This window comes from Hemicordylus capensis, chromosome 5, assembly GCF_027244095.1.
Source record: "Hemicordylus capensis ecotype Gifberg chromosome 5, rHemCap1.1.pri, whole genome shotgun sequence".
Taxonomy (NCBI): Eukaryota; Metazoa; Chordata; class Lepidosauria; order Squamata; family Cordylidae; genus Hemicordylus; species Hemicordylus capensis.
This window is the reverse complement of record NC_069661.1, coordinates 216736207-216880385: the sequence shown is the minus strand read 5'-3', so window position 1 is coordinate 216880385 and position 144179 is coordinate 216736207. Positions and strand designations below refer to the sequence as shown.

The following is a 144179-nucleotide window of genomic DNA, read 5'->3' as shown; positions in this document are numbered from 1 at the left end:
CTGTCAGACAGCAAGCGCTGCCTGAAAACAACAGGGGAGAGCTTGCTCGGGGCTCTTCCGGAGCCTGAGCCACGCCCCCCTGCGGGCTTTGGCGGCCCTTTTCATTGGTGGCCCAGGTTCTTTGAACCCATTTGCACAATGGTGGCTCTATCCCTGAACCCTTCATAGAGTTGGAGGACAAGAAACAAAAAATAAAAACAGGACAGAACAAAACAAAATACAAACACACACATCACCGCCATCAAGGCCTGGACCAAACACAAATCTCAGGTAGCACATTTCCATATTTAGTCAGCATGAGAAGATTTCAACAAAAGCTTTCCAAGTATGGTTAAATTTGCTTCGTTTGCATGTATATCTCTGTGTTTACATTTTAGCTTATTGCATTAGTCAGAAGACCATAACTTTTTAAAACTAAGCAAAATACCTCATACAACCTATGAACCCACTTGCATGATGCAGTTAATATAAAATTCCCTGTATCAAGGAACTGATCAGCCACCTAATGGCACAGTGGGAAAATGACATGACTAGCAAGCCAGAGGTTGCCAGTTTGAATCCCCACTGGTATGTTTCCCAGACTATGGGAAACAACTATATTGGGCAGCAGCGATACAGGAAGATGCTAAAAGGCATCATCTCATATTGCATGGGAGATGGTAATGGTAAACCCCTCCTGCATTCTATCAAAGACAACCACAGGGCTCTGAATTGGGAATGTAGTGTGGTGTGGAATGAATGGGGTTTAACCTTTTATTCTTGCCCCAGTCCCAATCCATATCAGACATCCCACAGTTGCTCTTGGTTCTGGAGTGGAGGGTGGGGAAGCTCCTGTTGGTGCCAATTGTAGCTTTTCTCAGGGAAGAAACAGGAATTATTATTATTATTATTATTATTATTATTACATTTATATCCCGCTCTTCCTCCAAGGAGCCCAGAGCGGTGTACTACATACTTGAGTTTCTCTTTCACAACAACCCTGTGAAGTAGGTTAGGCTGAGAGAGAAGTGACTGGCCCAGAGTCACCCAGCTAGTATCATGGCTGAATGGGGATTTGAACTCGGGTCTCCCCAGTCCTAGTCCAGCACTCTAACCACTACACCATGCTGTGTAGTGGTGGTGGGGGGGGAACACTCAATCAGGAGGATGGCAAAGAATGAAAGCCTCCCACCTTGCTCCGATCTAGTTTGGATTCTCCCCTACAGCCACTACGGAGTACAGAAAACCTCAGCACCTCAGGGCCAGGCAAATGATTAACATAACATGTAGTTTGGCCCTACATCTGTTTAATGCGACTGCTAATATGGAAGCAGCAATCTTTGCAGACATTTTAACACTCATATCTTCAAGAGTAAAAGAAATTTTCTATAGAACCGTTCAACCAGAAGTCTTATCTTATCTATCGGCTTTACTTTTCTCCTATAAAGGACAATTAAGCAGCAAGTGTGATAAATCCTCAAGTGCAGCAGAACTATATAGTCACGTAGTTTCATAACTTTAGCTTTTCTTTTCTTTTCCCCATCACAACCATATAGCACATTAGTGAGGATTAACTGAAGCTTTGGTGACACAAACATTTCCCCAGCTGAAAATTACTCAAATTATTCAGGGTGCTTTTGTGGCAATGAATACGCTATACCATGTGAGAATGTAACGGCATTCATAATTGTGAAATGTGAAGAGGGCATGTTGCTAGGCTGCCCTATTAATTGGCTTTGCTAGAGATCTACCAAGGCCACTTCTCTTCAGGCAAACTGTAAAAATATATTAAAGATCCTCATGATGTGTGACCCAGCTCTTAACAAGGCTGGCAGTGGGTAGAGAAGACTAAGGCCAAGATTTTTGGCCGAAGTGTGGCCTTTGGTCTAACTTGCCTATTTGTTATGAGAGGAGAGCTCTCTCCTCCATGAGAGGAGAGCTGGTCTTGTGGTAGCAAGCATGACTTGTCCCCTTAGCTAAGCAGGGTCCACCCTAGTTGCATATGAATGGGAGACTTACTATGTGAGCATTGTAAGTCCTTCCCTTTAAGGGATGGAGCCACTCTGGGAAAAGCAGAAGGTTCCAAGTTCCCTCCCTGGCATCTCCAAGATAGGGCTGAGAGAGATTCCTGTCTGCAACAGGAGAAGCGGCTGCTAGTCTGTGTAGACAATACTACACTAGATGGATCAATGGGTTGACTCAGTATATGGCAGTTTCCTATGTTCCTATGTTGTTCCTATGTTATTCCATTTGTCACTTTGTTTATAATGTGGCAATTCTATTGAATATTGGGATATCAGAATGAAGTTTGGTACACATGTTCAGGACACAATTTCATGTTTCAAGTTGACATAGGTGTGTCTAGGAATGGCTGTGTGGAAGAATCAGTGAGAGCTACCACTGACATTCAGAAAGGGAAGAGGACAACTCCATCAAACACCCCCCAGCCCCACCTCCCTTTAGGATTCTAAGTGCCATCAAGCTGGCTGTCTCTGGGAAGCCAGGAAGTCTTTGACCACAATCCCTGGTCCCCGTTTTATACTGTAATGAAGTTTAAGTGTAAACATATGAAATACTTGCATATTCTCCCCCAATTTATCCCTCCAGTGAACTCAATCTAAAGCTGACACAAGAGAGACAACAGAGGAAGGAGAGAGAAGTTGTTTCCCCTGTCTCAGCTTTAGATTGAGAGCTCACTGGAACACAGATCTGTCTTATTACTTGTAGGTGTTAAGCACACAGATGACACTGGACTTCTATTACTACTACTACTACTACTACTACTACTACTTTTTAGGTTGACCCTCACACCTGTTTTCAAAGAGGGGGAGGAATATGCAAAACAGTACAATGCAATATCTTCCTTGATGAGTGATTTATCAGAATGAACATTGGTGTGCACACAACCCAGTACAATATCTTTCTCTTCAGACTGAGACACTGGAACAAAGGTTGGTGTTCATGTTCAGGATACCATTCTTTGTTTCAGGTTCAACAGCTGCATCATTTTCAAGGGAGCCAGCCAAGATAAAACCACACTATAATTGCAATGTCTTCCTTGAGCACTAAGCTGTAAGAATGAATTTCAGTGTTGTGCAATAGCCACTTCCCGAAGCAGTAAGAAGTTTTACAGGTAGTGCTTCTTGGGTTTTGGTTTCCTGTGGATGAGAGATCACTGGAGGCTGATGGTGTTTTTGTAATATTTGGTTTATTACAAATATAGACATAGAGCATAGACAGAGGAAACCAGCATGTTTACTCCTGCAAGGCAACAGATCTGTCACTTCACATCAGGTCCTGAGAGAGAGAGGAGAGAGAGAGAGCACATTATACCTCAAAGTACCTTCAGTCGAGAACTGATTGATTCATTTCTTGATTGAAACTTTCTCTTTCTGATCCAATTTGTCTACAAAATTGCACACTGCTGTTTTCTTCACATATAAACCCCTTTAGCTGAAGGGCACCTCCTCAAAGCTCTAACACTCAAGTGAGATCTCCAGATATCTCCCAAACATTAACTCCCATTAAGGCAACATCACCGAGGCATCCTGGACTACCAAGCCAGGAATCTGCTTCCTGGAAGAAATGGCCACCCAAAAGCCATTAGTACCTTTACAATATTAGTCTTAGTTTGCAGTTCAAACCTCTGCTAACCCCGGTTTCAATGGTGTGAGGAATCACTTGATACAAAATAGATCGTAGTGTAATATCAGGGGAAACCTCTTAAACACTATGCTTTGATAGTTAATTTGATATTTGTCAGATCTTAATTTTAAACAACATTTCATTCAACATACCTTATAACAAATATAACTTGAGCTCACAAAAGCAACTCGGAACTAAAACACCAAACAGCACATGTAAATTCCTTGATGCTTGAAAAGAGCTTTAATCATTCTTTGCTACTTTCAGTATCTGGACCAAGTATTTCAATACATAAAATGTATTCCATGTGATGTGTATCTAACTCATATTGTAGTGCTTCTCAGCAACAGCCATGATGGACTATGACATGCACATTTCTGTAAATTCTGAGTTTTTTTGTTTTTTAATTTGTTTTTACATTTATATCCCGCTCTTCCTCCAAGGAGCCCAGAGCGGTGTACTACATACTTGAGTTTCTCTTTCACAACAACCCTGTGAAGTAGGTTAGGCTGAGAGAGAAGTGACTGGCCCAGAGTCACCCAGCTAGTATTATGGCTGAATGGGGATTTGAACTCGGGTCTCCCCGGTCCTAGTCCAGCACTCTAACCACTACACCATGCTGGTTGGGAAAGGTGGGGAGAAGGCAAATAGGCAAGAGCGTTTTTTCCTTCCTCCACACAACTGGTGGTTAGTTGGACTCTCATCAAATGGCCACATGATTGCCGTTTCAGCAAGCAGTGGAGTAAGAGGGAGGCTGGGGGAAGGATGCCCGGCCTAAAAAACCCCCACAATGCACTGCGCGGCTCACACAGTGCACTGAAGGCAAGTCTAGAAGCCAAGACACTCTTCCCCCGGCCTCTATGGTAGGATGGGCTGCCAGCAGCCTGAACAGACCTGCAGGCAGTCCATGCTGCTATACAACCAGGACCTGGGGTAAGAGAGAAAGCGTGTGCACCCTCTTACCTCACTAAAAGGCCGGTAAAAACCCCAGGCTACCCAGTGGGACAGCACCGGGATTGGACTCAATCATGGCTAGGGTTGTCAACTGTCCCACATTGTGCAGGATGTCCCTATTTCCTGCGGAGAAATTCTCATCCCGTTCAGGACTCAATTTCTCCTGCTTTATTATTCATTTATTCACTCATTCATTTATTCATTCATTCATTTAATTTCTATACTGCCCATCCAGAACGGCTCAGGGCAGTTTACAATTAAAACAAAACCACTAAAATCAATTAACAGTTAAAACAGAGATTATAAAACAGCATAAAACAACAACACTTAGACAATTAAAACACCACAAAACAACAAGAACTGAACAGCCAGAACAGATAAAAAACCCTGAAAAACCAGGTTTAGGTTACAATTCTTCTTCTTCTTCTTCGTTTTCAAGATGCTGCTGTGCATCAGCAACGCAATGGGGATGGCAGTGAGAGCTCTGCGCCCACCTGTCAAGCCATGACAGCAGGTGGGTTGCAGCAGGCGGGCAAGCACACCTGGAAGCCGGGAGCAGGCAGACTCAGACAGTGGCGAAGAAGCTCCTCCCTCGGCATGGCCTTCCTCCCAAATGAAGCAGAGCGGCCAATTTCAGGACTCTGCTGCGCACGAGGTCTGAAACCGGCCCACTCTGCCTCATTTGGGGGGAAGGCTGGGCCGAGGGAGGAGCTCCTTCGCCACTGTCTGAGTCTGCCTGCTCCCAGCTCCCCACTACCTCATTTGGGAGGAGCTCCTTTGCCGCTGTCTCTCTGAGTCCCATCCCCTTGCCACCTGGGGTTAAGTCCCGCCCCTAGGTGGCGCGCCCCCACCCCCACGACTCCCTGTCATCCCCCACTCATCCCCCCTGACTTGTGTCCCGATTTTGGCCAACGCAATGTTGGCAACCCTAAATATTCATGGCACTCCACACAAGCAGCCTTACCCTACCCAAGCAGGGCTGTTCAAGCCCCAGTAGGGCTGCTCGTGTGGGCGCTTTCTAGACTGGACCCTGCAACGGGGTCAGGATGCATCTCGGAAGTGTGCTTCCACACTTCCTGCGTCCTGACACCACGGTCCCTACGCGGACAGCAGGGTGCCATTCACATTTCCAAGGCCTTGTTTAGAATTTAATCGCTGCAAAATGGAGCTACGACGTCATACATCCGGCATGGAAAAGCTGCTGTTTTGTCGGGTTGTTAGTTGCTGCGAGACTGCTGCCCCTGCTGTTTCCGTTCCGAATGCAACTTGCACAAACAGAGGCATTTTGCTGCTAATGAGCAGCTAGTCTGGAAAGCGCCGTGAACAGCCCCATTCTCTAGCTACTTCCATTGTGGCACCAGTAGCAGCAGCAGCAGAAGAAGCAAAGAAACTAAATTTTAAAGTATCTATAGTTCAAGCCTCAAAAGAAGTTATTAAGATACTGAGAACAGCTTGTTGCAGAGGAATTTCTCTTAAGTAATAAGGGGGGGGGGAATACCATCCTCCCCAAAACACATGCATACCAGGCTTTCTTGTTAGAAGGAAATATTATTTAAAACGCATTGTGTTAAGAAACAAAAACAGAAGGTCCTTGGCCTTTCTCCAGTTATTTGGCCTTTTTTTTTCTCCTTTTGTTTTCTGTAATTGTTCTTGTAAGTCTTTGTGTGTGTTATGTTCGGTGTTTTTTTTAAAAAGAACTGACAATGCCCATGGTAATTTCTTAACACGCTTCCTGTGTTTTGGCCTACAGAAAGCCTGGTCACTAGGCCTCACTTCCTCTTGCAGAGACAATTACTACAGCAATTGGGAGGAAAGAAAGAAAGAAAAGAAAGGAAAGCTGTCTCTGCTCGGGCTGATGAAGGGTCAGTTACATCATCAGAATGCCAGGAGGTTCTTGTTTGGCCTTGACTGTCTACTGGGAGAGGAGAGGGAGGAGACAGTGTTGAGGAGAAAGCTGGTAGCAGGGGGAGTATAATAGGAGTGACTCAGTATCAAAAGGGCAGCACATTTCTGAGAGCTGACTCACTGGCTCTTAGGAAAAATTCCAATCACATTTTCCCCCTGGAGAGGTAAACAAGGTCACCACGTCCAGCAAAATCCTGTTTACCTGAGAATGGATGTGTTTTCAGAAGCGATAGTGGTACTCACACATGCTGATGTGAGTCAGTGTAGTGGACATACAGATTCCAGGAGGAGTGCTGTTATTTCACCTGGGACATAAACTTCAGTTCTCTGCCAGATGATGTTTACCTATGCACAAAGACTCCCAGGATTTTGGCGTAAGGCCTCCCAAGCCCCAGTAGCTCTTGTTTCAGTCAGATTAGTCATGTAAATGTAATGCCTGCATTGATCAGGATGCTCACCTGCATTACAAACAGCTCTTCCCCTTTTTTATTCTGCATGAAAAAGGATTATATGTTAATGTAAATACTGCATAAAGCTCAAAGGTGATTGAGTAAAAATGCCGAGTGCTGAATTTAATGCCCTGAGTGTTCATGAACTTCATATTAGGTAAATCCAGATGTTAGGGGAAAGCCAGGTATATTTTATCAATGTCTCATCCATTCATAAATAAAACAGGTGTGATGTTCTTTACATTAAAAGGCATGCATTGGGAAGGGGAATTAAGCCCTCCCCTACCTTACCCTGTTATAGCCTTTTGCTTTAAGCAGAGACTTTCTCACATCTGCTATGGGAACTGGGCTGGGAGAAAAGTGTTTAGGGCAACAAAACAGTGTGGTAAACTTGGAGATGGGGTGGGTTTCACTCCTCTGTTCCTTTGTTCCATCAAATTTATATGTGGTGGTACATAGGAAGCTGTCCACCTTAAGTGGCACAGTGGGGAAATGCTTGACTAACAAGCAGAAGGTTACCAGTTCGAATCCCCGCTCGTATGTTTCCCAAACACCTATATTAGGCAGCAGCGATATAGGAAGATGCTGAAAGGAATCATCTCATGCTGCATGGCAGGAGGCAATGCTAAACCCCTCCTGTATTCTACCAAAGAAAACCACAGGGCTCCGTGGGTGCCAGGAGTCGAAATTGACTTGATGGCACACTTTACCTTTACCTTACATAGGAAGCCTTCAGACTGTCTGAAGTTGGAAACGAGGAACAGGAAATAAAGTATTCCATTATTACTTTTTACTCTTGTATAATACTAAATAATGCCAACATATTTTAAATATTCAAGCTAAGCACCTTGACTTTCTAGAAAGGTAGAGGTTGCAGGTCACACACAAAATGACTATGGGAGTGTTCAGACACAACATAGAACCTTGGTTGAACGTCAGCATTCCTGGTTTGTTTTTTCATCCAAGCGTGCCTTTCAGAGTCAACTGTGGTTCAGTTTGGCCCAACAAACAGACCTTTGCAACCAAAGTTTGAAGTTGGCGTGTTTGTTTTAACCATGCTTAAACTTGCCACTGTGTTGTGTCCGAACCCACTCTGGTAGTTTATTCTTGGCTTGTTGCAAGAGCTCCGCCTCCGCCCACAGAGACGCTGGCATAGAGCAGCCAAGAAGCAGCTGAGTAACACGACCACTTTAGGTGGCCAATGCCTCTCCTCTGAATGCACTTGGACATGCGTAGGTAAAACATGCATCGTGGCTACTGACATCATTGCTCCCATAACCCCACAGCAACAGTCTCTCTCGTACAGGAGCGTGAGCAGGGCCGGATTAAGCTAGTGCGGTGCCTGTAGCATATGTTATAAAGGGGCCCTAAATTTTTAAAAATGCACATAAATATTAAAACATAAATTATTTACTTGCATAGTAAAGTAATTCATTTTTTTCCCCATTTGCTATATTTTGGAGTATGGGAGACCAAGCCACAAACTCACACTTACTACAACAACAGTGAACATTTATATACCGTTTTCCAATCAAAATTCTCACAGTGGTTTACATAGAAAAATAAAGAGCGGATAGATGATTCTCTGTCTCCAAAGGGCTCACAATCTAAAAAAAAAAAAAATTGTGGAAGGCACCAGCAACAGCCACTGGACAAATGCTGTGCTGGGTCTTCTCTTAAAAGGCACATTTGGCAGAAAAGAGATATTTTATCTAACATGGACCAAATAAAACAGGTAAAGTTTTAACTTTAATTCTCAGTTGGAAGCCGGGCCTGCGGGGCCCTTGAAAACGCAGGGCCCGTAGCAAATGCTACATTTGCTACTACGTTAATCCGTCATAGAGCGTGAGGCGATCAATAAGCCATGGGCTGAGGAAATTGTGGGGAGCAGGATGTGGGCAAGCAATGCAAAAGCCGCTGTCCCCATAAGGGGGGAGGTGGTGGAGGTGGAACCTTTCTTCAAAATGCCATGTTCCCTCCCCAACCATCAGGAAAGGGCATTGGCGCCTTCTTCTGACAGCACAACGCTATGGAACACATGGGGTGGTGGGAGAAAGGGTAGTCAACTTGCCTTTCTGGTTAATGCCTTTCTAGTTAATGGTGCCTTTCTGGTTAAATGCCTTTCCACTTTATCTGTGAAACCATTATAAAGAAGCTCCAGGCTGCCTGTCTTTGTATAGCCGTGCCATGGCTAGGCTCCAACTAGCTGAGAGCAGCCGAGGACAGGTGAAAAGAGCTGAAGCGGTTTGTGCAGCTTTTCTGCACCCACACCAAGCTGGCGACCAGTGATAAGGGAGGGAGTGATGGGGTGAAGCATTGCCAGGCGTCGGGCAGACTTGGAACCATGGGATTGTGTTTGGGAGAACTGGGCAAAGGGAGGGGCTCAAGTAACCACCAGCAGTGAAAACAAACCACGTTGCTGAGTGCCTGCAGAGCAAATCTCTGCTTGTTTTTAGAAGCTTAGTTAAAATCAAACTTGGCTCCATGTGGTGTCTGACACAGCCCTATATTACCCATGGCATCACAGGTTAGATCAGGGATTGGCATTAAGAAGTTTGGGGGCTACTGGTAGCTCCCAGGCCTATCTGAAGTAGCTCTCCAGGCAGGCGCGTAACAAGATAGGGCAAGGGGAGACAGTTGTCTGGGGGCCCCACTGCCTGGAGGGGCACCCCAGAGGCACCTCACGTGACTCCCCATTGCCCCCTGCCCAGCCCCAAGGCTCCTCAGCCACTTGCCCTGTTCGCCGTCTCTCCAGCTTGTTCTCCTGGCTGGCAATCCAGCAGCAGACAAGCTGCAAAGAGCTCCTTTTCTCCCGCCTCTCAGCTGATCGGCGGGTGGGCGGGGCTTCCACGGAGGTCTGGTGTAGGCCTCTGTGAAGCCTGAACTCCAGTAGGGCCCAAGCCAGCCAGGAAGGAGGAGGCAGCCAGAGTGGCCACCACTGTTCTTTGCAGCAGAAGACCCCCTGCTGCCAGGTAGAGTGTGAACTCCTTTTTGTGGTTACCTTCCCCACCCCCACCCGGATATATAGGGATCTGCTTGCCATAGGGCTTTGATATGGGGGGGGGGGACTGAGAAGTCTCTGAATATTTATTTTTAAACAGCTTGGAAAATTTGCTGGCTTAAAAAAAACTATCTAAAAAGTCCTATAAGTGGCTTGTTTCATGGCAGAAAATTACAAAAACTTCTGGAAGAAACAGTATTATATTTATTTTATTCATTCATTTATAAATGCACTTATGTTCAAGTTGTTTTGCAACCCAGAAGGTCTGAGTGAGAACTGTGAAGCATGTGTGGTGCTTTTATTTTATTTTATTTTTCTTGTGTGTGACCTGCTCCCCAATAACTTGCAGGGACTTCAGGGTAAATCTGGCCAACATGTGAATGCAGCACCTCCCTTCCAGAGGAGAGGTGTGTTAAAGGGCTTTAAAAGCCTCCTGTGAAAAACCTCCTGGAATCAAACTTGACTGAATTTGTTCAGAATTCTGAGAAAACAAACATAGGCTCACCCTGCATGGTTGAAAGTCTCCTTGGCTAATCTGCAGCGAGGGGCCCATTTTAATCATTCATCTTTCTAGTGTGTTCTAGGCATTAAAAGTAAAACAAATGTATAGTACTCAATGTATATCACTATATATTGTGACGTGTGCGTGTGTGTATTCAGTGAAATGTATTTCCAGGCAGCATACTTATTTTGGAATATCAGACTTAAATCCTTGGGGGCCTGGGGTGTGCGGAGGCCCTGGACTTTGAGTGGGGGGGCCCCATTTTAAAATCTTGTCTCTGGGCCCACTCCAACCTTGCTACGCCCCTGTCTCCAGGAACTTTTATACACATGGCTTTTAGCTTGCATCTCCTCCGGAATGGAGGGTGAGAGTCCACATATCAGCTGGATTTACCCCAAAGTCGCTGCTGGCTATCAGGGAACAGTTCAGACATGACTCTGTTTCCCCTCGAATTATGGCTGCACGTTCTGGTTTAGCCCGAATTCTGTCCAGGTTTAAAAACATCCTCTAATCGTGGCATCTTTAGGGGGTGGGGGACAAAATTTCTGGTATGCCCCGGCGCTTCTTTGTGATGTGTGGAACGGTCATTGCTGATAATTTGGCTTTTTTCAAAATTTGCACTTTCATGATTTTTATTTTTTTAAAATGTTTGCTGGGTGGATTTCCGGAATGCCAAGTGTCAGCAGAGGGCACTGCTTGGCAATTTGTCTCGCCGATCTTCCGCAACTGGAGCTTGACAGAATCTTTGCCCCCACGAGCTGCCTGCTCTTTTCATGGCTCTGTCTCTGAAGCCAACTGGGCCAACCAGCAGGCAGGGGAGACCAATCTCCTCACGGGGAAAGAGGCAGGAAAAGGATTAGCCGAAGTTTGGTTTTGGAGGTCTGACAAGTGTGACAATGCTGAGATGAATCACCTTAGCTAATGAATTATGTCCCGGATTGCATGGAAGGAAGTCAGGCTGGAGAGGGATCAGGACAGGTTGGGTGAAACCTGGAGCAAGCTGTGGGAACGCACACAGGAGAAAGATCTGCAGGGAATGCGGAGAGGAGCCGACGCTATGTGAATGGTCCATCTAATCACCCAGATTAAACAACTGTGAATCTGCTGCAAAGCAGATTCGCTCTTCGGATACCCCACAGCATGAAGCCATGTCTGGATCCTGGTGTTTGAGCTTTCCTTTTCTCTCCCTTTCCATCCACCAATACTGTAGATCTGATTGGTTGTCTCCCTCTGTGGGTGCTTTGGATTGCTTTGACTTTCTTTCCTCTTCATTTCTCTAAATATTCTTCCTCCTCACAAAGCAGACTCTCTTGCTCTTTTCCTGTTTTGCAACAAAATTCTCCTGGATCTCAAGGGTTTTGACATTAAAATTCCTGATTCTGCAGATGTCCATCTCTGTACAAACTATCATTTTGTACAGAATTGATTGGCTCAATTCTGTACAAAATGGCTCCACCTCCACAAACCACTATCTCCTACTGATAGCTCCCAAGGTTCTGGCATGCCTTAAATCTGTTCACCCCTGGGTTAGAGGCTTGCCCACTAAAGACAAACTCCATTGTGATATTCCCCTGCACACATCTTGCATGGCCCCCCCTCATTTCCGTGGAACTTGTGCAAGAGAACTACTCAACAGATTGTGTCCGAAGACTGTTGTCTTGGTGGCATCACAGTTCAGGCAACAGTGCTCCATTTCCCCCTTGTATTATACCCCTGCTTTGGCAAGGAAACATAGGAAGCTGCTTTATACAGAGTCGCACCATTTGTCCATTTAGCTGGATATTGTCTACACTGACTGGCAGGAGCTCTCCAAGGTTTCAAGCAGGAGTCTCTCCCAGCCCTACTTGGAGATGCCAGGGAGTGACCCAGGGATCTTCTGCATTCTAAGCAGATCCTGGAGTGAACCTGGGACCTTCTGCATGCAAGCAAATGCTCTACCACTGAACGATGGTCCCATCCCCGAAGGGAAAGATCTTACAGCAGACAGGTTACATGTAGTCACATGTAAATCCAAATGCAAAGCAGGGCAGATGCTGCTTAGCAAAGGGGACAATTCATGCTTGGCACTATCACAAGACCAGCTCTCCTCCCCAGGTATCAGTGGTCCAGTCCTTGCTCTATGCCCTTCAGAGGTAAAATGCCCTGGGGTTTTTTTGATGACCAAGACCTGATTGCCACATGATTCATTGGTACATATTCTAGACGCTGACTGCATGTTTTTTCCGGATAACAAGATGTGTCTCCCCCCACCCCCGTCCCCTGCTTTTGGTGTATATCCTGTTCTTGCCCTCCGGCTGCAGCAGGAGCGGGAAAGCACGCAGTGACTTCACATTCCTGGAATTTTTGGCAGCCAGTCAGGGACCTAACTGCAGCTAAAGTGGCTTTGTGGGGGACAGCGTGGCACTATGCAATGCTAACTAGATGTACCTGGAAAAATCACTTGCCCTTTCACTTAATCTGTAGAGTAATCGTTCCCATTTGGTGGATCATTGCCAGCATTGTCAACCAAAGCAGAAAGAAGGATGGTCCCAGCTGAGGCCATTGTAGAGCTCTCAGTGCTACATACTGCACTTATACAGAACTTTCAGTTTGCAAAGTACTCAACAGTGTGCAGCTTATTTTTTTTTCTCCTGCTTTACAATCTGTTGAGGCAGGTTGCTTTTATTCCCATTTTACAGATGAGAAACTGTAAAAGAAAATGTAAAAGAAAATGCATGCCCAAAGCTAGCCATTCTGGCTCTAATGGTACTTTAAACCCACCAAGTGTCACCATTTTACTCCCAACACTGTCCACTGGAGCAAACAGACTCTGAATAACCCTGAATAAGCATCTCAGATCAGATCAGATCTTCTTTACTACAGTCATTGTTCAGTCCATATTTGACTGAATGAGCACCCCATATTTAAGAAATCTTCATATCTATATCTATATCTATATCTATGTGTGTGTTTGTATACAGATGCAACATCTATAGGTCCAGTCTTCTTATCAATTCTCCTATTAGCACAGATTCTAGACTAGCCTTATCCTGGATGTTCTGAATGTATTTTCGTGAGGGACATTCAAACATGAGGTTTCAAACATGAGGATGGGGCTGTAGCTCAGTGGCAGAGCATCTACTTTGCATGAACGCTCCAGGGTTCAATCTCTGGCATCTCCAGGTATGGCCGGGAAAGACTCCTGCCTGAAACCTTGGAGAGCTGCTACCAGTCAGTGTAGGTAGTATTGAGTGTTAGATGGACCAATGGTCCGACTCGATATAAGGCAGTATCCTCTGTTCCTATGAAGTCTTCCTCACCTGCAGTCTGAAATGGTAGACTCAGCTCCGTTGACATCATGTGGGGCTTCTGTACATGTGTTATAGATCTGGGTTAAAAGCTACATTGCTCTTTTATGTCCCCAGGGAAGGGAGACCATTCCAGAACTTTGACTAGAGCAAATGGTATTCGTTGTCATCAATGTATTGTAGATGGTGATTTCAGAGTAACATAGACAGACAAGACTGGTCACTGCCCAGAGGACTTTACCATTTACATTTCAACCATGGAAGAAACAACAAAGGGGAGGAAATGACAGGCAGAAAGGCAGGACATAAGGGATGAATGTGACAGGGGACAAATTTAAGCGAATGCTGTTTGTTACATGCAGTTAGGCATAGTTTGGCTTCCAGCATTTTAAAATGTGAGGCTTTGATTGCCTTTGATCTTGTCTTCCATTATTTATGTGAACATTTGGGAAAGAAAGTAGGAGAGAGGCTAATGAGCATTCTGGACAGGGCGCAGGTTTTACATTTTCATTATGAATTGGAGAGAAGCCAGAGCTGTTTTAAGCTTCATGTGAATATGCCCTTCATTTCAGTTGGGGATGAGGGCCAAACTACATCCGAGGCTGAATTATCTGTAGTTCCACTGGCTCCCACCTACACCAAATATTTTTGTTTTACAAAATGTCATTGCAAAGGCTGTATTCCAAAGCCCAAGCCAAGGACTGAGGTTCTCTTTCCCCTTTGGCATTCTTTCCACTGGATATTTCACCTGGCCATCTGCTTTTCCCCTCCGTGGAAAAAAGATATGGGCAACCCTATCAGATATATCTTTTCTCCTGGAGGGAAAAAGTGAGGGGGAAAGCTGCTTGTGGTGCATAGTTTTCAGTGGAAAAACTACTGGGGAGGAAAAGGTTAAGCAGGTCCTCTCCCCACTGCCCCTGCCTCTCCACTCTCCACTGGTCTTCTGCTTCAAGGTCTTCTGCAGAAGGTTATGAGTTATCAGCATTTGCATCATCTGCATTTTGGCCCTGAGGAGGCATTAAGGCTCCACAGAAAAGATGGGGTGTCTATTTGAACTACTGGAAGCAGCAAAGCAGCATTAGGAGCAAAATGGCTTAATACAGGGCTTCTCAAACCTGGATCCTCAGATGTTGTTGTGGATTACTCCCATAATCCCCAGCCACAAGTTCAACAACCTCTGGGGTCGACACCAGTTTGAGAACCCTTGACTCAAAACAGGTTTAGCAGAATATGACTGCTATCAGGAGATCTTGTTGCGTTAACACTCTTTACTACCACTAACCATTCCTTTCCCCTTACTGGTGTATTATTCCGTGAGAAGCAGCAAAACTGATTTTTTCCATCCTTTGTTATTGTGCTTTTTTAGGCTCTTCGTCTTCAGCAAAACCACTCTCTGCCTTTGTTAAAAATCACACTCCGTTGAGATTTCTCATGATATTCATAGACTTGTCAGCGATACCTGGAAAACAGATACCAACACAAATCATCAGATGCTCACTTGTAATCCTCGAGCAATTTGATCTCGCAAAAGCTAGCCAATATGGACAACCCATCTTTGTTGCTATGCATGGGTTTCTCAACTGTTGTGAGCCGCCCCGCCCTGGAGGAGAGGGGTATAAATAAATATGGAGGCATCTGCACTGAGTGCAACTTAATGGAAGCATAATATTTCACAATATATTGTCAGTGATTAAAATATATAAGATTGTCATATTCAGAGGCACAGGGTGGCAGGCCAGGCAGAGCGGCACTACTACAGTTTCTTATTGGCCTACTGCATGCAGCCCAAGGCAGGAAAGTGTATTCAGCCATTGAATGCTGCTGATGGTGAATGTCAGAGACCTAGGATGGGACAGCAGTAGCTAGCCGGTGGTAGTTTGTTTGCACAGCACAGGAGCTATTCAAATGACTGGGCGGGGGGTGGCTGCGAAACCTTACTTTCCCCCCAGACAATCCTTAGAATGTTACTGGGAGCGTAGACCACACTCCCAGTCTGAGACGAGCAATGCTGCGCCAGGCAGTAAGGAACTCTAGAGGCTGGGACAACGCATCCCAGCCTCCAGGTATCCCACAATGCATTGCGTGCTGAGCACAGTGCATCTGGGGATTCCTTGTCAGACTGGTGCTCTAGGCACCCGTTTCAGTGTCTCCTCAGGCTGTGTGCAGCCTGAGGAGACACATGATCATGGCAGCTGGGTTAAGGGAGCCCTCACTCCCTTAACCTCGGCTAAGAGCTGGTCTCAAAAGTAAGGTTTGGTGAGGCGGGAGCTCCGGGATCTGCATGGATCCCCGCTAGGCTTCTCGTGGGAATAGCCTCACAGTCTGAACAGGAGCAATGAGAATTTGGTATTTTAGCAGCCTCTCCCTTAAAGGTCCACAACCATTTTTAATACACCTTCGGACCAGTTTCCAGGGCAGGGCAGTGGAGTGGAATTGGGAGTCTGCCCTGAGTATAGAAATGACGAGTTATGGCCTTGTTCCTTAGTAATAAAAGAGAGGTTTGCAAAGCATGTTTACGAATGTTCACGAATACGACGAATATCTATACACTGCTTTTCAACAAAAGTTCCCAAAGTGGTTTGATTGATTGATTGATTAAGTGCCTTCAAGTCGGTGTCAGCTCTTAGCGACCACATAGTAAAGTGTGCCATCAAGTCGATTTTGACTCCTGGCGCCCACAGAGCTCTGTGGTTTTCTTTTGGTAGAATACAGGAGGGGTTTGCCATTGCCTCCTTCCACGCAGTAAGAGATGATGCCTTTCAGCATCTTCCTATATTGTTGCTGCCCGATACAGTACCAGCGGAGATTTGAACCAGCAACCTTCTACTTGTTAGTCAAGCATTTCCCCACTGTGCCACTTAAAGTAACAGCGACCACATAGATATAAATAAATAAAATGGCTCCCTGTCCCGAAAGGGCTCACAGTCTAAAAAAAAGAAACATAAGAGAGACACCAGCACCAGCCACTGGAGGGATGCTGTGTTGGGATGGATAGGGCACGCTGGGTTTGGCTGGCCGTGAGAACAGTCTCTAAAAATATGGAAATAACAACAAAGATGACTTATTTTCTAGGTTTGCTCAAAACCAATGTTTTATGCCCAGTCCATGAGATATCTTGTGAGCTCGGCATGATCATTACAGAGCTCTGAATATTGTGTAACGTTTTTGTAATACTGCATTGCGACATAAAATAATTTCTGTAAGGGGACATTAGAGGATTAAAGGCTGTCTGCAGTTGCTAGGTAACAATATTCTACCCTATGGATTGGACAGTACAACTGGTTATGATGATGCAGTGCTGAGGATTTTGTGTATTGGCTGAATATGGTAATTCATTACCCTGCTTAGAACAGAATAATGACATGAACTGGAATACCAGTGTTTGCTTTTGCTGTGAATGTAGCTCTGTTTGTGCATGACTTTGGCAGGGCATTTTCATGAAACAAACAACCTTGCATGCTAACTGTGCCGTCCGACAGCTTGAGTCATGTAGAGAGATCAGCACCGTAGGTTTGCATGAAGCTGCTGTAATGGTGATGTCTCATTTTAATGTTGGCATACCAGTGGCTTAGCAACGTTGTTGTTGGCTCATGTTTTTTATCTGCTTCGGCTGATATAGCTATGCCCATTTCTGGAGACAAATGTCTTTAAAACAGTGGTACTGCAGTGACCAACCTCCCCTCCCTCTAAAGAGTTAACAGGGAGAGAATCCTTGTCTTGACTAACATGCTGATGAACCCTAGGGCAGCCAGTCACCAGGTGGGTGGGACCTAGAGAGTGGGTACTGGGAATTCGGGGAACAAGGGTGGTCTGTGCTGGAGAAGCGAGTGTGGAAAGGCTTAGTGAGGGGCATGGAGGTTTTGCTCCCTCATGGTCAAAGCCAGCATGGAGGTTTCTCACATGGAATAACTGCAGATCCTTGAGAGACTCATCATCTCACATTGTATATTTATCCTCTTACATTCTTTGCATTTGCATGTTTTTGTATTTGGGATGCCTTGTGCAGATTTTGTAATAGTCTTTATTTGGTGCATGTTTGCACCTTTCGTTTGTGTATAGCTTTGTTCTGTACATTTATTAATATTTCCACCTGTCCTAGATTGTTCATGGATTTTGTTTTCTTTCATTGATGTGCTATCCGTGATTCCCCGTTTCTCATCCTTGCTCCTGTGGGGAGCAGCAGGAGTGGGGCTTGGGTGAGGGTGGGGAGGTCTCTGGCGATAGGGGGCTGCAGCTTGGCCAATAGGCGCCAGCAATGCTGCAGCCACAACCAAGAGGGGTGAGGGGGATGGAAGCAACGGGATGGAGGAAGAGGAGCAGGAGTGCGGCTCAGGTGAGGGTGAGGTGAGGTGAGGGGGGCTCTGGCAGGGGGTGAGGAGAGCAATCAAGTGCTAGTGTGGAGATGCTCTGCACGGGTTAAGCTAGTTACTTTTATTATTACTATGAAGAACACCATATGATGATGTAACAGACCATACATCATTATACAGAGAGGTGGCTAGTAAACCTTAGCAAGCCAGCCGTGCCTCGTGGCTACTGTATGCTTAAGTAGAGATACTGCCCGGAGGCAGCAGAGAAGTGGGGAGTGGGCTGTGGTTGTGTGACGCAGCAGGGGAGCACAGGGGGGCAGTGAATGGGGTCAGCGGCCTCTTATCTCAAGTGGGACTTTTTTCTTGAAACACGTTAGCCCCATTGAAGTTATGCCACTGTAGCACACCCGCCAACGCTTCTGCAAAGGAAACAGGGGTGTGCTTTTAACATCCCTACTGGTATACTAAGGAGGATCACTCCATGAGCCACACCTTTTCCATTATTGCACCCTGGGCAGCATCCTGACTAGCAGTTCCATGAGTGGAAGCTGTTCCACTTGTGCAAGAGCAGAGCGATGAGTTTCTCGCTGGTCCCTCCCTCCCTCTGCTGCCCTTTGGCCCTCCAAAAAATCTACTTTTGAGGTTCCCCCAACAAGGGGCTGTGAAGGGAAGTGGGGAATGGTGAAAATTGCCCCTTGTGCAAGTGGATCTCTTCTGTCCATGAAACTACTAGTCAGGCTGCTGTCCATTGTTGAAGGCTCCTTCTTACCTGATGTATGAGGTTTTCATTTTCTCTGCCGCAGCCTATTCTCTGCTCATTTACAACATGTTATGAATAAATTCGATGGCTGACATACTGCAAAAGGGAATACAGGCCGCTTGAGTACCACGTGCACCCCTGCGTGCGTGGAAGTACCACTAATGGGGCTGCACTGAAGCGAAGCAGTGTTCCATGATAAGCATTCTGTGCAGGCAATTGTGCAATGAGATACTCAAATGTTGGAAATAATGGGGGCCGCATCATGTAACTGTGTGCACAGGGCACTGCTGGCTTGCAGCGAGCCACATCAGTGGTGCTTACACATGCGCAGGGGTGCGGGCAGTGCTCAGGCCACTGGCATTCCCTTGCGCAGTACATCAACCAATATATGTACCACACAACATCCATAGCAGTGTCCTTCATTGCAAGGCCCTGGGGCCAGTGGCGGCTCCCAGCAACCCTAAGTGTGACCCCCTGACTAATTGTGAAGTAGAATACTGAGTGCAGGCCCCCTGGAACTGCATGGAGGTGGCTGTTTCCACTGGGAAGTGTAGTCCTTCCTAGGGGTTTCCCTATAGAGCTCTATGGGAAAAGTTCTCAGGACTACACTTCCCAGCACTCTCTGCATGCCTTCCAAGAGAGCTCAGAATAATCAAGGAAGCCCTCCGCTTCACAGAAGTGGCTGGGGAAAGCACACCACTGCACAGAGGTCAGCACAGTGCGACATTTCCAGAGTAGCCCTTGCTTGAAAAATAGTGGAGATCGCTGATCTATAGTGCATGAAATGTCAAGTTATGCACAGCTTGGTGCCTTCGTGTCGAAACACATGCATTTACTTTTATGTGTGACTCACACAAACAACATTTTAACAAGGCATCCCCCAAAATGCAAAACAGTGATTTCCCCAAGTACAGGTACCAGAAAACAGGGGCTGTCCCTGGTAAGCAGGGACATTTTGAAGGTATGTGCTGGCAATCCCAACATTGCTGTGTGCACTGATGTAGTAGCAGCATGATGCGGACAGGAATATATCACAAAGCCGCTTGCCGCATTAAAAATCAAAAGGTAGCAGATGCAAACTAACAGTGGACTTCTTGTCATCTTAAGCAATGCTCTTGGTATAGCCAATGAATGTGTGGTTTTTGTTTTAAAGAGAGAAAATCTTTTTATTGCTCCTTCTGTCAAGATCTGGGCTTTCCTCTTTCGATCAGGCCTGCTTCCTCTCTCTTCATCTGTGGTTTACTGTATGTAGCTTTCTGAATGAGGCACACACGCCTGAAATCTTACTATTTTTAAGATACGGAAACAAACAAGGCATACCAAAAAAAAAATACACAGACTGTCTCGAATCACAGGAGAAGGCATGTGTGTTTCGGAAAAGGAAGGAACATAATGGAAGAGGAATGAGATATGTTTGCTTATTGTTTTTGTACACCTTCAGCTTACAAAATGTTCTTGTGTGATGATAATATGAACATGAATAGCAAGTGTACATAACTGTTGTGCCTTTTGACTTCCCAGAGAACATACTTTAAAATCCAATCAAGCTGAAATTGCTGCACATACAAAAAATCAAATTCAAATCAATGAGATTTCAGCACACAGTTAGACATTGAAACCCCACTGGTTTCTGTAGGATTTAGGAGTGTTTAATTTTCTTGGGACTGATCTCTTAATTTTTACTCTTTGTTTCCAGTTATAGAAATCCAGCCCAGCCCTATGCATCTTTACTCAGAAGTTCCACTGAGTTCAACTGGGCTCACTCCCAAGTAAATATACATAGGATTGTTTCTGGGATTGTTTCTGGGATTGTTTCTATATCACTAATCCCTCTCACGCTGCTAAATATATGTCTTAAAAAGAAAGCAATTTCTTTGAGCAGGTATGGATGGAGGCTAGATCTAGCCCTAGATCCAATTACTTGTAAAATCTGTCTGCCCTGCTAGCAAAATCTCCATTTCAGGTTTAGTGTATTAACTTATTAACTTATAAATCTTTTTTGTCTGCTCCACCTTCTCAGATAGGTTCTCTTTGTTTTGTGTTGTTGGTTTTTCCTCATCCTTTCCAACATTTTACAGCAAAAGAGAGGTGCAGGTTGTTTTAGGTCAAATGGACACAGGATTTATATTAGGGTTCACTGAAAAAAACTGAAACTTTGGAATCTGTATTTGGCATGTGGTTTTTGGTGTCGATCATACAAAAGTGCTTTTCCTGGTTTGGGTATTCCCCCACCCCCACCATGCTTCCAAGGATCCTGCCTTTATAGCTTTCTCTGTCAGATCTAAGAATTATTTTCTTTAAGGCTTATTGTTTCATTGCCTCTGCCACATTTTAGCCTTGTGGAATAGTCCTGCAATCTGTTGCCAGGTTCCCCACCACCACCGCCCCCAATGATCCTCCCATGTTTTTCATAGTTCTATATCCAGTCCCCATTCCACAGAATAAAAGTGGGAGAAAAAACAAGGCTGATAGGGCTTCATCAGTTTCACGAGTTATTTAATGAGAGATTCTCTCTTTGTGACTTTTTCTGGTCGCGCTGATATGGCAGTGCAGCACTGGAGAAGAGAAGGGCCTTAAAAATAGATGCAAAAAAAGTAAAACAAAAATCCAGTAAATAGCAGGGCCTCCCTGAGGGGAGCTTTGTTAGTTCGCCCTAAAGGGCTATGTGAGTTCATAGACTGGTCAGGCCATGGATTAAGAGAGGTGATGCTGCTTTGATTAGTGATGTTACAGGCACTGTCCTATAGATGCTTGTGACACTTATGGCCACTATCTAATAGATTAGTGACCTTCACTCTTTTTCAAGCAGGGAGCACTTTGGCCAAAATCCTTCAATGTGAGATCCATTTCCCACTGTGCTGCCTCCACACAATACTATATTTTTCTCAGTGCTGAGGGGGCCCTTTAAGAGAAATGGAGCCTTTCTTAAGAGCTCAATGAGCCACACTTCCCAGCACTCTGTGCACACCTTCCAAGATGGATCAAGGGTTCAAGAGAGATCCGTTTCCCTTAAAGGAGACCCACACACACACAAACACACACAGTGCTGGGCAAAGAGCAAGCGGGAATGATCGCTGATCGCAACAGTCGCCTCCACATGGTGACAGGGAGACTGCACAGAGTATTCAGCTTCGGCCAAAGGTTTGCACAGACACTATAAACAATTAGTCAGAGAGCTACGCTTAGGGTTGATGGGGCCTCCACTGGCTCCCGAGTCTTACAATAAAGAACATTGCAATTGATCAGCGATCTTCAGTGGTTATGTGGCAGGGGCAGCCAGCATGCCCCCCTGCCAGTGTGCACACACATTCCCCTCAGGCCTGTGCTTGGCCCAGTGGTGCGCTTCCCAGTGGCGCACATATCAGCAGTGGTGGTGGTGGTGTGGGGAGGCACTCACTGAAGGTGCTTGCCAGGTTCCTTCCTGCCTTTCCCACCTCCTGTCTCCACTCAGAAGGCGTGAGGGAGTGCAGATGCCCCGTCGGCAGAGTGAGGGGGTGAGAGGCAAGTCTGGGGCTGCCAGTGGCCCACTGCAATAGATTGTGCCTTAACGTTTGCTTGCAGTATCACTTGTACAACCATAGGCTGCACAGGAATCGTGAAGGCAATGGAAATGCCACTTGCAGAGCGTTATGACTTATTTATTATTTTTATCCCACCCTTTCTCCAAGGAGCTCAGGGAGGTATATGTGACTTTCCCAATGTTATCTTCACAACAACCCTGTGAGGTAGATGAGGTAGGTTGAGAGAGAGCAAATGACCCAAGTAAGCATTAATCACGAGAGACATAGGGTCATTGGCTGGGTTTATTTTCCTTTTATGGTTTAATTATAGTCCCATTACTGCAGATTTCCGCTTTCCTCTGAACTGGGATTGTTTCTATATCACTAATCCCTCTCACGCTGCTAAAATTAAGTATTACAAAGCACACATATGCCACGGCAGTGTTGCAATCTCCACAGATGTACTTATTTGTCTTTCTGCAAAGCAAAGACAATGGGGAATGGAAATAACTTGGGTTGAAATTTCCCTTTTCAGTTGTGGGATTGTTTTTTGGCAACAGAGAATGAAATAGAAACAATACTTGCCAGGTTAAGGGGCTTTTGGCGAGCAGAAGGGTACTCTGAATTTGTGAGAGAAGCAGAGAAGGAACCTAGTCATGTGGAATTATCTATCTATCTATCTATCTATCTATCTATCTATCTATCAAATTTGTATATGCCCCAAACTTCCATCTCTGGACAGTTTACAACAAAATAAAACAGATTCAAAATACACATCTTACAAGAATTAAAAATGACAATTCTAGTTAAAAGCTTGGGTGAAAAAATGTGTCTCTAGAGACTTTTTAAAAATTGTCAGAGATGGGGAGGCTCTTATTTCAGCAGGGAGCACAACACATTTCCGAGTCCCGGGGCAGCAACAGAGAAGGCCTGTCCCTGTGTAGCCACCAGACAAACTGGTGGCAATTGCAGATGAACCTCTCCAGATGATCCCAATGGGTGGTGGGTCTCATGGTGAAGAAGAGGTTCTCTTAAATACCCAGGGCCTAAGATGCTTAGGGCTTTATAGATTATAACCAGCACCTTGTATTTTGCCTGGAAACTTATTGGTAGCCAGTGTAGTTCTTTTAAGATAGGAGTAACAGACCATCCTGGCTGCCGCATTCTGTACAGACTGCAGTTTCCGAACTACATACAAAGGCAGCCCCCACATGGGCGGAACTACGATCGGGCAAGGGGAGACCCACTGCCTCGAGGGCCCCCCTGAGACATGTCACATGACTCCCCATTGCCCACCCGCCCAGCCCCAAGGCCCCTCACTCAGCCAGTCCCCCTTGCCCTGTTTGTCCTCTCTCCTGCTTGCCCTCCTGGGTGGCAATCTAAGCAGCCTGCCCTGCAAGCTGCTAGAGCTCCTCCTTCTCTCTCCGCCTCTCAGCGGGTGGGCGGGGCTTCCAGAGAGGCCTCCCTGCAGGCCTCCCTGAAGCCTGAACTCAAGTGCATGCTGGCAGGCAGCAAGGAAGGAAGGAAGGAGGCAGGCAGAGTGGCCAGCGCTGGCTGGCCTTACCCACCACAGTTCTCTGAAGACCCTCTGCCCAGGCCAGCCAGCCAGCCCAGCCTTTACCACTAATGGAGGTAAAATGTGAATTCCTTTTTGTGGTTACCCCCCCACCCCCATATATATAGGGATCTGCTTCCTTGCTGTAGGGCGATACGATAAATCTTTATTGTCATTGTCCTGTACAGAACAATGAGACTGAAAGAATCTACAGCAGCAGCAGCTGCTGTATATGGGCTTTGATATGGCGGTGGGGGGGTGGGGTGGAGACTGAGAAGTCTCTGAATATTTAATTTGAAACAGATTGGGGGAAATGCTGGCTTTAAAAAAAACCAACTATCTAAAAAGTCCTAAGTGGCTTGTTTCCTGGCAGAAAATTACAAAAACTTCTGGAACAAACAATATTTTATTTAATTCATTCATTCATTCATTCATAAATGCACTTATGTTCAAGTTGTTTTGCAACCCAGAAGGTCTGAGTGAGAACTGTGAATCATGTGTTGTGCTTTTATTTTATTTTATTTTTCTTTAGAAATGCCAAGCTGGTTGGACATGTCCAAAAACTGCACACACTCACACTGTTTACACTGTATGTCATCAGTCAGTATGATTCTGTAATGATATGAAATGTTAAGGAGGCGCTGCACATGCTGATTTGCCCCCCAGCCCCACACCCCACTAGGGATGACCCTGCTTCTGAGCACCTGCAGAGTGTGGTTTTTATATCTCAGAACAGTGAGAGACCACAACCAGCCCTACTTCCACATTGGGGATCAGGGAGAATGACTTTTAGGACAGAGGATGTAACTTCAGGAGCTCCTTGAGCTCCATGTCTCATCTATCTTAAAATTTTACCAAGAAGAGCAGATTCTTCATTCTCCCCCCGCCCCTTTTTCTCCTGAGGAATGGTGCTAATTCTTGCTCTTTTCTCTATTTCTCCCCACTTATCTTCCTTGCTTCAGTGGGACTTACTGGTCTCCTATAGGTAGCAAAATATGCTGGGAGCATAAATTAGTTTGGTTTGGTTTACATCCCTGACTGAGCGTGTGCAATCCTATATGCACTTACCAGGGAAGGATCTCAGACAGTTGAGTGCAATGGAGTTTATTTTTATGTAGACATGCTTTCCTTGCTAGTAAGTCCTTTAGGTTTCAATGAAATGTACTTCCAGCTAAATGTGGTTAGATTTGCTGCCTGAGGCTGCAATTTCCACACACTTACCTGGGACTTTTACACACAGCAGGCTTTAATGCAAGTTTACTGGGAGGCTTTACTACAAAACTGAAGTTGTCCCAAAGAACCAATGCAAAATAGTGTTGTTGTTGTTTACTCTAGATATAAATCAGGCTACACTCTAACGAGCAGTGAAAAACCTGAACTGTGTGTGAACTGTTCCCCAATAACTTGCAGGGTAAATCTGGCCAACATGTGAATGCAGCACCTCCATTCCAGAGGAGATGTGTGTTAAAGGACTGTAAAAGCCCCTTGTGAAAAATCTCCTGGAATCAAACTTTACTGAATTTGTTCAGAATTCTGAGAAACATACATAGGCTTACACTGCATGGTTGAAAGTCTCCTTTGCTAATCTGCAGCGAGGGGACCATTTTAATAATTAGTGTTTCTAGTGTGTTCTAGGCATTAAAAGTAGCACAAATATATAGTATTCATTGTATATCGCTATATATTGTGAAGTGTGCATCTGTGTTTTCAGTGAAATGTGTTTCCAGGCAGCATACTTATTTTGAAATATCAGACTTAAATCCTTGGGGGCCTGGGGTGTGTGTAGGCCCTGGACTTTGCGGGGGGAGGGGAAGGGTCCATTTTAAAATCTCATCTCTGGGCCCAATCCAACCTTGCTACGCCCCTGCAGCCCCACATAGAGCACATTGCAGTAGTCAAGTCTGGAGGTTACCAGCATATGTACCACTGTTCTGAGATAATTTATCTCAAGAAACGGACACAGCTGGTGTATCAGCTGAAGCTGATAGAAAGCACCTGTGGCCACCCCCTCAACCTGGGACACCAGGGAGATGTTTGGATCCAGAAGCACCCGCAGACTGTGTACCTGTTCTTTCTGGGGGAGTGTGACCCCATCCAGAACTGGCAGATCAAAATAGTCTCCCAAGTTACGACCGCACACAATAAGTACCTCTGTCTTATCTGTATTCAGTTTGTTATCCCTCACCAGCCCATCACTGCCCATAGGCAGGCATTTAGGGCAGTTATGCCTTCTCCTGATGAGGTTGATATGGAGAAATAGATTTGGGTGTCATCAGCATACTGATAATGCCCTGCACTCTCCCAGAAGTTTCATGTAGAGCATTGGAGACAGTATGGAGTCCTGGGGGACACCATGTAAAAGTTCAAATTTTGAAGAACAGTCACCAAAGGACACCATCTGGAATCTGCCTGCGGTAGGAGTGGAACCACTGCAAAGTAGTGCTTCCAACCCCCAACCCCCTCAGACACTCTAGGAGGATACTATGGTTGATAGTATTCAAAGGACCAACAGAGTCACACTCCTGTCAATTCCCAATCTGAGATCATTCATCAGGCCAACCAAGGCAGTCTCTACCCCATAGCTCTCCTGAAAGCCAGTTTGAAATGGGTCTAGATAATCAGTTTCCTACAAGACTGCCTGGAACTGAGAAGCCGTCACCCTTTCAATCACCTTGCCCAGCTGCGGAAGATTGGAGACAGGCCTATAATTGCTTAACTCTGAGGGATCCAATGCAGGCTTCTTCAGAAGAGGCCTAATGATTGCCTCCTTAAGGCATGGAGGCATCCTCCCCTCCCTCAGAGACTCAGGATGAGGGAGGGCAGGACATCTCTTATACTTTGACAAACTGGTAATTTGTGGTAGCACAAGCACAATTGGGTGTTCCAAGCATTTTTTCCTATACTTAAGGACAGAAGTTTCCAAAGTTTTGGGGATGGTGAAAGCTTGTTTTTAGGCAACCAAACAGTGCCTGTGATGTCAGGTATTAGGACAACTCTAGGATCTGAGGGTGGATGATTAAGACAGGAGTTCCCAGCCTTGGGTCTCCAGGTATTACTGGACTACAGCATCCATCCCCAGGCCATTGTGAGTTGTAGTCCAACAACATCTGGAGACCGAAGGCCAGAAACCCCTGCATTAGGAGATGGGCTTAAAACAGGAGGTTTCCCCTTTTGGTTGTTGGTGGTAAAAAAGCAGTTTTGGGGGAATGCAACCCAGACTGTGACTGTGAGACATGGGGGTTAGCACCTCGCTTCTGCACCATTTTCCAAATGAAAATTGCACCCTCAGCAGCTATTTACTGCAAACTGCCACTTCAGAGGCAAATAGCTGCTTTGAAGTGATGGTTTTCAAGGAAAAGGACATGAGCAGAAGTTCATGCATGCCATGGTGCCAATTAGGGTTCAGAGCAGGCCACCTTGTGGCTGCTTCTTGACAAAAAAAAAAAGAGGAGCTTCCTGTTTACATCATGTTTCAATGTAATGTGTAGACTGGCCCCAAGAAACACTTGGAAAAGAGACCATCAGAGGTAGGGTTGCTGTTTTTTTCAACTGATCACCATAGGACAGCAACTTAACCTGCAGGCATTAATCATTAAGCAGGTAACACTGTGAGCCGGGTCTCACAATCCGTGAGACCCGGTTTAGTGAGCTGAGCGGGGAGAGCGGGCTAAGCCCGCTCTCCCCACTCATGATCAAGACAGAGCCCTGGGGCTGGGGAGCTCGGGGGCCGTGCACCTCCCGGAAGCCCCAGTGTGCCCTGCGCGAGCACGCAGCGCATACTGGGGAGACTCCCGGAGCCGGGAGGCAGTTTTTCGCCTTCCCTCCGGGTGGCTACTCACGACCAGATAGCCCGGGTTTGTGGAGCGCTCACTCTGCAAACCCGGGCTATGGGGAGGGCTACAGGAGCAGGTTACCCACTCGAGAACCACTGGGTTTGCGGCCGAGCCCGGTGGTTCTCACGATCTGCAAAAATCAGGCTAGGCTCTCCTAGCCCGATTTTTACAGATCGTGAGAATAGCCCCTGTATTTACCTGAATCCAAGACTAGGTTTTTTCCCAAGTTCTTTGATGTTAGAAATCAGGGGGTCATCTTAAATTTTGGGTAAGTAAGAGTATAACCTAGGTTTAACCTCTATTTTAAAGGGTTTCATCTTAAATTCATAGTCGTCCTGTATTTAGGTAAATACAATGTGAAATACTTCACGTTGGGTTGGTTTGTACAAGATGCCAGCCGCAACACACAATCAGGACGGGGTCACACCTTGTGCACCTGCCCTGACATCACCAGAAGACATCTCAATGTGCTGCCAGGGTGTTCATCTGAATCATCTCACTTTGAAACCCTGCTTAAATCATGCCGCGAAGGGTCGCCTCAACAGCACTTCAGGATGTCCTCCAGTTATGTCAGGGCAGATGCACTCTCAGCACAACTCTGACTTGACCACGTGTTGCAAATAACACCTCATCCAATCCTGTGAAAAAGCTTCATCTGATTATTCCTGCAAATCAAGCTGCTGTTATGGGCCAGTTGGCAACCCAAACCTGAGGAGTGGAGTGAACAGGACACATGATCTGAGGCAGTGCTTTAATGCCCTCCCCTTGACACTCATATCATTCTGGTGTTCCCTAATGGTCCTCTCTACACATTTCAGGAGAACATAGGGATGGGGAAATGGAATCTTTCATGTTGTTTCCAGGGAAGTTAAGAGTAGGAGGAAGGAAGAAGAGGGCCTAAAGCATTACAAGTTTGAAGAGCAACCCTCCTAATCAGCCCCTCCTTCTGTCTGGTTGCACTGAATGCTACTCCTAAGTTCCAAGACAGTCTGAATGGCCTGAGGTGAGCACATATTTGCAAGTTTGGGGTAAGTTGAGAGCCAGCATGGTGTAGTGGTTAGAGTGCTGGACTAGGACTGGGGAGACCCGAATTCAAATCCTCATTCAGCCATGAAACTAGTATGTAGTACACCGCTCTGGGCTCCTTGGAGGAAGAGCGGGATATAAATGTAAATAATAATAATAATAATAATAATAATAATAATAATATTTATCCGGATTTGATGTGAGGAGTCAGTGGTCAATCGGCTTCCATTCTCATTTTCTGAAAGTCTTGAGAAACCCTGGGTTTGTGGGGGCTATCCTTTCCGCAGTGTGTGGGACTTGTGAGGAAAACTGGTCTTGTGGTAGTAAGTGTGCTTACTACCTTTGCTAAGCAGGGTCTGCCCTGGTTTTCATTTGAATGTAGACAATATGTGAACACTGTAAGATATTCCCTTTATGGTATGACCCCATGCAACAAGGGGAATATCTTATAGTGTTCATACATGTAGTGAAAGAGCACCTGCTTGCATGCAGAAGATTCAAGGTTTACTCCCTGGCATATCCAGATAGGGCTGGAAAAGACACATGCCTAGAACCTTGGAGATCTGCTGCCATTTAGTGTAGACAATACTTAGCTAGATGGGCCAATGGTCTGACTCAGTATATGGCAGCTTTCTATGTAATAGCAATAAGGCAATTTTTAAAGGTTCAGCTTTACTGTTGGGTAAGAGGCAATGTATAAATTAATGTGGGAGAATTGTAGCTGGATGCATCAGGAAGCTCAGGATTTTTGGACCAGGGTGTTGTAAACCTGAGTTATATATCAGCAGACAGAGCATGAAGTAGGCAAAGGGTCAAAAGGAGAATGTCAGAGCCAAGCAGTAAGCAACTTCCAAACCAGTCGTTACAATATCCAGTCAGTCAAACCAAGTCCAAGTCGAATTCCACAAACAGAGTCCAAACGGTCTGGAGTCGAAGCACAGTCAAAACAAGCAGGAACACAGCTGGGTAGCTCACCAAAGCACAACGTTGCTACCAGCAATGCGGCTGAGGCAAAGCCATCATAAATAGACTGAAGCCCTGTGCTTTCAATCATGGGTCCCTGACTCAGCAGCTCTTCTTGTTAGTCAAGCCGTTCTGTGCATGTGTCTCCTTATTTCCTCCTGTTTCTTCGACTGACGCCTCTCTACAGCTGAGATCGGCTGTGCCTCCTTCACAGGAACTGTCGTACTAGGCTCTGTTTCTTTTTCAACGTCCCGTGAGTCAGTCCTGCTTGCCTCTGCAACTTCTTGCCTTTGAGGTTGCTGCACTCCCTCCTCCACTGTCACACTGTCTGTCTCCTCCTCATCCTTGGAGTCCGATAGCATGCCCATGACACAGGGATCCACTGAGAGAGATCTCAGTCAGAGGGTGGGAATTCAGCATCTAGCTTTCCTTCTTTTCCCTAGCTCAACTTCCAGGTACCTGGTCTGGCCTCATTCCAAGGGAATGCTCCATGGCCTGGTTGCTTCTATCCCTGAAATGCTGCCTCCCAGCCAACAACCACTTCCTGTTTCATCCTCAGCTCCTGTATGACTGCCATCTCCCAAAAGATAAGGGAACAGGTCTTTCACTCAAAATACATGTGATACTCTTCATGTGTACTTTTCCTCTCCAGCCTAACAAGTTTTTTTAAAAAAAAGTAAAATAACAACCCAGGCTGCAATGAGAGGCCAGCAGCAGGGATACTGTAACCATTTATTTGCTGCCATTTTCCACCTCCAAATTGTCCTCCCCAGTTTCTTTCAGCTCTGGGAAAGAAAATAAATGGATATCTGCCGGAGGGGGGAAATTGACAGAGAAGAGAGGGTTAACCTAGTGGTTCTCCAACTTGAGTCCTCAGATATTGTTTGACTACAACTCCCATCACCCTACCAGCCACAGTGGCCTACAGAGAATCCCTGGGTTCTGCCTGCAATCTGGGAGAAGCCGTTGTAAGTCTGGGGAGACAATACTGAGCTAGATAGACCAATGGTCTTACTCAGTATATGGCAGAACTTTCTGCTCCCTCCCAACGCTGGTCTCCAATTGGAGTTTGCAGGCTGGGTGGCTGCTTTACTTTTTTTTTTTAAGTGTACTGGGAGAACCACATGTGATTAACCTTGTGCAACTTGGGCCTGTAACTCTCTGCAGACCTTATTCCACCCCCACATTCCTGTGTTCATTGAATGCATTGGAGGGAAACACATTTGGCTAGCTATGGCCCCCAGTGTCTACGCATTCAGAGCTTCCCTTTGCAGATATGTGCTGAATGCATGGCGGTCTAGAGGAATGGCAAGCCAACATGTTAGCATGGGAGGGCATGCTAGGCTCACATTTCCCCTTCATATGTCCAGTGAGTGTAAAGGGGGGAAATAATGTCTGCACAGGCCTTCTGTCACCTGGCAATGGGGCCAGCATTCCTCTCCCAGTCTTTACTCTGAGGCCTCTGCAACAAAATTAATCTGGGGAAATAAATAAGGCCTTCCTCGCCCCTCCAAAGGAGGGCAACTCTGTCTGAAGTTGGGTTCCCATGTCCCCCAGAATTTAGATTAGCCCCCGGATTTTTGCTCCTCCACCCGGCTGCTAAATTCCACACGGATTTATATGGATTTCAAATGCACTGCCTGGATTGCCCAGATTTTACTCTGTATCCATTCACAAGGGTGGGCAGAGAATGAGGGGAAAGTATACAAATCTGTCAAATAAATAAATTTAAAAATACAAATTAGTTGCCACATAATTTGCATAATTTCCTGGATTTGGGAAGCTTTAATATGGCAACCCTAGTCTGAATGTGGAAGCATACTTCTTGAAGGATCCAGTACTATTAGGGCTGCCACATTCACTGGAGATAGTTTTTGGACACACGTCATCAAAGGAGGAGGCACAATTTTTTAAAATCCTTTTTTTTTAAACCAGGATGGGAGAAAGTATTTGCATTTATACTTTACTTTATTCCCCCTTTTTAACATATGGGATGGTTTTGTTGATGTTTTATTTTGTTGAATAATATAAAAATTTATATATATATATATATATATATATATATATATATATATATATATATATGGATATATATATATATATGGGGATTATATATATATATATATATATATATATATATATATATATATATATGGGGATTCTCATATATATATTCTCATATATATATATATTCTCATATATATGAGAATCCCCATACAAAAACATTAAATACACAACATGTATAAGAAGACTGCAATCCCCACTGGAATTAGCAATAGGAAGGGGGGCGGAACATAGAAACGGCTTGTGCGGGGGGGCGGACTGCTAAATCCCTTCAGCTGCTCCTTTCTGTTTCATGAAGTACAATAGAAAGCACATAATTAGTCTACTGTACAGTTCCCACCCTTCATCGCTGAGCCAAGGAAAGATTTGCTGTGCCAAAACCAAGGAGGGCCATTTCCAATGTCAGCCTCTGAGAAAATACCCAGTTCATTATTTAGCGGTGACATCTCTAAGTCAGAAAGATTTGGTAAAGTTTCTAACAAACAAGGTATTTCTTCAGGGTGCTGATGAGCCTTGGAATCTGTGTGACTCATGGCCTCACCCAGCACAGAATCCAGCAATCAAATGCAAAATCTGGTAGCTGATGTGAAATGAATTTAATTCAAGTAATAAGAGCAAGTTCCTAGCTCTCATGGTTCTGGGTTGTCTCATGGTTCTGGGTATTCATATATCAGCCAAATTTACCCCGAAGTCCCTGTGAATTATCAGGGAGAACTTAACACACAATTTGGGGTTTTCATCCTGTGTTGTAACCTGATTTATATCCGGAGTTTAAAAATCCACTTTTTGAGTTGGGTTTTTGGGGCAACTTCGAACTCACAGTAAAGCCTCGCAGAAAACCCGTGGAAAAGCCTGCTGTCTGGGAAAGCTCTAGGTGACTGTCAAAAGCAATACTGGAGATTTTAATGGCTTGGTATTGTGAAAAATATTGGGAGGAAAAATCTCTAGCAACAGCTTCAGTCAGAGCTGGCAACTGTACATGCCAGATGAAATGTTTGCACCAGTTCAAAACATTATGCACGTTTGAAATTGAATATGAACATTTACATTTTGTAACGTTCACATTTTAATTTCGATGGAAATTAAACTTTAAAAAGCCTAAAGCAGCAGTCCAACAGATATGAAGCCAGGTGGTCAATAGGCCTGAGTTCATCTATTTCCGTGTTAGATTGTAGCCACACTGTGCTTGTTGGTAACATTAAGGCAATCGTGTCCAATATGGTCCTGCTAAATTAATTTGTTTACAGACTGTTTTTGTAGAAATCTTGAAATCTTTTTAATGCATCTGCTGTATGTGTGTGTGTGTGTGTGTGTGTGTGGAAACAGTTTTATAAAATTATGCATGATGTGGAGAGTGGATAGATTTCCCCCCATTTCATAGTACTAAAACATATTTAAAGTGATTGGCAGGGGTTTCAGGATAGGCAAAAGGATAGACTTCATAACACTGTACATAATTAATTCATGGAATTCACTGCCATCAAATGAGGTGATGATGTTCACTAGCTTGGATGGCTTTAAAAGGAGATTGTACCCATGCATGGATCACATCTGTCAATGGCTAATAGTCTCATGGATATGTGCTAACTCAAGGTTCAGAGGCAGGATGTCTTGGAATATCAATTGCAGGGGAGCAACAGTAGAAGACGGAGTGTGCCACCATCTCCTGCTTGTGGGCTTCCCAGAGGCATATGATGGGCCACTATGGGAAATAGGATGCTGGACTAGATAGGCCTTTAGATCCAGCACCAACAGGTCTCTTCTTATGTGCCTTTTATTATTTGTTAATGTTCTTTTTTAATTGCATCTTTGACATTAGTGCTGGGGGAAAATTACATTTTCAGTTTAGGAAACTTAAGCTGTAAAACAAATTTTAAACTTAAAATCTAAGGCAAATTTGAATTTGTACAGCTCAGATCCTAATATTCTCTTAACTAGATCATGCTGCAAGTCTGGGAATCAATAAATCTTAGCCTGGGAGTAGCAAAGAGAGCATTGCCAGAATGTTCATTATTGTGTGGGAGGCTTGCTTCTGAGTTATAGTTCACCATTGTTGCTAGCATAGCATGCCTCAGGCTTTCCAGTCCAGGGTTTGCTTAGGTTAAAGTGTATTGCCCACAGCCATCAGGTTTATGGGACATCAGGGATTCCTCACTCTTCCTCTCCTCCCCTTCATCACACAGAGGTGTTTTTTGTTTGATGTTGTTTTTCTTTCTTAATTAATGGAAAAAAATCTGGATATGCAATGAGGAAGGAAGGTCTTCTCCTATCCCTCTCTTTTCTCAATCAATTAGTAAAACAAACAGTTTCCATTAGAAAAAGGAAACACACACTTTCCATGTAAATCACACTGCGTCCATGGTTAAAGGGACAGCACACTTTTTTGCTAACCCATTCCCATCTCCTATAAAGGAATACTAAAAGAGTATTGGTTATAAAACCTGCCTACCATGTAACTCTTACTTTTTCAACATGTGGTACACATACCCCTGGGGATATGGGATGAGGGGGAGATGGAGAATGAAGCCCAGCGAGGAGGAGGATGAAAAGTACCTCCTTGCCTTTACTGCTTAATCTTTGCTGCTGGTTACTGGCTAGATAGAATTTCTCCCCCCTCCCCATATTTTCCTGTTTGTTTGTTTTTAATCTTGCCCCTTCCTTCTCTCAAAATGATGGCAAAAAATAATAATTAAAAATGGCACACCGGTGTGCAGCACGTGTGTGTGTGTGTGTGGTGTTGTTGTTTTTAATTGGAAGCAAGGCAGGACTGGGGCCCTGAGGGGGCGGTGGAATGTATGTGGGGAGGGCGCCAGGTTTTGAGCAGAATGGGTATTTAAGGGTGGGAGTAGTCACTGCTGCCGAGTGAGGCGGGGCACAGGGGCGACCTGCAGATGGGGTGCACCAGGAATATGCCCTGTTGCCCTGTGGGCCAGTCCGAGCCTGATTGGAAGCTGTAGTAGCAAGCAGGGTTGCAGGTTTATTCTACAGCCGTAGAATAAACGAAAAAGTAGCATTGAGGGACTGACCAGCATATACTCCTGCTGCAGATATACAGCCAGGATAGCTGGCCAGTTTCTGACTGACTGAAGCACACAGTCCAAAGTCATCAAAAGTAATGTGCAAACAGGCACTTATACATTCATATGTAACTAGGCAGAATTTCATGTCTTATTCCGTTTGTTATCTTCTTGAGGGAAAAGGGCAGGAAGAATCTGCCATGGCTGCCTTCTTGGGTGACTTCTTTCCTGGCTTGCTAAATTTGACAGATCATTTATTTGCCCTTCTTCAGTGGTGTTAATGGAAACTCATTGTCAGGCCAGGCCCATACCTGATTCTAGCTCCAAGGGAGTTCAGGTCAGTGGCATGAGGTAGAACCAGAAGTGCAAAAAGTCCAACTCTGCTGACCAGGCAAAGACAGAGAGAGAAGGCCAGATGCCTAGTATTATACCAGACCTAGCCAATTCAAAGGCTTCATACTCCCTTCCAATCGAAGATTCCTGGCTCAAGCCCCTGGAACCCTAGATATTTACACATACAAAGCATGTGCTCTGCCTCCAAATTATGGCCTCTCTCTTACGCCCTCTTTATGTTCTACCTCTGAACCCCAAACATTAGCGCTAGCAGTAGCTGTGGCTTTACATGAACAGAAGGAGCGAGCTCACACACATCTTCCACCCTGAGCTGTGCTACTACTGCTACAGATATTTATATATTATAAATATATATTGATATTCAACCAAAGTTCTCAAAGCAAAGATAAATACATAAATAAGATGGCTCCCTGTCCCCATCCGGCTCACAATCTAAAAGAAACATAAAGTAGACATCAGCAACAGCCACTGGAGGGATGCTGTGCTGGGTTTGGATAGGGCCAATTGCTCTTCCCCGCTAAATATAAGAGAATTGTCACTTTAAAAGAGGCCTCTTTGCTCAGTTAGCAGGTTCCTTCTTTTTATAATTATATTATTCTGGCTACTGTTAATGATATATGTGTTGGCTGTCTTGAACTATATGAACGGACCCATCACAATGATTTTACCCAGAGCTTTTTTGTTCCGCTATGCACCAGTAAGCAGTAGCAGCACCTAGTCACCCTGCCCCGCCTCCAAGCTTCGAAATTACCCGAGGCCGCACCCAGGAACTCTCTTCCCGCTGGGGATCACAGTGGTGGTGGCAGTGGCGGCTTTGCCTTCATTTCCTGGCGGGCAGTGAGTTTTCAAGTGTCGCGGGGAGTGAGTTTTTGAGCAAGCACACAAGGGCGTGGCTACATAAGGGAGCGTGGCTATGCAAGCATGCAAAAGGCATGGCAACACTTTGGGGTGTGGCCATACTGGCTCCTGGAGTATTACCAAAAAAAGTGCTGGTTTTTCCTAATGGTTTTCCACCTAATGGCGCAGCGGAGAAGTACCTTGCCTACGGAGCAAGAGGTTGCTGTTTCGAATCCCCACTGGTATGTTTCCCAAACTATTGATTGATTGATTACGTGCCGTCAAGTCGGTGTTGACTCTTAGTGACCACATAGGTAGATTCTCTCCAGGATGATCTGTCTTCAACTTGGCCTTTAAGGTCTCTCAGTGGTGCATTCATTGCTGTCGTAATTGAGTCCATCCATCTTGCTGCTGGTCGTCCTCTTCTTCTCTTTCCTTCAACTTTCCCCAGCATTATAGTCTTCTCAAGGGAGCTAGGTCTTCGCATAATATGTCCAAAGTACAAGCTTTCCCCAAACTATGGGGAACACCTATATCGGGCAGCAGCGATATAGGAAGATGCTGAAAGGCATCATCTCATATTGAGTGGGAGATGGCAGTGGTAAACCCTCTTGTATTCTATCCAAAGAAAACCACATGGCTCTGTGGTTGCCAGGTGTCAACACCGACTGATGGCACAACTTTACTTTACTTTTACTTCCTGACATACTTGAAGCTGATCAGAGTTGTAACAAAAGGACTTTAATGTCTCTTCTGTGTCCTGAAAATTTGTTTTCCCTTCTTTGGGAATATGACACCATGAGAGGGGAGGGCCAGAGAGATAGCCAGAAGCAGCGGTAGTTTGAACTTAGACACAGAGGCACTTTCCCGATTAGACCCTGCAACAGGGTCACGGCGTATCTCTGAAGTGTGCTTTCACACTTCCTGTGTTATGACACCACAGTCCCTACACTGACAGCAGGGTGCCATTCACATTTCTGATGCCTTGTTTCAGATTTAATCGCTGCACTTTATTGATAAAATGTTGTATGTCTGGCATAAAAAGGTTGCTGTTTTTTTCCAGGTTGTTAGTTTTTGAGAGACTACTCTCCCTGCTGGGCACCTTGCTATTTACATTTTGAATGTGATTTCCCTGAACGGAAGCATTTTGCCGCTGTTGAGCGGCTAATCTGGAAAGCGCCGGAGAGAGCTTTTAGCTGATGTTTATTTTTTATTTATTTACTATATTTCTATCCTGCTCTTTCTCCAAGTAGCCTAGACTGGTGTACATGGTTATTTTTCCCCCACAACAACCCTGTGAGATAGGTTAGGTTGAGAAGTCAGTTAAGTCACCCAGTGAGTTTCATGGCTGAATGGGGATTTGAACTCAGGTCTTCCCAGCCAGCTGGCCCTAATCCAACACTCTGACGACTAGTTGATTAAAACCAAACTACCTTTGGGGTGCAGTTGCTCTATTTGAGGATTTGATGCAGGATTAGCAGCCCACAGTGTTCTGCTTGAATATTTGTAAATATACAGAACCCCCAGAAATCTTCCAAGTTTTATCTTCTGCAGCTAGCTTCCACATGTATATCCTGCCCTTTTGCCTAGGAGCTCAAAGCAACTTACAAGGCTCTCACTCACCCTGCATTTTATCCCTAAGACAACCCTTTGAGGTAGATCAGGAGGTATCTACTGTAGCAGATTCATGCATTGAGCAAGGAAATGGACTTGCCTTTGGGTTTCTCAGAGGCATCTGGTGGGCCACTGTGTAAAACAGGATGCTGGACTAGGTAGTCCTTGGGCCTGATCCAGCAGGGATGTTCTTATGGCTGGAAGACCTCCAAGGTCCCTTCCAACTGTGACATTATATGGTCCTTTGAGAAATGGTGACTGGCCCAAGGTCACTCACCTAGTGGGTGATGGCTAAGCAGGGATTTTATCTTAGGTCCTCCTAACCTAATCATCACACACACTGGCTCTCTTGTCTTCAGCCAAAGGATACAACCTTTAAAGTCCTAAATGGCTTGGGAGTGGGACCAGGTTACCTGAGAGAGCATCTTGCCCCATATATCCCAACCCAGACCTTAAGTGCTTCTTCAGAGGCCCTCCTCCGAGTGCCCCGCCAAACGAGGTGAGGTGGGTGCCTACTAGGGAGAGGGCCTTTTTGGTGTTTGCACCCAATTCATGGAATAGCCTCCCCAGTGAAGTTTGCCTGGCTTCATCACTTTGTTCTTTAAGATGCCACGTAAAGGCCTTTTTGTTCACGCAGGACTTTTAGATTTTAATATGACTTTAACTGAGTTTTTTTCTAAGTATTTTAAATTGTTTTGTATTTTATTTTGTATTTTCTCCCCTGCACCCATTTGGTCTGTTATGATTTAATGTGTTGTGTGTTTTTATCTCATGTTTTAATATTGTATTGTAAGCCACCCAGAGAACAATTTGTTATGGGATGGTTAATAAATGAATGAATGAATGAATAATAACCTTCCTTGAAATCCTGCCAACTTCTCACTGCTTTGGGAAGTGGGGAGCACTTAACAGTATATAATGCATTAACCCCCCTTTCTTAGAATGTAACTATATCTTTATTATCTCCCATTCCAAATAATCAGGAAATAACAATAACACCCAGTGTTGTGTGTAAGACTTCTATGAGCACACCCACCACACCCATACACACTCTGACTTCAAAAATGTAACATGAGAAACAGCCCAGAGGTTCTCAGGAATTCACATTCTCTGTCAGATACCAGATTTCATGTAATGGTTGAACAGATGGGTTATGCTAGTTGGAATTTACTTTTCTGTGTTGTAGTGGGAGTATTGGACAGAATGTGGTATCCAGTGTGCCATATCTAATGTATGGAAAGCTGTGTGAATTCAAATAGCATAATTACTTAATGCTTATTTGAAATACAGTCCGGTATACTTTGAGCAGGTTTCTTTTTAAAGTGTTTTTTAAACAGCTTGCATGTTTTCAGACAAAACAATAAAACTGCATATATATATATAGATATAGATATAGATATAGATATATAGAGAGAGATATATAAATATAGATATATATAGATATAGATATAGATATATGTATAAAATAATAAAATACAAATATAGTATAAAGAGGTCATTTGGTGGTATTTTGTACTGAGGGTGTGTCCATTGGGGCGTGGCTAGGGGGCATGGCTGTCATGAAGAGCGCCTGCACTTCTGAATTTGCACCTATACCACTGGATATGAACTATAAGGTATGAGGTAGGGATGTGCACAGAAATCTTCGACGCCGGCGGAGGTAGCGCTTTAAGGGCGGGGGAGGGTGTACTCACCCCTCCCGCCGCATTTCCCCCGCCGGTGCGCTGTTTTTTTTAAGCCCCTCGGGGCAGCAGCGTTCCTCCCTGCCGCCCCGTCTGCCCCGTCGACCGGAAGTGGCGAATGCACATGCGCCCGTCGTGCGCGCGCGCACACACGGCAGAAGGGTGCGCATGCACGCAACAGGCGCATGCGCACTCGCCACTTCCGGCCGATGGGGCAAACGGGGCGGCAGGGAGGAACGCTGCCGCCCCGAGGGGCTTAAAAAAAAAAAAGCGCCGGCGGGGGAAATGCAGCGGGAGGGGTGAGTACACCCTCCCCCACCCTTAAAGCGCTACTCCCGCCGGCGCTGAAGCGCCGAAACCGCCCCCAGTGCCAAAACGTTTCGGAGGCCTTCATAATGGCCTCCGAAACGTTTTGGGCACATGCCTAGTAAGAGGTTGTAAACAAGTTTTGTATGTTGCACTGCACGAGACTATTGTGAGTGTGATACTGCAGGAGTGAGGATAGATTCACACTTTGGTATTCAGAACTAAACAGTATCTAAGTGTAGAGAGGAAGATACGCATAGCACTGCTCATGCATTTTAAACAGATTGGTTTCCCTCCAATAGAAACAGAAGTGTGGGTTGAGAAAGGATTTGGCACCTACTTCCATGTTCTTTTGCGTTTACCCAAGCTTGTGTTTTCTCAGAAGTAAGTCAACTGATTTCAGCAGGGTTTACTTCCAAGAAAGTATGCATTGATTGAGTCGACCTGTGCGGGGTGGGGTGGGGGAACCTCATGTACTTAAAAAATCAAAAAGGTGCCAGGGCACGCCAAAATCACCTTTATTTATTGCAGAGCCCTCAGCAGTCGGGAGGCGGTGTCCCAATCCACCCCCCCCACCCCACCCCCCATGGCCGCTGGCTGCTCCTATGACTGACAAAGTACTCCAACTTAGTGGCCACACCATAGGTTTGTATAAGGGCATTATGATAGTAGCAGTTTTATTTTCAACCCCCTTCCTAATGATTTCAAGCATGGATTTGGCCTTTTTCACAGCTGCCGCACATTGTGTTGACACTTTCAGCAAGGAACTTTCGACAAAGTTCCTCATCAAAGACTTTTGAAAAACTTAGCAGTAATGGGATAAAGGGACGGACAAGTACATGTGTGGACTGGTAACTGGTTGAAGGACAGGAAACAGAGAGTAGGTATAAATGGAGAGTTTTCACAATGGAGGCAAGTAAGAAGTGGGGTCCCCCAAGGATCTGTACTGAGACCGATGCCTTTTAATTTATTCATGAATGATCTAGAAATTGAGGGTAAGCAGTGAGGTGGCATGGAATTCTGCTTCTGCGCCCCTTCTGGCACTTCAAGCTGTATTCATCTGATCTTCACTGCACCAAACAGGAACTCCTCCTCCTTCTGAATCTCAGCCCTCTGACTTCTGGCTCTCTCAGACTAACTCTCTGCTAAAGCAGCCCCAGGGATCATGTACTGGGACTAGTGCTCTTTAACTTGTTCGTAAATGATCTAGAAGTTGGGGTAAGCGGCCAAGTGGCCAGTTTTGCAGCTGACACCAAACTATTTAGGGTAGTGAAATCCCAATCAGTTTGTGAGGAGCTCCAAAAGGATCTCTCCAAACTGGGGGAGTGGGCGACAAAATGGCAAATGCGGTTCAATGTTGGCATTTGTAAAGTGATGCATATTGGGGAGAAAAACCCCAACTTCAGATATAAGCTGATGGGGTCTGAGCTGCTGGTGACTGACCAGGAGAGAGATCTTGGGGTCGTGGTGGACAGCTTGTTGAAAGTGTCGACTCAATGTGTGGCAGCTGTGAAAAAGGTCAGTTCCATGCTAGGGATCATCAGGAGGGGATTGAAAATAAGACTGCTAATATTATAGGTTGCTGGTTCGAATCCCCGCTGGTACTATATCAGGCAGCAGCAATATAGGAAGATGCTGAAAGGCATAATCTCATACTGCGTGGGAAGAGGCAATGGTAAACCCCTCCTGTATTCTACCAAAAGAAAACCACAGGGCTCTGTGGATGCCAGGAGTCAAAATCGACTTGACGGCACAGCTTACCTTATTGGGCATCTAGGATCCATGGGATACATCACAATTTTTGGAACAGTGTTGTCTAACCTCAGTGTCATCCGGAATTGTCGTTTTTTAAAATCACTGAAAAGTGCAGCTGCAGCTGTAAAAATGGATTAGAAATACTCACAGCACAATCCAATCCCAGCACTGGGGAAGCAGATGCTGCTGCCAGTCAGGACAAAGGTGTGAGGGTAGAATTAGCAGGCTGGGTGGGAAGAATTAGCAGGCTGCATTACTGCAACAGCTTGAGGTGATGGACTGTTTTGTGCTAGAAAGGCCTGCATAGTCACAATCATCTCCATGAAGTTTTTCACACTTGGCTTTTAGTTTGCACTTCCTCCAGAATAGAGGTGTGCATTCACATATCGGCCAAATTTACCCCAAAGTCCCTGCGAGCTATCGGGAAGCACTTCATACACAATTCAGGTTTTTCGTTGCGCGTTAGAGTGTAGCCTAGTTAAGATTCAGGGTTAAAAAATTCACTTTTTGCATCATTTTGGGGGGGTAACTTTGAACTCGCAGTAAACTCACGGTAAAGCCTGCTGTCTGGGAAAGCTCCATGTGTGCTCTGTCCAACTTTCATTTTCACAACCATTCAAAAAACCACAACAAGCACTTGAAATTAAATAGGAGTTGGCTGACAAGCCATAAACCTTTGCGCCACCAGATACCCGTGCTTAATTGCTTCCAAACTGTTGGAAGTCTGAGGCCTTGGATGTTGACTCACCCTGCACAGGGATGGCCAGCCTGAGGCTTTCCAGCTGTTGTTGGACTACAACTCCCATCATCCCCCATCTGCAATTTATTTACACTTTCCTAATAAATACCTAAGGCCCATTCACACATTATGTTCAACACTTGTACAATGAGTATACACTGTACACAGATTCAGATCTGTACACGGGTACAGTCATTCACATGTTATGCTGAATGCAGGTACAGAACTTAAGTACACTTCCTATTTGTACCTTGCATTGGAAGGGCCTGTATCCAAGTTCACCTTTAAAATGAACACAGGTACAGTCATTTAGACCACCTTAAGTGGCGCAGTGGGGAAATCCTTGACTAACAAGCAGAAGGTTGCCGGTTCGAATCCCTGCTGGAATGTTTCCCAGACTGTGGGAAACACCTGTATCGGGCAGCAGCAATATAGGAAGATGCTGAAAGGCATCATTTCACACTGCGTGGGAGGAGGCAATGGTAAACCCCTCATGCATTCTACCAAAGAAAACCACAGGGCTCTGTGGGCGCCAGGAGTCAAAATAGACTCGACGGTACACATTATCTTTACAGTCATTCACAGAAACACATGTACAAAAAACATCTGTATACTCGTACAGCACAATGTCTGAAATGGGCTATAGATAAATAAATTTATTAGGTGTGGATATACCCAGTACAGTTAAAAGCTGGCACTGTACCAAGTACAATAGGACCACTTGAGGGTGTGCCAAATGACTTTTCCATGTAGCTGTGTTCATGGGATCACTTCAGAAGATCATTATGTAAGCATGATGTTCCATCAGAACTGGCCCAAAGAGAGAGTGTATGAGACTTACCAAAGAGTAAAGAAAAAGAAGGAAAGGTTGTGTCGTTAAGTCGGTGTCGACTCCTGGCGACGACAGAGCCATGTGGTTTTCTTGGTAGAATACAGGAGGAGTTTACCATTGCCATCTCCCACGCAGTATGAGATGATGATTCCTTTCAGCACCTTCCTATATTGCTGCTGCCTGATATGTGAGTTTCTCATATTCTGGGAAACACCAGTAGGGATTTGAACCAACAGCGTGCTGCTCTCTAGGCAGATTACTTCCCCGCTGTGCCATTAGGTGGATTTTGGCTCCTCCACCCAGCTGCTAAATTCCACCTGGATTTACATGGATTTCAAATGGGCTGCCCAGATTGCCTGGATTTTACTCTGGATCCGATCACATGGGAGGGCAGAGACGGAGGGGAAAGTATACAAATCTGTCAAATAAATAAATAAGTAAAATGCAAATTAGTTTTTTGCATAATTTGCATAATATGCAAAATAGCTCACCCAGATTTGGGAAGCTTGGATATGGCAACCCTACTAGTAACAAAAGTCACCTTAAGTGGCGCAGCGGGGAAATGCTTGACTAACAAGCAGAAGGTTACCAGTTCGAATCTCCGCAGGTACTAAATAGGGCAGTAGCGATATAGGAAGATGCCGAAAGGCATAATCTCATACTGTGTGGGAAGAGGCAATGGTAAACCCCTCCTGTATTCTACCAAAGAAAACGACAGGGCTCTGTGGGCACCAGAAGTTGAAATCGCCTTGACGGCACACTTTACCTTTACTAGTAACAAGGATGATAATATGAGGTTGAAGCTAAATATATGATACAACAGGGTAGCCAATCCTCCAAGACTGAGGGTTGAAAGTCTTCAAGAATCAACATAAATCTCTATGTGGCGATTGAAAGCAATCCTGGAGATTCTGATAGCTTAATATTGTGAGAAATATTGGAAGAAATATGAAGGGGAAGGGAAATATCTCTTCATTTAGAGTTGGCAACTCTAGAAATTACCAGGCCCAAACTGGGCCATGTTGAATCACAGGAAAGTGGAGGGCGGGAGGAAGATGTGGGGCAGGGACCAGGGGAGTGGAATGATTCCCCTGTCCACTCCCCCCGCCCCAAAAAATAACTTTTTGAACTACAACTCCCATCTTCCCCATGCACTTGTGGCTGTGGATGCTGGGAAGCTGGAGGGCCAAGTTTGCCCACCCCTGTTTTAAAGTCACCCCCCACCACCACAAATCTGTGCTTGCTACCTTTAAAACTTTCTCACCTGCACTTTGTAGAGACTTGAAGGCCCCAGTCCTGCCACACAGGTCTGCTGCCGCCATGTCTAGTTTGGTGCTGGGACTCAAGCATCTTGGCAGCTGTTCACGCCTTATCCTCACACAACCCGCAGGCAAATCCGGCTGCTTCCCTGAACACTGTTTCCAATCTTCCCGTGACTAAGTGGACACAGCTTAGGCATTGACCTTTCCTTTCTTAAAAGACCATCTTCTACAAATTGCTATGGACTTAAGCATCTTCAAGTTTCACATTTTAGTGCAGCAATCAATCCTGTATGGTCCTCTACATGGGCGGCGGTGGGTGGCGGTGGGGGGACCCAAGGGGGGGGGACCCACCCACTCATAGTAAAGTGAACCATTGGAGCTTCCTGCTGGCCTTCATTTTGTCTCCAGCAGCTGCTGAGTTCCTTTAGAAGGGAGCTAACAAAGAGGAACGCAGAAAGCTGCCACAGAAAGAGTCAGACCATTGCTCAGTATTGTCTACAGTACACTGACTGGCAGCATCTTTCCAAGGTTTTGGGCAGGAGTCTCTCTCAGCTCTACCTGGGAGATACCAGGGACTGAACTTTCTGCATGTAAGGCAGATGCTCTAGAATTGAGCTACAGCCCCCACTCCCGAGAGACTGAGCTATGAACCACATTGTCCTGTATTCAGATTTCACTTCTGCCTTAAATTTGTTGGAGATAGAGTTCCAGTGCATCAACCTTTTGCACCAACTATCCTAATGACCACTAGGGGCATTGGAAGTAGAGGTAGCTAGTGAGGGTCTGCTCACCTGTCCCTGCTTTACCTCTACTCTTTGACCCCTGCCTTGACTCCTCAGGCATTTCCTGTGAGAATCAGAACCCCTTCCTTTCCTCTTAGAGAGCAGATGCAAACATCTCTCTCTCTCTCTCTCTCCCCCTACCTATTCATAATGTAGCCTATAGATTAGGATTAGGTCTTTCCTATCCAAAGTGTACTTCACCAATAAATCTACTTACTATTTAATTCTACAAGAATCTCCATGTGTCTTCTCTAAATAGCTGCAACAACTAAACTCTGCATTCTACTCTGTAACTGGAGTGGCTAGCTTCCTTAGTGCTCAGCTAATTTATCACAAAACCCATCACGGGTAAATTACACCATCCAACAGAATTGACAGATATTGCAGGGTTGTTGCATGGCTAAGGTCATATACATGGAAGTGCTTTGAACTTTCTAATGTGTTATAGAAATGCCATGTGTTATTATACGGCAGATCAGGCTAGTACAGGCATTCCTAGTTATATATTTACATATATCCCACTTTTAATGTAAAAATCAAAGTTATTTGCTAAGAAACCCACCACATTGTAACAGTTAAAAATACAAACACAGAGAAAAGTAACTTCAAGCAGCAGAATAAAAACCCTTCCAAAACAAGGAGATCATCAGCATTCACTTAAAAATGGCAAGAGAGAGAGGCAGACTGCCTGACCTCCCTGGAGAGCCAATTACACAATTGTGGAGCCACTCTCCAAAAACTCCTGTCCCTAGTACTCACTAATCAGATTGTGTTACCGTTTGGAAGCTTAAATAGTCCCCTGCTAACTGAGCAAAGAGGCACCTTTTTAAAATGGCGATTCTCTCGACTGAGCAGGGGGAGAGCAACTGGCCCTGTCCAGCCCCCAGTACAGCATCCCTCCAGTGGCTGTTGCTGGTGTCTTTCATGTTTCTTTTTTAGATTGTGAGCCCTTTTGGCAACAGGGAGGCATTTTATTTATTTATTTATATCTATGTAAACTGCTTTGGGAGTTTTTATTGAAAAGCGGTATATAAATATTTGTCATAGTCATATTAAATCATGATTTTGGTCTCGTGACTTAGAACCAACATGGGGGATGATACTACTTGGGTAGGTAATCTCAAGTAATGGCCAGCCTGAGGCTCTCCAGCTGTGGTGGGACTACAACTCACAATTGCAGCTGAGGGTGATGGGATGTTGGGGTCCGCAAGGATATATTCCTGGGAGAGAAAAAGGCTTTTTCCGGGACGGAAGAGAAGCAACAATCACATCTCCATTCCCTCTCTGCTCATGCAGTGCTGCAAGCGAGGATAGAACTCTTGCTTGCCCTTGTAAAGCTGTGCTGCATGTTCGCCTATGCGCTTAATCGGAACACTATGCAACACCAACCACTCCCTCCCTGCACGCCTGTTAGTTTGCTTACATTTATGGTGTGCAGGACTGCAGCTTCAGTGGTTTAGCTTGGCATGAACTAAAGGGGCTGTAGCCTGGTGCTGGACAAACTGACTTACATGAAGACTGTCCCAGGTCAATCACTAGTTGTCAAGACTCCTACCAGAGCCAGAGGCGGGGCAAGAGTTCACTGGGGATGAATCCTTGTCTGTACAGGATTCACAGTAGGCTGCCACCATCCACTTTATTTTGATGTGGAAAAACCCACTCTCCATATAGGAAACCTGGTGTGTGTATGTGTGCACGCGTGCGCACGTGTGTGCAAAGTGGCAACGCCCTCTCCAAAAGGCCTGAACAGTCCTAGGCCTCCAAAGACATGTTTCTAAGGCAGACCCAAAATTAAGAGTAGCACACTTCAGCAACAGGGATTTCTTATCACGATTAAAAGGAAAAGGTATACAGTAAGAACAATGGTCTTTTCATAAAACATATCGTAAGAGAGAGTTTTCATTAACCTGGCAACACAGATTCCAAGCGATCAGTAAAGAAAAATAACTTCCCTGACATGTTTAACTGTACTAGTCCTTATTACGCACAAGCTGCAGCCTTCCCATATCCCCAGCAGCTCTTAGCCTGCTGCTTCCTAAGGGCCCTCCGGGGACAGACTCACTAACTGACCAAAGCTTTCTCCTCTCCAGTAGGTGGCTGAGTGTGTAGGTCCCACCCTGTTCTCTGGATTGGTCCTTCTGCTTTGAATTTTCCCGGGCTTTTTACCTTATTAGGAAAGGGCTGTCTGAAATCCTGGAGAACTGCTGCCAGTTGGTGTAGACACTACACTGCTAGATGGATACTAAGCTAGATGGACCAATATTCTGACTCAGCAGAAAGCAGCTCTGTGAGCTGCTGTGAGTAGCCAATTCAGGGAACAAATGATGGAGAAATAGTATACCCTTCAGCATCTCGTGGATGAATATAGGGACATGCCTGTGAAGATGTGGCCAAGCAGCCCGGGAAGTGTGATGTACAATTCTGACTGCAACCAGGCCTCAAACGGAATGCAGGCAATAAAGTGCATGCAGAATACTTGAGTGCAGATTACTAAAGTAGATGAGCCAAGCCCATAAGCTCCAACATTTTGCAGGTGAAAATAAGGATACACTTCTTACAGCCAATTCTTCTCCAATACTGTCCGAGCTCACCACCACTATTACACAGAACTGAAGACTGGAATCTGCCCACAATGCTGTGAATCACAGAGTGCCTTAGTGCTGTGCACCTGTTTACATGCCGGTGATACTAGAGACATGATGCATCTGTCCACCCATTTGGAGATTTAATCTCTAGGGACTCTGGGGAGTGAGCTGAATCCTGAAGAATGACAACTTTGGCCATTCATGGGGGCTGGGGGTGGAATGAACAAAGCATTCACAAAATAGGCACAGTGATTTACCAGGGACTGATTCAAGAAAACAGGGAATGTCTCTGGCAAATAGAGACAGCTGGAGCCTCTGAAATAGTTGGGGGAGGGCTCGAAGTGAAACCCACCAGCTTTGATTCTCCTTTATTTCTGCTGAATCACAGTCCCACCAGAGCCTTGTAAAAACAGCCGTGAAGTCTAGTGGGTGGAGTGATGGACTCTAGGGATGTGCATGAACCGCTCTGATGCTCCTTTCCTGGAGCACTGAACCAGTTTGATCAGCCAGCTTTCGAACCGGTTTGAAGGGCGGGGATTGTTTAAGGGTCAGGGAAGGTGCTGCCTACCTGTCAGACCCTGCCCTGCTGCTTTTCTCCTACTGGTGCTCTCCAAAACAGCGGGTGTGCTGAGCTGCAGTGTTCCTACTTGGTCCCTGATCAGCATCTCCATGTTCATGGCTCACACACTTGCTGTGCGTGTCGGCCATGAGCATGTTGACGCTGATCGGGTGCAAGCAGGAACACTGCAGCCCAGCGCACATTTTTTTTGAGAGAGCGAGCACTGGTGGGGGGGGGGAAGCCACAGGGCGGGAGCTGACAAGTAGGCAGCGCCTTCCTGTCCCTTAAAGCAAACCCCCCCTCCCCGCTCTCCCAGGAGTGCATGAACAGTTCGTGCACATTCCTAATAGACTGTAGCTCAGTGGTGGAGCATCTGCTTTGCATGGTTACTGATTTAGATTTAGATATTTTATTTACGACCCATGGTCAGCTTAGAAAACAATTTAAAAAGGTAGAATAAATAAATCCTACAAAAGGTTAACAGTTGCTAGAAAATAATAAACCATCAGTCACATACCGTACCAAAGACTTAACTAGCAATTACTAACAATAAATATAAACTAAAAATTCAGGAAGAACATACGCATGAAATAAAAAACTGATGTAACCACATAGCATTAGAGCAAAACGTCGCCACCTTAAATGTAATGGATGGAGATTGATCTGCCAAAAGATAAGAGACACAAAAATCTTCTGAGCATCCTGGAAAGGGTGCCAGACCAGGAGATATCAGGGAGCATCTTAACTCGCGGTAAAACAGACAATGGAGCAATACATGTTGGATGGTTTCAATCTCCCTATAACCACAAGGGCAGATTCTATCTTCCCTAGGTATACTCTTTATTCTCCCCGCCAACGGGAGCAGGTCATACCTTGCTCTAAAGAAAGCCCTCAGATAGCACGGGTTCTCTAGGGTATACAGATCAGTAGTGGGACCCCTGAAGGTTACTGGACAGGTTCAGTCCCTGACATCTCCAAGTAGAGCTCGGAGTGAGTCCTGCCTGAAACTTTGTAGAACCACTGCCAGTCAGTGTAGAGAATACTGAGCTAGATGGACCAATGGTCTGACTCTGACTCAGTATAAGGCAGCTTCCTATGTTTCTAGGAGGCCAGTCCCCCTCATCATAATTCAAGCACTGCGATAAAATGTATTGAGAAGGTGATAGGAGTCTTGAAGTGCCATGGAGAAAAAGTCAAATGAGGGAAAGGAAGGAACCAAAGTAAAGCCCCCACACATACCCACATAAAGCCATGCACTAATCTGGAAAAATCCACCTCAAACTGCAGCATTGCCTTTCAATCTGTGACCAATATTGCAAGCACAGCATTTGGCTCTGGCTAGGAGAGAGAAACTGAATCCAGCCATTCATCCCTTGATAAAGAGAAGGAGATTCCGAGAGCTGCTGGTGGAACAGGGAGCACAGGTGGGGAGGAAGCACTGTTTACCCCCATCAGCATGCTAAATGCCTTGTGGCATCAGCTGGCAACATCACACATAGGTAGAAGTGTGCACAAACATGACCCTTACTCATAGGAAGGGGAAACAACATGCCCTTCTGAACCCAGAAGAGCTGAATATGTGTCTAGACAATGACTAAGGATGCAATATGTTTGATTTGTGCCGGACTTTGAATAGTCAAAGCAGCCAAGGGGGAGAATAAAAATGTTCTGGAACAGTGCAGTTTCATCAGAATGAGGAACTAGGTGAAAACTAGGACCCCTGAGAAAGCTAAGCTGATGTCTGCAATGAGGAAGAATGTGTGAATGGTGAAACTTCTTAGGCTGAGGAATCTCCAGGATCACAATAATTTTTTCAAGATCACATGAAGCTACCTTACATTAGCTCCATATTGCAAACGTAGAGGGTATGTTGCTGAGACAGAAGTGACTTGCCTAAGGCCACCTAATGAGTTAGTGGCAGAAGTGAGAGTTAAATGAAGGAGTCTTGCTTCTGAACTTAGCCACTGCACTACACCAGCTCTCAAAAAAGCTGGTAATGTGCATGTATAATTTTTGTTACTCTTTAGTAGGTTGACCCATTTTGTATCAATCTGTGTACAAAGGCAGGATGGCAGTCAAGAAGCCACACTGATAATATTTCCATGCAATCTAGACCAGTGAGAGCCAGTGTGATGTGGTAGTTAGAGTGTTGGATGAGGACTGGGGAGTCATGAGTTTGAACCCTCATTCAGTCATGGAACTCACTGAGGCTATTCTGACAATCAGCCAAAATCGGGCTAGGTGAGCCTAGCCCGATTTCAGCTGACCGTGTGAGCCACCGGGCTTGCATGCGAGCCCAGTGGCTCCCAGGCGGTTAACCCACCTAAGTACCCCTCCCCTTAAACCGCGTTTGTGGAGCAAGCACTCCGCAAACCTGGTTTTCAAAATCGTGAGTAGCCCCCCGGACGGGAGCGGGCTTAGCCCACTCTCCCTGCAAACCCAGCCAAAGCGGTCTCACGGATCGTGAGACCCGCCTCAAGATGTGACTCTGGGCCAGTCACTTATCTCTCAGCCTAACCTACCACACAGGGCTATTGTGAGGACAAACATAACCTTGGGGAAAGAGTGGGATATACTTATACATGCAAAAATTGTTGAGGGGTGTGAGGAGAAATATTAAAACCTTCACACAGCGGGGTATACTCTGGTGGTAAAGAAGTTCACCCCAAGTGATTATCTGGGGACATTAGGTTGAGTTCAAGAAACAGATATAGATTTATTAAGAAACTGAAACATCACATACTAAGAGAGAGATTGAACAACATGCCCAAACAGGCACTAGCCTTCAGCAAGAACTGAACAGTCTAACTGACTCTAACTAACCAAGACGGACCTATTGTGGAGGAATAGCTGCTGTAAATAAGCCCCTGTATTGTGAATTGCATTAATAGTCCCAAACCTCTCCTTTTTGTAAAAAGCCTTTGGATTATAAATGAATTATAAATTGCATTAATATTCCTAAAACCTCTGCATTATTGTAAATAGGATTTCTGTGTCTGCAAATCCCTATGCAGGGGGAGGGGGGACTGGCAGGGTCAAAAGTTAATCCCTGCTGTTTTTTTTAGTTTCACATTTAGAATGTCAGTTTGACAGTTTAATTTTGGAGGGAAGAGAAATTTTGAAAAATGGAGGAAACGTTGAGTTGTACTAATTGAATTGTTTGAAAAACTGCTGGAGCAAAAATGTGTGCATATAGGAGGCTGCTTTAGCAGTGGGCTGATTAGAGTGAGAGTCAGTCACAGCTGAAGTCAGAGCTGGAGAGTCCTGGAGAGTCAGAGTTGGAGAGTTAAAAAAATAAATGTGGGTGAGCTGAAGGAATTGGGTGAGCTGAGGCCAGTCAAAGCTGAAGAATTGCTAGTCCAGGCTGAGAGAATCAGTGCTGTGGTTGTACTGTAGCATGGGCTGAAATCATTGAATGTCCAGTCTGGGTTGAATCTCCAGGGTGTTTTCCAGATTACACGCTGCCACGTACTTGTTACGTATCCGCTAAGTGCCCCTCGTATTGCCTGTGTTTCCAAATTGGTGTTGCTGCTTTATCAGCAGGGTGCTGTTCATATTTCCCCTGCCTTGATTTGAATTTTAATGATGCGTTTTTGCCCTACAATGTTGTAAATGCGCTGCAGGAAAGTGGCTGTATTTTTCTGATGTAGGAAGCCTTTCCCCACATTTTATGCATTGTAGCATTTTGCAGTATGCGCAGTTCCCCCCCCCACCACCACCCCACACACACCTGTGCTTGCTTTCTCCCCCACCCCCATACCTCAGGGAGAGAAACAGGCAAGGAGAAATCTCCGCTTTTCCCTCCTTTCCTCCCCACAGATCCCAAACCACACACCTCCCTCCTCCTCCGCTTGCTTCCAATATAACTTGAGCTTGTCAACACAGAAGGGGAGGGGAGAGCAGCTGAGCAGATTTCTTAAACCAACCCTTTCTTGTGCTCTTTTTACTGAAGAGGAAGCCCATTGAATGAAATCATTTACTTCTGTGCAATCCCACTTGTTTACTACAAGGCAAAGGGCAGGGAGAGAGAAGAGTCACTTACTTAAAAGGAAGCCCATTGAACTGAATCATGGATAATTTACGTCTGTGCAATCTCACTGCCCTCACTGGAGGAGCACTCCCCTCCCCTCCTCCCCTCCACCTCTTCCTATCTCTCTGTCTATTTCTCTGTCTATCTATTTCTCTGGAGGTGCGCTGCCATCCTCCCTCCTCAAGAGAAGCCCCAGCGTGAGGGAAGCAGCGAAGGTGATGATGGAGAGGAGCAAGGTGCTCCACCACCACCGCCAGGCTCCCCGTCCCTAGTGAGGCTCTGCCTGGGTCACTGACTGAAGAGGAGTGGTGGAAGCTGCTACTGCTGCCACAGCCACCCCCAATGCCCCAGCAGGGTTGCTGAGGGGCCACTGGCCGCCACCCTGAAAGAGAGTGCTCACCTGGGTGTGCCAGTTCCTTTCTTCCCCCCTTCTACCATAGGATTCCCTTTCATTCCCCACATTTGAGAGAGAGAAAAAGAGAGAGAGAGAGAGAGAGAGATTTTTTCCTGGAATTACTTGCACAAGGAAGCAATGGTGAAAGGTTTTGTTTTGGAATGGTGCTTTCCCCTGCTGGCGGATTAGTGCAAGGCAGCTGAGAAATTATATATCTATTTAAAAGGTTGTCATGTCACACACACTCCATGACTCCATTGGCCCTAATGGAGCAGGAGGAGGGGCAGATAAATGCATTTCAATGAGAATATGGACACTCCTGACTGGAAAATATGTTTTAGCAGATGGGAAATATGAATAGCCACCAGCTTACAACAAAGCATTAAACAACCCTTTACTCTCGTTTTGAAACCATTGCACTATTCCGTCACAGTTTGCTACGCATTAACTGTTGCAAATCTCGAAGTCCGGAAAACACCCAGGACTGCAAAAGTGACTAGGACCTGAGGCTGCAGAAGGAACAAGCGAAGTTGCTGACAAGAGACGGTATCAAAGAGGACTGTGTGTTAGGGACCAGTTTAGAATAGGTTAGTGGATGCGTTTTTGACCACATTCTGTTGTATATATATAAAACGTATGTGCCACAATAGAACATCATCCTAAATTATTTTTTAAAAGGTTTTGTAAATTGTGGACGATGCAAATCATTTAATGGTACTAAAGAAAGACATGCTAGTAGCTCCAGGTCTTAACTCTCACATCAATTTCAGGGGATGAATACAACTGAAGGAAGCCCAGGTGAGTGTGCAGCTGGGGGAGTCAGTCATGTGACTTGCCTCTGCCCCCCCCAGGCAATGGGCCCCCAGACAACTGTCTCCCCTTGTCCTATTATAGTTACGCCCCTGTATATGGCCATTTATTTTAAAGACCAATTCTTTCTTTCTTCTTTTTTGTTTTGGAGTATATGGCGTTGTCATTTGATGTTCAATGCCCTCCTTTTTCAGATATTCAATTATCTCATTTCCTGTATATTCCCCTCCATTGTCTGCTCTCAGAATTTGAGGCTTCCTTCCAAACTTACTGGAAACTCTTGTGGAAACTTACTGGAAGCTCTTCAGTTTTTCAAGTATTTGGTTCTTCTCACTAATCAAATAAGTAAAATTATATCTTGAATAATCATCTATGAAAGTTGTTTTCCCCTGATGAATTGATCTGCATGGGTCCCCAAATATCTCTGTGCATCAGCTCAAGAGGTTGCTGTCTCTCTCTTTCTCTACATCGAGGAAAGGTGAGTTTAGTTCTCTTCACCCTTACACAGCATGTGCACTTGGACTCTGTATTACAATGACTTATATTTAGGCCTCTAGGCAAGGTTCTCTTTCTCCATTTGAAATATTGCACTGGGATTTCTGTGTCCCATTCTTCTATTCTATCAATTCAAGCATTTTTATGTGATAATTGCTTTGCAATCTTGACCTCTTCATTTATACAGTCCACTTCATAATAGGCCACTCTCTTGCAAAGTCCCTTTCATAAGTAGCTTATCTTTATCTGTGATAAAATATTTTCCTTTGAATTTTACCTCATAACCTTCTCTGTAGCATATTTAACCTACATCAGGCTGGACTCAAGTGTGGGCACAAACAGTGCATCCTCAGCAATCAGTGTCACTGAGGCGGGTCACACGATCCGTGAGACCCGCTTTTTGCAAAACTGCAGGGAGAGTGGGCTAAGCCCGCTCTCCCCGCAGACGACTGGGCAGGGAGTCCTGGGTGGCCGGATCGTCCGTCCACACGATTGCCGGCTCTGTGACGGAGCTGGCGGGGGCTGGGGGGAGCAGGGGCCGCGCGGCCCCAGGAAGCCCCAGTATGCCCTGCGCCAGTGCTCAGGGCATACTGGGGAGACCCCTGGAGCCGGGAGGCAGCTTTCTGCCTCCCCTCCAGGGGTCTACTCATGAGTAGCCGCAGCATGGAGTCGCGCCGTGGCTACTCATGACCAGATAGCCCAGGTTTGCGGAGTGCTTGCTCCGCAAACCTGGGCTATGGGGAGGGCTACAGGAGCGGGTTAACCGTTCGAGAACCACCGGGCTCACAGCCGAACCCGGTGGTTCTGACGACTGGCAAAAATCAGGCTAGTGGAGGCTAGCCCGATTTTTGCTGATCATCAGAATAGCCCCATTATTTCTCCTTTTTGCAGTTTGCAGTGTAGCCTTGCAGAACCTCTGCTTTCAGCAAATATCTGCTTCCCATCTGCTAGATAAATTAGAACCTTATAATTTGTGTTCAACTTAGTAAATCTTTCTCTTTCTTTAAGCACATTGCTGGTTGTGCCTGAATCAGTACAAATCCCAGCATTACATTTTGTAGAACTAGCTCTTAAATTCTTCTCTATATTAGTAACATATGTTTTATGTTTGCCAGGAATATTTTCTCCTTGCTTCCACACATTTTTATTTGTATGCTTAAGTGACTCACTCCTCTTAATATGTGGTATCACCTCCTTTTTAGCTGCAAATTTTTTGTTCTGAGTACATTGAGCCTTTATATATCTGGGACTCCCACAAACAAAAACACTTTTTGTTCTTTTGATATTTTTCAAAGCATTTTCTTCACTTGACTGCAGTTGCTGCCCATTGCCTCTGCACAAATTGAAGTCTTCCAAACAGTTTGTTACAAATTCCAAACTCAAATCATCTTTGACTTCCAATACATTTACAATAGGCTCAAAATGCTCAGGAAAACTGTTCAATAACAATCCAATCTGAACCATATCAGGCAAAATTACTCCCTGTACTTGCAACTGTAGTAATGTCTCCAACATCTTATTTACGTGCTTAGACAGATCCTCTCCCTCCTTTAGTTTATTATTACATATCTTTATAATTTGATGCACCTTGGAGACAGCTGACTTTCTTTCATTAAATTTCTCCCACATGTCCTCTGAGTCTCTCACATGTCCTTTGCATGCTGTTTATTTCTTAAATGCACTAATATAGAGTCACTCACAGATAAATTATGCCAGTGGTTTTATCATCTGCACTGTCCCAAGCTTATCTTCCTTCTCCTTCTCTGAAAGGGTGCTCCGTGTGTAAGACCCTACTGATTCTGTGGCTTTTTAGGAGCATCTCCATTTTGAAAGAGCACAGCTCAAAATCTCCCCTGCCCTCCTCTGGCCCTTGTTCGGAACTATGACAATCACATACTGAGAGAGAGACATTGAACAACATACCCAAACAGGCATTAGCCTTCAAAAACAATTGAACAATTCTAACTTTCTCTAACTGACCAAAACAGACCTATTACATATCATAATGTCTCTAGTGGCCAGAAGAGGTTATTGCGGTGCTAGAGCAATGCTTTAGAATTATCACTTCTAACAAAAATAACTTATAAATAAATTAAATAAACCAACCAACCAGGGGCTTCCAAATATCCTGCCTCCAAGGAACACTTTAAGCCCAATATTGTCTATGCTGACTGGTAGTGGATCTCCAAGGTTTTATACAGGGATCTTGCCCAGTGCTATGCAGAGATGCCAGAGACTGAAACTGGAAGCTTCAGCATGCAAAACATGTGTTATGCCACTCACACCAGTGGTTTTCAAACTATGTTCCATGGAAACCTAGGGTTCTTTGCATGTTTATTTTTCAAGAAGATCAGCACTGGAAGACAAACTTCCATGAAAGACAGCTTGCTTGTCCACTACTGCTCTTATTCAGCAGTATTCAACTGCAAGGGGTGCAGGGTATGTTTTAGGGCATGCTCACAGTTCATGAGAGGTGACAGTGGCCAGTTCCTTGGCTACATTGAACATGTTCCCTGAAATATGCTCTACTGTGCTCCACCCTGGCCACTTAAACCCTTTTCAGACGTTGAGGCTGTTCACACAAGCAGCTCTGCCTGGGCTTGTGCAGTCCTATGTGGGTAGGGCTACTCATGTGAAACGACGCTCCCTCAGAAATGTGCTCCCCCCACAGCAACCCCCTCATTTCTGTTTCAAAAATCTAACACGTGAGACATAGCTCTCTTGCCTGGAAATGCACTTTGCCCCTTCTTGAAACCCCTGCCCCCCTTTAATTTTTTCTTCTGGTGCCACCCCGGCAGGCAGTAAACTGCCTGCATTGACTGGTGCTGTACCAACCACTCTCTTTATAGGGTTGTTGTCAGATTAATGTTTAGCATTTATATCGCAATGGCACTTCAATTGTTCAAAGCACTTCACATGAATTATCTTGTTATTCTTACAACAACTCTGTAAGGCAGTGGCTCTCAGACTTCGGTCCCCAGATGTTGGACTACAACTCCCATTATCCCCAGCCACAGGAGCCAGACTGGGGTGATGGGAGTTGTAGTCTAACAACATCTGGGGAACCTAGTTTGAGAGCCCCAGCTGTTGGGCAAGTAAAGATTAAAGAAGGAATACAAGACCACACACTCCAACAGCTTTAACACTCTAAAGCGCTATACAAATTTAGGCTCTTTCCAGGTTCAGAGGCAGGATGCCTCTGAATACTAGCTGCAGGGGAGCAACAGCAGGAGAGAAAGCATGCCCTCACCTCTTGCCTGTGGGCTTTTCAGTGGCATCTGGGGGCTCACTGTGGGAAACAGGATGCTGAAGGAGATAGGCCAAGTTGGACCTGTTCCAGCAGGGCAGTTCTTATTATTTCAGTGGTAAAACTGCTGCCCTGTAACCAGAAGGTTACAAGTTCGATCCTGACCAGGGGCTCAAGGTTGACTCAGCCTTCCATCCTTCCGAGGTCGGTAAAATGAGTACCCAGAATGTTGGGGGCAATATGCTAAATCATTGTAAACCGCTTAGAGAGCTTCGGCTATAGAGCGGTATATAAATGTAAGTGCTATTGCTATTGCTATTGCTATTGCTATTTCAGGGCAAATAGCTTGGTTTATCAAGCTATTTGCTGCATACTTGATGTCCTTTACAGTCATTAACGCTATGCAGTCCCTATAAAGTAGGAAGGTCGTTGTTATTGCTTCTGTTTTATGGATTTGGCAGTGAGTCTCAGAGGCAGTGCCTCTTTGCAAGTCCAAAATGCAGTTGAGATTTACCTTCCTGTCTACTAACAGCGAGTCTGAGATGCTGTCCCCTGGGCCACACCAGCTTTTATAAGATGCCAGGCACCAAACACTCTAGCAAATTGCCATTCCACCCATCACACTACACTGATAGGATATTATCCTTGCTCATGAAACCTTTTGGCCACACAGCAAACAGTGAATCATCCCTAGTTATACACAGAATGAGTCATCCTGTCTGGGGCAAACTTGTCTAGATTTGGCTGCAGCATGTTAGCTGCTTCAAGAGGGCCAGTGCTTAATTTTGCCTTAAGGATTTGCTACGGAAGGGTGGCATGCATGTCTGCCATATAAACAAATAAATAATTGCTCAGCCTGTATACCAGTGGCTTGTGCAGAGTAAAAAGTGTCTTATATGAAATGACAGATCATATCTGTGTCTTCTATGAGATCACTAACTATATATGTTTGGCTGGTACAATACTGTCTGTCTCATTTAAGCTCTCAGAATGTGAGTGGTACTTCCCTACATTCTGAACTTCTGGAAATAAGAATATTTGACACTTTGCTTGCCCTCCCCCACACAGCAACTATAGAGAGCTGTGACAACAGCAACTTTCACAATGGATGCACAACCTTGCAAAGCACAGTCTATGATCTTGAAGCTGGAGCAGCTTTGGCTGCATCTGCCTCCTGCTCTTTCATGGCCAATCGGAGGGCAGCCGCTGATGTCATGAAGCTTTCCAGTCTGCTGGCACCACAAAGCATGATGGGAAGGAAGAGACACCCTTGAAGGGATTTGTAGGGGGGGTTGGGGCATGCAGCCGCCAAATTCCGCAATGGACCCAGCGGCTGCCTTGATCATCTGTGGGTTTGCAGACCCAAATGGAGGTGCTGCTCATCTGCTGCTGATGGGCAGGAGCTTGTCTGTCCTCCAGACAGGGGCGTAACTATAATAGAGCAAGGGGAGACAGTTGTCTGGGGGCCCACTGCCTTGGTCCCCCCCCAGAGGCAAGTCACATGACTGACTCCCCCAACCGCACACCCACTCGGGCTTCCTTCAGTTGTATTCATCCTCTGAAATTGATGTGAGTGTTAAGACCTGGAGCTTCCAGAACCAGGGGGCCATTTTAAAAGCTTGTCTCTGGGCCCACTCCAACCTTGTTATGCCCCTGCCTCCAGCCCACCCCTAGATGGTCATGCAAACGAGCCTACAGACACATTTACAATCTTAAAACATTAATGTGGGCCATGGGCGGCTCGCCCATGAGGCAAGGTGAGGTGCTGGCCTCAGATGGTGCCTGTGTCATTGGGCAGCGCAGTGCTGGAGTAAGTTAAGTAAGCTACACTCGCTAAGTAAGTATGGTCATCTCCATACGGTGCCAGGGGGATTGTGCAGAGTCTTCAGCTTTGGCCAAAGCTTTGCACAAGCCCAATAAGCAATTAATCAGGGAGCTGTTCTTAGTGTTGATGTGGGCCACCTGGGCCTTACAATGAAGGCTACTGTTCTAGGCATGCTGTGCTGGGGTTTTAAAGTGCCAAGCAGCATGACCTGAGTAGAAGATGTACTAGTCTGGTGGCTAGTAGAGCAAGATGCCTCTAAATACCATTTGCAGGGCATGCCCTCACCTCTTGCCTGTGGGCTTCTCAGAGGCATCTGATGGGCCACTGATGGGCCACTGTGTGAAACATGAATCTAGATTAGATAGGCATTGGGCCTAATCCAGCTGGGCTGTTCTTATGGCCGCTAGCTTGGATGGCTTTAAAAGGCGCTTAGACAAATTCATGGAGGACAGGTATATCAGTGTCAAGGGCTACTAGCTTAGGGCCTCACATTATGAGGGGCCTCTTAATACGAAACAGATAAAAAGACTAAATTTTAGGTTTTACATCATGTCTTTTCATTTAAAGGTATTTCTAATGTAAATAGGTTTATTGTGAGAGATTTCCCACCCCCACCCCTGCTAGATTAGGTTTTTGCTGCATCTTTGCCAAGTACAAATCAAGCTTTATGGTTTCTATTATCATTGTCCTTTTTGTGTGTGTATATATATATATATATATATATATATATATATATATATATATAAATAATTGTAATGCTATGGGACCTCCTCAGCTTGACATAATTTAGGGGCCTCACCTTGACATAATTTGGCCCTGGGGCAGCAAGCACAAGTCTCTAGGAACAGAGAAAGCTGCCTTCTACCGAATCAGCCCATGGGTTCATCTAGCTCAGTATTGTCTACACAGACTGGCAGCAGCTTCTCCAGGGCTTCAGGCAGGAGACTTTCTCAGCCCTATCCTGGAGATGCCAGGGAGGGAACTTGGAACCTTCCGCATGCATCTTCCCAGAGCAGCCCCATCCTACAAGGGAGATATCTTACAGTGCTCACACGTCTCCCATTCAAACCAGGGTGGACCCTGCTTAGCAAAGCGGACAATTCATGCCTGCTACCACAAGACCAGCTCTCATCCTGCTCTGAGGGAACTGCCTCGCCTGCCTGCCGCCCCCTCTCCAGCTCCTCGCTGCCCTTCCCTTCCCCATCTCACAGCTCCTCCTTACCTCCTAGGCAGGCTGTGCTGGGGTTCCAAAGTGCAGATTGGCCACAGTAAGTCAGGCCACACTGCCTCACTAGCCATGGCCAGCCAGTCTGCACTTTAAAACCCAGACACAGCCTGCCTAGGAGGTAAAGCAGAGCTGCAAGATGGGGGCGGGGGGGGGAGAGGCACAGGTGGGTGGCTCAGGAAGGGGGAACTGGCCCAGTCCCTGATACTAGCATAGGCATCAGGGGGCTGGGTCAGCCCTGCCTCCTTCACTAGCCCACCCCCACCATTTCCCCCTATCTAGTGGTTCTGCTTAACCTTCTAGGCCAGTGATCTTCACTATTTTTCAAGCAGGAGGCCACTTTGCCGAAAGACACTGGGTCTCTCCTCCTACTAAAGCCTGGCCCCATCTTATTTCCTCTTATGGCAGGCATCCTCCTCCCATGAGCAAGTGTTGTCACCTTTCCTGTAATGCCTCCTCCTGCATGAGAACCATTTCCCTCTGAGCTTACTGCAACACAGTACTGCACATTTTTCTGCGCTGGAAAGGCCCTTTCAGAGAGACAGAGCCCTCTCTGAAGAGCTCTAGAAGGAAAGCACTGGAAAGGGTTACACTTCAGAGCAATCTGTGCATGCCTTCCTAGGGGGAGCAGAGGCTCAAGAGGGCTTAGTGTCCCTTAGAGGATCCCCCCCCCCCGCAGCAGTGCTCGGCAAAGCACAGCAATGCACAGTGGAGATGGTCGAACCCATATGGTGCCAGGGGGACTGTGCAGAGTCTTCAGCTTTGGCCAAAGTTTCACACAGGCCTAATAAACAATTAGTCAGGGACCCAAACTTAGGGTTGATGGGGGCGGCCCCTGGCCCTTACAATGAAGGCCACTGTTCTAGGCATGCTGTGCCGGGGTTTTCGAGTGCAAACCCGCATGACTTGCATAGAAGATCAAGCAGAACGGTGGGAAAAGTGATGTGTGCAGACCCGGGAGCGGGGCGTGGCAAATGGCATCTCAGCCTTGCCTCAGGTCGGTGCTGGCACGTGTTCCCTAGGTTGTAGATTTGGGTGTTTCCCCTGCCAGCACCCCTCCACTTTGTTATTCGAAGTTACAACACAAATGAAACACAAAACTATTGAGAATTTTGATTTTAGATTTTTTTTTTAAACAACTTTAAATACAGTACTGAGTATAAATTAATTTTACATAAAACTGGAAAGGGGAAGAGAAAGGCCTCGCCGTTCTTGCAAATGAAAAGATGCAAGGTGGAGGGGATAGTCTTTAAGACACAAAGGGTAGGAATGGAGAGCAAAAGAAAGCAACCTTTGGGTGTAAGGCGGGTAGATACTGTTTATCGTGCTACAGGCCTCCTTACTGGAACTTTCTTGAGAGACCACAACTGGCACTGTAGGAGGTATTCATTTCTTTGCCAGTAAAATTTGCCCATACTGTCTAAATGCAAGTAGTTTGCTAGGGGCTTCTAAATTTAATTTTCTTAAGCGTCACTGCCCCATTAGGCAGTTGCCTGGGATAACAGAATCCCTGGAGCTCCATACAAATTGCAGGCTTAAAGGGTAAACAAACAGTCTCCACTCATCTCAGACCCTTTGAGCACAAGATCTGATATATGCAGCAACCATGGTCCTCCTCCTCCCCACACTCCAGATTATGGGGCAGGAAAAATTAGCTGCAATTGGAAAGCACTTTGGAGGAGACAAAATTTCTCTCTCACTCCAGACCCTGAGATCCCATGGGTTTGTTGTGAGGATAGGTGTGCCCCTTCATGATGATTTTCCTGACTGCAGCATCTTTCCTCTTCCCCCATACCAGTGAAGGGAGTGAAAGGGGTCAATTTCCACCAATGACACCAAAACAGTTTGAACTGGCCCTGGGGCTAAAGGAGGCAAACCTAAATTTTGGTTCACACCTGGATCCAAAATGTTGCACCAAGCAAATTCAGTGTGCAGTTAGTAGGTTCTCTGCACTTTAAGTGATTCCAGGAGAGTTTATTCAATTTCTTCTCCCCTGCTCCACCTCCAAAATCAACATAACCCCCTCTGCACAGGTAAGATATCAGTCTCCTCTGACCATTTGATCGACTTGGTATGCAGCTGGAAATCTTTCTATATGTTAGGGTCCACTCAAGGTGTGTTTTAAGTAGATTTCCTGAGTAGGGGGGCTGGAGAAAAAACTGAGGCTGTTTCCTGAGGAGGAAGAAAAATGATGCAGGAAGAGGGGGCTTATATTAACCACCAAAATGTGGTTAATATAAATAAATCCAAACTATACCCATGTCTCTCCTATCTCCTAACTTTTTATTCTTCTTCCTTTGAAACAAGTGAACAAAAGATGCTAAAGAGGTAGATGGAAAATCAAAGAAAGTTTTTTCTTAATAAACAGTTTAAGCTTAGTCAGTTTAGTCATTCTCTATACTTCTTTCCAACCTTTTCAAGGTATGTAGCCAAGTTAACCCTTTTCCTCTTCAGATAAAGTGATTGTCATTCCTTCTTCCACCCCCACCCACAGTCATTCCTAAAAACAGGTCAGTGTCTCACTCCTTCCAATCACTAGATCCATTTGGATCTCATTCTTTGGTGATCTGGAATGGCTTGTAAACCTTTTAAAGAGATAACCAGCCCCAGTGTTGGAGAGAGAAAATTTAGGAAGAGAGCTGGAAAAACTGAAGATTAAAACAGCAAGTCGTAAATGAGGGTCAGTTCGTTCTGTTGACCTTTGACTTCCACCATATGTATTGGATGCTGCTGACTGGCTCTTTGTCCAGGGATTCTGGTTCAGCAGCACTAGCAGTCAAGGTCAGGTGCAAACCTACCCAGCACCTCTTGACCATTTGGGATGCATCTATGTGGTGCATAATGCACGGCTGCATAATCTCTTATGGCTATGATGAGGCTTTGTACAGTCGGTGTACAACTTCATTTTCTTCAGACTGGAGGATGTTAACCTGAGGTTATTAGCATGGGTTAGCATTTTGAGCATCTGCACATTTATAACTGTACCAGAAGAAGGGTGGTGTCCCCCCGCCATAAAAGTTACGTTCAAGGGACACTTGTGATATGTAGAAGGTGGATAATATAATGTATATAACTGAGTCACACCAATGATCCATTCAGCCCCTGCTTTCTCATCTGCCTTGACTGGCAGCAGCTCTTCTTGGTCCTAGGCAGAGATCTCAAGGCATACAAGATCCCTTAAGTAGGGATGCCACTGATTGAACCTGGGCTCTTATACAGGCAAATAGCATGCTATGCCATGCTTACAGTCCCTCATACTAAACTAACTTTAGCAGCCATGGAAGCAGCTACTCCAAGGAAAGCAGTCCAGGCAGAATAGAAGCTCCAATTTGTCAAGAAGCGATAATCTTTCTAATGCTCCTTAGGACATTCTTGTTCATTCTCAATGGCCTTGGGGCAATCTGGGTCTGCTCTCAAGATCAGAGGGTTGCCAGAAATGGTTTACTCAAAAGAAGTAAGGAAACTGAGCTTGAGTTTGACTGAGAGCATGAACAAGCTCAGCTTTCCATAAGAACAGCAAAAGAAAAAGAGGCAATAGAAGATTGGACCACTGCCATCTTGCTTCCCCACATCTTTTGAATCCATCGCTCATGGGTTGTACACATACACTGCATGTTTGCTTTTCCCTCTGCCACTGTTGAGATGTTGGCAGCAGGCCCCTCCTCCTACACTGCAATAAATCCAGGAATGAAACCTCACAGCTATACATAGAAAAAACAATAATTCTAAACTCCAACTGAAAAAGGAGATTGGAAACAGAAAAAGCCAAGCCCTCCATAATCAAGTGCAAAGAAGGCCTCTTTGACCCAAGGGGATTCCTGGACAGGGGGGTGGGGGGAGTGGTTCCTCTACAGCATAGCTGCTCCCTTCCTGTTCACGCACCATCCAGTTGACAGTAGAGTGGGTAGGATAAATGCATTCTGTGTTCATTGTTTCTGTTCCCCAAGGCATGGCATGTTTTAGTGGTTTTAAAAATAAAAATATACATACACACAATTAAAAATATCTATTGAGACAGGACAATAGAAGTCCTTAGTGCATTTGCTGTCATTGGTTGCTGCTCGGACTGCCTTGAATTGGGTCCATTGCCACTGTAAACAGTCTGAGCCCAGCTAACACCTGGGTGGGGGCAAGAAGGCAAGGGAGAGAAGGTCTTTGTTAGCCCCATTTTCCTCCTCTTCAAAAGGAGATTGGGTCCACAAGCCTTTGCCACATTTCCTTGTGTTTGCTGCAGCAGAAAGCACACTGTCCATCCAAATGGCTATGTCTTCTGCTGCTTATTCCATGCCCCAGTTCTCTTCCTTTGGGAGAAGGCTGAAATGCAGCTAAGTGAAAAGTAAGATCTCGCAGGGTAAACTTTGGTGGGAGAATGTCCAGTGAGAGAGGGATCAGGAAGCACCATTTGCCGCCCAGAACTAGCAATGAAGCAGATGGACGGAGAGAAACTCTGAGGACCCCATGGGGGCAATACAGCAAATATATTAAATAATCAACCTGAAAGTAAGCAAACAGGAAAAAAATAGGTTAAGATTCCATCTTGTCCTGCCACATCAGTTTCATTCTATCTAGATGTTCTCTATTATGAGATGGGTGACGTAAACTTTACAGAAAGATCACAAATGACAGAGCCAGATCAGAATCTCCTCTGCTTTCATTTCTCCGCTTTTTATTACTGCTGCTGCTGCTACTATGGATATTTATATACCACTTTCCCACAAAGTGCTCAAAGTGGTTTACATAGAAAAGTAAACAATGAAAAAATAAGATAAATGAGACGGTTCCCAGTCCCAAAAAGGCTCACGTTTTAAGAATGTGAGTTCACATTTTAAATAATTCAGCAAGTTTTAGCCCTCTTGACCACACAGGAAAACTTAAAAGCATGATAAGCATATTTCCTGAATTATAAAACTAAAACCAAAAGAAAACAAAATAAAAAACCCTTTCATATAACTTCCAAGGCTGACTCATGATTTCAAAGACTTGGAATTGACAAAACTAAGAATCCTCTTCTTGACTGTACAGAGAGTGCAAATGAATCCCTCAAGATTGAGGAATGGTTTTCAAAATATTTGGATAATGGTTGGTCACCGTAGTACTAATATCTTTGAGAATTATTATTACACTTTAACTAAAAGATACTACATATCCTGGAAATTTAAAGCTGCTGCATCCAAGATACTTACAATAAAACTTAGCATTCATATAGTATGTTTTTATTAGTGTTTAAAAAGACTGCATCTACATTATTTTAGCAATCCTTACACTTGCCTTATAAGAAAGGCCAGTGCTATTATTCCATACTGTAGATGCAGGGGAGTGGGATAGGACTGATATTAAATGATAGTGAGGTTGTTCTCATGACCAGCCCAACCGGAGTAGAACAGGGCTACTACAGGTAGGGCAGCGCCAGGATTACTCCCGATCCCGGCGCTCCACCACTGGGTGGCCCTGGTTTGAAACCTGGGCTAAAGGAGAGGTAGGAGGACGCACACATGCCTCCTAACTCAAGTCCAGGTTGTGTGGGTGCTTGGGCTCCATGCTTACCATAGAGCTGGGGGGAAGGAGCAGCCCGGCAATTGTGAGATATCCTACTGCACCACACTGCTTGTGCTGTGCATTGTGGGAAATCTGGGGCAGCCAGGTTTCCTTCTCCCATCTCTCGTTTGGTGCACCACTCACTGCTCTGCCACTCATGTGGGCGTGCAGGCAGTGGAGCCCTGTTCAGGCTCCGGATCAGCTGTGGAAAGGTAGGTAGGATCCTGCCTTCACCACAGCTCTCCCCAGCCCCTAAGTTCATTTGAATGACCTTAGTGGCTAACATCCTGACTACTGAAGTGATGACATAGTAGGAGGCTGTTCCTAATGCAGCCAGAGGCTTCCACGCCTCCACAGAATATGCAAGGGGTGGGTTTTGCTGATTTTTCTCTGCCTCCAGAAGTACTCTGTGCTTTTCAAAAAGATGTTCTTTTAATTTTAATGGGACTACTTTGAGCAACTTTCCTCATCATGTAGGCTGCTCTTAATACCAACATCAACAATAAGTAGTAGTAGTACTACTACTACTACTACTACTACTAGTAGTAGTAGTAAGGACAATGGAGTGTGAAGGTAGGAAGATGTGACAGCAATGGACATGCTGTTACTCTCTGCTAAGTCCCAGCAAAGCCATTTTGTCTGCACATAAAGGCTTTGTGCCATGTTTCCCATCTCAATCCAGAGGTAAGCTATCAGCCTGACAAGCTAGTAACTTATTCCTTCCCTTTGATCTGGCCTTTCCAGTCAACAGGTCTGTGTATTTGCTACACCTCTTATGTCTTCCTTCCTGGACAGGTGATAGGCCATTAAATCTAATCAGAGATCTGTACAATGCCATGTTCCTTGACAGATAAATCCCAGGGGAGGAAATATTTATTCCTTGTCTCTTCCTCCCATGTTTGTTCTCCTAATATGAATAGTAAATTAATTTTGATTCCCATGTGACTGACAAGGGAACACTGGCTTTAAATTACTCTAAGCTACATGGGCCTGATGAGCTCAAGTGGTCAGGTCATATTTCATATAAAAAGCAGATTGCAAAGCTACTTGGGTGTCTTCAGCTGACAAGAAGGTTGCATGCTAGATGGCTGCGTGGATAGTGACTTCCATACTATATCTCTGAGTGAATCCTGCTACAGCAGAGGGGGTCAGAACAGGGCCAGCATTCGTATTCCCTATAAAAGGGATTCCCAGATGTTGTTGACGACAACTCCCATCATCCCTAGCTGCAATGGCCTTTGGCTGGGGATTATGGGAGTTGTAGGCAACAACATTTGAGGATCCCTGTTACAGGTAATACTGGCCAGCACCTGCCCAAGAAAATGCCCAAATTCTGCCTTGGGGTTCTCTCGTGCCACCTCACACCTCTTTGTTCAGGAAGCTTCTCTTGCATGTTAAATTCCACAGATGCTTCTTCATTAGCCCTTTTCTCTGGAATTAACCTTTGTTCACGCAATTTTCCACAGGGGACATAGCTGCCATATTACCACATTCCAGTGTTTTCTGTGTTGTCCTTTGTTGCTTTTTTCAGTCCTGATGTGTGGCGATTTGGCGGCGGGGCAATAAAATGTAATTGCAGAACCAGCCTGCCTAGTATGCACAGACAGAGCACTATTGAGGCTTTTAAGAGCTACCATGCCACAAATTGAAAGTGTCCTCTTTGCAGCTTCTGACTCTTTTATTGCTTCCTGTAAAGCACAGCTAGGGGATTAGCAATTAATTGCCATGAATTAGTTAGCTTCTGTTCACTATTGGACAGGGATGGTGGGCTTAATCTTATAGCAAAATAGCATTATTAGTGGGGGGTATTCATAAATCATTCCCCAACTTACTGAACAGAAAATGATAAAAGGAGCAGAGGCTGCATGGAGGAATCTACTAATTAACATTCCTGGGGACCTTATTTAGCTGTTGTTTATTTTTCTATGTAAACCACTTTGAGAACTTTTTGTTGAAAAGTGGTATATAAATGTTCATAGCAGTAGCTTCTTGCTTCCGAGTAAACATATAGACAGATCTTGGTCACAGACCTCTCTGTTGTGCCATATTGCACACTTGTGCACAGCCTTTATTTTGATTTCACTTCCAACTAACTGCAGAAAAACAAGGCCTTAGCAGCACTCAAGGGCCTAATGTGGAAACGACCCAGGGTAGAATTTTTGTGATGGGGGTTCCTGTACTTCCTAATACAGCAGCTTTATTAGTTGCAGTTACCTGACATTTGCACTTTTGCCTGCCAACATCTCTATGCTGGGAAGATTTCTTTCAGCGCCTTCTTATCGTGTACGTGCTTGAACTTCCGATGCTTCCTCTTCTGTGTCTGCAACCGGTGCGCTCGTGCCCTCACTGGAAGAGTAGTTATTGTGCTCAAGGGTGGCCCACCTGCCAAAAAAGGAGGGAGCACAACATACGCTAATATCCAACAACTTGCCCAGACAGAAAAACAAAACCTTTCCTTTCTCAAAATCCTCCTCTGTCATTACTTCCAATTTCTCTAAGTCTCTCTCCATACTTGCCCAGCTCTAATAAACATCCATTTTGCAACACTCACCTCTATGCTCACGTGAGCTTGCCCGCCGGGGTGATAGTGTTTCACATCGACACTCCAAGTGGTCCTCCAAAGTCACAATGGCTTTATTAAACACTGGCTTCTTTTGGACAATATCAATCTTATTCACCTATCAGGAGAGATTAAAAATGAAAAAGAGAATCCATCATATGTAATCATGCTGAGTTCACTTCAGCTCAAGCAACACAAATGTTGTGTTTTTTAAAGCCGTTTCCAGCCTTTGGATGAAATTTAGACATAGAGGCTATTCTCATGACCAGCAAAAATCGGGCTAGGAGAGTCTAGCCTGATTTTTGCTGCTCGTGTAAACCACCGGGCTCACAGGCGAGCCTGGTGGTTTACAAGCAGCTAACTCGCTTGAGAAGCCCTCCCCTTAGCCTAGGTTAGCAGAGCGAGCGCTCCACTAACTGGGGTTAACAGGTCATGTGCTGCTGCGGCGCAGCTCTGCAGCGCGGCAACTCACAAGGAGACCCCCAACCGGGAGGCTAAAAAGCAGCCTCCCGGCTCGGTGGGGGGAGCGGTCTCTCCAGCATGCTCTGTGTGCTCACGCAGGGCATGCTGGAACTACCGAGGGCCACGCGGCCCCCGAACTCCCAAGCCCCTGCCAGCTCTGTGACGGAGCTGGCAGTTGTGTGGGCGGCCAATTCGGTCGCCCAGGCAGGGCTTGCTAACCGTCTGCCATAAACCCTTTCAAAGCCGGTCTCACTGATCGTGAGACCTGCCTCAGTGTGTAGTTCCACATAACTCTACCAAATTTACTCACCTGGGCCATCAGGAAGGCACACTTTGAGAGGCTACCTTGTTGATTTCTAGTCACTGGACAATGTACAGAGCAAGGATGCAATGGTTCAGCAAGAGGAGCAGACTATCAGCACTTCCAGACTAACCACACCAGTGCAGGGGCAATTTTTGACTACCTCTCTTTCCCCGGGAGGCCCTCCATGCCACCCAGAAACATGTCCTCGAGGGCTGCACAATCCTCAGGGACATATTTCCAGGTGGCAGAGAGGGCTTTCTTGGAAAGGGGAGGTCGTCAACAATTGCCCTTCCCCAGTGCACCAGTGTAGTTAGTCTACTATTCCTTGCTATCTGAGCAAAGAAAAATCTTTTAAAGTGGCGATTCTCTTTATTTAGCAGGGGGGAAGCAACTGGCCCTATCCAACCCCAGCACAGCATCCCTCCAGGGGCTGTTGCTGGTGTTTATCTTATATTTCTTTTTTAGACTGTGAGCCCTTTAGGGAACTTTTGTTGAAAACTGGTATACAAATATTCATTGTATTCATATTTGTACTTTTCCTGCTGCATCTTTGCATCCTTCCTCTGGATGTCAGCCACTAATTACAAGGCCTCCTCTTTGCTGATCCTTTAATTGGGATGAGGTGTGTTGAACCCACAGAGCTGGAAGGGGCCATGATGCCTATTGAGTCTACCGCCCTGTTGTTAGGTACCAGCACATGACATTCACAGCACCCGGTTTAACCTACCACCCTGTACTACAGGTAAACAACAGATGCATTGCAGGAAGATACGTCCAAAGCAAATAATTCCAGATAAGTCCGAATAGTTAAAGGCAGTTAACTATGTGGTGTGGTATGATGGTGGGTTGAAATATTACTATTGCTTGCCTGAGAGAGATGGTAACCTTATTTCAGGCAGTTTTTAAAACCTACAGTTGATTTGAATGTGGGCCTGCATCCTGCCCAGAGATGACCAAATTCTTTGTCTGTTTATCTTTCTTTGAAAGTCCTACTCTGCATACTTCAGGACACATGCTGCTTGCTCGAAAAATATTTCCAATCAAACAATATAAGGATCTCTATTTTCAGGGAAAGCATTTCCAGGTCATCGTTTCTGGCAGACCTTTGACCTCTTGTTTGCTTTATTCCACAAAAACAGCTCCCCCTCCTGCCGCCACCCTTCACCTCATTCTCTCTTACTGATAGTTTTCTGGCGAAAGGAATTTCCCGCAAATAGATGGTCTAATATCTTCCCTCTGCTGTGCCCTTCTTACCATGAAAGGCTCATGGAAATCTCTCTCACACACAGGTCAAGCAAGGGAGCTGTATTATATTTTTAAATGATCTGTCTGGGAGGAAGTGTAGAGATCACTATTGGCTGGATATTTAGCAGGGTCAGAATGAAAGGTTAGCTGTCAGGTATCCGCTTACAGTGCATCCAGACGGAATAATGTTGAGGCACTGCTGGCTTAGTGTAGTATATCTGGGGACAGCCAAGTTTTCTAGCATGGTAAAGAAATACAGCTCAGCACATTCAGATGTATCAGTTCTACCACTACACGGCTGATTTTAAGCCTTATTGCTACCTCTATGCCCACGTTGCATTTTGCTCTGCTTAAGGCGGTCTAGAGTAGGGATTCTCAATGCTGGGCCCCCAGATGTTATTGGACTTCAACTCCCATGATCCTCAGTCCCAGTGGCCTTTGGTTGGGGATTATGGGAGTTGAAGTCCAGTAACATCTGGGGATCAAACATTGAGAATCCCTGGTCTAGAGTGTTATGCATTTTTCTTCACTAAAGCACCTCAAACAGTCATTGCTAAGTAAGTGAGAGGTACTTTGCAAGATCCATTCAGAGCACCATGCAAGACCTCAACTCCTCAATGTTAAGCTAAACCACACGTGCTTTACAGACAAACTGATAAAACAAATCTGAGCTCCTGGCAAAGTATCAACTCCTCTGCAAGGGAAGTAAAACAGACCTTTCAAAACTAGATGTGCAACCAAAGCAGAACTTCTTGTGAGCCAAAGCAGAACTTCGTTAGCTTCTCAGCTAGTTCAGGCAAACACAACAAGCCTTGACAGAGGCTGATGCAAATCAGTCAATTTAGATCAGAATTTGCAAACACAGCAGAGCAACACTTAAAACCTACACTTCAGCCTTTACATATGGGCAGCTTTAAATGTTTTTTCCACTAAGGGTTATTATCAAAATGTAGAATGTTATGCTCAGCCCACTCCTCTGAGCAGTGAGAAGTCCGCAAGGCAGTGCTACAGGATTGCATATGTTTAAGCAATGGAGAGTTGTGAAGCCTTTACCTAGTTGCTTTATTTAAAAATATACAAGCAGAACATGGTAGAAATACATGGACTCTCATTCAGCAGGCTGCAGATCTCAAGAAAGTAATGCACTGCCTCCTGCAAGGCTGCATATCAGTTCCAACTAACTCCAATCAGAAACTGTCCATTTTATGACCTCCCTCTGTCTCTGTCCATTCAACTTCCAGTCATCACCCTGCATGTGAATTCCCCATTTGGGATTATCTACCGCTATTAAAGAAGCATCAAAGTGCTTTTGTCAAATCCCACAACACCCAGGCAACAATGCAGTAAAAAACCATCATGCTAGGCCCATTCACAATAACTAATGGGGCCAAGGTAACAATATCCTTTAAGGAGCTTTATTTTCAGCATGGGGCCAGAGATGATGACAGGGGGCTAACACTTCAAGATCAAGTTGGAGGAGGCAAGAGTACTTTTGCAGGCTGACATTTTTACTCATAGGGAGCGAACAAATGCTTATGGAGAGGTCTGGTGGTCTTTTGCCTACCTGGATGGGTCGAACGCGAACCCGTGTAGGACGACACTGTGCATTTCGATTGTGGCAGCAACCTGTACATCTCTGCACCTCTACGCAGGGTGGCCACACAATGAAGTTGGCATTGGTGGCATCCACCATGGTCCGGGAGATTTCAAAAACCTCTGTCCGTGTCTTGCACTCAGCAATAATTGCTGCCTCAACAGGTTCCTCTCCGCCTGAAAGAGTCCAAGAGGAAAACGTCTAGGTAAAATAAGTTTTGGCACTCGAGATTATTGCATTCAAAAGTGTGCCCAGTTTATCTTATCCACATTATTGCAGCATCTGAATGTCATTCAGCTTAAGCATGGATATATTTTTGTTCTGTGTGATTGGGCCGGGCTACTTTCAGGTGATTTTAAAGATCTGGTTTCTACTCATGTTTATGGAGAAAAATTTGAAGAGGTTTAGGAAATTTCTCCTACATATTTAGAGCCCCAGAGGCCTTGGTAAGATATTTCACCCAGTACAGTTCAGAGTGAATAGAATTCTCTAGTACTTGCATCTCTGCGCCTCTGAATCAAATGTATATTTTCTGGTTGCAGAATCTGAAGACTTTTTAAAAAGACACAATCCCAGATCTCTGTCCATTATGCCTATCTTGGAGGCAGTAGACACAAATCCCTAAGATCAGGAAAGAAATTGCTGGAGCTGAGTTCACACATATGTGTTTAATTTTCAGTAACTGCAACATCATATTATGACTTGAATATGTAAAATGAATTTGTTTAACTTAATCACATTTGTATCTTGCCCTTTCTTACAATGACTCTATGAAGCAGGTTAGGGTAAGAGATAGTGAGGTAATTAACACAATCAAAAACTATGTTCTACCTGGGTTCGGGAGCTATGTGTGCTCCCAATTTTTGGTTGTGTGGAAGCAAGGTGGGAGGAAAACCTGGGTAGAAGTGATTGTGTGGAAACAAGGTGGGAGGAAAAGCTACCCAGGTTTTCCTCCTACTTTGCTTCCAGACAACCGAAAACTGGGAGAGCACACTGCTTCTAGACCTGAGTAGAACACAGTTTTTGATTGTTTGAATGACCTCAGTGAGGTTACCCAGGTTACCCAGTGAGCTTCATGGCGGAAGAAGGATTGGTACTTGGGGTTTCCGGGTCCATGTCCACACTTTATGTTCAACACACATACAATAGTGCACTTGTTCCCATCCATATCCTGCATTTGAGGGGGCCTGTATCTCCTCAAATGAACCTATACCCCACTCAGGTTCATTTTTAAATCAAACACATGTACATATGAAAGCATGTGCATCTGTACAGACACCTGAACAACAACAACGACGATTAATATTTATCTATCGCTTTTCAACAAAAGTCCCTAAAGTGGTTTTGCATAGAGAAATAATAAATAAATAAAGATGGATCCCTGTCTCCAAAGGGCTCACAACCTAAAAAGAAACATAAGATAGACACCAGCAACAGCCACTGGATGGATGCTGTGCTGGGGCTGTATAGGGCCAGTTGCTCTCCCTCTGCTAAAAAAAGAGAATATCAACTTTTAAAAGGTGCCTCTTTGAACAGTTAGAAGAGTCTATGTACTATACTGTACTGTACAACATAACGTTTGAATAGGGTTATTGTCTTTCTTAAAATGTGGTGCCCAGAACTGGGATGGCATCTGAACAGAAGATGAGACTGAGTGTAAGACTATCTCCTTATAAAATATAGCATAATTACAGGTTATATCTGTATTTACCCCAAAGGAAGTGAACTCTGAATTTGAGGAGGGGGAACCCCAATTTCTAACATCAAATAATGGAAAAACCCAAGTATTGGATTGCAAATACAATGTTTATTATTATTATTATTATTATTATTATTATTATTAATTTATTTACCACATTTTTATACTGCCCTTTTGCCTTGACAAAGGCACCCAAAGCAGTTTACAATATTAAAAGAAGCAAATAACAGATTAATAAAACATTATCTCAGGCTGTAGATCTTTTCAAGAGCTGAGGACAATTGCTCCCTGGCCTGGGTGCCTCCTTCCTTCCCTTCCTCTCAGGGCACAATGGTCCTTCTGTACTCCTGGGAAGGAGGGGGAGAGGCTGCCACAACAGTCCTCACAGGCCAGAGCTGGTCTCTATGGGGGCTGATGTTATGCTTACCTAAGTTATTCAATAGTACTACTCAAGAGTTACTCTTAGTTTCAGTAGGACTTCTTTTGAGTAATTTAATCAGGATGTCAGCTAGTCTTTCAAGTGAGGTCTGAACAATGCATAACAAAGTGAAATTATTACATCTTAAAATATTCTCCTTAAGTCACATCTACTAAGTTTGCTAGTGTGTAAACACAGATATACACACCTTCATTCAAAGTCATATACGCACTAAGCCCCTGCTAGCTAGGCAAAGAGGCACCTTTTTAAAGTGGTGATTTTCTTTATTTTGCCGGGGGACAGCTGCTAAATAAAGCTCTCCCTATTCATCAACTGGCCCTATTCACCCCCAGCACAGCATGCCTCCAGCGGCTGTTGCTGGTGTCTATCTTATGTTTCTTTTTTAGATTGTGAGCCCTTTGGAGACAAGCAGCCATTTTATTTATTTATATCTATGTAAACCACTTTGGGAACTTTTGTTGAAAAGTGGTATATAAATGTTCATCATATTCTTATTCTTATTTGTAAAGGTATGTACATACATGAGAAAAGCATGACAGGTGTGCTCTCTAGATTCACCTTTTCATATGTGTACATTTAAAATTAGAACAAAAGCACACAGTGATACTAATACACATGCCCTTTGTATATTCAGGACTGCTCCCATGCCTAAATTTCTTTATACAGGTTAGGTTAGCCATGTGTACAACTCACCTAGACTTCGTCTTCCTCGGGACAAAGAAATAGGATTTTGACCAGAATTTATTCTGGAAGAGTTCGGGTATGAATTGGAATCAGCTTCTTCTGCAAGAGGAGGAGGAGGGGGGGATACATGTTTCATGTTAATATATGATAGATAATTCAGAGAACAGTATGTAAATATGTTCAATGTAGGGTTTCATAGCAAACACTATACCAAATATCTGTTTTGATATTAGCTCTAAAATATGTGTATCTAAATTCCAGGAAACATATTTTTATATTTAGAGCTGTCATGAATTAGCAGATTTTTTTTAGTGTTACAACATATCTCACTGCCAAATACTAACATTTGTTTTTCACATTTCAGAATAGTATGCATGTTATATGGGTTTTTTTGGAGACCACGTAGAAGACCGAAACACAACAGAGAGAGAGCTAGCAAAGGTTGCATGTTAATTCTTCAAATAAGACAAGGTCATTCACACAATCAAAAACTGTGTTCTACCCAGGTTTGGAAGCTGTGTGTGCTACCAGTTTTTGGTTGTGTAGAAGCAAGGTAGGAGGAAAACCTGGGTAGAAGTGATGGTATGGAAGCAAGGTAGGAGGAAAACCTGGGTAGAAGTGATTGGGTGGAAGCAAGGTAGGAGGAAAACCTGGGTAGAAGTGATGGAATGGAAGCAAAGTAGGAGGAAAACCTGGGTAGCTTTTCCTCCTACTTGCTTCCACACAGCTCCCAAACCTGGGTAAGACATAGTTTTTGATTGTGTGACTGACCTCAACCACTATTGTGCCACCCCAAAGAGCAACAGGTAAGTTTCAACAACCTGTACATAGAAAATAAATTATGTATCTATTGCATAGGTACAGTTGCATAGTATGCAATATATGAAGCTAAAACATTAGATATTGACCAGCACAGAAGACTTTCCCATAGTCAAGAGTAAATGTCAGTTCTTGAACTGAACTAAAGAAAAGTTATTTACTTCATGTGTGTAAATCACATTAAAATCTACAGGGAAAATCCTGCTTCTAGTTCATTTGGCTGAGGTAAATTCAATGAGGGTGAATAGCAGAGCTGTTTCAGTAGTGGCTTGAAAGCTCTGAATCTCTCCCAAGACAAGTCTGCAAAAGCCTGCAGGATTTGGCTGACCCCGCAGGATTTTAAAAGTATTTTTCTAGAGTTTACCATGTACTTTATTTTAATGTTATGGGTTTGTCTAGTTGTATGCCATTGTGTAGGAAATTTGCCTGTCTTGTTATTGTTTTATTAGCTGCCTTTGGGCCTGATTCTTTGAGAAAGGGAGGGATATAACCTTTTTAGACAGATAGGTAGATAGATAGATAGATAGATTCAGAAGAGAGCTTAGCATAGGATTTGGGTTCACTGGGTGACAGGGTGAGGGGAGCATATGTTAGATTTTAGCCACTGTAAGAAACGGAAAGGCCTTGTCAGCTTTCAATTCAGTTCCCAATAAACACACCCCTATGTGTTCCCATAGGAAATGCTGCATATAACAATCCCCGCCACACCTCCCCACCCCACCCTGGAGCTAACAGCCCCTCTAGAGTCTAGGACAATGGTAGTATTCAAAGATAGTTCCCGCTTAGCTGCAGGTCCTTCCTTTGGTGAACTGGTAAATTTGTACTGGGAAGCAGGTCAGATGCCAGTGCTGTAGGCTTAATTTGGGTTGATTCAATATAGATGGCACTAGCTCTGTAATTTGGGACAGGATGTGGGCCCATGTGTAGACCAAATATTACCATGGTCCCTGCTCCATAAACTTCCTCATTATGATCAGCAGGGATATGGAGACACACTGGAACAGATAAAGGCTCTTCTCATGAGCAGCCTAACTCAGGCTGGGGCAGCCCAGCCTGGGTTAGGCTGCTCGTGTGCAGTGCCAGGATCTGCATGGATCGTGACGCTGCCTACTCACCTAACCCCACTTTTAAGCCCATCCTTTAGCAGAGGGTGTGAGCATGTCCTTAACCCTGGTGTTAGGATTGTGTGCATGCCTAGAGCGCCTGTCTCATGGGGGTATCCCCCCAATGCACTGTACTCATTGTGCAGTGCATTGTGGGATACATGGAGGCCTGGACACATTGTCTTAGCCTCCAGAGATCTGTGCTGTGTGCAGTAGCACAGACTGTGTGGGAGTGCTTCCACCCAACATTGAGAAATTGTCTGGGGGGAAGGTAAGTTTAGAGCAGACCTCCACCCACTCTCCGGGCCTCCTGGTCATGTGAATACCCTTACAATGTGACTTGCAATGTTTTAAGATGTGACTGAAACCACATTGAAAGGCTGAGATTCCCAACTCCAGTGCTTTAAGACATTCAATTCTCCTAGATAGGGCTGCCAACCCTACAAGGTTGGCCCGGAGTCTCCAGGGATTGGTATTTCTCTCCAGGTGACTATTGAAAGCACTTCTGAAGAGTTTAATGGCTTGACATTATAAAAAATATTGGAAAAATTGTTTGTGGGGGGCGGGGGAAACTTCAGTAATAGTTTCAGTCAGCATTGGTAACCTTACTCTTAGAAGAATGGGCAAGTTTTATCACCAAAGCAAAATTGTATCTCTTATTCATGCCATAGGGCCTGATGGTCTGTGTGCCTCTTCCCCACCTTTCTTCCATCCCCCATTCTCTGGAGTTTTATCGGGCTAGGGTGGAGGCTGCCTTTTGGCGCAAAGGTTAAATTGACAAGGGGGGGAAATAGCAGTGCTGTTGACTTGAAACAAATCTTCTATTGAAAAACAGTATTCTCCACTCAGCCCTGCCTCCTTTTCCCCTAAGGGTGTCCTCCTTCTTGATAGGGCAGTCCAGCGACTGTTGACTGTTGACGGGGCAGCAGGCCCAGCCTTGGAAAAGCCAGTGCTGCTAATTTTGGAATCCACACAATTGTATGGCTTGTGGAGTCCAAGAGAAAGCGGGGGCGGGCGGGATGAGGTGAGTAGAGAGAGGTCTAGTCGCCTTTCTCCAAGGGAAACAATAGCAGAACACAGCTGGTGCCCTCCCTCTCTCTCCCCCCCTCCCCTCAGAGGCATTTTGAAAGGGAGCGGGAATGCTTTTGAGAACGCGCCAGTGGTCCGACTGGCATGGGAAACAAAAGCAGGAAATTCTGTTCCCCCGTAGATAGTGTCTCGGCAAGGATTACAAAGCTACAAACAGACAAAACACAAGAGAGAAAGCAAGGGAGTGGGGGGGGGGAGGAGAGGACAGGCGGGAGCAAAGGTTGGAGTAGAATGGAATTCACTCTGAAGAAAGCGTTTATATATAAATACATTCCAGGGCCAACCCGGTGGCCATGACGCGTGCTCACATTCCTACACGTGCCACTGCCTCCACAATCTGACTGCTGCTGTGACCTCAGCCCTGTGGGCAGGTATCTCTAGAGGACCACCACACAGTCAAAGACAAATCCATTATATAGTCACAGTGATAAAACAGTATGCTTTCCCCAGCTCAGTCCCCATCCTTAACACCTCCTTGTGCTGTTCTTTTCTTCCTTTCCCACAGGGGAGAGAAAGCAGGACTTTTAAATGCACATGGTTGCAACTGCACCGTAAATCACAGAAGTCTGCTTTATAGGGTAAAACCTAATGAAGTACCAGACCCCTGTAAATCTCTGCTGTAATCTACAACACGTGTGGTGGTGGTTTTTTGGGGTTTTTTTTTTTAATGCTACAAATTACTTTGGAATGGAACAGATATTTTAAATATACTATAGAGGCCTAAGCCACCTAATGGCGCAGTGGAGAAATGGCTTGACTACCAAGCTAGAGGTTGCCGGTTCAAATCCCCACTGGTATGTTTCCCAGTCTATGGGAAACATCTATATTGGGCAGCAGCAATATAGGAAGATGCTGAAAGGCATCATCTCATACTGCGTGGGAGATGGCAACGGTAAGCCCCTCCTGTATTCTACCAAAGAAAAACCACAGAGCTCTGTGGTCGCCAGGAGTCGACACCAACTCGACAGCACACTTTACCTTTAATAGAGGCCTATTTATTAGCCGGGAAATGCATATAGCTGGCCCTTGTGAGTACTTCTTGAAGCTAAAAATGATAGTTATACACAATCCTAAGTATATTTGCTCAGAATTAAGTCCTTCTGAGTTCAGCGAAACATCTTCTCTAATAAAGCATAAAGGATTGCTGCCTTAGTATTCAAATAGCACTTTCCTGGGTGTTCCAAAGCACTTCATGTATATTCTATCAGTAATCTTTACAATAGCCTTGTAAGGTAGGCTGTTATTATCACAGATTACAGATTGGGGAATTGAGGCTCAGTTGGTTGCCACCATCACCCCCACTCTACCCCGTCCCCGTGAGCTCATGTCTGAGGTAAATCTCTAACCTGGGGTTTCCTGGCTCACAACTCATGCCTCTTTAACCACTTTGCTACGCCAGTTCTGAAGATAAAAGGGGGAGAAGACAGGTGATTAAAAGGGAGAGATGAGAAAGAGGTCACAGCAAGAGGGATGGAAATGGCTGTTTGAAGACGGCTGTGAAGTTTGTGTGGGAATCGTACAGTGACAGTATGTTTACATAATGAACTACAACTTCATTCAATAGGTTACGAGTTAAGTTGTATTTCAAAATGTTTATCTCTAACAGCAGTACATTTTATTATATGTGTTGCCCTATTAAACAATTCCTTCATCTAGATTTGCCCTTGGCAATTTCCTAGTGAATAATGATCTGTTGAAGTTTCACAGAAACTCAAAGGAGGCTGGTGATGATTTCAGTGGTTAGGAGCCAGCTCAGGACTATTGCCCCTCAGATTTCTATCTCTGTGCACACCACAATGTTCCTATATGTCTTTCGATGGTTTAACTGCTCCACCATAAATAAGCTTCTCCATTCTACAAATAGATGGCCAAGTTTTGCAACTATGAAAATCCTGCATGTAGTTAAGGAAGCTTCATGGCTCCCCACCACCACCACCCCGTCCCCACCCTGGAAAGAGTTGTGAGTGCACATGTGGCAAGACCCTGTGGTCAATACCATTTCCCCAACTTATATACATGAGACATCCATGCATTGAAAATGACATGTATCCTTTTCACAGTTGTTCACCCATGCACCCATGGGTTCATGACAGCTGGTCTTGTGGTAGCAAGCATGACTTGTCCCCTTAGCTAAGCAGGGTTCACCCTGGTTGCATATGAATGGGAGACTAGAAGTGTGAGCATTGTAAGATATTCCCCTTGGGGGATAGAGGGGAATATCCATCCCCTCTGGATATTCCCTGGGAAGAGCAGAAGGTTTCAAGTTCCCTCCCCGACTTCTCCAAGATAGGGCTGAGAGAGATTCCTGCCTCAACATTGGAGAAGCCGCGGCCAGTCTGTGAAGACAATACTGAGCTAAATAGACCAATGGTCTGACTCAGTATATGGCAGCTTCTTATGTTCCTATGACATTTTTGTCATCCCATGAGCCATGTGCTGTCATTTTACAGGATATCCCCAGGGCCTTTTCTAGGCCTTTTTTGCCCTTCGCCCTGTTCAGAACTGGACCTTTGTGGACCAGAGGCCTAGCACAGAGGTAGGCAGTATAAGCAGGCTGTATCTGGCCTAGTGAAGTTCACGCCTTCCACTCAGAATGACTGGCCCTTGGTGAGTTGCCACACACCTGCTTTGTGGGTTGTAAAAGAGGGAGACTTTGGTAGCCCAGATACAGCCTGTGATCTTACATTATCCCTATCCAGACATTATGTTGTGTGTGCATACAAATGTCGTGTGAATGACTTTTGTGTGTGAATGACTACTTGTGTTCACTTTAAAAATGAACCTGCTCAAATGCAGGCTACTGTTCAAATGCTGCTCAACTGCAGCCTACTGATAGGAAGAGAAGAACTATTGTACATGTGTTGAACATATCATGTGAATAACTGTACATGCATACAGATCAGTACTGTACACATATTGTGTGCGTACACAGATTGTATGTGCATTAAATATAATATGTGAATAAGGCTATAGTCTACAAAGCATTCATTATTTGGAGAGAGCTCCAAGAGTGGCACCTGTTGGTAGTATACACGCATATTTATTCTTGTCTTACTGTTGCTTTTGGTTGGGATTTAAGGAAGAGGAACATTCAGCGTTGAGGAGATTTACCTACGGAGTCTATCCGCAGGACCCGCTGGAGGTCTCTGATGGAGCGCACCGAGCTGTCACTCAGCATTTCATAAATCTCTTCAGGGATGGGGTCTCCCTGCCAGACAATAAAGAGAGAGATTACATGTTAAATATGTCCCATATGATCGTACCAGCTGCTTTATATTATAGCAGGGAGAGAAACTAGTGGAAGGAGAGCCAGCAAAACAGCATGGCACCCGCATTTTCCAAAGTGTGAGACGGAAACCTGAGAATGTCCACAGGCTGTGAGAGAACCTCTCACTCCTGCTCTGCAGAATAAAGCAGTATGGCACCCTTGATATTTTAGGATTATACACCCTAGATTCCTAAATGCTCTGCTAACACAGAGGTCTTGAGACAGCTCCAGATGGCAGACTTTTGTCACAAACACACAGAGTTTTTTAAAACTTCCCAAACCTTGAGTATGTCACTAAAATGGCCACCTAAAAAAACCCTTCTTAATATATGTCTCTGAGATATCAATTTATGTATGTATGTTTGTATGTATGTATTATTTTATTTATTTAACATATTTTTATACCGCCCAAAACTTACACCTCTGGGCGGTGTGCAACAAAATAAAAGCAACATTAAAACATTAGTTAAAAACAAGAACAAGATATTTTAAAAATGACAATTTAAAAATTTTAAAAACAATATTCTAAAACAACATTAAAAGCAATCAACAACAACAACAAAATCTTTATTTATTTATTTAACATATTTTATACCACCCAAACTTACGTCTCTGAGTGGTTTATAACAAGATAAAAACAAAGGTAAAACATTAGTTAAAAAGAAAAACAAGAAATTTAAAACACAACAATTTATTTTTATTTTTAAAAAAACACACCAATATTTTAAAAACAACATTAAGACAATCAAAACAAATTAGCTTGTAGAACAGCGTTTAATGATGTTCTCCGGGTCTTTTTCTTTTGTTATGCTGATTTCCTAATGTTGACCCGTTATAAAGAGATGGTAGAGGTATTCACATGCGCAGCCTAACCCAGGCTAGGGCAGCCCAGCCTGGGCTAGACTGCACATGTGAAGCACTGAGATCCATCCCGATCCCAGAGCTGTGCCACGCCAAGCCTGAGTTTGTAACCTGCTGTTCAGCTGAGGTTAAGCGAACCCGGGGTAGGGGGTGGGGAGCAGCCACGCTCATGCCCTGGGGCATCCTGAGATGTGGGGGGGGCAGTCATCCTGCTCCCTCTGCTGAACCGCTGGTGCTCGTGGGTGTGCGGTGCGGTGCAATGCGGTGGAGGGGAGGACTGCGGCTACTCATCTGCTGGAGAAGGCAGGCAAACTCCTGCCTTACCCACAGCTCATTTGCCATCCCCAGCGAGGTTTTGTGCACAACCTCAATGTGGATATTAACTAAAGCATGGGGAATGAGGTGAACTTTTCTTTGACAGCATGATTTCTTCTCTTTGTTTTGAAGCACAGTCATAGCAACTCCCATTACACCAAATCATGATGCTGGGTTTGTTTGGTGGTTTTTTAAATGCTTTTTAAAAAAACTCCAAGATTTTATCAAACACTAGATTGTATTGTCAACTGTCCTCGATTCCAGTGTTCCTTCACCTAAGGGGCTAAGTACACATTATGTGCATGTGGGTATATTGATGTCATGAAAGAAAGAAAGAAAGAAAGAAAGAAAGAAAGAAAGAAAGAAAGAAAGAAAGAAAGAAAGAAAGAAATGCAGCTTTTTAGAGAAGGTAACTGGGAGCAGAGAAGCAATCTTGCCGCCAAAGTATTTTCAGTCCAAAGTATTTTCCTGAGCTGTTTTTTCACCTCCACCCCACAGTATCCAAATCCCAAGCAAACAGAGGAAGCCACCCCAAGGGGGCTTTGGAGTAAGGAACTGGCAGGAAGGGAAGGATTAATTGCCCTTCCCCTCCACTTCTCCACTCTCCTTCTCAAAACTGCTTTTCTAAACATAAGGGTTTTTTAAGTGTCAGGGATTTAATGCACATAGTACACGTTATGTGTAGTTAGCCCAGAACACCATGTTTCCAGTGGCTGTTGCTAGTGAGGTTGTGCACACAACCAATGCAAGCGGGCTGAGGGGAAGGCGGGAGCTGGCCTGCCCTCCCCAGCAGACGAGCAACCACTGTCCTCCCTTCCACCGCATCACATGCACAAACAAGCAGTGGTGCGGTGGGAGGAGACACTGGGAGAGGGAGGACTTCCCCCCTCCCGCATCCCAGGGTGACCCTGGGCATGAGTGTGGCGGCTGCTCTAGTTAGAGCAGCTGCCACGCTCAGCGCCACTGTTCCCTCTTAGGCATGCGCACATGTGCGTGCTCACAAGTGTTGGATGTCCGCTCAGTTCATTTTTGATCCTGCTCAGGTTGATTCAGGAAGGCCCCATTCTGAATGCACATGCGCACACCCTGCCTTGTTACTGCCGCCCAGAACAAAACTCGTTCCGCACAGAGATGAAAAAAATTAGAGGGACCACTGCTCAGTGCGGCCTCTCCTTCCCCCCTAGCTTGCTGCTGGAAATGGTGGTGGGCTGGGGGAAAGCTGGGGACCAGCGTGGTGTAGTGGTTAGAGTGCTGGACTAGGACCGGGGAGACCCGAGTTCAAATCCCCATTCAGCCATGAAACTAGCTGGGTGACTCTGGGCCAGTCACTTCTCTCTCAGCCTGACCTACTTCACAGGGTTGTTGTGAGGAGAAACTTAAGAATGTAGTACATCGCTCTGGGCTCCTTGGAGGAAGAGCGGGATATAAAATGCAATGATAATAATAACCTAGTGGCGATTGCCCAGACAATCACCCGCCGAAGTTAAGGAAACCATTGGTTCACTTAACCTCGGCTAAATGCCAGGTTTGAAAGTGGGGCTTGGTGTGAGTGTAGTGCTGGGAGCGACCTTGCTCCTGGCATTTCACATGTGCAGCCAAACCCAGGCTATGCTGCCCTAGCCTGGGTTAGGATGAGTGTGTGAATACCCTTTGTGTCTACCTTCTGTTTCTTTTTAGCTTGTGAGGTGAGCCCTTTTGGGACAAGGAATCACCTTATTTCTTTTTTCCATGTAAACTGCTTTGAGGACTTTTTGTTGTTGTTCAAATGCAGTGTATAAAACACCTGTAGCAATAGCAGGAGCACTAGCCCTAAGGATCACATGTTATTTTTATGCCGTTTGCATCACTGGGTGAGAAAATCAACAGGTATGTCTCTTTTGTCACTGTGAGATGTGGTAGGAAGCCACAGTAGCCCTGTTCAAGAGGTATTCCCCTGTCATCGTCCCCTCATATTAACTGAACAAATGGAGAGGGAAACTGGAGAGTGGGGAAACCTCACATGCCCCAATAACTGGGGTGCCGTAATTGTGCTGTCATTGCCTTTGCCCCCACGTTGGCCAATAGAACTGTTTCCAAGAGGCTCTTGTATTGTTGCACTAGGAGGCGTTCCCATTGGCCAGTGGGGGTTGGAGAGGGTGGGAGGAGTTGCCATGAGACTCCTCCTCCTCCTGCTGCCTTTCACAGTCCAAGGCTGGGAGGAGCTGCCAGTGTCAAAGACACTGGCTCCCCTCCCCAATTTCTGGTAAACAGAGGCGAGCAACCTACCATGGAGGGCCCAGTGCAAGGCTTTGCCTTAGGGCCCCTGCAGGTTGGCAGTGCTGGTGGTGTTGGCTAGCTGCACCCCATACACTGATCAGCCACCGGCCATATGGAGGAACTCTCCCTGTGTTCAGTGCTACACTTTGCAGGCAAATGCTGAATGTGTGGGTGTCTAGCGGACATGGCTGATGGGTTTATTGGCCTGGAGGGCATGGCTAGCTGGCACACTCCGGTTTGGATGAACACTGGGGAAATAACCTCTTGACAGGGCTAGTGTGATGGGACTTTCAAACATGTGCAATCATGTACAATTACTGCAAAATAGACGCTAATGGTTTTCATATGAACACATACATGGATGTACAGGGGGGAAATTCTCTATGTAGATTTGATCTCCACACAGGGAGTGGTAGGGGGACATATGTGAAGCCCCCCAGTGCTACAATCCTCAGAGTATGGGACATACAGTATTACCCTCCGAGTTATTCAGTAGGCTTGCTTACACACCCAGAGGCGCTCTGACTCCTGGACTTCCAGGAGGGCCTCCACACCCCCTGTGGCCCCCCAAATCCTCCATAGCCTGTCGCGGGTGGTGTGGTCACTGCACTGCGCTGGGCAGCCACGTGTGACCTCTGCTTTAGAAACAGGGGGCGGGGAGTGGGGAAAGAAATATGTGGGATGGGGATATGTTAAGTTGTGTGTTGAAATGTTCCTATTAATGCATATTTCTATAAATATACCTGGTTTATACTCTTACATTCTTGTGAGTTCAGTTGATGTTTGTGCCCTCAAGAACCCACATGTTATAAATACTGCGTGTGTCACAGTGTGTGTGGGTTGGGGGTGTGGGGAGATGATGGTGTGAAGGAGAAGAGAGCTGGTCCCGTGGTAGCAAGCATGACTTGTCCCCTTAGCTAAGCAGGGTCCTCCCTGGTTGCATATGAATGGGAGACTTGATGTGTGAGCACTGTAAGATCTTCCCCTTAGGGGATGGCGCCGCTCTGGGAAGAACATCTAGGTTCCAAGTTCCCTCCCTGATAGCATCTCCAAAATAGGGCTGAGAGAGATTCCTGCCTGCAGCCTTGGAGAAGCTGCTGCCAGTCTGTGTAGACAACACTGAGCGAGATGGACCTATGGTCTGACTCAGAATATGGTAGCTTCCCCTATGTTCCTACATTGCAGCGGTGGTGGGGGGTGGGCCTCCCGAGTTTTGATCATATGCTTGCAAACGTTAAGATAGGAGGCAGGGAGAATGATCATGTGTCAGGTGGCAGCTGGGTAGGAGGGCTTTTCCTCCTACCTCGGTAAAAAGCTGGGGACAGAGTCTGGGTAGGGTGCACTTGTCCTACCCAGCTGCCACCTCACACCTGATCATTCTCCCTGCCTCCTACCTTAGTGTTTGCAGACACATGACTGAAAAATTGGGAGTGTGCCAGGCTCTCTACCCAGGCTGGGCGCTACCCCTATCCTGCCAGTGGTCATGTGAAGAAGCCTAGGAAATTACACAGTAAACACTAAACAAGAGGACCATAAAGCAGTGGGTGGTCAGGGGCAATTGATCTAGGTTTTCAAGAGGACTCTTTCTATCCAATATCTAGTTACCATCCTGCCATATGCTTGCCATACAGACGCTGAATTCACATAAAGTGTGTCGTCGAGTCGGTGTCGACTCCTGGTGACCACAGAGCCCTGTGGTTTTCTTTGGTAGAATACAGGAGGGGTTTACCATTGCCATCTCCCACGCAGTATGAAATGATGCCTTTCAGCATCTTCCTATATCGCTGCTGCCTGATAGAGGTGTTTCCCATAGTCTGGGAAACATATCAGCAGGGATTCGAACCAGCAACCGCTGGCTTGCTAGTCAAGTCATTTCCCTGCTGTGCGATTAGGTGGCACCTGAATAATCATAGCACACACATAATTTCCAGAGTTGTTTTGGCCACATCAACAAGCCACGAGTATGGGTTTGTTGTATTGCACCACTTCAGCTAAGTTTTGCATCATTCTGAAATGTTGAAATGGTTGCTTAAATAACGTTTTAACTCTTGTTTCAAATATCCTAATATTGTATATATCCTAGGGCTATTTTTCAAGTGGGTACTTTGGAAGATCCTGAAAGGCATCATCTCATACCGTGCGGGAGATGGCAATGGTAAACCCCTCCTGTATTCTACCAAAGATAACCACCGGGCTCTGTAGTCGACACCAACTTGATAGCACAACTTTACCTTTTACTTTGGATGCACCACATCAGGCTTTCATCTTCGGGGGAGGAGGGCAGGAAGAGAAATCACTGGTGGATTATAGTGAGTCAGTATAAATGACAGAATGAGTTCCTATTATTTTAAAGGAAAATATGCCTGTTCTGGAAAATCCAAACCAACTGCCCCCTGCACACACACCCCTTTTAAAAAGTACCTGGTCAAATGTCTGGTCTTTTGGAAGCAAAAGAGGTTAAAAGAGGCATAGGTTGAGACAGATCTAAGCTTTGCTTCGAGGGTAAATGATTCAGCCCCCTGTCCTGGATATTTCTGTGTACTTGTGGTGTGTTCAAATACAGGGGGCACAACCTACCAGGAAGTTCACTACACAAAGCCCAGGAGAAACAAATAGAACCCTGCAAGAACATGATAGTGCTTTCCAGGACATCCCACTCATTCCAGTTGGGTTTGCTCAGGAGAGCTTCCTTGCAAATTGTGATCATTGTCAACAAAACAAGCCCTTCCGTTTCCAAGTAACCTTTTTTTATTACAGTCTGCATTGAATGAATTCCAACCTTCTTTTTAATCACATGTAGGGTGGTGGAATGAATTTTCTGTCTTGGGGATGCAATCCCATAGCTAATAATAATGTCTCACATTGTTGAAAGTGCCTCCTATGTATGATCTTGTTACACTCCTTGCACAATTTTGTATTATTCTCACATTGCAGATGGTGGGCTGAGGCTAAGAGCCAGTCACTTGCCTAAGGCCAGCTGGTCTTGTGGTAGCAAGCAAGACTTGTCCCCTTAGCTAAGAAGGGTCCACTCTGGTTGCATATGAATGGGAGACTTGATGTGTGAGCACTGTAAGATATTCCCTTTAGGGGATGGAGCCGCTCTGGGGAGAGCAGAAGGTTCCAAGTTCCCTCCCTGGCATCTTCAAGAAAGGGCTGAGAGAGACTCCTGCCTGCAACCTTGGAGGAGCCGCTGCCAGTCTGTGAAGACAATATTGAACTAGATGGACCAATGGTCTGACTCAGTATATGGCAGCTTCCTATGTTCCTAAGATTTGAACCAGGGTCTTCCTGATTTGCAGCTCGGTCTCTTAACCACTCTGCTACACCAGCTCTCTAATATGAAAAGCCCAGCCTTTCCTATCTAGTGCTGTATCAGCCCTAGTTAAAGCCGAACTGTAGAAAGGAAAAAATATACTCCATAAATGTTTACGGTATTCATGGCTCATTGCATTGTTCTCTCTATTGTCTTACTTGGCTGGGGGGTGGGGGAATTGCTCTGACTGCTGAACTGAAAAATGGATTGTAAGGACTTTACTGCTCCGGTGTAGAGACATGCCATGAGGATTAGGTCAGTTTGCACAGTTTGGAGGGCAAAACTGGGCTCTACACCATTATGAAATAATAAATAAAATATAATGTATCTGGATATTAGTGTGTGCTGTCCAATCCTGATCTCCTGTGGCTTGCCTGCGTTCCAAGATGCATTCAACACTAGGTCTAGAAGGGAACAGATGTCCAGTACTGACCATCCCCTTTCTAGGAGGCAGGAGCCCTAGTCAGGCATTACATCATAGACGTATACAGTAGGGATGTGCGCGGAACTGGTGGGGGGTGGCTCGAAGGTGCAGGGGCATACCTTTAAGGGCGGGGGAGGGTGCCCTTACCCCTCCTGCCGTGTTTCTCCCACTGTCGCTTCATTTTAAAAGTGTCCTTCGGGGTGGCAGTGTACCCCCCTGACGCCCCGTGTCCTCTTTGGCCAGAAGTAACAAGTAGTATCCGGTGTGTGTGTGTGTGTGCATGCTGGGCTCACATGCGTGTCAGGTGGGTGGGTGTGATGTGTGCACACATGTGCCCGGCATGCGCATGTGTGCCAGGTATTCCTGTTACTTCCGGCTGAAGAGCACATGGGGTGGCAGGGAGGTATGCTTTCGCCCCGACGGACATTTTTAAATAGAGCACTGGTGGGGGAAATGTGGCAGTGCGGGGGGGGGGGAGGGCACCCTCCCTTGCCTTTAAAGGTATGCCCCCCCACCTTCGAACCGGCCGAACAGCTGGTCATTTGAACCGAAAAGGGCCTCCAAACAGGTTCATGCACATCCCTAGTATACAGATGACTGTCCATGTGTACATGTTTTTGTGCAAAAGGCTGTCAATGCGTTTATTTTCAAAGTGAACCTGAATACCGACCCTCTCAAATGCAGGATAAAGGATATAGGACGTGTACTACTCAATGTGCACTGAACATAATGAGGCTGTTCCCATGAGCAGACCCTTCAACCCCCAGTCCACAGGCATGTGGCTGCTCAGAGTGCCTGCAGCCCGAGCAGCCAGAGCTGGGTGGCTATTGCGTCCCACGGTGGGCAAATCTCCCCTTGTACCGCACTCCTCATGCGGTGTACTGTGGGATGTGGAAGGCCGCAGCCTACTCTGCTCAGCCCTCTCACCACTCCTGGAGCCCTTGCACACTGGCCATGTGGGCGCGTGGCGCTGGAAAGCCTGAGAGCAGTGCTCATCATGGGGGGGGGAGGCAAGACAGCTCCTGCCTTCCCCCAGTCCTTCCCAGGCCAGATAAGCTGTGGCCGTGTGTATGACCTTAATGGGTGAAGGACTGTACATGCATACCTGGGGTACAGATTGCACATGGGTTCAACAGTGTGTGGATAGGGCTATGGCCCTTCACGGATCTGCTCCAAACTCTGTGATACATAGGACCATAGGAAGCTGCCGTCTACTGAGTTAGACCATTGGTCCATCTAACTCAGTCTTGTCTGGCAGTAGCTTTCCAGGACTTCAGGCAAGCATTTTTCTCAGCCCTTTCTGGAGATGCCAAGAATGGAAACTGGGGTTTTCTGCATGCTACGCAGATACTCTCAGGGCCGACCAGATGGTGGGGGAAGCCAGTACAAATTACCGGGGCCTGGCGGTCCGGAAGGTAATTATGAATAAAGATGATGATGATGATTTTAATTAGCTATCTTTAAAAAAAATCCTAGCCGCCATGTGCACGGCCAGGAGGTGGGCGCGGCCAGTAGGTGGCTGAGCAACCCCCTGCGGTGGCGGCAGGGGGAGCAGGAACGGCCGCCGAGTCTGACCGTCCAACCAAGCGGCCCTTGAGAACTGCGAGGCGCTCCAGCGTGCCTGCGCAGTTTGCATAGAGTGTCAGCTGGCGGTTTGGCCTTGTGGTGGCGGCAGCAGTGTGTGTGTGTGTGTGTGTGTGTGTGTGTGTGTGTGTTTGCAGCAGCGGCGGCGGAAATGGTCTCATGGCAGCAGAGGCAGTGGCAGGCGAGGCCTTGCAGAAGGGGCCCGGAAAATATTTTTCACCAGGGCCCAAACCCGCTCTCGGGGTCCCTGGATGATCTGCCACTCAGCCAAGACCCCATACAAAACACTGCTGTTCCAATATAAACAAGCCTGGATCAATAACTCTCCTTTAAAGATGCAACTAGGAGCAGAGTCAGGCTCTAGTCCTGAGCCATCAAAAGGTAAGGAGGAGCTGTTGATCCATAAGATGGCCCCTGGCCCAGCCCTGAGGCTCTGCCCAGTATCTAACTCAGTTGACACTGTGATGCAGTGATAGGACAGACAGACACATTGCATTGTTCTTAAGAAAGATGGCCTCCTCAAACTCCTGTGGGGTCTTGGTTGCATGGCGGGATCCCAGACTGCTGCTCTCCTGCCATGGAGCCATCGGGGAGGGGGACAACACAGGAGGACTTTGTCCCTAGCTTCCCACGCAACCTGATGGCAACCCTGGAATGAGAGCTGGTCTTGTGGTAGCAAGCATGAATCGTCCTCTCTGCTAAGCAGCATCCACCCTGGTTTGCATTTGAATGGGAGACTTGATGTGTGAGCACTGTAAGATCTTCCCCTTAGGGGATGGAGCTGCTCTGGGAAGAAGAGCATGGAGAAGGCTCTAAGTTCCCTCTCTGGCATCTCCAAGATAGGGCTGAGGAAGATTCCTGCCTGAAACCTTGCAGAGCTGCTGCCAATCAGAGTAGATGATACTGAGCTAGATGGATCAATGGTATAATGCTGCAGCTGCCCATGTTCCTGTATGCAGGAGTTTCATAAGGTCTCCATTGACATCAAATGTCACACTTTCCTCTGCAGTTCACACGTATTCATGCATATGCTCTTTCTGGATATTCACAAGTCGCGGCTGGATTGCATTGCATTCCAAAAGGAATATACTTCTGCATACCTGAGATATGCAGACTGTGCTATTATGACAATCTTCATCCAGAAATGAAGCATAAATATGTTAAGGTTCCAAATTAGCCAAGGGGGCATTTTCCTTTCTTCAGCTAGGGCAGAGGCTTTTTGGTCCTTATGACAAGACTACCAGCACATTCTCCACAGAAGCAACCATGTTTTGATTGTTTGTAAAGGCCTACACAGCGGGGAAATGACTTGATTAGCAACCCAGAGGTTGCCGGTTCAAATCCCCGCTGGTATGTTTCCCGGACTATGGGAAACACCTATATCGGGCAGCAGTGATATAGGAAGATGCTGAAAGGCATCCTCTCACACTGCGCGGGAGATGGCAATGGTAAACCCAGCCTGTATTCTACCAAAGACAACCACAGGGCTCTGTGGTTGCCAGGAGATGACACCACCTCAACGGCACACTTTACCTATGTTTTATAGCTGCTTCCCTCACAAGTACAAAGCAATCTTATATAGATTTAACTAAGAGTTTATTCAGAAACAACTCCCACCCACCCCCAACCCCATTTTCCTTTCCCTCCCTTTCCCTTTCTGACTCCACCTGCACACTCAGATCCCCAATAGGACAGACATCTAAAAAAGAGAAAGGATACTGGATAGAATACAACAGGCTAGCTCGCTCAGCTATGATTTTTAGTAAAGTACTAAGTTACCATTGCATTACCATTGCTTCGTGACTCATATTGATGGATCGTTGAACTTTGTTGTATTACTGGATTTTCAACAATATGCAGTTAACAAGACAATAACCATTAGTAGCCATGCCACTGCATTCAGCACTTGCTTCTGCAGACAAGTCCTGGATGTGGGAAGAGCAGAGCAGGGGTATCATGGGGGTCGGGTGGTGGAGGGAGGGAGCGGTAGTCCCCTGCCCCGCCCCCCAGATTCATGGTCAGATTAATGTGAATCAGCGTATGCTTTTATTTATATGTATATATGTTGCCCCTATGGAATAATTCCTGCAAATGCCTATGAGCAGGGGGCATGGTCACAAAGTGTGTTGGCAAATCAGTTTAAAACATATACTGGTGTTTTAAATATGTCCAGAAACCACAAGGTCATCTTACTTGGGAATCAAACAGTTGGGACAATTGGGGGAAGCTGGGGGAAATGCTGGTTTATGAGCCAAATGGAATGGATTGGTTTGAGATGAGTGATACCGAGAAATGCTCAGTATCCTGCTCCTAATGCTCCTGCTGTCATACTTGTATGTTCTTTTGGGGAAATGATTTTTGGCAAGGCTGAGATATTTGAAGCTTGAGACCAGAACTGATAAATGGAAGTACCTTGGGTCAGGTTGGACAATTTCCACCCGACCTGCCACCCTATGTGGAATAAGGAACAAGCATGCACACATCTCTCCCCCAGCAGCATGCTGTCCCTGCTTCCAAATAGTCATTTGTGTGCGTGGTGGGGTGGGGGGGGACATCCTAATCATGCAATTAAAACATTACATGTACTATGTTAACTGCAAATTTAGCCATGATCCAGGCATTTTGTCTCCCATGTAACAACTATTATTATTACTCTTCATATTGATAACTTTTCAACAACAACAACAAATGTTTTCTAAGTGGTTTGGATAGGGAAGAGTGTGAAAAAAATGGTCCCCGGTCCTCAAAAAGGCTTACAGTCTAAAAAGGATCACAAGAGAGACACAGCAACAGCCAATGGAGGGACATTGGGCTGGGATGAAAAGGGGCGGTTGATCTCCCTCTGCTAAATAGAAGACAGCCACCATGCTAAGAGGTGCCTCTTGGCCCAGTTAGCAAGGCTAGCACAGTGGGGAATGCTGGGCAGGAGATGTGCCCACAGTTCCTCAGGATCACATGTTGGGTGGCCGGCTGGGTGCTGATCATTCAAATGGGCCCTTTGAAAGTTTTGTACCGTCAAGAAAAGCAGTCACACCTGAACAGAGCAACCACTGAAATTATTCCAGCCCTTTCTCAGTATTTCATAGATGTAGGGGATGGAACTTTGTTTTGAACTCAGACACTTGCTAGAGTTGGGCAAATGCTGCCAGGCTGCATAGCTTTGATGAGGAGAGGCGATATGTAGCTCTGATAACAGGCGAGGAAGGAAAACTGGAAGAGCCTTTTATGGATCAACGCTCTGCTGGAGGAATTGCAAAAGCAGGCCATGGGAGGCCAGCATGCCGAGGAACCGATTATAGGAAAGCTCCACGCCCTCTTCAGAGAGTTGGGTTTAGGTGCCAAGTTTTTCTTGTCAGAGATGTTATCAGTTGGACCAAAGCATGTCAACACGCCCAGCTTGTAAAGTTCATTATCCCCTGTCTCACGGAGGGGTGTGCAGGCCTGCGCCACAAAAGCCTTTTATTCTCCCTTTGGACCGGGTCTAAAGGCTGCCATCCTATGTATGCTTGCTCAGGAGTAAGTTGCCATTGAACTCAGCGATACTGCTTCTGAGCAAACATGCTTTGGATGGGGCTAGAAGCAGGTGTGCCTGCAGAGGAGGACTCCATGTGTGGATGGTGGGGCTTGTTTTCCAGATCTCAGCACTTATCGAGCAGGGAACTGGTTCCCTTTTGGCTCTCCCAGCGTGCTGATGTCACAGATCTCTGTTCAGAAGACGTGCTGTGCACAGGCAATTGTACACACAAGTTCCAGACAAGCAGACATTCCCACACCTAAGAAGGGAAGGTCCCCAGAGCAAACAATGAACAACCCATATCAACTTTAGTCCGTGAATTGACTGGGAGAAAGGTGGAATGGCAACAAGAAGGCAGAGTCTGCTCCTGGACCTATCAGGGCTGCCTGAGTTACTTTCTGCTCTGCTTCGAGGAAGGTGAGGTTATATGTCTAGAGCAGGTTAATGATCTCCTTTTAACTGCTCAGGAGATCAAAGAAGACTCTCTTACCTGGCTGGCGATCAAGTGCCTGGGGCCTGGTCTTGCACTGCTGCAAATTCCTAGCCCAGTGGTTTTTATATCTCCTTGTCTGTGCCGCCTTCTCAATCTTATGGTTTCACCAGTGTACAGTATGTACTGGCGTGCACAGTCGCATGCTCTCTAGAGACAGGAGCTAACTCACATATACAACAGCAGTGTGTGTGTGTGTGTGTGTCTTTGTGTTTATGTACACACCCATTTCTTGAACAATGGCCCATGGAACTGGCTGGCTGGACAGCAAGGAGCACCGGGACCCAGACCTGGAATGCGCATTCTCCAGCCCAGGACTCCTGCAGTAAGTTTCTGGAACTGTGAGCTGGGCTGAAGGCTTCAGCTCCAGAGCAGGCAGGGGATTCTGGTCTGCGACCATGCAAGGGCAGCAGGCTGGGCTCCCAGGATTTATACCTGGCCTGGCCAATCTGGAGGCTGGGACAGCCTGCCAATCACAGGGGCTGATGATACCTATCACAATTCCTTGACTTTGCAGCCTCAGCACATGCCGTTCCAAGTTGCCCACCAGGTAGCTCAGCCAAACCATGGGGTTCCCAATTCAGGTCCAGGTCAGGATCCCCTAGGACAGGGCATATAATCTTGGGCAGTTTCCGTGCAAAGCCAGGCAAGCTCCTTGTCCATAGTAGCCACTGCCCACCTTGACATAGGAATGTACGTTTAAAGCAAACAAAACCAGAACAGATATTTGCTAGTATTAGGGCTACATTAAGCAGAAACCCTGCAGAGTGACCGGGGCCGTAGCTCAGTGATAAACTATCTGCTTTGCATGCAGAAGGTGCCAGGTTCAACCTCTGGTGTCTGCAAGTAGGCTCAGCCCTATTGTCAGGCAGATCGGGCCGCCTGAAACCTTGGAAAGCCTGTCAGTGTAGACAGTACTAAGCTAGATGGACCAATGGTCTGACTCAGTATAAGACAGATACCTATGTCAGAGGGTGAGAATGAATGCATTAAGCAGCTTTATAGCAATTTGGCCAATTTGTTCATCTAGTCCAGTACTGAATATTCTGGTGGGCTGCAGTTCGCCAGGGTCTCATGCCTGCTTCTGGAGTTCTTTTTTCTTTTTTTTAACTTGGAGATGCTAGGCACCAAACCTGGGATCTTCTGCATGCCAAGCATGTGCTCTACTGCAGAGCTGCGGAGCCTATGCATTTCTGTTTCACAGCTGGAGGACAAAAACGAGGAGAGCAGTTAAAACCAGGCAGGAGGAACCCCTAGTTTGCTCTGTTCACTTGCTCTCTATTGGTACAAACTCCTCTTTATAATTCTGTACTGCCTACATCTATTATAATAATTGCTTCTGTTTCCCCCCAGTTTGGGAAGAGCCAGAGAACTCCGTTCCATTCAATCACATTCTCTTCTATAACACCTGCTGCTATTTCCATCTCACCGTAAGGCACACGAATCCTATGTACACACTAAAGCTCTACACACAATCAGCAAGGCTCTCCCCATGAGCAGTATGGAGAGCCTAAAAGGGTTCTGCGGTGAGAGCGGACTTGACCCACGCTCCCCACAGACGATCACGGAACCCTCCTTTGGCGGGCGGATTTCCCTCCCAGGCACGTAACAGCTTTGCTCCAGTGCTCCCGTGCCCGGCCGCCGCTCACCCAGCAGTTCCGGGGGTCGGGTGAAGGGAAGCGTCACCGTGCAGTGCCTCCCCCCCCGAGCCCCAGGAAGGCACCACGCTGCATCCCCCTGATCCCCCTCCTCGAATGTGTCCGCCACAACACACAACCCCAAAAATGAGGTAAATGGAGCGCTCGCTCCATTAACCACGTTTCAGGGGGTGGCTCCGTAAACCGGCTTGCCGCCATGGAGCCACCAGGCTTGCCTGCAAGCTGGGAGGTCCTCATGAGCAAGCCAAACTGGGCTGGGCTCCCTTAGCCCGGTTTGGTTCGCTCCTGAGAATCGCCTCACTATGTTCAACACTCATACTATGAGTGTACATAGTTACAAATCTGTTTGCCGGTACCGTTCTTCACATGTTATGTTGAACGTAGGTACGGCAATACATTCCCTATCTGCACCATGCATTTGAGGGTACCCAGGTTCCGTTTTTAAAACGAATGCAGGTACAGTCATTCATACAAACACATGTATTAAGTATACAAACAACTGTGCACTCGTACAGCATGTCTGAATAGGGCTGTGTTTCTCAAGCGATATGAACTCCAACCTACAGGTTTCTAGAAAAACCATATCAATGCATTATTTTCTCTCCTTGACATTTTTTGTGTGATGGTGGTGAATCTAGAATAGAGCCCACAGAACTGTAGTGAGTATAGAAGAGAACATAGGTGTACAGGAAGCAGCCTTATACCGAATCAGACCATTGGTCTATCTAGGTCAGTATTGTCCACACTCACTGACAGTGGCTCTCCATGGTTTCAGGCAAGGGTCTTTCTTAGCTTTATGTGGAGATGCCAGGGATTGAAACTGGGACTTTCTGCATTCAAAGATGGCCCCATCCCCATCCCGACGGTCCATTTAGTACCTTTCAGCTGTGAAATAAGCTATGCTCTCAGGAAGATCTGGGCACTATGCCTTTTGACCGGATCAGTGTGAAGCTGTTCCCACAGAAAGGTAGCCCACACTCTGTTCCCCATAGGAGCTTTGTATATGTTTAGTGGTTCCTCGTGGTTAATCTAAAGTTCCAGCCAGAAATATATTTCATCCCTAGAGTAGATGCATCATGGCCCCAAGGAAACAAGGATTGTGAAACTGGGAGGGAAAAGGAAATACAACAAAGGCTCAAAGCAGAAGACTAAATGCATTTCTGCAATGAGGTATCGTCCTGTTTTATGTGGATGCCGGTTCTACATATCTAGAGAGAGCCACACTAATATTGTGGGAGATGAGATGGGAGGGAAGCTCCAGGAAATGCTCTAAAGTTCAGATTTGTTTTCCCTTTTATTCCAGGAAATAGGGTCAGATTATTGAATGTTTGGTCTACCTCAACATGACTGAAGTGAAAGAAAGACGGTGAGAAACTGGGCAAGAGCCATACCTTGTAGCAAAGGCTTCTTCTTAATTCCTCAAAATCGCAAACCAAGAACAATTTGAACTGGAGCAGGTCTTGAATCCTTGCCTGTCCCTGTGCTATTCTTTCTCTTTGCTATGGTTTGGAAATTAAGCCAGCAAATTTAATTAAGCCGGCAAATTTCCTTTCATCGTAGTTCTGTCACTTATTTTCCTATGTGAGGTTTCTCTCGCTCTAAATTCAGACAATAATCCAGAAAATACCCCCACACTTCATATGCCCAGCATGCCAAGCTGATACCATCACTACCACCAACCTGGCAGCCCACACACAAGATCCCAACCACCCTTTTGGGAATCTGTGCCTTACAGCCATTAACTGTTGTGGCTCTGTGCGAGACCAGGGTGGGGTACATACTGCACACCTGGAGAACTAAGAGAGCAGAGCAGAAAAAAGAAAGAACTTTCTTGTCTCCCAAAGTGCGCTTGGGGGTGGTGGTGGGGAAGCACCGTGACATTCCTCAGTATGGAGTAACGTAGACGAGTCCCAGCAGAACCTAGCAAGAGATACACAAACTGACTTAACCTCAGGGGCCATTGCTTCCATGGCTAGGGAGGTACCTTTAACCCTTCTGTTGCCACAACCAGCAATGGGTGGTCACTTTGGGAATCCTGAGAAAGCATCTCCAGGAATGTTTTCCTTCCTGTATATCAGTGGACACGCCACTGTGCACCTTCAAGTCTGCTCTTCCTGAGCAGAGAAATGCCACATGCCAGCCACCTTGGAGTCTTCCACTGGTCATACAATCTTTCAAGCAATGGTAGACAGGAAGTGAAAGCAAACAGGAGGTTTTCGCCAGTAGTGTAACATGCATCGATGAGTCTGGGAAATAATGTAAGAGGTTTCCTGAACCCACACATCAGCTGATGGAAAGCACACACTTACACATGCACACACACTGATGCACTCTTTCCGGTGCCACCTCATCTTAACATCCCTCACACATACTAGCTACCTAAATACTTATCTGTTCTCATTCATTCACTAGGAGACTGGGCTCAGAAGAACTAGTCAGTAAGTACATCCCTTGCCAACCGCTAGGGTTCTGTTCTGGCAAAACCTCGCCATTGGTAAATTCGTGATTGGCGAGGCATTGAAGTCTATGGGAAACAGGAAGTTAGGGGAACTGCGACTGCAAAAAGACCTAAAAAGGGGGGGAAATATAAAAAAAAATTGCTAAAAAAGAAAAAAAGAACCCACAAAAAATTCTGTAATATCGCCAAGAGTCGCCAAGAAGAATGAGCAGATCGAATCTCTGGAAAAGATTTTAACCTCTCCAAATAACTCAAGGCATTTTAAAACAGCAAGGTCAGCAAGGGTCACCAAGAGGAATGAGCAGATTGAACTTCTGAACCCACCCTGCAAATAGCTGAGCCCTCCCCAATCACTAAGAAACCTCGCCAACCATGGATACTTGGGTCGCAGTTGGGAAGACCTACCACAGTTCCTCATTTGCATTTACTCAAAACCGTGGTTGGCAAGACCGTGGTTGGCAAGGGATGACTGTAAGAGGAAGATGAGAGGGAGGAACAGCAGAGAATGCATCACATGCATGTACACAAGATTCTCTCTTTCTATAACTGTAGAACTAGGGGTGTAGCATTTGCCTGCAAGACCGATTATCAAAGTAGGAGATGAATTTAAATCATGGTAAGCATAGAATGGGAAATTATTTATTTATTTACTTATTTGATTTTTATACCGCCCTTCAAAAAATGGCTCAGGCCGGTTTACACAGAGAAATAATAAATAAATAAGATGGATCCCTGTCCCCAAAGGGCTCACAATCTAAAAAGAAACATAAGATAGACACCAGCAACAGTCACTGGAGGTCCTGTGCTGGGGGTGGTTAGGGCCAGTTACTCTCTCCCTGCTAAATAAAGAGAATCACCAGGTTTAAAAGGCGCCTCTTTGCCAAGTTAGCAGGGGAGTTTCAGGTCTCCTATATTCACATCAAACAGTCTACATTTCCTAGGGTAATTATTGCATATGTAAAGATTAAATGTATTGGCATTTTGATGTCAGGAAGTCCTCCTGTGTTATAAAAGGCAGTAGTTGGAGGTTAATAATTAGCCTATTTAGCTCAGAACATAACTATATTCTGTTCACTGAAACCAAAGCTGATTTCAACAACAACAACAACAAATACTTATATACCACTTTTCAACAAAAGTTTCCAAAGCGGTTTGCACAGAGAAATAACAAACAAATAAGATGGATCCCTGTTTCCAAAGGGCTCACAGTCTAAAAAGAAACATAAGATAGACATCAACAACATTCACTGGAAGTACTGTGCTGGGGGTGGATAGGGCCAGTTACTCTCCCCCTGCTAAATAAAAGAGAATCGCCACATTAAAAGTAAGCAGGGGTTTTGAAGAATCTGGATCAAAGAAACTGGTGGGGGGGAGAGGTTGCACTGCTCAGAATTCTTGCTTACAAACATATTTTTTTAGATTGTGAACCCTTTGGGGACAGGGATCCATCTTATTTAGTTATTATTTCTCTGTGTAAGTTGCCCTGAGCCATTTTTGGAAGGGTAGTATAGAAATAGAATATAAATAAATAAATAATATACCTTTCTCACCTCCCATACACATAAGACACCTTTGGAAAAGCTACCAGGTGCCGATGGATTAATGAGTACAAGATCTATCTAACAGGCAGAGGCTGAGTGAGGACTCAAGTGAAAAAGCTACATTCCTTCCTCTTCTCTCCTCCCATTATGATAGCAGCAGCCGTTTCCTCTCTGCAGCCAATAAAGAGTCGTGCAGGGCAGTCCAAGAATACCTGCCATTCAGAAATAAATACTGAGTGGCAGTCGACAGGCTGGATGACAGTGGACAGTGAGAGAGCAACAAAGTCTGTGCTGCAGAGTGCAGATATGAGCAGAACAGAAGACTTCTCTGGCATGCTGGATGGAAGCAGGGATTTCCTAGCAAGCAGGTGCCATCTTCAGCAAGGGGATAAATGCCACTAACTTCAAGTCAGGCTGGAATGTCTGTAACCTAATCCCAGATCCAAGTGACAATGCCACATGTACGTGCCAGGAAATGGATACACCAAATATGATTAGGCCAAGCAGTAGAGAGCACATTTCCTTTCAAACGCAGACTGCAAGGGCCATCAAGGAAAGGCAATATTTACTGCTTGGGGAGGAAATACAAATGGCCACATGTATACAACTAGTGCACAACCTACATCTCCAACTGCTTCCCCTTAAGGCCTGAGTAACAATAGGCCAGCACAGTTACGGGAAGGAAGGCTACACACACACACACACACACACACACACACACACACACACACACACACACACACACGTCATTCACACAATCTACCCAGGAGGAAAAGCTACCCAGGTTTTCCTGCTACCTTGCTTCCACACAATCACTTCTACCCAGGTTTTCCTCCTACCTTGCTTCCATGCAACCAAAAACTGGGAGCACACTCAGCTCCCAAATCCTGGTAGAACACGGGTTTTGATCGCATGAATGACCTCACTCTCTTGTTGCCACATGGATGTGGGCTCACCAAAATGAGGAAGAGGGAAGACTTTTGTCAATTTGGTGGGAGTTTTAAGGGAAGGGCATTTCCCACGTCCCACTCAAATGTACTTCTTCCACTGACATCATCATTCCACTAGATGGGAGAGAAAGGATCACTGGGCTAAGTTTTTTGCATCTGCTCATTTAGGAACTGACGAAGCTGCCATATACTGAGGCAGGTCTCACGATCAATAAGACCCGCCTCCAGAGGATTTGTGGGGAGAGCGGGCTGAGCCTGCTCTCCCCGCACATGAGCAGCAAGCCCTGCCTGGGCGGCCGCTGCGGCCACCCACATGACTTCCGGCTCCGTCACAGAGCCGGCGGGGGCTTGGATGTTCAGGGGCCACATGCCCCCCCCGGTAGTTCCAGCATGCCTTCTGCGAGTGCGCAGGGCATGCTGGAGAGACCCCCGAGCTGGGAGGCTGCTTTTTAGCCTCCCGGTTGGGGGCCTACTTGTTAGTTGCTGCAGCACGGAGCCACACACACGATCCAAAAGCCGCGGTTAGCAGAGCGCTCGCTCCGCTAACCTCGGCTAATGGGAGGGGGAATTAGTGGAGTTTGCTGCCGGGAGCTGCATGGCTCCCGTAGTAGCACACAATGCACTAAAAGCGGGCTAGGCTCCCTTCGCCCGCTTTTAGTGGATCGTGAGAATCTCCTCACTGAGTTAGACCATTGCTCCAGCTAGCTCAGTATTGTGACTGAAAGCAACTCTCCAGGATTCCGGAAAGGGGTGTTTTCTAACCCTACCTGGGATTGGGAACCTGGGACCTTCTGCATGCCAAGCAGATGCTCGACCCCTGAGCTACAGCCCCATCCCTGAAGGATTATTGATTGCTCATCGTCCCATATAATGTAAACAACAGGAGTCGTCTTTGGATTTGAAGAGCCCAGTGCAAGGGGCTGGAAGGAGGCGGCCCACAGAGCAGTCTGGTCTGGCAGAAGCCTGTCTTTTAACTGGCAGAGCAAGAAGCCAAGGAAAGAGCAGAGAGAGTCTCCACAGAACTAGCTGGTTTGTGTGTGGATGACGGAGAAGCAGCATAACAATGAGGCCAAACTGAAAAGGGGAGACATGCAGCCAGGGGACTATGACCAGTATACTGCCCAGTGTGTCCTGGGAGAATATGGTGGCTGCCACCAGAGGCAGGGAGGCTTGCCCCAGACATGCCATCATGGACATAGTCAATGACAGGGCATGCATGGACCCTGGAATGATGCCAATTTGCCCTGTGATCACTAGCAGTGCAAAAGAGCAGTAGAACTTCTGACAGGCATCAAGCCTGCAGAGGGGAATTGGTACGGGGCAAAATGCATAGACAGACCCAAGACAACTGTATTTACAAAACAGAAATGGGAAAATTATCCTAGGTATACACAAACACACACAAACACTGCTTTGCTGTGTAAATGGGATAAACCAGACCTTGACAAATTTTCTTTGGATCTAGGTCAGCCCAAAAATTTAGAAGCCAGACAATGGACCCTTGACAAACAACAACAACAACTACTACTACTACCGTTGTGCATTAATGAGAATTCAGTCACCTGAGAAAGACCCCAACTTTTTTGAGCTCTTATCACATGGTTTAAGTGGCTAGGTCTATTACTGCTCAGAGAGGTCAGCTTATGTACAATGTTTGCATCATTCATAATCACTTACTGTAGTATTTACATAGTGCTTTTGAGTATTCAAAGCACTGCATGTGCATTATCTTGTTGCCTACAAAACTCCTGTAAGGATTATCCCCATATTGCATTGGGGAGCTGAGTTTAAGTGACTTGCCTAAGGCCACCGCGCCTAGTGAGTTCATGGCAAGAGTGAGATCTAAACTGGAGAAGTACCTTAGTCCCTTTAACCACTATGCTACACCAGCTCTCAAATTCACCTGTGCATATGAACAAACAAGTTCTCCCTAAAGACAATGACATGCCTACATATCTATAGGGTACTTGGAGAGCAATAGCCCCACCTTAATTCAGAGGAACCATCAAAGTGGGTGTGTGCCATACAAGGTAAGCATAGTGTCATTGGTATTCTGATAATTTCTCTCCTTTCCTCTGCTCCACAGCAGCACACCCCATTCTTTTGTCTGTTGATGTAGCAAACTTTACTTGCTACATCATGTTTCAGTGACAACTGTATGATCCTCAGGGCAGGGACTACGCCTTTATTTGTCTCCATTAACTGTTCTACATAGCTCTGGGCTACTTCAAACAAGATGCACATGGTGAATGCATGCATGCATTTGTGAGTTTATTTATTTAACATATTTTTTTTAACAAAGTTTGTAGAGATGTGAGTTTGGGGCGTAGCTATAATTGAGCGAAAGGGTTCAAAGAACACAGGCCCCCAGCTCCAGAGGGCCCTCTAGTTCCACCCCTCCCTATTTTCTTCATTAGCTCCCTCACCCTGGGGGGCCGCCAGAGAGAGGGATGAACATGGCCCCCCTCTCCCCTAGCTACGCCCCTGACCTACATGACCATGGGGCTGAAGGGATGCTGTCTCTCTAATCATAAACATCTGGTGGTATGTGTGTCAGCATAAAAATTGGTCAAATTTGGAAGGATTATTCTTTTCATTACACCCACAATGGAGCAAATTCTCTCCTGCTGTGAACTGACCTAGACATTTGAGGTAGGTATTAAGGCTGTTCTCATGAGCAGCCTAACCCAGGCTAGGGGCCACCCAGATTTGACCTGGCCTTGAGTGGCTGGGATCATGTCTTTGCTAAGAGCCCCTGGTGGCGCAGTGGTAAAACTGCCGCCCTGTAACCAGAAGGTTACAAGTTCGATCCTGACCAGGGGCTCAAGGTTGACTCAGCCTTCCATCCTTCCGAGGTCGGTAAAATGAGTACCCAGAATGTTGGGGGCAATATGCTAAATCATTGTAAACCGCTTAGAGAGCTTCCAGCTATAGAGCGGTATATAAATGTAAGTGCTATTGCTATTGCTATTGCTCAGAGTGCTTGCAGACTGGGCGCCTAGCGCTCATCGCACGGTGCATTAGGGGATTCCCAGAGACCAGGACACACTGTCCCGGCTTCCAGAAAGCTGTGTGGCCCCCAGGAGAACCGCATGTGTGCACGGCTGAGCCACATGGCCAGGAGGTGGTGGGGAGGGCAAGGAGATTGTCTGGGGAAACGGTAAGGTCAGCGCAGCCTTCCCCGCGCCCCCTACCCCGCCTCTGATTGTGTGAATAGCCTTATTCACTCACAAAAGCAATTAAAATTAATAAGTGTCACTTATTACCATGCTTCTATTCAGGTACAGATACCAAAATATAAAACATGGACAGTTTTCTTTTTGGAATAGTGTTAGGATCAGCCCCAGCATTTTAAGGGGAAAGCCACTATTTGTACATGTGCATTATTTATAATGGTTGCAACATGTGTGTATTTTGATCTTGATTGTCTATATGTAAATACAAAATGTGTCATGAGATATGTCTCAAAGATACATATCAAAGACATAGTTGCTGACTGGCCTTGAAATAAAGGTAGAGATTTTTGAATTTTATGGCCCTCTCCATTAGGCAGAATGGAAAGAGACTTTATATATATATATATATATATATATATATCCATCCATCCCACTCTTTCTCCAAGGAGCCCAGAACGGTGACTGGCCCAGAGTCACCCAGCAAGTCTCATGGCTGAATGGGGATTTGAACTCGGGGTCTCTCCGGTCCTAGTCCAGCACTCTAACCACTGCACCAGGCTGGCTCTGGCTAGCTGACTTGCTACATACAAGAAATGTAACATACACTTGATACATACAAGATACATTATTATAGCATAGAAAATATCCTGAGTCATAGCCCGTTTTTTTAAAAAAAGTTCAGACCAGCCAACCAAATACTTAGAATGGACTTGTACTGCAAACTAGGAGACCCTAATGTTGCAGGCTTGCTACTCTGATGTTTCAGGTAGATAAACCAACACAACTCTTTAGGAGCATGATGCAAGTCTGCAAAAATTATCTTAATTGTAGGATCCTACAAAATTATCCTAATCAAGTCTGCAACTTAGTTATCCTAATTATATTCCTTCTATATTGTATCCCTTCCTCAGGACAGAATTTATGTGGTTAGTCCACTTTATCACCATTCTTTATTACATTGTTTTAATGCTGGTTATGTTGCTGCCAAAAAGCATTTCTGTGATGTATACTAAGCAGAGTTCTAATGATCTGCCGAGCTACACAGGAATTAGAACTCTGATCTCGCAATAAAAACAAACAAACAAGACCCAACTCTGCACTGCTCTGCTACTTTCATACAGAGGTTTGTATGTGGTATGTCTCTCGGTTTCCCGGTAAAGCTTTCTCCAGCCCAAATCTCCCCCATTCTTGGCCGTTCTCGCGCTTCACCTGTTGAATTTCTACCATGAAGCTGTTTAAACGGCAGGAAGGAACCGTATCAGTAACGTCTGCGCGTGTGTACTCCCTCTCTCTCACTCACTCACTCACTCGTTAGTCTTTAAAGCACCACTCTCCGTGTGCAGTTTAATCTACATTTGTGTAAGTACAGAACGAGGCGTGGTGCATGAACTTCCCTGCAGGGCAAAAAAGAACCAGGCTTGCTGAGAGAGCAACATGAGATGAGCACTGAGGGCTCAGATTCTTCTTCCAGCGAGGAGGACTTCCAAGCCAAAGGGAGCCGGGCACCGTCTGGGAGCCAAGGGGCGGGAGCCAACGTACGCCAGAGCGCCGCCTTCCTCGGGCTAGGTGAGCAGCTGGCGGCGGGCGCTGCTACAGGGCTGGCCTTGTTCCGGCCGCGGCGGCGGCGGCGGCTACCTCGGGGCGGGACTCGGAGGAAGAAGCGCGTGACGCGCCGCCGCCGCCGCCGCCTCCTCCTCTTTCTTCCCGAGAACAAAAGGAGGCTTCTTTGCACAGGTTTGTGGGCAAAACATCAACAACCTGCGGTTGGCTGCCTCCTGGGCCTTGGCGCTCAGACTCTTCGCTCCTCCTCCTGCTGAAGCCAAACGAGCACTTAATTCTTTTTTAAAAGGTGCCTGGAAGTCAAGCCCTCTGGGAAGATCCCAGTAGGAAGGGGGCAGCCGAGGCTGCTCCTTCCTTGGGCAAGCAGGCTGTTGTGACCTGGGACTCCTCGGGGGAAGGGGAGGCCCTCTCTGTACGTGCACCGTGGCGCTTTGTTTTCTGGCTGCGCCGCTCGCGTAGGACTCGGGCCCCGCCGGTACTGAGGAGAGACTGCTTCACCTGCTGAGCCCTGGCACCGCTTAAAGCCTGATCTGAAAGCCTCGCTTGGCCTTGACCCCCCCGCTTCCTGTTTGGAAAAGGCGGCAGGGAATCGCAGATCGTTTGTTTATGTTCGCCTGTACCATGCCCCGGCGGGTTCTCTATAAATAACGCTGTTGCAGAATTACGATGCCTCCTCCAACTTCCCATCTCACTTTCCCCTCTCTAAGGCTGCTGCTAGGACCCGGCGAGAAGGAGCCCAAAAAAGTAACCCAACTTGATTCCTCTCTAGTCTCTCCCTTGCAGCTGTATTTTCCAGACAACCGGCTGCTCTGCTTTGGCCTGTGCACCCTCCAGAGATCGTTTTCTTACCCTGCACATATTTGCAAGCCCTCGGACTAAGGGCCTTAGATCACCTCTCAGGCTGACCTAAATCAGCACATGTTCGAGGCCACGGACTTGTAGATTTGGCATATAATATACCACACCTAATGTTGAGCAAAGCCACCTAATGGCACAGCAGGGAATTGACTTGACTAGCAAGCCAGAAGTTGCCAGTTCTGGTATTGCCTATATCAGGCAGCAGTGATATAGGAAGATGCTGAAAGGCATCATTTCATACTGCATGGGAGGAGGCAATGGTAAACCCCTCCTGCATTCTACCAAAGACAACCACAGGGCTCTGTGGTCGCCAGGAGTTGACACCCACTCAATGGCACACTTTACCTTTAATATTGAACAAAAAAGAGTCTTGTTGCACCTGAAAGATTAGCCAACCTATTGTAGCACCAGCTTTTGTGGGCAAGGGTCTTCCTTTATCAGATGCATGGCTTATGTTGGCACCTATATAGCCATATATATCCCCACCAACTTTGGGGCGGGGGGGGGATAATGCATCTGATGAAGTAGACTCAAACCAACATGGCATAGTGGTTAGAGTGTTAGACTAGGATTGGGAAGACCTGAGTTCAAATCCCCATTCACCCATGAAGCTCACTGGGTGACTCTGGGCCAGTCATGTATCTCTCAGCCTAACCTACCTCACAGGGTTGTTGTGAGGATAAACATAACTCTCGAGCTCACTGAGTGACTCTGGGCCAGTCATGTATCTCTCAGCCTAACCTACCTCACAGGGTTGTTGTGAGGATAAACATAACTCTGGACTCCTTAGAGGAAGAGCGGGGTGTACATATGAAAATAAATAAACCCATTAAAGTTTATGCTACAAGAAATATGGTCATCCCTAAGAAGTCACAAGATTTCCTTTTTCTGCTGCAACAGATGAACACAGCTGTCTCTTTGGAAATGCGGATTAAAGCCCCCACACATTAAGACTATTCTCATGAGCAGCCTACCCCAGGTTACGGCAGGCCAGCCTGGGCTAAGCTGCTTGTGTGCAGCGCCACCCTTAACCCCGATGCCGCGTTGTGTGTGTGCAGCCCGAGCACACACAAAGTCTCATCAATCTAGAGCACCCATCTCATGGGGGAATCCCCCAGCGCACCACACTGATTGCATGGTGGATTAAGGGATTCCTGGAGGCTGGGATGTGTTTTCCTGGCCTCCATATGTCTGTGCTGCTCAGAGCAGCGCAGATTGTGTGTGAGCCACGCACCACACAAGAGGACTGCTTGTTTTTTTTTTGTGTGTGTATGTGCACGCATGCAAGAGCCAAGCACCATACAAGAGGATTGCTTGACTGGGGAGGGGGAAAAGGTAGGTTTCACCTCGCCTCCGCCCTGGTATCCATTGTGTGCACAGCCTCATTAACTTGCATTGAAAGTCTTGAAAAGTTCACCCCTTGATCAGTTTTTTATCCTCAAGGATTGGGAAAGGTGTGCAAGGGTAGCCAATCTACCTTAAATAAACTTGGGAGCATGGTCAAATTCAATTAGCAATATCTTTTCTCCTGGTGTAGGTTGGGATAGTACCTAAAACAATAGGCTTGATCCATTGCTAGTGTAAATCCGATCTAGTGTCAGATTTAGTGGGCTAGTGTAAACCAGATCTGGCTCTGCAGGATCAAATGCACCATTGATGCAAACCACACTTGTTTCAGTTCAGTGGGGCAAATATACCAGTGGTGGCAATTTAACCATAGCTCCATGAAATCTGATGGTTTAGAATTCCCTTCAGTGTAAATCAAGATGATAGGCATCAACAGACCATATTCTCAGACTGTGACAATAACTCCACTGAAATAAATAAATACCTAGCTTCTAATGAAATAAAACCAGAATGATGCATGTTTCAGTACTTGCAAAGATCAATGTTATTAATCTTTGCAGGTACTGAAACATGCCTCAGTAGAGGTGAGACAAGGCACAACCTTTTCAGCAATTAGCAGGAACAGTCTTTAAAATCATCAAAGTGAAATAAAATTGTGATGGCCCTTTAAGAGCCCCTCCCTATTCCCAATCTCTGCAGTCTTTCCTCTTGGGCATTTGTTTGGAACTGATACAGGATCCCTCCTGCGGCAGTTCCAACTTGGAACAGCTGGGAAACTATGGCCTCAGCTAGTAACCCCGGGTAGGAATTCAGCTGCTAGCCCAAACTCTGCAATATCCAGCTCCCTTAGCCTGACCTCCCATCGTGGGGAAGAAAGGGAGTGAACTATCTGTGCTTTCCTATTCAGACTGACTCCCCCGGGCATCATAAGATATACTGCAGACTCCTCCATTAATTTCCAGAGACTCTCCCACCTTCCTTGCAGCAGGTACCTGGGCTGAATTCCCAGGAAGGCTTGTCTGATTTCATCAAAGCCCTATCCGAATGATCCTCTGGGGCAATCTGATATGGTATGTTTTATGGAAGATATGCCTCACTTTTGGGGAGCCTGCAGAAAGCCCTAAGATGTCAATTCATTAGCCACCAAGGTGGAGAACCTGCTAGGGTATGTTCTAAAACTTAAAAAAAAAATAAGAAAAGCAAACTTAAGTAAAACTGGGGGAAAGCATTCAAAATGTTGGCGCAATGACAAATACATACAGATGGGTGTTGTTTGCATGTGATTAAATTGATGTAGGAAGCATAAGGTGAATTGGAACATCCGGTATGGTTTACATCACAAGGCTTCTATAGTGTCTAAACACCAGATTCAGGGCTGTGAGAACAAGTCTCCTTTCCCACATAAATTCCTAGAGGAATTAAAATGCTCTGTGGACTACATTTGCCCAGACTGGATGAAGCCTCCAAACTGGGACTGAGGCTCCCTCAAGAATGCTTTTTAAAATTTGACCCATAAGTTAGGATTATGGGTACAATCCTTTTCATATTTACTGGGAATGAAGTTGCACTGAATTTGCTGAAACTTCCAAAAAAATATGCAAAAGCTGTAAACCTAAACATTAGGAAATACGTTCAGGTGAACTCGGTGATTTCTTTTAATGAGTAAAAGGCGTGTGGATCAGGGTATAAGTCTAGTTTTTCATAAATCTGTCAGGCTGCAATCCTGTGCACACTTACTTGGGCGTAAGTGGAACTTACTCCCAAGTGCACATGCATAGGATTGGGCTGGTTGTTACCTCGAAGAAAGGAGGAGGCAAAAACCATTCCAGATATGTGTAACCCATAAATATGTGCTGATAATCATCTACACAGAGTGTTCTCACTCACTTGCTATATACTTCTATCCCAAGTCTGAAGTTCACCAGGTAGCTTCCCTTTCTCGTTTATCAAGTAAATACAATTAATTACTCACCTCACTGCTGATGAGTGGTAGGTACCAGAGAGACAGGAAGAGCACTCCGAAATTCATGCCGACTCCGATCCCTAGCAGTTCCAGACACATTGAAAGGAAGTCTTTTTGTAAAAAAGAAATAAGATTCCCACACTTTAGGCCGTGGTGTATCATGCACAGGGTGTTCTGTGCTTTTTCATTTCTCTCCCACAAACGTCTTGTTGCTCTCTTAAAAAATAAAAATCCTGCACTCTTAGGTAAAATATTTTTCAAAAGCTCTGGGGGAAAATAATCACCGGTTACTTTTCTGGTTCCTTCTTGAAGGAGAGAAAGTGTACGGGACTCTTAAAGAAATAAAGTGGGGAAACGCCCCCCATCAAAAACCTACACATCCAGAAGAGGTATCTCTTCCCACCCCCAGTACTTCACTGGAAGAACTCTCTCAACATTTCCTTTGATTTGGCAGCCCACAGAAAAGCAAGTCTTCCGCCTTGAAAGGGGAAAAAAACGTGTCTGCTGCTGGCAAAAGCAAAGTTATTTGCAGTATTCCTCTAAAAGACTAAGCTTCAAATGCTGAAAATGTTCGAGGAATCACTTCAGAGTCCCTCTTTCTTCTTTAACAGCTCCTTAAAACATGTCCCCCTTTCCGGCTGAATCTTCTGAAGTTAAACTTCGGTTTCAGGCTGCTTCCCAAAGAGCGTTGGCAGCTTTGGTGGGGTGAGAGTTTGAGGCTTGAATGGCTGTGTTTGCAGACAGGTGAGCAGACGGCTCTGGTGCAGCCTGCATGCGTGCACAAAGTCTTGCTAAGTCTCAGAACGGAATTGCCACCGCTGATCTCTTGCACTCTGTTGCAGCAAGAAAGAAAAGGTAAGCCCGAGTGGGAGGAGAGACAGCAGCACCAGGGAGAGAGCTAGTTTGGGTCTTGTTTTGAGTCTACCAGAAAGTAAGATGCCACCCTTCCAGTTGTTCCTTCTTTTAAAGGAGAAAGGGGGTGGAGACAGGCTAGCAAGTAACTCCTCTCTTGGCTATGAATCAAGGGGGGGGCGGGCGGGGATGAGGCACAATTCAGTACTCACCAGAATTCCCTGCAATAACAAACAGGGTGAATGGAGCAACATCACCGATTTCAAAGGGATGGGAAAACCTTTCCTTTAGGTCAGAGTGATAAAGGGAGGGTAGCTCTCATCAGAGCAGGGTTGTGTTTTGTTCTTGGCTCCTAATATTGAAGCTCAGGCGTTTTCAGAGACAAGATTAATTTGTGTTTTTAAAGCTCTGCCACCTCAGTGGTTCTGAAGGAAGATAGAGTTTTTAATATCTTTGATCTGTCTACATAGGGAGAAGAGAGCCAAGTAAATCTAAAAGTTGTTACAACAAGATCCACAGAGGGGTTGGCACTTGGCACTACTTTCAGCGCTGCAAGGTATTTCGTTGCATGGTAATTTCCACAATGCAATAAACATCCCAGCTTGGGAAAGTTGAGCCAGCAGATATTTGCTGGGGGAAGTAGAGGCAATTAGTTAATAGGTGAAAGCAAGACAGAGACGTCATTTTCTATTAAAAACACCACCACAATTTCCCTACCTAACTATATCCTCTCTTAGCATTATATTTGATGTTAACCTTTTCTTTACGTGTGTTCTGAATCCATGTGCAAGGAAGTGGTGGAAGATGTTTGTACATATATGAACATATGAAGCTTCCTTCGGTTGGGGGGCTTCATATGACTGCTGGCACGTCCAGTGTCCAGGGGAAATGTCGGGAACCGAGAGAGCGTGCTTCCGGCTGATGTGTCATGCAGATCTGCCCAAGTCTGGTTCCTGAGCCATCCACCCAAGATTAAACCAACCTGCTTTGCCCAGTTTCATATCTTGATTCCAAGTGGGTAGAGAATGTTGGGCGGCTGGAATCTGGAACTGGACTCAGGCTGGTTTGCACGATACTCACATGCTCTCAGTTCCCAACATTTTCCTGGGCACCAGGCTTGCTTGCTGGCGATTGTGTGAAACCGCCCACTGAGTCAGACCACTGGTCCATCTAATTCAGTCTTCCTGACACTGGCAGCAGCCCTCCAGGGTGTCAGACAGGGGTCCTTTGCAACCCAGCCTGGAGATTCTGGAGACTAACCTGGGACCTTTTGCATGTGAAGAACATGCTCTGTCACTGTCACCTTTTGTGAGGGTGACATGCACTGTCACCCACTGTCACCCATTGCACCCATGGCACCTATGCTTGTTTTCTAGCTGCATTTCCATGTTTGAGAGTGACTGTTTTCAGAGCAACCCTTCTCTCTGTATAGTTGCAATGATTACAATTTAATGACACTGTGCTTCTCTGCATTAGATGGACAAGACAGGAATTGGGAGCAGGTCTGATGATGAGTAGTGAGGATAAAAAAGGGAAAGATTCAGGAAGGGAAGAGAGCTGGTCTTGTGGCAGCAAGCATGACTTGTCCCCTTAGCTAAGCAGGATCTGCCCTGGTTGCATATGAAGGAAGACTGCAAGTGTGAGCACTGTAATGTAAAATATTCCCCTTAGGGAATGGAGCTGCTCTGGGAAGAGCATCTAGGTTCCAAGTTCCCTCCCTGGCCCCTCCAAGATAGGGCTGAGAGAGATTCCTGCCTGCAACCTTGGAGAAGCCGCTGCCAGTCTGTGTGGACAATACTGAGCAGGATGGACCTATGGTCTGACTCAGTATATGGCAGCTTCCTATATTCCTATGTAAGGAAAAGTAGATAAAGTGGAGCTATTTTTAAAAACCCTAGATCATCTACAATCAGATGTACTCAGAAGCCTTGCTGCTTGTTTGGATTCCTAAAGCTAAGCACCCTATTAGGGGTGGCCCAAGGTATTGTGGGGCTCTGAGACGAGGCGCCAAATGCTGCCCCGTGACTCTGGTGGGAACCAGCCCTCTTTCAGAACCGACCCTTGCAAGCTTTGAAAGTTGCATGGGAGCAGGGACGAAAGGAGGTTGCCAGCAGGATCAGCCTCTTTCTCCCTCCCGGTGCTTCTCACAAGTCTTGCAAGGGGTGTGAGAGGGAGAGGTGCTTCTTGCACCAGTTGCAAGGGTTAGATTAGTCCGGGTTACATTAGTCCCAAAGAACTGCTCTGGTGGCAGAGGGCAACTCCCCACCTGGCTGGTTACCCTAGTAATCTACTGCCTGTTGCAACTGCCTCACAAAAGAAGCAGTCTTCCACCTTTTTTTAACATATGCATACAATATTAGGGGTTTCCTGCAGGTTGGTGTTATTTCCAGTGCAGTCCAACAACTGTGGAATCTGTGTGATGTTGTGCATATGCAGAAAGAGAGCTTCTTCTGTCTGCACTGCCTATGGGCTTGGTGTCAGTGCTCTAGGGGATCACCTGGAAGAAGCATTCACTTCAAGTGGCTGCTAGTCATGCAAGCTTAGCTAATCAGGGTCCACCCTAGTTGCATATGAATGGGAGACTAGAAGTGTGAGCACTGTAAGATATTCCCTTCAGGGGATGGAGCTGCTCTGGGAAGAGCAGAAGGTTCCAAGTTCCCTCCCTGGCTTCTCCAAGATAGGGCTGAGAGATTCCTGCCTGCAAACTTGGAGAAGCTGCTGCCAGTCTGTGAAGACAATACTGAGCTAGATGGACCAATGGTCTGATTCAGTATATGGTAGCTTCCTATGTTCCTAAAGATGAATAATCTGAGCTGCCATGCCTCCCTCTGTAGTCTGGTTATTTAGTGTTTCCCTCCTTTAATATGCCCATATGCTAGGGTATTTTAAACCACCAAGTATTGGGCCCCCAATTAATTTGTCTCTGCCTTGTAGAAATTCTCCAAGATTCAGACAAACTGCCTGAGGCAAAGAGGCGTCATGTTGCAAAACAGCCTAAAAGCCATCTTGTGGTTCTTCGTCTTTGGAGGTCCTTTGCCCTGGGTGCTAGTTTTTTGTGTTCCATGAAGAGTTGGGTAGGATATGCTGTCCACACAGGTGCTGGAGACAAAAGGGCCCAGGATGATGACCCTTCCTGTAACTTTGAAGACATCTCATCTCACCACAAAAATGGAGGTTGGTTCTAAACTTCCCTTTCTATTCTGAGCCCTTCTGCTGGTTTCATTGTGTCACCCCTTTTGGCACTGATGTAATCAAGGGTGAAACAGGAAGTAGTTTAGCTGGGAGGAAATGGATCATGTGATGGTTGCAGAGAGGGGTTGTTTAATCCCAAGGATCCCTTCCTATTTGCTTTTAATTAAAAGCACCATAAGACCATATATCTCCCACAACCAGCCTGTTAGCACAACAAAAATCCATATGTTTATACTGACACAACTGCATCCTCTCTAGACAGCCTACACTCGCACATGTTCACAAATGGCACAAGCTTCTCATTCTCTCTTTCTGTCACACAGATATAGTCAGACACATGTTGGCTTGTAGAGCACGCTCTAATTTCAGTTTTATACCTCTGGGATTTAGAAATACTTCACGCTGCAAAGACGAAGAACCTTGGCAGGGCACAGACATCTCAGCTAAGTTGACAACCAGCCTCTGCTCAGCTGTGGCAGGCACTCAACTATCAGCACCAGAAATTTTATTCTGCCTAGGACGTTGGGGTTGCTATCCATGTAGTGTCCAGAATTCCTGCCTCATGTTTACATGACAGCCACAGTAGACCAGGAGCTTGATTCTAGACTGCATGGCATCCCTAAGGTTCAGGCACTATCTGGCTTAGCCCTTCATTTCCTAAACGGCTCTGTGATGGTCTCATGTAATCTAGTGCTGCTTAGGAGTCAAGGGATGTGCATTACTATGCGTAGCAGAACTGGATATAGATATCGAGTCATAGGAATATAGGAAGCTGCCTGCCCTATACTGAGTCAGACCATTGGTCAGCTCAGTATTGTCTGCACTGACTAGCATCGCGTTCTCCAAGATGACAGGTGGGAGTCGCTCCCAGTCCTACCTGGAGATGCCAGGGAGTTAACCTGGGATCATCGCATTGCAAGCAGGCAGATGTTCTTCCACTGAGCTATGGCAACATCCCCTACGGGGAATATCTTACAGCACCCACATGTAGTCACCCATCCAAATGTAAGCCAAGGTGGACCCTGCTGAGCAAGTGGAACAATTTATGTTTGCTACTGCAAGACCAGCTCTCCACCCCTAGTTGCTAAGTCCCTCTGTTTTGTGGATCATCTGATGGTGGCAAGGAACAAAGTTGCAAGAAGATAATAGTAAACACTATACATTCATGGGAAAGCCTGATGGCAGCAAGGGGCTTTCACTGTTTTTTCCTTCTAGGGCGGCCAAGCTCTCTTGTGGGGTAAACCCATTTTGCTCAAGTTCACCTGTGGACAAGCTACAAGTGTGACTCCACAGTGCCCTTACCATTCATATCATGTATGTTTGAACCCAAGATCTCCCTGCTCCAGGCCCAAAACACCCGTATACAATGACATGTGGGCTGTACAGCATATGCTTATTGCAACTCACCCCATTTGTATTGCAAATTATTGCCCACAAGAAATTTGTTAGTTCTAAATAGTTCAGTTGGATATCTTTTATCTCATGTAGGAGAATACAGGTGGCCCTCGTTACCCGCCGGAGAATTGCTGTGGGAAACATCAATTATAGTCCTAACCATAGGTAATAAGTCTCAACTGAACTCACTTACTGGAGTGTACTTGGGAGTAGACATGTTCAGAATCTGGTAGGTTGATACAAGAGAGCCGATGGATCAGGCACATTATCCACTCCCTGTGATAGCAGTGGTCTCTACTTGAGGCACACCAAGATAGAAATTGGAAGAGCCATTTTTAAAATGAATTTGTGTAGGGAGCCATGTAAGCCTTTCACTGGAATTATAGATCTGAGAAATGCATAAACCAGTTTCATATCTGATCTGATATATACCTCAATTTCTCTCTCTCTCTAATATGGACTGTGGTTTTATATTCATTGGTTTTAATATATATTTGGTATATATACCAAAAGTGATGTGTGTGTGTGTGTGTGTGTGTGTGTGTGTGTGTGTGTGTGTGTATATATATATATATATATATATATATATATATATATATATATTTCCTTGAATGTTTCTCACAATCGGTGAGAAAGGGCTCTAGGGAGAGCAGGGAGGAAGGCTGCTTGCACTTACCTCCCCGCAGACGATCCCTCTGTTCTCTCCCTGCGTGGGTGTATTGCCCACCTAGACTATTGCCAGCAGCTGCCCGCGGTGCGGAGGGTCGTGGCCTGGGACATCCCCAGCCCCTGGAACTCCCATAATGCACCATGCAAGTGTGCTGGGCATTATGGGGATTCCCCCAGCATGGGCCAGGAAGCTGCTGGTGTCTGGGTGCTGCATGAAGCCTCTCGGCACAACACACGATCAGTTAGCCCGGGTGCATGCTAGTGCCTTTAACCCTGGCTAACAGGTGGGGCTCCTTGGTGGGTTGGAACCCTTTTTAGGCCTGGATTTGCCAGTGCATGAGAACAGCCTCATTGAAGTCAATGAGGTCACAACTGAAACATGAATATGTGCTAGTTCGTTTAGTTGAAATCCAAGATGGTGTGCCTTTAACACATGTTGATAATGTGTTTTGTTTGTTACATTTCCAGGCCATCGTTTGACTAGATCTGTTCTCAGGGTGGCTACCATATGAGAAAGGGAAGCTAACAACCATCCCAATTTAGACATAGCTCCAAACAACAGTATTATTGTTCATTTAGGTGGGTTTCTCGAAGGATTATACCTGAAGGTCACTATCGGCAATCCCCTTATCCAGACAAGGAACCATGAGTGCTACGGTGAGGTCTAGTCTGCAGTCCCTTTTGTGTATATCAAATAGAATGTGATTTGGAGGCTAGGCCTAACTTACCAGCAGCTTTGGCATTTCTGTGGCACAAGACTGTCGGAAATCTCAGGTTGTATTTTTGAGCCCTTGGTGTGCTGTCTTTTCCATATCCGGCTCAATTACGTGGGAGCTGAGATGAGAAGTAGGTTATTTATTTACACGTGGATGATACTGGGAGGAATTTTTAGAAGCATGGCTTTAGAGAGAAGCTAATTCTGACTGATTCTTCAGACAATGAGGAAGAGGATGTTTGGAAACAGACTATCCACCTATAGCCCTGGATGGGGCCAGAGATAAATAATATTTAAAGCTTCTTAAACGGTCAGTGCTGCTTATTCCATTTATTTGACATGGGCAGGGTACAGATTGTCTGTCCCTGTCGAAGGTTTTTCCAGCCAGATTTGGACAAGATGGAGGCAGGGACATATGTAAGGTAGCCAGGTTCTTTAAAGCAGTGGTTCTCAAGGAGTATATGGTGGTGTTTCTCTAGAAACGGGTGTGATCAGATCAGGATCTAATAATACATCTCTAAGTAATCAAGTTGATAAGCAAGGGTTTCTGATTCCCCAATTGTTTTAACAGTCACAACAAAAAGGCTTAAAAAAAAAAAAAGCTGCTGCTGAAATGAGTAAAGTTTGGGAGAAAACCCAGAGTGGACTTTGTGTAGAATAACTGTGAGCACAATTCTGGTACTAAAATAACATACTGGGGTTGAGCAAGAGCTCAGAGGCAACCTGTTACTTAATTCTAAGTGTACGCTGTCTCTGCCCCCAGCTGCTGTTTTGGACTTGACTCCAGCTGGTGGACCTTAGGGGGGTTCTAGCAAAAAACCAAAGATGATCCCGCAAACCTAAAGTCTGCCCACCCCACCCTAGAGTGCCATAGAGAGAACCATCGTGATGTAATGGCAAGAAAGCTGGACTTAGACATGGGAAACCCAGGTTCAAATCCTTGCTTGGCTATAACCTCAGAGGGTGGCCTTCAGCAGATCACAGTCTTTTACCCTAATCTATCTTGTAGGATCAGTGGCATAGTGACATTGGCAACAGCCCCTGTCCAGATTTTTTGGTTGGCGGCTGCTGATGCCACGACCCCGCTGCTTCAGCCTCTGCACTCAGCCCCCAACCATTGGCTGCCACTGGCCTCTGCAGCTGTCACCATTGGCAAAAGGAAGCAAGCTAGCCATGGCACAATATAATAACATTGCCACCACCCGGCCCCTAGACATTAGGTGGTGATGCCATTATATTGCGAGGCAACCGGCTTGCTTCCTTTTATTGGCCACAGCAGCTGCTAACCGCGGTGGGAGGTGGCAGGCGGAAGGCAGTGGGGTGGACCACAGTGGAGGCAGTGAATGATGGGACCTGTGGCGGCTTCCCCCATGGACATCCTCCTCAGCAGGCTCTCCAGCGGACCAAGTTCTCTTGCACATGGCCACACAGTGATAGATTTCCTGTGTAGAATTATTGAGGTCAAAACATCGGCCTGAGCTCTTCTGAGGAAAGGAGGTGTACAAATGAGAGCCAGTGTGGTGTAGTGGTTAGAGTGCTGGACTAGGACCGGGGAGATCCGAGTTCAAATCTCTATTCAGCCATGAAACTAGCTGGGTGACTCTGGGCCAGTCACTTCTCTCTCAGCCTAATCTACTTCACAGGGTTATTGTGAAAGAGAAACTCAAGTATGTAGTACACCGCTCTGGGCTCCTTGGAGGAAGAGCAGGATATAAATATAATAATAATAATAATAATAATAATAATAATAAATAAATGAAATCGATAAGTTCTAGATTAATTTCAGCACCTCCTGGTACCAGTGTTCCCTCTAACAGGGATTTCCAGCTGGCGTTGACTACAAGTCCCAGAATCCCTAGCTGCAATGGCTTATGCTTGGGGATTATGGGAGTTGTAGTCAACAACATCTGGGAATCCCTGCTAGAGGGAACACTGCCTGGTACCTCTCCCGTGTGTTTGGACTGGGCCAGGAAACAGTGCCAAGTCACTGGGATGATGATCTGTCCTGTTTCCTCTGACACCTTAAATCAGGGCTCTGCAACTGCAGCCCTCCTGCAGATTTGGACTACAGCTCCCACCATAGCTGACAAATGGCCATTGGCTGGGGATGATGGGAGTTGTAGTCCAAAACCAGCTGGAGGGCCACAGTTGGGCAGCCCTACCTTAAAAGTGTGTGGTGGGCCCATGGAAATTGCTCACCCGTTTTTATGGTGATCTGTTTGTTCCAAAGCACCTATGAATTCATGTTATAAGCTAAAGCTACATAGGGAGGCTTGAAGGCTTGTTTCCTTTACTTGGGAATCCCTCCACAACAAACTCTTAGCATTGAGATACTGCTTTCTGAATATTCAAAGTAATTTGCATCCATTATCTCAGTAATCCTTACAGCAGCCCTGTATTTCAGATAAAAAGCTGAGAAAAAGTAGCTTGCCAAAGATTACCTAGTGCAGGGGTTCCCAGCTTTGGATTGCTGGATATCGTTGGACTACAACTCCCATCATGCCCAGCTACAATGTGGCTGGGGATGATTGGAGTTGTAGTCCACCACTAGCTGGTGACTCAAAGTTGGGAACCCCTGATCTAGTGAGGTCATGGCTGATAGTCTGAGTACCCTGTTGTTATAAAGTCACTTCATCTTCAGGGCACATATGCCTAGAAGCTAAAATAGTTTCCAGTGAGGTCACTCACATAATCAGAAACTGTGTTCTGCCTGGGCTTGGGAGCTGTGTGTGCTTCCAGTTTTGGGTTGTGTGGAAAGAAGGTCAGAGGAAAACCTGGGTAGCAGTGATTGTGTGGAAGTAAGGTAGGAGGAAAAACTACCGAGGTTTTCCTTCTACCTTGCTTCCACATAATCATGGTTTTCCTCCTACCTTGCTTCCACATAATCATGGTTTTCCTCCTACCTTGCTTCTACACAACTGAAAATTGGGAGCACACACAACTCCCAAACCTGGGTAAAACAAAGTTTTTGATTGTGTGGATGACCTCTCTGTCTTTCAAATACAACTGCTTGCCCAGTGTTGCTTTGCTGCAAAAGAAAAAGTCCCCCTACCAGGACTCTTAGTAAACAGAAAGTTATTATTGGGGGTTTTCCAGCTTCCTTCTCCCCCTAGAAGCTGGCTCACATGTTATGTTGGGGATTCTTGGGCACTCTTTTACTCTCAGGAGTCATCTGTGAACATATCAAACTGACGGAGAGGAGAGCTGGTCTTGTGGTAGCAAGCATGACTTGTCCCCTTAGTTAAGCAGGGTCTGCCCTGGTTGCATCTGAATGGGAGACTTGATGTGTGAGGACTGCAAGATATTCCCCTCAGGGGATGGAGCCACTCTGGGAAGAGCAGAAGGTTTCAAGTTCCCTCCCTGGCTTCTCCAAAATAGGGCTGAGAGAGATTCCTGCCTGCAACCTTGGAGAAGCCGCTGCCAGTCTGTGAAGACAGTACTGAGCTAGATAGACCAATGGTCTGACTCAGTATATGGCAGTTTCCTATGTTTCCTATGACTTCTGCTGAGAGACCATTGGTCCCTCTTTTGTTTAGCTCTCTGTAGTTCCAGATGTATCTTTCCAATCCCTACCTGGTATATGAGGGATTGAACCTGCAACCTTCTGGGTGTAAAGGATGAGATCTACCCTGTGATATCCAGGGCCATGTATGAACAGTGTAACATGGACAGCAGTATTTTTTCTAGACTCTCCAGGAGATTATGGAGTTCCCTGCAGTTGAGATCAACACATCAGGCTGGTATTATGTGGAAGTCCAAGCAAACATGAAGGAAAAATAAATGTTATGGAAGTGACTGCCAGTGTGGCTCAGTAAACCGGAACTGGATCATCTGGGGGGACTCGGTTCATCACCTCCCATCTGCGATGAGTCACATTATTTGGCTTTGGGCAAGCCATATATTGTGACTTCAGTTCCTCATTTGTAAAATGGGAACCATGTAGGGCTCTTGTGGGACCTTAGATGAGATCAGGTTGCAGAGCTTGCTGCAAATGACCCTGTTGCAAATAGACATTGTCACCATTGCTAGGTTTAGTGCCTAGAAGACAGCAGTAGATTCAAGTCAAAAATTGGCCAGGTGGCCTTAGGCAAGCTACACTTTCCACTTTAGCCTCCGCCCTGTCTGCAATACTGTATGGGGTTAAGAATACTAACATACCTTATATTGTTGTTGTAAGCTTTGAAATTAGTTAATACATGTAAAGTATTATATACATGTTCAGTATTATTCAGAGAGCTGGTCTTGTGGTAGTGAACATGAATTGTTCCCTTTGCTAACAGGGTCCCCCTTGGTTTGTATTTGGCTGGGAGATTACTTGTGGGTACAGTAAGATATTCCCCTTAGGCTTAGGGGATGGAATTATAGTTCAGTGGAATAGCATCTGCATACTTGCATGCAGAAGGCCCCAGGCTCATCCCCTGGCATCTCCAGATAGGGCTGGGAATGACTTCGGCCTGCAAACTTGGAGAAGCTGCTGCCAATCTGTGTAGACAATACTGAGCTAGATGGACCAATGGTCTGACTCAGTGTAAGGCAGCTTCCTATGTTCCTATAATACTGAAGTTGGAAGAGGCCTCGGAGGTCTTCTAGTCGAACCCCCTGCCCAGTGCAGCAGACTTGTACAGCTTCTAGATCAACATAGGAACACCACAGGAAACTGCCATATACTGAGTCAGACCATTGGTCTATCTAGCTCAGTATTGTCTTCACAGACTGGCAGCAGCTTCTCCAAGGTTGCAGGCAGGAATCTCTCTCAGCCCCATCTTGGAGATGCCAGGGAGGGAACCTGGAACCTTCTGCTCTTCCCAGAGTGGCTCCATCCCCTGAGGGGAATATCTTACAGTGCTCACACTTCTAGTCTCCCATTCATATGCAAGCAGGGTGGACCCTGCTTAGCTAAGGGGACAAGTCATGCTTGCTACCACAAGACTTCTAGGCAGGCTTGAGCTCCCAAACCAAATTAATATTATTTCATATGCCAATATTTTATTACACTTAAATATATCGTAATCCTATCTTTCTAGCATAAATGTGATGAATGAAGCACCATGGGATGGTGGTAGCCCCTTGAGGTTCCACACATATGGCACTTCTGCTGGTTTTCAGTGGGCTTACTCCAGCTTGGGTCAAGAAAATCAGAATGGCATTCCATATTTTTAACTCAGACCTCCTCAGTCACATTAGCCTGCCTTGGAAATTATACCCAAAGGCAGCTTATTTTATTAGCTTTATAGGAGGGAGGGAGAATGGGGGTGGGGAGTGTTGACATTGTGTGGGTTGGATTAGAGAATTAAAGGGTGTTTGGCATTTGAATAGACTGTGGTCTTTATGCTGAATTCCAGGAACTGGGAGGATAAAAGAGGCCCTTGAGCTCCAAAGTCTTTTCAGGTATTAAGGAGGGGAAAGCTATTCTCTTGGCATGTAGGAGCAGAAGATGCCACCTAGGCCGAGAGTTGCTGCCGGAGCCTGACAGAAGCTTCTCCTGACCCTTTACTTCTTCTCTTTCATTCACTTGACTGGGATGGATTATTTATTTGCCCAAAGCGCAATGGCTACTCTTCTACCCTTCCTTGAGAGGTCCCTGACAGTGGGGTTAGGAAATCAAGCAAAGGGAGCCTTGCAAGCAAATCCAAGGCCACATGATGGTTTCCCCCCCTGAAACAGCAGAAGTGGTTTCCCTCTTGGTATTATTGTGGCATTGACCCTTATCCATCAGGGAGGAGAACTGGCCTTGTAGTAGTGAGCATGAGTTGTCCCCTTTGCTAAGTAGGGTCTGTCCTGGTTTGCATTTGGATGGCAGGCTACATGTGAGCACTTTATGTCTGCTGTAAGAGATTCCCCTTAGGGAATGCGACTGTACCTCAGCCACCTTGCTGAAACTAAGCAGGTCTTTGTGTGGTTAGTGCCTGGATGGGAGGCCCAAGTATGCCACCTATGGGTAGCTCAGTCACAGAATATCTGCTTGCATGCAGAAGGTCCCAAGTTCACATCTTGGCATCTCCAAGTAGGGCTGAGAGAAATTCCCGCCTGAAATCTTGGAGAGGTCAGTATAGACAATACTGAGCTAGATGGACCAGTGTCTTGGTATAAGGCATCTTCCTATTTTCCTTTGTAGGTAGCTTTGAACGGTACAGCTATGTGGGGGCTCAGGCTTGCTGTTGGAGAATAAGGCTCAGTGCTCTGTTCTTTTTCTAATTTCATGGGACCGAAATAATCATAGGACTCCCTCATTGGCGGTTTTTGTCCTGAGTCCCTGGGGCACAAGCCCTCAGTGTTTTTCTGGTTGCCCCGGATCCCTGACACATTGCTGCTGCTGCAGTAGTGCTTGGGCGAGCTGGAGGGACAGCTGCAGAGCGTGAGCCAGCTTTTTGCTAACTTTAAAACACTTTCTAGTTCAATTTAGCAGCCAGGTATCTGCTAAACTCAGTTTAGCAGCCAGGTGTTTGCCAGAGCCAGCAATTTGCATGTAAAAACACTAAATGCAAAGTCCTATGCAAAGCCGAAAAGGGGTGTGTGTGCAATTGGGAGGGTGGTATGGAGAAGGCACAAGAAATAAATACAAAAATATGGGGATCAGTGTGCACGAGTCAGGCTCTCTGGGCCTAGGCCCTGATCTTTTAAGTGCCTAGCAACACCCCTGGATACCCTGATCCTACGGAATTCCAAGATGATGTGAAATTGACTGAACCAGATTGCAAGCAGCTTCTGGTCCAAATAATTTGACTCCTAAAGGCAACCACATCCTCCCCTCCCCACCCCACAAAAAGCTACATGAACATGTGTGGTCATGTAGAAGGGAATAGGAAAAAGGGAATTGCCATGCTACCTATCAAGGCTAGCAACCCTCAACCCCATTTTAGGGGTTTTAGTCATTAGACATGTTTTGCACCATGGACACAATTATCACAACCTTGTGCTCTGCATTTTTATTAATGAGATATCGCCCTCTGCTCACATACAGTTGTTAGAGTGAATGAGAATTACATTTAATCCTTTTTAAAAAATGTACAGGAAGCCTGGGAAAGATGCACCCTTTCACTACTTTAATTGTTGAGCATCACTGAGTGACTAAAGGGTGTTAAGGAGCAAATGATGCATGATATGTGAACTTGAGGGTGCTGCTGTAATCTCCCGATGGAACACAGGAAGGTGCCTTATACCAAATTGGACCATTGGTCCATTCAGCTCAGTATTGTCTACACTGACTGGCAGTAGCTCTCCAAGGCTGCAGGCAGGAGTCTTTCCCAACCCTACCTGGAGATGCCAAGAATTGAACCTGGGACCACCTGTGAGCAAAGCAGATACCCTGCCACTGAGCTATGGACCCAGCTCCAAGGATGTAACAGCAAAAGATGCACAGGGAATAAAAGCTTTCTGTGGGGGTGGGGAAGACTGGACACACACACACACACACACACACACACTTTTTTCTCTCCAGCTCCAGGACACAAGGGAACCCTTTCTCCCCTTCCTGAGGAGCAATTGATGATGTATATCCCCCCCCTTTTCCTGTTTTGATGGAAGGAAAAAAACATTTTGATTTCCTTCTTTATTTTTCCGAAGTGCCAAATAACACTGGAAAGGCATGTCTCCCCCTGCCCCCTCCCACACCACCCCAAATATAACAATATATATATTTGTTTATGACATGCATCACATCCTGTTCTTTGAAGATATTAACACATTATTTTTTCCTAACTGTGGGGAGGGGGGGCACACATGCATCTTTCCCCTTTTTCCAACCACCCCACCCCTCTGTCCCTTCCCTGTTATAACCCTCCTTCCCCCAACTCACCATCTTCATGTCCTTCACCTTTGCAGCAGCAGCAGCAGCTGAGAAAAGGAAGCCTGCTGAACAAGAGTAAAAATAGACCCGGCAGTTACTCAGCTCCTGAGAACATGATGACATGACTCATGAGGTAAAATAAAGAGATGTGAAAATCAAAAGGAGTTGCATTTCTCCCCACACACAAGCACACCCTACCACCACATATAGCGTACCCCACTCCTTCCGCCTCCAGCCAGACCCCTGCTGCATCTCCGATCCAAGAAGGAAGGGAGAAAATGACTCTTAAAAATTTCAGAAGATGCTGAGCACTCAGGTAAACATCCAGGTGGATGGGTGCTGACTGCCAACAAACTATATTTTTGTTTTTCATCAAATATTTTTTAAAAGATAATGAGTCTTTCCAATTTCCGTTTTTTGTTATTAACGCTTCTCATTTTCCCTTATAAAATAAACAGAGGTTTCAAACTAGCAGTAGTCCACCCACAAGTCACTTCCAAGTCCCACCTTTCCCCACAAACCCTTTTATTGTCCCCATAAACCTACCCATTCTATCCCCTGCCAAAGAGGATATTAAGTTAAGGGAATTTGGGATAACGTGAAGCAACAAAAATAGAGAAGGAAGGGAGAGAAAAGGGGGGGTGTTGGGCTCTCCTCTCCCCAGGACAATAATTCCACATCAAATGAGTCCTGCATGTTCATAGGTTCCATAAACAACACTCCAGGTGAGTCGTTCTCATGTTGTTGTTTTAAGTACCACAAAGGGACAGCAGTTGATGTCACTCTTTCCTTGGCAAGGTGGGCCCCAGCACATTCCTTCACAGCTCAGGCCTCCTGGCCCTAAAGAACTAGGTTCATGACTGTCTTCTTTTGATGATAGGTTCTGGTCGGTCTTAGTGTAGGACCTGGCTTTCTTCTCTGGCCACCCTCACCCCTGGAATCAGACTACCAGTCTTCTTAAGGTTGAGGATGAGCTCCACCCATAAAACCAAAATCAAGATAGGTAATTAATATGGTTGAATTGCCCAATGCAACTCTCTGGTGTCTTGCCTTTATCTAATTCAATGGCAGCTGACTGCTCTTAGGTGTTGAGCAAGGAGCTCTCCCCTTCTTCACCTGTTGGTCCCTTGGATTTGCTCTGAGCTCCCTGGGAGGGCTGTCCAGTATAGAAAACAGGATGTATCTCTCGTTATATGTTGACCGCAGAGTGTATGTTTCAGTGAAAGCTGACTGGATGTCCCAGGAAGTCTCTTCCAGGTGGCATCTCCTGAGTGCAATCTGTTCGAATGCGACTAAGGATTACGAGCTCACAAAACATGACGAATACTCCCCCATGTGGAAAATGCAGTGCCAATGTCACTACAGGCCAGCTTCATTGCCTCAAAGCCTGATTCATTGCTACAGTGAGCAATTCTGTGGTCACCACTGGTTTGTCAGGTGCAGATCAGATTATTTGCTCCTTTGAAAAAGCTCATGTTGCTACAAAATAAGCCACTTAGTATTTAAGGTGTCATCTCATTTTTGATCTTGCTGGTCTTAAGGTTGTTTCCCCCCAATGTATTCAGAAAATTGCTAAGTTTTCCCTGGGGATGGGGTCATAGCTCAGTGGTAGAGAACATGGTTGGCACTCAAAAGGTCCAAGGTCCAATCCTTGGGAAAGGCTCCAGTTTGAAACTCTGGAGAGCTGCTGCCCATCAGCATAGACAATATACTGACCTAGATGGACTAATGGTCTGACTCCATATAAGGCAGCCCTGCATGTACTTGGAACCAATTTCAGTGTTGTTTCCCCACATGCATCATTGAAGGCTAGTCTCATTAAAACTAATTCAGGAAGGCAACCTTAAATAGCTCCATATGGTAGCCACTGTTGCATGGTGAGTCATTGGTGTGGGGTGATATTCAGATCCCACCATCACAGAATTGTTAGGAAATGGTGAGAATGACCTAATCCATGCGGGGAGCCATTGCACATCCCCTGCTTGCCATGCAGAGCCATTTAAATCTCCATATGGCAGTCACAATATGTGAACCTGTTGTAAGACATATGTAAGGGAGAAAATCAGAAGATGTGAGTCCATAGGAACATAGGGAGTTGCCATATACTGAGCTAGGGCTGAGAGAGATTCCTGCCTGCCACCTTGGAGAAGCTGCTGCCAGTCTGTGAAGACAATACTGAGCTGGATAGACCAGTGGTCTATCTAGCTCACTAACTTGGAGATGCCAAGGAGGGAACTTGGAACCTAGATGCTCTTCCCAGAGCGGCCCCATCCCCTGAGGGGAATATCTCACAGTGCTCACACTTCTAACCTCCCAATCATATGCAACCAGGGTGGACCCTGCTTAGCTAAGGGGACAAGTCATGTTTGCTAACCACAAGACCATCTCTCCTCTCATGAACTGAGCCACATTATCAGCAGAACCATGTGGTGAAGCTTTGGCCATTCCAGACTGCAGACTGGGAACTGATCGACTGAGTGCTTCACTGTGTTAAAACAAACAACCAGCATCCCTAGAAAATTAGTATGCCAGAAAGGAGGTTTTTTTGCTTGCTTCTATATGCAGAAAGGAGAAGCATTTAAACATGATTTAACCTGTCTGCTGACATGGTACTGTCCAGCAAGAGCTGCACCACATGTTTCTGTTGATCATGGACAAGTTTGGTCTGACACCCCTCCTTTTTTCTCAGTCTCTCTAACATCCCTACATTTCCTTCATCCATCTACCTCCTAGTCCAGGTATGAGTGAGTCTTTACACTGGGGCTTTTAATCTGGGGAAATTTTAACTGGTTTTTCATTCTTTTATTTAGTGAAACAGCATGTGGCCAGTGGAGAAACCGATCAAGACGGATCAGATACAAAGTGCCCACAAGACGTTACAGAGTTCTCATGACTGAAATGAGAATTCTGCATAATATCAAAATGCCTGTGTGATCTTGTAGGGAAAGGGTTGAGCTTAGATCTAAGAGATCTGGATCCAAGTCTTACATCTGCCATGAATTGTGGAGATCATTTCTCGTCTTGAAATGGGAACAATGGTGGCTCTCTTATCATGGGAACAATAGTAGCTCTATTCTCAGGGTTGTTGGAGGACTGAGCACAATAAAGCTTGTAAAGAGCCACTTGCAATTAAAAGACTCTGGCCTGTCTGCTAAATTAACAAACTAGTAGGGCTGTGCATCATGTTGGACCAATAATCCAGTTTGAGGAGATCCAAACCCTCTTGTGACATTTTTCATTGGAAACAGTTCTGATGAGAAATATCTCCAATTATCAGTAGATGATTTGATACAATACTGAATCGTATCAATATTGTACTGAATAGTATTGCAGGGGCGGGAGGGACATACCTTTTAATGAAGATCTGGCTCCAAAGAAATTGGCTGCCTTCTGAGCATCTGCAGTGGTAGTGTTTCAAATCACCACCTTTCCTTCCCTGGCCTTATCCTGTAATGCACCAGGAAATGGAGCGATGCTATGATGTTGCATTCTTTTTCGGGTGCATTACTGGTGGGGAATGGCCATGCTATGTGTGAATCATGTATGTGTGAATACATGTGTGAATCAGCCCATACGGTAACTACTTTTCTGTGGCATATCACATGTGAAAATCCAGCTGTGAAATTCTTTCTGGGTGGGGGAGGGAGGAATATCTGACATAGCTAACCCTGCACAACATTCTATCCCAACACATGAATGTTTTCATAAGATGCTGGGGAAGGGAGAAGACATATATTACAGTCACTTCCAGACATCCCTGCATACTTCCCTCACCCCAGTAAAATTTTCATGCTGTTCTTAGCAGGCAGCTGAACACCAATGTTCTCTCTAAGGCAGGGGTGTCAGTAGGGGAGAGGGGGGGCCTGTGTTCGCCCCTCGGAGTGAGGGAGGTAATGAAGAAAATAGGGAGGAGTGAAGCTGGGGGCCCCGGGTTCTTTGAACCCATCATAGGAAGCTGCCATATACTGAGTCAGACCATAGGTCCCCAGACTGGCAGCAGCTTCTCCAAGGTTGCAGGCAGGAATCTCTCTCAGCCCTATCTTGGAGATACCAGGGAGGGAACTTGCAACCTAGATGCTCTTCCCAGAGTGGCTCCATCCCCTAAAGGGAATATCTTACAGTGCTCACACATCAAGACTCCCATTCATATGCAAGCAGGGCAGACCCTGCTTAGCTAAGGGGACAAGTCATGCTTGCTACCACAAGACCAGCTATGTCCCTGCTCTAAGGCATGCACATGTGCGTGCTCACATGTTTTTGGATGTTTGCTCAGTTAATTCGAGATCCTGCAGGAAGGCCCTGCTCTGAATGCATGCGTGTGCGCACTGCTTTGATACTGCCCCCCAGAACAAAACTCATTCTGCACACAGATGTGGGCGAAAAAAATTAGAACTCTGCTGTTTTCCTCTCTGCAAGGTGGGAAATGTGACAGGTAACCTTAACCATGAAGCTACGGAAGATTCTGTTCACTGATTCTGTGTTTGGGAACAAAGAAGAATAGTGTTGCTGCTGCAGGCCCCAGAGAGTGATCAGAGAATGCAAAGACTCCCCCACCCTCCAGACCAGGACACCTCCAACAAAAGCACCCACAGCATGCACAACTCTGTGAGTTGGGATGTTCCACCACCCCCCTGGTGGACCCAGACAAAGTGGCATCTTGAAAGACAAAGGGTTTCAATAGCTCTCCTGCCCTCTGCCCTCTCCTGAACAATGCAAAATCAAGGAATATTGTCCTTTGCTGAATCAAAAGCTCTAAATATAGCGCGTGTGATGTGTTCTTGGTTTCCTGCCCATAGTTCCCGTCCCGTTGTCCTTCCCCCGCCCCCTGAACAAGCCTACTTTGTCACTAATCTTGCACATGAACACAAAGAGGGTGAGATCACTACCAAGACCACCTCCTCCTTCCCCCATGATGAGGCAGAGGGGATTTCCAAGGTTTTGTCGCCCTTGTTGTTTTCCAGCTGTAGGTGGGATGGGGTAAATGTCAGGAGGTGCTAATGCCGCCTGTGGGGCAGTTAGCTTGTGAACAGAGAGCCTTTCACTCCAGTTTCCTCTTGCACCCACTTCTATTCTAATTCCAGACCACCCACAGGGCCCTGTCAATGCACACTAGCCTTTTAACCATCCAGCCCCTGGATCTCTCTATTTTCTTCCCTCGGACTGTGTTTGCACTTGTGCATTTCCACTTACCGCTTCTAGCATAACATGTGCATGGATGTGCTTCTAACTTGCATGAGTTGGCGGGTTCCCAGCAGCAGCAGCAGCAGCAGCTCACCCTAACAAGCCGGGGGGGGGATCAAACAAGGTGCCGCGGCCTCTTGTTCCCAGCAGCTTCAGTTCCACCTCTCTTCCATCCCATCCTGCCACTGTGTTAACGAGAGCTGTCCTGCCAGGCAGACCCTGCTTAGCAAAGGAGACCATGAGGCTGTTCTCGTGCGCAGCCAAGACTGGACTAAGGCAGCCAAGCCAAGGCTTGGCTGTGCGCGAGAACTGCTGGTAGGTGCCAGTGGTGCCATGGGGACACATTTGCCAAAGAAGCCCATCTGCTGGTCTTGTGGTAGCAAGCATGACTTGTCCCCATAGCTAAGCAGGGTCTGCCCTGGTTGCATATGAATGGGAGACTTGATGTGTGAGAACTGCAAGATATTCCCCTCAGGGGACGAAGCCGCTCTGGGAAGAACATCTAGGTTCCAAGTTCCCTCCCTGGCATCTCCAAGATAGGGCTGAGAGAGATTCCTGCCTGCAACCTTGGGGAAGCCGCTGCCAGTCTGTGAAGACAGTACTGAGCTAGATAGACCAATGGTCTGACTCAGTATATGGCAGTTTCCTATGTTAGCCAAAATTAAGGGTGTGAACGTGCCCTTAACCTGGGCTAAATGTTCGTGGGTTGGCACACTAGAGCAGGCTTCTGGCCAGTGCTTGGGGGATCCCCAAAATGCACCACAAACTCACATGGTGCATTATGAACTAGACTCTACAGTTACAGCAGAGTCTACTTGGGAGGTGTCCAGGAGCTCCTCTTGTGTGGTTAAATTGGATCAATTTCAGTTTGTGACTCCTGAGGATGTGGACAAGCTGCTTGGGGAGACTAGAAGTGTGAGCTTCAAGTGTAAGCTTGTCCTCCTTAGCTAAGCAGGGTCCACCCTGGTTGCATATGAATGGGAGACTAGAAGTGCGAGCACTTTAAGATATTTCCCTCAGGGGATGGAGCCGCTCTGGGAAGAGCAGAAGGTTCCAAGTTCGCTGCCTGGCTTCTTCAAGATAGGCTGAGAGATAGTCCTGCCTGCAACCTTGGAGAAACCACTGCCAGTCTGTGAAGACAAAACTGAGCTAGATGGACCAATGGTCTGACTCAGTATATGGCAGCTTCCTATGTTCACCTGTCCTCTTGGCCCTTGCCCAACATGGCTTATACTATCTAGCAATGAGGTTACTGGAGAGGGTCTTTTTACGGTCATTAATGCTCCTATCAGGGAGGGCAGGATGCCTCCTTGTCTCAAGGAGGCAATTATTAGACCACTCTTGAAGTGACCTGCATTAGATCCCTCAGAATTATTTATTTATTTATTCGATTTTTATACTGCCTTTCCGAAATGGCTCAGGGTGGTTTACAATTAAAACAGAAACCATTAAAACCAATAACAATTAAAACAGAAATATAAATATAAACACCAATTAACAATTAAAACATCATAAAAACAATTAAACAATCAGAACAATTAAAACCCTGAATTAGGCAATTATACCCTGAATTAGGCAATTATATCTCCAACTATCTCCAATTATACCCTTATCTCCAATTATACCCTTATCTCCAACTATCTCCAATTATACCCTTATCTCCAACCTCCCATGGTTGGGCAAGGTGATTGAGAGGGTGCTGGCATCTCAGCTCCAGGCTGTCTTGGAGGATGCAGATTATCTGGACCCATTTCAAACTGGCTTTTGAGCAGGCTATGAGGTTGAGACAGCCTTGGTCGGCCTGTTGGATGATCTCCAATTAGGAATCGACAGGCAGAGTGTGATTCTGTTGCTCCTTTTGGATCTCTCAGTGGCTGAGACCATGGTATCCTGGGATGCATGAAGGGTTGGGAGTGGGAGGCACAGCTCTGCAGTGGTTCCGCTCACACCTCTCAGGAAGGGTCAAGATGGTGATACTTGGAGATTGTTGCTCTTCAGAACAAGAGCTCCTTTATGGAATCACCCAAGGCTCCATACTGTCTCCAATGCTTTTTAACATCTACATGAAACCACTGGGAGAGATCAGGAGATTTGGTGCAGGGTGTTATCAATATGCTGATGACACTCAAATCTATTTCTCCATGTCAACTTCATCAGGAAATGGCCAAGCTTCTCGAAATGCCTGCCTAGAGGAGATAATGGGTTGGATGAGTGAGAACAAACAGGCTGAATTCAAGTAAGATGGAGGTACTCACTGTGGGAGGTCGAGACTTAGGAAGTGGGTTAGATCTGCCTGTTCTGGGAGGGGCTGCAATCCCCCGGAAAGAGCAGGTACATAGTCTGGGAGTACTTCTGGACCCAAACCTCTCCCTGATTTCTCAGGTTGAGGCAGTGGAAAGGAGTGCTTTCTATCAGCTTCGGCTGATTCACCAGCTATGTCCATTTGTGGAGATAAATGACCTTAACACAGTGGTGCATATGCTGGTAACATCCAAGCTTGACTACTACAATGTACTCTACGTTGGGCTGCCTTTGTACGTAGTTCGGAAACTACAGTTGGTACAGAATAGGGTTGTGCATGGAACCATGGAGGCGTGGTCTGGCACTGGGGGGAGTGTGTCTTGAAGGGGGGGGTAGTACTCCCCCCCCCACTCTTCCCCCTCCAGCTCTGGACTTTCCAAAAACGTTCTTGGGGCTGCAGAATTCCTCCCTGCCGCCCCTGCCCCCGTTGTTGTCTTCAAAGAGTTAACAAATAGAAAAAGCTGGTGCCACACATGCACCCTTTGCGGCGTGCGTGCACCGCATATGTCACAATGATGTATGTGGCGCGCGCGTGCCAGCGGCGGAGACAAGCGCGTGCACCGCAAAGGGTGCATGCATGGGGCCAGCTTTTTCTACTTGTTAACTCTTTGTAGACAACGACAGGGGCAGGGGGTGGCAGGGAGGAACTCTGCTGCTCCAAGAATGTTTTTGGAATGTCCAGCGCCGGAGGGGGAAGAGCGGTGTGTGTGTGGGGTAAGTACTACCCCCCTTAAAGACACACTCCCCACCCCTGCCGAACCGCCGGACAGGCCAAATTCCGGACCGGTCCGGAGGCCTTTTGTATGGCCCCGGACCGGTCCATGCACACTCCTAGTACAGAATGCAGCAGCCAGGTTGGTCTCCAGGATTGCCCAAAAAGATTATATTACACCCATTTTAAAGGAACTACACTGGCTGCCAGTAACTGGGCAAAGAGGCACCTTTTACCATGGTGATTCTCTTTATTTAGCAGGGGGAGAGTAACTGGCCCTGTCCAGCCCCAGCACAGTACTTCCAGTGACTGTTGCTGGTGTCTGGCTTATGTTTTTTAGACTGTGAGCCCTTTGGGGACAGGGATCCATCTTATTTATTTATTATTTCTCTGTGTAAACTGCCCTGAGGCATTTTTGGAAGGGCGGTATAGAAATTGAAATAATAATAATAATAATTAATAATAATAAGTTTCTGTTAAAAATACAATCTGCAAAAAATACAAGCTACCTGTAGCCAAAAATTGGTGGGACCATCAAATTAAAAAAGTTGAAGAAAATGAAGATGTAAAAATATTATGGGACTTCTGACTACAAACAGACAAACATCTGCCACACAATACACCAGATATAACTGTAGTTGAGAAGAAAGAAAAACAAGTGAAAATAATCGACATAGCAATACCAGGGGATAGCAGAATAGAAAAAAAAGAAATGGAGAAAAATCACCAAATACAAAGATCTACAAATTGAAATTGAAAGGCTGTGGCAGAAAAAGACCAAAATAATCCCAGTGGTAATTGGCGCCCTGGGTGCAGTTCCAAAAGACCTTGAAGAGCACTTCAACACCATAGGGGTCACAGAAATCACCATCAGCCAGTTACAAAAAGCAGCTTTACTGGGAACAGCCTATATTCTGCGACGATATCTATAACAATTGACAATAAAATTCAGCCATCCCAGGTCCTTGGGAAGGACTCGATGTCTGGATAAAACAAACCAGTCAATAACACCTGTCTGACTGTGTAAACAAGAAATAATAAGTTTTTGTGTGAAATACAAAGTGCTGGTCATTAACTATAAAGCCCTAAATGGCTTGGGTCCAAGGTATTTAAGAGAATGCCTTCTTCTTCATCAACCCCACCACCTGTTAAGATCATCTGGGGAGGTCTGGTTGCGGTTGCCAAAAGCTCGATTTGTGGCAACTCGAAACTGGGCCTTTTCTAGAGTTGTCCTGGGACTCTAAATGTTCTTTCTAATGAAATTAGAGTTTCTCCTTCTCTGAATGATTTTAAGAAGGAACTAAAAACATACCTCTTTAGTCATGCTTTCTGTTTATAGTTTTACAGCTTCGGTTTTTAGAGTTTTTATTGTAGGTCAATATGTCGGTGATGCAATGTACATTTTAACTCCAAACTCAACAAAAAGACCTTTTTATTGCGCAAAGAAAGAAAAACTAAAAGTTGGTAAACATAAAACATAAGATGTATAGGTGTGACACACCATCCTCAATTAAGTAAAACAAATGAGCACAGATGAAAACCTCAGTTCCCCAGCTGTTAAATTCCTTATATGTGATAACACACAGTTCTCTGACTGGTGGAGAGATATTGAGCTGGAGGGTGGGGGAGAGAAGGGGGAAACAATCAGGCGTCCACCCGGATGCATGTCCCCATACCCAGCATGGACGAATACAAATATGACAAATATTTATATACTGCTTTTCAACAAAAGTTTCCCAAAGTGGTTTACATAGAAATAAATAAAGCAAATAAATAAATAAAATGGCTAAAATGGCTCCCTGTCCTCAAAGGGCTCACAATCTAAAAAAGAAACATAAGATAGACACCCACAACAGTCACTGGAAGGATGCTGTCCTGGGGATGGATAGGGCCAGTTGCTCTCCCCCTGCTCAATGCATGCTTGCAAGTTGCAACCAGAAGACCAGCTCTCCTACCCACTTCACATGTTTTGCCCAGTTTTTTGTGCAAACATGGCCGAGTCCTTCTGCCCTCAGAAAAATCTTTAGGTGTGCCATGCAGCACAAAGCTGCATTGTTGCTGTGAAGAACAAATGAGGTAGAGAAAAGCACATACCTGCATGGTCACCTGAAGACATTTTGGCCATCAGAAAGCTACCTAGCTTGATACAGTTCTGGGTGCCTAATATTTCATAGGAACTTTTAAATAAGGCTACCATCCAATTAAAAATATCTTAGTTGATTACCCATATGAAGTTTAACCAATGAACTAATAAATTGAGTTAATCTGCACATACTTGCATAAGTGTAATGCTAGTTCTGCAGAATAAAGGTTTCTTTTTCTGTTTTTGGATTATGCACACATTTGTCTTAGTGGGCACCCTGGTACAGGTGTGTATGTATCTGTGAAGTCAGCAGTTTCCAGTAGGGATGGGCCCGGACCGGTCCGGAGGCCATTAAAATAGCCTCCGGACCAGTCCGGACCTGGGCGGTCCGGTTCGGGTGGGGGGGTCCCTTTAAGAGCAGCGGGAGGTACTTACCCCTCCCGCCACTTTCCCGCTCTGGCGCCTGTAATCCGTAGAGTAATTGGGGCGGCAGGACACCTCCCTGCCGCCCCTTCCCCGACGTTGCTTGAAATCCCAGGAGTCCTTGGCGCGCGCGCACGTCTCTGTGATGTGTGTGCGCCCGCAAAGGACTCTTGGGATTTCAAGCAATGTCGGGGAAGGGGCGGCAGGGAGGTGTCCTGCCGCCCCAATTACTCTATGGATTACGGGCGCCAGAGCGGGAAAGCGGCGGGAGGGGTAAGTAAACCCTCCCGCCGCTCTTAAAGGGACCCCCCCCACCACAGTGCCGGACCGCAGTTGGGGGTTCCGTGCACACCCCTAGTTTCCAGCTTTAGGTTCCCGGATGTTGCCACAATGGCTTTTGGCTAGGATGATGGGAGTTGTAGTCCAACAACATCTGGGGACCCAAGACTGGAAACCTCTGTGTTAGGTGGTCCACCTTAGATCTGAAGGTGGCCATTTTGTCTTGTGGCTGCAAATGATGGTAGGTGTAGTCTGACAACACCTGGAGAGCCTTCCTTACAGGTAGGGTTGCCAACATTTCATTGCCAGAATGAGGGACACAAGTTTGTGGGGGCTGGCTGAGGGGGGATGGGGGGTGTATGTAATCAAAAAATAATCGGGTAATTGGGTAATGCGGGTAATCAAAAGCCTGAGTATCACTGACGTATATGTAACTGAATTATATGCTATTGAATAAATGAGGGACAAATGCTGTCCCTATAGGGACCAACATTTCATCCCTAAAATAAAGGACATCCTGCGTAATGAGGGGCAGTTGGCAACCCTACTACAGCACAGAGTTCAGGAGGAAAACAGAAGCAAGGAATCAGCTCTCTTATTAGGGGTTCCTTTTCCAGACTCAGGTTTACTCTTCTGTTATGGAAATAAATCACAGGTTGAAGCAGGTTCAAGGAGATGATGCCTCCATATGATCAAGCACTCAGATGGTAACGTGATACCTTTTGCCAAACCACACATCCCAAAGCAGTGAGTTTCTCAGAACCTTTCCTTGATTTCTTCCTAGAGGGGAAAGAAAGAACTCCTCTAAACAAGAGATCTTGCCCCTAAATTTCTCTTTTCTTTAGCATTATTACAGCTCTGCGGTCATTATTACATCTCCCCGCCCCCCCATTAAAAATTTTGTTTTTAACACAGTGAGCAGGTGAACCCCGCTATGAATTCTCCCAACTCCTCACACGTTTCCTTTGGCAAGGAATGTTTTACTTTATTTTATTTTTGCTGAGAATCTGGGGGCAGGTTCTTTGGAATGTTGCTTTTATTGGACATGGCTGGTGTGCCGATTGCAGCAGAGGCGTGCAGGGGAAACACTGGCTCCCTCCCCACAAGGAACGGGGAGGGAACAGGAGAACATTAGCAGCAGCTACCATCCGAATCAGGGACAGAGAAGTAATAGGAGTGAGGCAAAAAGGGGCGGGTGCATCATCTCTTAAGTTACAAAAAGATTTTGTAAACAGGTAAGAGATTAAGGGGAGGCTGCGGAACCCTTGCTTTGTAAATCATTGTTTCTAATTCTGTCCCAGACAAGAAAGGCTGGGGATGCTCAGGGAAGCAGTGACAGAGAATATGGAGAATAAGTGATGGAGCAGTGATGGAGAACGGAGGACAAGTGATGGCGCAGTGCTGAAGAACAGAATAATTCCTCTCTAAGCCAGTGGTTCTTGAATTGTGGGGTAGTCCCCCCCCCCAAAAAAAAGACATAGGAACATAGGAAGCTGCCGTAAACTGAGTCAGACCATTGGTCTATCAAGCTCAGTATTGTCTTTACAGACTGGCAGAGGCCTCTCCAAGGTTGCAGGCAGGAATCTCTCTCAGCCCTATCTTGGAGATGCCAGGGAGAGAACTGGGAACCTAGATGCTCTTCCCAGAGCGGCTCCATCCCCTGAGGGGAATATCTTACAGTGCTTACACTTCTAGTCTCCCATTCATATGCAAGCAGGGTGGGCCCTGCTTAGCTAAGGGGATAAGACATGCTTGCTAGCACAAGACCAGCTCTGGTCTGGTCTCCTCTGGTCTTTCTGGGACCATGAAGGGTCCTAGAAAGGATAGGATTCTGAGGCAGGGAACACCTTCCTACCCCACCAGCCAAGACTTGGAGAGGTTGAATGCTCTGCACAGGATCTAGGGAGCAACTGCACCTTTTCCTGCTCCATTATCCCAAAGCAGTTTGGTGGGGGTGGGAGGGAGTACAGAAAGAGCTGCCAATTCATACTTGTTTCCCTGTGGCTGGCTTTAGAAGGGGGTGAGAGCTAACCCAGCACAAGAGGATGCTTCAAAGACTTGCAAGGGGCAGTCATGAATGGGATCCAAAGAAAACCTCCTTTGGGAATATGAAACTACTTACTATTGAATCGGACCTCTTTAGCCCAGAGTTGTCTACTTTGTTTAGTAGTCTTAATCAGAGATGTTGCTCAGTCCAGTTAGCTGAGATCATCCTTTAGTTGGGAATGCCAGTAATTGAATCTGAGACCATATGCATGTGAAGCCTGTGTTTTAACACTGACCAATGGGTCTTCATCCCCCACTATAAACAGACAACACAGAGATAATGATGATATCTCCCAAGCAGAGGGTCCAAAAAGGAAGGCAGCATTCAATTGCTGTTTATTTCTATTGGAGGTGTAGTCTAGGAGGACTTGGTCTTCTGCCATCTCCATGTGCCCAGAATTCCATGTAATATCTGACACCTAGACAGGTTACAATAAATCTCCGGAGCCTGCATAAGATGGTACCTGGGGATGGGGCCATAGCTCAGGGGTAGAGCTCCTGCCTTGCACACATAAAGTCCCAGGTTCAATCCCTGGCATCTCCAGGAAGGGCTGGAAAAGGCTCCTGCCTGAAACCCTGGAGAGTTACTGCCAATCAGTGTAGAAGACAGTGTGCAGCTAGATGGACCAATGGGTTGACTTAGTATAAGGCAGCTTCCTGTGTCCCTAATCTCCACTTCCAAAGCTTTAAAGAGAAAAGATCTGGTACTCATGATTGTGCAGATACATTCGAATATATATTTGATAGTGTTGAGGGGAAAGAGTCCAATATTCAGGAAGCTGAAACGAAGCATGATGTACCATGATAATATATCCCAGGGTGGCCAAGCTGAAGCTCTTGTTGGTCTACAACTGGTCTACATCCTGAGTGGCAATAAGTTGCTTCTGGGAGTTGTAGCCTGACAACAGCCACCTTTAAGTTGGCCACCTCTGTCATATATGTTCTCCATGGACCATGAGCAAGGGAAGATCTGCTTCCACCATAGACTGACTGAGTGAATCCCACCTGCTGAGCCCCACTCCATTGCCTTGGAGGTCCTCAGTGGAACGGCTGCCTAGCAGAGAGTACCAAAGGGCAACGCCAAGAGCAAGACAGCATGAATACTGCCGTGATTTCTGTCTCTTCCTTATTGTGATCAACTTGTAAGCTGCACAAAGATTCCCAAGTGTTCTGTCCCATGGAACTCCACTCAGAGAAGTTAGGATCCAGGTCTTTAGTCTTTATGATTTATTTTGCATGCAAGTGCAGGTGTATTATTAGCAGCTACATTGCTATTCCACCCTTCCTCCAAAGAGCTTAGCGTAGCATACATGATTCTACATTTTATCCTCCCAACACGTGTGTGTGTGTGGCAAAGTTAGGCTACAAGATGGTGACTGATCCAAAGCCATACAGTGAGTTTCATGGCTGAGCAGAGATTTGAACCTGGGTTTCTCCATTCCAAGTCTAACCCAGTGTTCTTCAGTGTAAGCCCCAGCAGCCAGTGGAGGCCCAAATCAACCCTAAGTGTGGACCTGGGTGAGGCTTTGGCAGAAGCGGAATACTCTGCACTGCTCTCCTGGCATTATGCAGAGACAACCGTTCTCACCGTACAGTGCTGGGCTTTGCCTAGTGGTGGTGGTGGTGGGGGTAGGGGAGCTCCTTTAAGGGAAATAGAGTCCTCTGGAGCCCCCGCACCATCTTCAAAGGTACACACAGAGTGCTGGGAAGTGTTGCCCTTCCCAATGCTTCCCTCCTACAACTTTTAAGCAAGGGCTCCATCTCTCTTAAAGGGCCCTCCCAACACTGAGAGAACTGCAGTACTGTGCAGAGGTCAACACAGTGGGAAATGGTTATCACACTGAAGTACCTTTTCTTTCTTTCTTTCTTTCTTTCTTTCTTTCTTTCTTTCTTTCTTTCTTTCTTTCTTTCTTTCTTTCTTTCCAAAGTGCCCCCCGCCGCTGGTCACAAAAATAGAGTGAAAATCCCCGCTCTAACTGCTACACCACACCTAGGTGGCCAGATTTGGCTTTTAAAAAGCCAAATTCTGGCTTTCGGCCCATTTGACCCATGAGTATACCCCTTAGGTTCTGGCAACCTTGCCACACTAGCTGAAGCTCAGTGGTAGAGCATCTGCCTCACATTCAGAAGGTCCCTGGTTCAAGCTGTGGTATCTCCGGGGACTGTTACACACAGCAGGCTCTACCGCGGGTTTACTGGGAGGCTTAACGGCAAATTCGAAGTTGTCCCAACCCGCCCCCCCGACACAAATAGTGGATTTGTTTACCCTGGTTATAAATCGGGCTATACTCGAACATGCTGTGAAAAACCCAAATTGTGTGTGAACTGCTCCAAGAACTTCAGGCTAAATCTGGCACATATGTGAACATCCCCCTCCATTCCGGAGGAGATGCAAGTTAAAGGGCTTTAAAAGCCCCCTGTGAAAAACTTCCAGGTTGGACTGAGAAAAACTCTTGCCTGAAACCTTGGAGAACTGCTGCCAGTCAGGTTAGAAAATATTGAGCTGGGTGGACCAAGGGTCTGACTCAGTATAAGGCAGCTCCCTACGTTCTTCTATAATTAGACTTCTCTGTGTGCATGCAAGGTATGGACACTCTGGGCTACCTCTTTCCTATTGCTTCTTCCTTCTCCATGGTTTCTGCCTCCTGCACACAAGGTGCCTCAGCTGAGGTGCATGCTCAGTTGCTTCATAGCCAGAAAGGGAAAACATGAATGCAAAGACACAGTTAATACAGGGGCGGAGCTACCAGGGACCAAGAGTGTTCCAAGAACATGGGCCGGCCAGTGGAGTGGAGCCTCCAAAGGCCCCTCCCCAGTCTCCCTCCCCTCCCCTGCCTCCACCCCACTTGTTGCGGCTGTCCTTGCTGCTGCCTGCCACCGTTGCCAATCTCACCATTGCCGAGAAGCAGGGAGGTCCCCATTCCGTTCCTCTCTGGAGAGAGGAATGGAATGAGGTCTCTGATTGCCAGCATCCCCCGAGCCAGATGGGAATGGAGAGCATGCACATCCATTCCCATCTGGCTCGGAGGATGCTGGGATGCTGTCTCCAAAGAGCAATGGCACGGGGACCTCCCTGCTTCTCTGTGTGGGATATCAGCAGTGGGCAGCGGGCGGCAGCCTGCAGGAGCAGTGGCAGTGGTGGGGTGGCCACCACTAGCCTGGTAAGGAAAGAAAGATGTGTGTCCCTCGGGGGGAGGGGGAGGCACATGCACCACAGGGGGGGGGCTGGGGCGGGGGGGGGGCAAACCAAGGCTTCTGCTGCCCTGGCTACACCAGTGAGCTAACAACTGCCATTCCAATTAGCTACGTTCTCGCCCCCAATCTTTCCCACCTCTGAGCAGGATGCTGGGCTGCCTCCACCCCCAGACTCTATGCCAAGAAGCTTTTATTTTTAAAGTCACAAACAATGAACGAGCAGCTGTTATGAGCCTGGGTGGAAATTATATATACATTCTAATTAGCTCCTTTGAGTCAATTTCCCTTCCCATCTTTCATTAGCTGGGGCAGGTGCTATAATGACCCCCCTCACCCCTTATCTATAAGGAAGAGAGAGACCCCTCTTTATCTGCTGGCACACCTGGCATTTAGTTTTGGTGCTTTGGGCGCCTGAGCCTGCCACCGCCAACAGATCTCATAGCAGGTCTTGCCTCTTTTACCTAGGTGTGATCCTGCTCACGGAGGGAATCCTCTCTGCATGGGAGAAACAGCCACAGTACCATGACTTTTCCATGCACGCACAATTCTTTGGGCATATTTGCACTCTATAGATATGAACAGTCATCCCGTCTCCCCGGAGAATCCTGAGCACTGGAGTTAGAGTTGGGGGTGGCTGGTGATAGCTCATAAGGAATGCTTAGCATCCTTTCTCGGCTACAATTTCCAGAATTCTTAAGAGGATCTCACAGCAACTATGCTGCTACAAAACAGATATAAGGAAATTTGTAGTGTAGTTATGCCCTTTGCCTTTCTCCAACTGAAGAGGCAAAAACAAACTACAGATAACCCTAGGCAATTTGCACTGAAGAGTAGGAATGGGTGAAACTTGTACGTACAGTAATCTGAATTACTTGTATGTACAGTAATCTGAATGCTTGATATTGAATACTGGATGGTTGCAGGTCCTCTGCGCCCCCCCACCACCGCACACCACCACCTTAGCATAACTGTCTCTGAGACAGTCCCTCAACACATGTGATTGGGATGGGGATATGCCAAGGGTGTGTCCATCTTCCTCAGTGGTCATCCCCATATCCTCCTGGCATGTCACTTTATCATGTGGGAGTGGCTCTTCATCCAAATGGCCCCTCTTGTGTGGTATTTGGAGAAACAGCCCCTCCCCTTGTGATAAATCATCAGGAGGGTGTCAGGAGAACATCCACGGAGAACATCATGATGGGACATACACTATAGGGGGACAGACAGAGAACATGCACTGTATCTGTACATCACCTAAAGATGATCGTTTGAGGAGATATTAAAATGTAGTTATAAACAAACAATCAAACATGATTTTATTAAATTTAATGCTGCTTAGCCACTTTGAGCATCCTGTGCAGGGGTGTAAAGACCGTGGAACAAGCAGGGGACGATTGTCCCTTGGCTGCCAGGGTCTGGGGGGGGGGAACCTCCAAGTCACCCCCGGCCAGGGCGCCCCTTGCACCCTCCCACAACCAGCCAGTGAACAAAGTGCTCTCCAGCTCCACCCCTCTTCCCTCCATCCAGAGTTTCGTTGCAACACTGACTGTGCTGAGGGGAAAGCTCAGCCGGCCAGCGTTTCATTAAAACACTGACTGGAGAGGGATGGGAGAGGGTCTGAATGGACCTTCTCCTGGGCAGTGGCCCAGACCCAAGTGGCATCTGACATCAGACCCAAGGGGGTGGGGCCAATGCCAAGGATGGAGACGTTGGCCCTGGAAAAGCTTCCCTTATGCAGTCCGCAGTATGTGAAATCGCTGACTGGGAGCGCCTTTCCCTGCCTCCTCCTCAGAGGTCATTTCTGACCGCCATTTTATAATGAAGAGCCATTTTGTGGCTCATTTGGAGCAAAAATAGCAAACCCCCCCCGTGATTTCTTATTGTAAAATTGGGACTGTGGGCCTTGCAGGGGGAATCATTGCCCTGGCCACCCCCAACCCATGAATATGCTAAATTAGCTCCCTCCCCCCAGATATGCTGAGGTTGGGTGTCAATTACCCAACCACGGATATGTGAATCCACAGATTTTGGACTGCTGGGCATCAGCAGAAGCTGGACTGTGATGTTGAGGGTTATTGGACTGCTGAAGGCCTGTAGAGCACAGTTGGGCATTTTCTTTCACTGTTTTTTGTGGGCTTTTGGCAGGGTTTCTTTTTTCCCCTTTTCTTTTCTTTGCTTTTTTGCAGCTTCCAGGAACCTAACCCACACAATCCCATTGACTCTGATTCCTCACCCATGGTTTTGTTATCCAGGGATAAAGTGGAGAACGGAACCCACGCAGAGAATGAGGTTCTTCTCCTGTATTATTATTCTGCTCAGTTGATAGCAGCGTGGCCAGAAGCCAGCACATGGGATCATCAACATGGCTGCCACAGACCAGAGGGGCAGGTTGGTGGTTTGGGCTTTTCCAGAACCTTCCCTGGACTCTAAAGAGAAGCCACCTCCATTTGGCCTCAGACAGAAGTTTAGTGGGGCTGCTGTGGGCATTGTTTGATCACTAGGGTTTTTCATCTCCAAATGTCTCTGAGCCACACAATTGAAGGTCAAGTTATATGCAAAAGTTCGGCTCCTGCCCCAGTGATGGAGTGAGTGTGAATAGGTCACACTTATCTTAAAAAAACACAGTGCCAGCCAAGGCATGATGTCTGACCCCCACCCCACCCCCTGGTGCCAGTAGCTTGTCAGCCCTCCCAGCCTCCCTCTGTGCCTTGCTCTGATGGTTTTCTCTCTCTCTTTCTCCACGAGGAAGCACCTTACCATAGTGCCAAGTCTGCTGGAATGTGAACAATGCCACTGAAACAAATAGGTCCTCGGGTGGCAATAACCCCCCTCCCCCCGCTGAGTCTGGCTGGCACCTGCCACTCAGATATCGTGGTGAACATTGGCTCTCAAAGGCCAGGAGCAAAAAATTCCTCCACTGCCTCCCAGGTTGCTTTTGGAACAAAGGTGGTAGACTAGTTGATGAGGTCATGCAAAGCAATGTGACTCTCTCTGCATTCTGTGAGCAAACATGTACAGTACAAAAACTGTAGGTAGCCATCTTGGTTCCATTAGACCCTGGCTGCACAATTCTGGCTCTCCAGCTGTTGCAAGACTACAACTCCCATCATCCCCAGCCACAGTGGCCTATCACCAGCCATGATGGGAATTATAGTCCAACAACAGCTGGAAGGCTGGAGTTATGCAACTCTGCATTAGACCAACATCCAAAAGCCAAAAGGAGGTTAATACCTTTATTAGGACCAATGAAAATTTCACAGAGTGGTCAGCAAGCTTTTGAATTCTCCAGAACATGGGGAAGGGGGACAAATTTAGGTGTAGGGTCGGCCTTAGAGATTGGCGAGCTGGACGGTTGCCCGGGGCACCTGCCTGAAGGAGGTGCCAAAGCTGAGCTTTGTGGCTTGATTGTTGAATGTAGTGTCTGCAGTAGGGTTGCCAACAATCCTGGATTAGCTCGGGCGTCCCATATTTCCGGGGGGAAGCGGTAGTCCCGTCTGGGATGCCATTTCCCCTGTATTTTGGCTCTGCAGCCTGCATAGGCTGCCAGTGGTTTGAGGGAGACACGTTTCCTCTTCTTTCAGGGAGTCTTTCAGGGAGTCCTTTCAGGAAACTACCACCACGTAGCTTCACAATGGTGGGCAATCGCTGGGTGGCTCTAGGAGGCCCCCCGGACATTTGGAGCCCCCGCCCGGACCTTGGAGGCCATGGACCGGGGCCCCAAGGTCCGAGGGTTAGAGCGTCTTGTGGGAGAGCTGGTCTTGTGGTAGCAAGCATGACTTGTCCCCATAGCTAAGCAGGGTCAGCCCTGGTTGCATCTGAATGGGAGACTTGATGTGTGAGCACTACAAGATATTCCCCTCAGGGGATGAAGCCGCTCTGGGAAGAGCAGAAGGTTTCAAGTTCCCTCCCTGGCTTCTCTAAGATAGGGCTGAGAGAGATTCCTGCCTGCAGCCTTGGAGAAGCCGCTGCCAGTCTGTGTATACAATACTGAGCTAGATAAACCAATGGTCTGACTCAGTATATGGCAGCTTCCTATGTTCCTATGTCTCTGCCTGTTTGGTGGCAGACATAGGTGACAAAAACACTTCAAGGGGCCTGCAGTTTATATGCCTTGGAGTATAGGAGATTTTATGCAGATTTAATTTGAGTAGCTTCTGCTAGGTATGAGAAGAGGGCTTCTGCGATATTGTTTTTAAAA

The 144179-nt window shown here is 46.0% G+C and overlaps 1 protein-coding gene and 2 long non-coding RNA genes across 6 annotated transcripts; 2 read left to right on the top strand and 1 right to left on the bottom strand.

Annotated features, from left to right (window-relative positions):
- Positions 1-23827: 23827 nt before the first annotated feature.
- LOC128327636 (uncharacterized) lies at positions 23828-96851 on the top strand. Its single transcript, XR_008308713.1, has 2 exons — positions 23828-23924; positions 96603-96851. It is a non-coding gene; the product is annotated as an uncharacterized LOC128327636 (long non-coding RNA).
- On the bottom strand, positions 61194-124006 carry PDGFB (platelet derived growth factor subunit B). 2 transcript variants are annotated; one of them, XM_053256672.1, is made up of 7 exons: positions 123771-124006; positions 80728-80824; positions 74615-74704; positions 71754-71959; positions 68170-68296; positions 67833-68000; positions 61194-64577 (listed from the first exon to the last, which is right to left on the bottom strand). In XM_053256672.1, the coding sequence occupies exons 1-6, from the start codon at positions 123882-123884 to the stop codon at positions 67864-67866; spliced, it is 771 nt and encodes a 256-aa protein (XP_053112647.1). In that variant the 5' UTR covers positions 123885-124006; the 3' UTR covers positions 61194-64577; positions 67833-67863. The 2 variants fall into 2 exon arrangements, with proteins under 2 accessions (XP_053112647.1, XP_053112646.1); XM_053256671.1 differs by lacking the exon at positions 123771-124006 and adding an exon at positions 109162-109314.
- LOC128327635 (uncharacterized) lies at positions 109870-126875 on the top strand. 3 transcript variants are annotated; one of them, XR_008308711.1, is made up of 6 exons: positions 109870-110007; positions 110475-110560; positions 114685-114756; positions 115729-115839; positions 123797-123894; positions 126572-126875. It is a non-coding gene; the product is annotated as an uncharacterized LOC128327635 (long non-coding RNA). The 3 variants fall into 3 exon arrangements; XR_008308712.1 differs by lacking the exon at positions 115729-115839; XR_008308710.1 differs by lacking the exons at positions 114685-114756; positions 115729-115839 and adding an exon at positions 113101-113178.
- Positions 126876-144179: the final 17304 nt, after the last annotated feature.

What these genes read in the sequence shown, in the direction of transcription:
- PDGFB (XM_053256671.1), bottom strand. Translation starts at nt 109,314, where the DNA reads ATGATACACCACGGCCTAAAGTGTGGGAATCTTATTTCTTTTTTACAA. An exon ending in CCTGCGGATAGACTCCGTAG is followed by an intron (nt 74,705 to 80,727) that starts GTAAATCTCCTC and finishes CTCCTCTTGCAG; the next exon opens with AAGAAGCTGATTCCAATTCA. An exon ending in CCGAGGAAGACGAAGTCTAG is followed by an intron (nt 71,960 to 74,614) that starts GTGAGTTGTACA and finishes GGACTCTTTCAG; the next exon opens with GCGGAGAGGAACCTGTTGAG.